The 106,577-nt window shown below is 36.4% G+C and overlaps 21 protein-coding genes and 2 pseudogenes across 26 annotated transcripts in view; 18 read left to right on the top strand and 5 right to left on the bottom strand.

Moving 5' to 3' along the window:
* The first annotated feature begins 870 nt into the window (after positions 1–870).
* Positions 871–7,240, top strand: LOC148923735 (bifunctional aspartokinase/homoserine dehydrogenase 1, chloroplastic-like). Its single transcript, XM_089061240.1, has 18 exons — positions 871–1,076; positions 1,637–1,710; positions 1,785–2,159; positions 2,469–2,557; positions 2,645–2,948; positions 3,040–3,092; positions 3,164–3,372; positions 3,481–3,568; positions 3,644–3,757; positions 4,403–4,501; positions 4,731–4,925; positions 5,128–5,210; positions 5,287–5,512; positions 5,660–5,805; positions 5,940–6,075; positions 6,249–6,332; positions 6,411–6,503; positions 6,706–7,240. Exons 1-18 carry the CDS (start codon positions 949–951, stop codon positions 6,949–6,951), a joined length of 2,742 nt encoding a protein of 913 aa, XP_088917366.1. The 5' UTR covers positions 871–948; the 3' UTR covers positions 6,952–7,240.
* On the bottom strand, positions 5,938–9,204 carry LOC125207167 (DNA ligase-like protein). Its single transcript, XM_089061241.1, has 8 exons — positions 8,991–9,204; positions 8,454–8,578; positions 8,291–8,379; positions 8,091–8,186; positions 7,911–8,005; positions 7,799–7,839; positions 7,621–7,704; positions 5,938–7,540 (listed from the first exon to the last, which is right to left on the bottom strand). Exons 1-8 carry the CDS (start codon positions 9,043–9,045, stop codon positions 7,391–7,393), a joined length of 735 nt encoding a protein of 244 aa, XP_088917367.1. The 5' UTR covers positions 9,046–9,204; the 3' UTR covers positions 5,938–7,390.
* Positions 9,205–12,473: 3,269 nt separating this feature from the next.
* LOC125206753 (uncharacterized) lies at positions 12,474–14,410 on the bottom strand. Its single transcript, XM_048105986.2, has 4 exons — positions 14,318–14,410; positions 14,139–14,190; positions 13,653–14,008; positions 12,474–13,298 (listed from the first exon to the last, which is right to left on the bottom strand). Exons 2-4 carry the CDS (start codon positions 14,188–14,190, stop codon positions 12,696–12,698), a joined length of 1,011 nt encoding a protein of 336 aa, XP_047961943.2. The 5' UTR covers positions 14,318–14,410; the 3' UTR covers positions 12,474–12,695.
* Positions 14,411–14,620: 210 nt separating this feature from the next.
* Positions 14,621–18,799, top strand: LOC125205545 (uncharacterized). 3 transcript variants are annotated; one of them, XR_007173773.2, is made up of 7 exons: positions 14,621–14,881; positions 14,951–15,004; positions 15,153–15,204; positions 15,369–15,385; positions 16,038–16,090; positions 16,170–16,242; positions 16,480–16,594. XR_007173773.2 is itself a non-coding variant. In XM_048104563.2 (6 exons), exons 1-5 carry the CDS (start codon positions 14,799–14,801, stop codon positions 16,081–16,083), a joined length of 252 nt encoding a protein of 83 aa, XP_047960520.1. In that variant the 5' UTR covers positions 14,621–14,798; the 3' UTR covers positions 16,084–16,090; positions 16,480–16,613. The 3 variants fall into 3 exon arrangements, 2 of the variants coding, with proteins under 2 accessions (XP_047960520.1, XP_047960519.1); XM_048104563.2 differs by lacking the exon at positions 16,170–16,242 and having other exon boundaries at positions 16,480–16,613; XM_048104562.2 differs by lacking the exons at positions 15,369–15,385; positions 16,038–16,090; positions 16,170–16,242 and adding an exon at positions 18,741–18,799 and having other exon boundaries at positions 14,625–14,881; positions 16,480–16,742.
* On the top strand, positions 17,118–20,649 carry LOC125205544 (uncharacterized). Its single transcript, XM_048104561.2, has 7 exons — positions 17,118–17,795; positions 18,741–18,793; positions 19,014–19,106; positions 19,185–19,408; positions 19,823–19,889; positions 20,122–20,235; positions 20,391–20,649. Exons 1-7 carry the CDS (start codon positions 17,330–17,332, stop codon positions 20,412–20,414), a joined length of 1,041 nt encoding a protein of 346 aa, XP_047960518.1. The 5' UTR covers positions 17,118–17,329; the 3' UTR covers positions 20,415–20,649.
* A 2,641-nt stretch (positions 20,650–23,290) lies between these two features.
* On the top strand, positions 23,291–23,914 carry LOC125205547 (flowering-promoting factor 1 pseudogene; annotated as a pseudogene).
* A 6,796-nt stretch (positions 23,915–30,710) lies between these two features.
* LOC125205546 (flowering-promoting factor 1 pseudogene) lies at positions 30,711–31,239 on the top strand (annotated as a pseudogene).
* A 1,621-nt stretch (positions 31,240–32,860) lies between these two features.
* LOC125205680 (uncharacterized) lies at positions 32,861–38,706 on the top strand. 2 transcript variants are annotated; one of them, XM_048104745.2, is made up of 8 exons: positions 32,861–33,205; positions 33,524–33,897; positions 34,318–34,503; positions 34,602–34,703; positions 34,832–34,903; positions 35,218–35,331; positions 37,239–37,502; positions 37,600–38,706. In XM_048104745.2, the coding sequence occupies exons 1-8, from the start codon at positions 32,968–32,970 to the stop codon at positions 38,437–38,439; spliced, it is 2,190 nt and encodes a 729-aa protein (XP_047960702.1). In that variant the 5' UTR covers positions 32,861–32,967; the 3' UTR covers positions 38,440–38,706. The 2 variants fall into 2 exon arrangements, with proteins under 2 accessions (XP_047960702.1, XP_088917370.1); XM_089061244.1 differs by having other exon boundaries at positions 32,862–33,205; positions 33,527–33,897.
* Positions 38,707–40,085: 1,379 nt separating this feature from the next.
* On the bottom strand, positions 40,086–44,543 carry PFI (tubulin folding cofactor E / Pfifferling (PFI)). Its single transcript, XM_048105145.2, has 15 exons — positions 44,146–44,543; positions 43,583–43,753; positions 43,339–43,385; positions 42,997–43,143; positions 42,840–42,914; positions 42,564–42,673; positions 42,311–42,459; positions 42,164–42,225; positions 41,763–41,870; positions 41,621–41,655; positions 41,368–41,433; positions 40,977–41,068; positions 40,829–40,905; positions 40,664–40,741; positions 40,086–40,415 (listed from the first exon to the last, which is right to left on the bottom strand). Exons 1-15 carry the CDS (start codon positions 44,465–44,467, stop codon positions 40,317–40,319), a joined length of 1,638 nt encoding a protein of 545 aa, XP_047961102.1. The 5' UTR covers positions 44,468–44,543; the 3' UTR covers positions 40,086–40,316.
* A 6-nt stretch (positions 44,544–44,549) lies between these two features.
* LOC125205931 (uncharacterized) lies at positions 44,550–45,725 on the top strand. Its single transcript, XM_048105146.2, has 4 exons — positions 44,550–44,700; positions 44,775–44,843; positions 44,982–45,088; positions 45,586–45,725. Exons 1-4 carry the CDS (start codon positions 44,664–44,666, stop codon positions 45,652–45,654), a joined length of 282 nt encoding a protein of 93 aa, XP_047961103.2. The 5' UTR covers positions 44,550–44,663; the 3' UTR covers positions 45,655–45,725.
* Positions 45,720–46,609, top strand: LOC148923734 (uncharacterized). Its single transcript, XM_089061355.1, has one exon. It carries the CDS (start codon positions 45,720–45,722, stop codon positions 46,425–46,427), a length of 708 nt encoding a protein of 235 aa, XP_088917481.1. The 3' UTR covers positions 46,428–46,609.
* Positions 46,610–46,772: 163 nt separating this feature from the next.
* Positions 46,773–48,316, bottom strand: LOC125205933 (cytochrome c). The gene is made up of 3 exons (XM_048105152.2): positions 48,135–48,316; positions 47,572–47,705; positions 46,773–47,150 (listed from the first exon to the last, which is right to left on the bottom strand). The coding sequence occupies exons 1-3, from the start codon at positions 48,244–48,246 to the stop codon at positions 47,058–47,060; spliced, it is 339 nt and encodes a 112-aa protein (XP_047961109.1). The 5' UTR covers positions 48,247–48,316; the 3' UTR covers positions 46,773–47,057.
* A 1,572-nt stretch (positions 48,317–49,888) lies between these two features.
* LOC125205932 (small ribosomal subunit protein uS7-like) lies at positions 49,889–52,187 on the top strand. The gene is made up of 4 exons (XM_048105151.2): positions 49,889–50,046; positions 51,240–51,511; positions 51,633–51,836; positions 51,930–52,187. The coding sequence occupies exons 1-4, from the start codon at positions 49,948–49,950 to the stop codon at positions 51,982–51,984; spliced, it is 630 nt and encodes a 209-aa protein (XP_047961108.1). The 5' UTR covers positions 49,889–49,947; the 3' UTR covers positions 51,985–52,187.
* Positions 52,188–53,464: 1,277 nt separating this feature from the next.
* Positions 53,465–55,265, top strand: LOC125204445 (Nuclear transport factor 2 (NTF2) family protein). Of its 2 annotated transcripts, none has more exons than XR_016132526.1 (5): positions 53,465–53,800; positions 54,201–54,315; positions 54,385–54,489; positions 54,846–54,897; positions 55,074–55,265. XR_016132526.1 is itself a non-coding variant. In XM_048103107.2 (5 exons), exons 1-5 carry the CDS (start codon positions 53,501–53,503, stop codon positions 55,134–55,136), a joined length of 612 nt encoding a protein of 203 aa, XP_047959064.1. In that variant the 5' UTR covers positions 53,466–53,500; the 3' UTR covers positions 55,137–55,265. The 2 variants fall into 2 exon arrangements, 1 of the variants encoding a protein (XP_047959064.1); XM_048103107.2 differs by having other exon boundaries at positions 53,466–53,800; positions 54,408–54,489.
* A 1,011-nt stretch (positions 55,266–56,276) lies between these two features.
* LOC125203352 (ethylene-responsive transcription factor ERF019-like) lies at positions 56,277–56,847 on the top strand. The gene has a single exon (XM_048101676.2). The coding sequence runs from the start codon at positions 56,296–56,298 to the stop codon at positions 56,629–56,631; it is 336 nt and encodes a 111-aa protein (XP_047957633.1). The 5' UTR covers positions 56,277–56,295; the 3' UTR covers positions 56,632–56,847.
* A 1,438-nt stretch (positions 56,848–58,285) lies between these two features.
* LOC125206752 (putative serine/threonine-protein kinase At1g54610) lies at positions 58,286–60,733 on the top strand. Its single transcript, XM_089061597.1, is given in 7 exon segments — positions 58,286–58,684; positions 58,761–59,441; positions 59,514–59,741; positions 59,829–59,929; positions 60,003–60,078; positions 60,162–60,458; positions 60,545–60,733. Coding segments are annotated over 7 exon segments (1,971 nt in total).
* A 305-nt stretch (positions 60,734–61,038) lies between these two features.
* Positions 61,039–64,112, bottom strand: LOC125207293 (uncharacterized). The gene is made up of 3 exons (XM_048106569.2): positions 63,772–64,112; positions 62,108–62,256; positions 61,039–61,910 (listed from the first exon to the last, which is right to left on the bottom strand). The coding sequence occupies exons 1-3, from the start codon at positions 64,007–64,009 to the stop codon at positions 61,257–61,259; spliced, it is 1,041 nt and encodes a 346-aa protein (XP_047962526.1). The 5' UTR covers positions 64,010–64,112; the 3' UTR covers positions 61,039–61,256.
* Positions 64,113–68,036: 3,924 nt separating this feature from the next.
* LOC125204918 (flavonoid 3'-monooxygenase-like) lies at positions 68,037–70,664 on the top strand. The gene is made up of 3 exons (XM_048103692.2): positions 68,037–68,304; positions 68,616–69,701; positions 69,889–70,664. Exons 2-3 carry the CDS (start codon positions 68,784–68,786, stop codon positions 70,510–70,512), a joined length of 1,542 nt encoding a protein of 513 aa, XP_047959649.1. The 5' UTR covers positions 68,037–68,304; positions 68,616–68,783; the 3' UTR covers positions 70,513–70,664.
* Positions 70,665–74,002: 3,338 nt separating this feature from the next.
* LOC125207993 (cytochrome P450 71AU50-like) lies at positions 74,003–77,034 on the top strand. The gene is made up of 3 exons (XM_048107521.2): positions 74,003–75,658; positions 76,171–76,426; positions 76,519–77,034. Exons 1-3 carry the CDS (start codon positions 74,765–74,767, stop codon positions 76,884–76,886), a joined length of 1,518 nt encoding a protein of 505 aa, XP_047963478.1. The 5' UTR covers positions 74,003–74,764; the 3' UTR covers positions 76,887–77,034.
* Positions 77,035–83,401: 6,367 nt separating this feature from the next.
* On the top strand, positions 83,402–85,484 carry LOC125204971 (cytochrome P450 71AU50-like). The gene is made up of 3 exons (XM_048103747.2): positions 83,402–84,357; positions 84,630–84,882; positions 84,960–85,484. The coding sequence occupies exons 1-3, from the start codon at positions 83,452–83,454 to the stop codon at positions 85,325–85,327; spliced, it is 1,527 nt and encodes a 508-aa protein (XP_047959704.1). The 5' UTR covers positions 83,402–83,451; the 3' UTR covers positions 85,328–85,484.
* A 7,975-nt stretch (positions 85,485–93,459) lies between these two features.
* On the top strand, positions 93,460–95,267 carry LOC125203226 (flavonoid 3'-monooxygenase-like). The gene is made up of 2 exons (XM_048101537.2): positions 93,460–94,416; positions 94,495–95,267. The coding sequence occupies exons 1-2, from the start codon at positions 93,505–93,507 to the stop codon at positions 95,116–95,118; spliced, it is 1,536 nt and encodes a 511-aa protein (XP_047957494.1). The 5' UTR covers positions 93,460–93,504; the 3' UTR covers positions 95,119–95,267.
* Positions 95,268–98,353: 3,086 nt separating this feature from the next.
* On the top strand, positions 98,354–100,155 carry LOC125204278 (cytochrome P450 71AU50-like). Its single transcript, XM_048102880.2, has 2 exons — positions 98,354–99,337; positions 99,411–100,155. The coding sequence occupies exons 1-2, from the start codon at positions 98,441–98,443 to the stop codon at positions 100,032–100,034; spliced, it is 1,521 nt and encodes a 506-aa protein (XP_047958837.1). The 5' UTR covers positions 98,354–98,440; the 3' UTR covers positions 100,035–100,155.
* Positions 100,156–105,146: 4,991 nt separating this feature from the next.
* The window catches only part of LOC125207158 (dynamin-2A-like), an 8,136-nt gene continuing 6,705 nt past the window's right edge, over positions 105,147–106,577 (top strand). For both annotated transcript variants that reach the window (XM_048106384.2, XM_048106383.2), the window contains exon 1: positions 105,147–105,559. In XM_048106384.2, coding sequence (XP_047962341.1) covers positions 105,407–105,559 — 153 coding nt within the window. In that variant the 5' untranslated portion in view covers positions 105,147–105,406. The remainder of the gene's footprint in view (positions 105,560–106,577) is intronic.

The following is a 106,577-nucleotide window of genomic DNA, read 5'->3' as shown; positions in this document are numbered from 1 at the left end:
TAGGAAAATGTAAAGAAAAGTTAGTTGAAAAAGTTAGTGGAATATATAACCCATTTTTATATATTGGTTTTATAATAAAATGTGAGTGAATTGAGTTAGTGAATTGTGAGACCTTCTTACTATTTATGATAAAAATAAAGTGTGATTCTTAATTGAGGAGGACCGAAATGGAAAAATGTGACTCTTAATCGGGGGTGGAGTATTCAATGAATGAAAACATATTTAATCACATGCCTATCTACGTGGTACTACTATTTGTGCTGTCGTTTTCTTATATTTTAATATGACATGTTTTTGCTAGCCGTAGGGGAATCCTACCGGCAACACTAAGTGGCCATTAGACACCACAGAGGGATGCTCAAGAAATAACGACATAATTTGAAAAGCAGAGTAAATTGAAATCATTATAAACATGAGACAGTTAGGAATGCAACTGCCTTCCTAAATATGCAGTAATTCACAGTACTCAAACTAACAATCTTCAACAATTTTAGTCCATTGAAAATATACACATCTTTTGGTAATAATTAGACCTCAATACTGTTTTGAGTGCTAACCTAATATCATTTTGGAATGTATAGTAGTATTAAATGTTTTTTTTATGATAAATGGACTTTCTATTTTATTAATTCATTTTACTCATATTATATTATGACATAGTTTTTTAATTTGATTTTTTCTATCGATATTCTTTTATAAATTAAAAATATATGCCAGATAAAACTTGACTGTAAATCATAACAAAGGAAGTATTAAATGAAAATTTTATTTTTATTAAGTAAAAAATGATTTTTTCTTCAAAATAAGGGGGAGGAGAGGAGAGAGAAACAATATTAGAATAAATTAAGGTGAGTTTCCTTTTTCACCTCATTACATTTATCAGTAACAATCAGCCGCCAGACACACACACACACACACTCAGTTAGCTCTGCAAATCAATCACCAACAATGGCGTTCGCATCTTCCCTCACTCCATCATATTCCTTACCAAATCTCTCTTCCTTGCCCAAGAATTCCATCACAACACTCAACAAGATCTACCCTTCCTCTCTCCTACATCGACCCCCCATTTTCAGGTATAAGATTCTCAACCAATGGGGCTCTTTCTTTTTGGATTTTAGCGTCTAAAGATTGAAGATTTTTTTTAGATAGTTGAGTACTAAAGATTCAGTTCTTGAGTTTCATCATATGTTGATTTTGCAGTGATATGTGTATGCCAATGCATGCAGCTATGTTTGGCTTTTTTTTTGAGAGCCCACAATTTAATTTTTAGCTTTAATAAATTCTTGATTCAATTCTATGTGGGCTTGCTGTAAATGGCGTCACATCTGCATTTTGGAGCTATAACCTTGACAGGGTGATGAATGTATGTATTGATAAATTTATGGTTTTCAGTTTTAGGTTCTGTATTTTTTCATCACACAAAATTGCAGTCACTTTTCTTACTTAAGCTAAGATTTCATACTTTGGCAATATTTTCAACTTCAAAGCTGGAAACTTGCATTCTTTATGATCTTGAAATTTATTTCTTGAGTTTCCAGGTTGGAGTTTTGTGGTGATTGATTTTCTGGATTTTGTTTAGTTTTAATATATCTAAACTAACTTCTGAAGACTGATTTGGGTCTCTTCGTCACAGAGTGTGCTGCAATTCTCAGTTGCAAGGAAGGGACTCGTCGAATTTTAACCTGTTTGCTTCAGTCACTAGTGCAGGTTCACCTAGAATTTTTCGTGTACTAGAACTCATGAGCATGTATCTTGTACTAATAAGGTGTCTAAATCCCTAGATGTTCTACTGGACGAAGCTGTCGAGCAAGTTAAACTTCCAAAAGGTGACACTTGGTCCATTCATAAATTTGGTGGCACCTGTGTTGGAACTTCTGAAAGAATACAAAATGTTGCTAACATTGTTGTTAAGGATGAGTCGGAGAGAAAATTGGTTGTCGTGTCTGCAATGTCAAAGGTGACGGATATGATGTATGATCTTATACACAAGGCGCAGGCTCGGGATGATTCCTATGTAACTGCACTGGATGCTGTTCTGGAGAAGCACAAGTCGACAGCAATTGATCTACTCAAGGGAGATGATCTGAACAAATTCTTGGCACGGTTGCATAAGGACATAAACAACCTGAAGGCTATGCTGCGTGCAATATATATCGGTATGTGTGTTTGTAGATAACGGCCAACACTTAGATATATGAGGTTTGATAAGAAATTACTCTGTCCTACCTATGCAAAAAATGCACTACTCAACAGTTTTAGTTATTCAACGTTACTGAATTATTCTCTTGCCTATAGAAAAAGGAATTAAATAGCGATTTGATTTTGTGGCAGTGTCGATCTATGCGTGGTACAAATTTAAAGTTCAATCATACATACTTATTTATTTGCTTTCACTTACTGACATGACCCTTCCTTGATGTTTGAGTTGCATTTGAGTATTGACAAGAATTCTTGATGTACTGCAGCTGGTCACGCAACTGAATCCTTTTCCGACTTTGTGGCTGGACATGGCGAGTTATGGTCAGCAGAATTACTGTCTTCCGTTATCAGAAAGGTGATTCATATATTCTAGGCATTTAATTATGAGTTTTCTGTACTTACCGATATAATTTTCTTTAAAATATTTGCTTGGTTTTTGTAGAGTGGGTTAAAATGTGCTTGCATGGACACTAGAGATGTCCTCGTAGTAAATCCTACAAGTTCTGATCAAGTTGACCCAGATTACGTGGAGTCAGGCCGAAGACTTGAGAAGTGGTACTCCCAAAATTCATCTGACATAATTGTTGCGACTGGGTTTATTGCCAGTACACCTGAGAATATTCCCACAACTTTGAAGCGAGACGGAAGTGACTTTTCTGCTGCTATCATGGGTGCCCTGTTCCATGCACGTCAAGTCACGATTTGGACTGACGTGGATGGTGTGTACAGTGCAGATCCCAGAAAAGGTTTGTTCCAGTTGTCTGCATACTTAATTTGTTAAAAGTCTAGCCTTTGAAGTCATTTCAGTAATATCCTCTTTCTCTTTGTTTGGGGCAGTTAGTGAGGCTGTGGTTTTGAACAAATTGTCTTATCAGGAGGCATGGGAAATGGTAAGACTTTTCTAGTAATGAGTCCTAGGTTTAGGCAATGTATCAGCCATTAATCAGTTTTATCTATGCAGTCATACTTTGGGGCAAATGTCTTACATCCTCGAACAATTATTCCTGTCATGAAATATGACATTCCAATTGTAATAAGAAATATTTTCAACCTCTCTGCACCCGGTACAACAATCTGTCGACCTGCTGATTTTGAAAATGAAGATGGATTGGAGTTTGCAGTTAAAGGGTTTGCAACAATAGACAATTTGGCCCTTGTAAATGTTGAAGGGTGAGCTTTCAATTCATAGAATTGTGATAGTTGTGGACTATTAAGTCAATGCTCGGCTCGTTCTTCCATCTCTGTTACATAGCTCTTAGTCACAAATATATTCTGCAGAACTGGAATGGCTGGGGTTCCAGGTACTTCTAGTGCTATTTTTGGTGCTGTGAAAGATGTAGGAGCAAATGTGATTATGATATCCCAGGTAGTTTTACTCACGTGTTTCCTCCATGCATAATGTTAACCTTTCATTGAGGATCTGATGAATCCTTCGACACAGGCCAGTAGTGAGCATTCCGTGTGTTTTGCTGTGCCTGAAAAAGAAGTCAAGGCTGTAGCTGCAGCATTAGAGTCTAGATTTCGCCAGGCCTTGAGTGCTGGTCGTCTTTCTCAGGTACTTATATGAAAAGTTTCACCACCTGAATAGTCTACCATGTTATGTCTGCTTTAAGAAAAATATAAGTATTTTACAGCGTGATTACATAATCGTTTCAGATAATCTCGTGGTCATCGAGTTCATTCATTGATGTTGTTCGATGGAGGGAGATTTTCCTCATTAATTGAAATACTAGTTAGTATGTTTGATGTAAGCACATCACTGATCCCCTCATCTGAAAAATGATACTCCTATTAAACTACATCTGACAGAATCTACTTCAACATATAAGCATATAAATTGGTACAGTTCATTCTTTATTTTATGCTCTTTAATAAAAGAATTACACTGGATGTGGGTAGAAGAAGTTCACATTTAATATCATAAGTGCTACTTCATTCTGCCTTGCTTCTATGTTTCATGTTACAAACAACTACTTGTTGTGATGCGAATACACGTGTAATCAGTAATACATTTGGGTTTTTTTAGAGAATCGTCAATATTATTTTACCTTTAAGCAAGCATTTTACTATTATTGTGTAGTTAATAATTGCTGCATATATGAAATGAATGCATTATATATCTTCTACAATAACTATCTATAATACTTATTCTCAAAATATTTGTAAGTTTAATTTCTTGATTATGTTGGACATCTTACAGATTGCGGTAATTCCCAATTGTAGCATTTTGGCTGCAGTCGGCCAGAAAATGGCAAGTACCCCAGGAGTTAGTGCCACACTTTTCAGTGCACTTGCTAAGGTATGAAAACTATCATATTTTATGGAGTGGTACTTAAGTTTTATGATACCTTCCTTGTACACATTTAATAGACCTACCACTCTATGGATTATCTATAAATACTATTTCAGTAGAGTAACACAGTAACTTATCACTAGAAAAGAATTATAAAGATAAATGCAAAATCATCTTTTTTTAAGGGGGGGGGGGGATCAGATGTAAAATCTTAATCATGTCCTTCCTTTTACAGGCTAATATCAATATACGTGCTATAGCCCAAGGCTGCTCGGAGTATAATGTCACCGTAGTTGTGAAACGGGAAGATTGTGTTAAGGCATTACGAGCTGTGCACTCCAGATTTTATCTATCCAGAACTACAATAGCAATGGGTATCATTGGACCAGGATTAATTGGAGGCACATTGCTCGATCAGCTAAAGGAACAGGTACACTTGGCAAACGATCACCCTTTAATCATTTGGCAATCAATATCCGTAACAATAGTCTTTTCTTTACTGATTCATTTCTTTTACCATCTACGTTTTGTCATCTGCATGACTTATTGGCTTATTTCTGATCTCTGTGCTTTTCAAATCGATGAAGATTATGCCTCCTTCATACACTTATGTATTTCATCTAACCATGTAGGCAGCAGTCCTCAAGGAAAATTCTAACATTGATCTTCGTGTGTTGGGTTTAACCGGATCAAAGACTATGCTCTTGAGTGATATGTAAGTTTTTGAATTTAACTACGATAACCAGTACACATGCCTTTGGTTTTGACAACCTTGCACTTGATTATTGCAGGGGAGTTGACTTGTCGACATGGAGAGATCAACTGGAGGAGAATGGGGAAAAGGCAGACATGGAGAAGTTTGTTCGGCATGTACACAGCAATCATTTTATCCCAAATACTGTCATAGTAGATTGCACTGCAGACTCATCTATTGCAAGCCATTACCATGATTGGTTGCGTCGAGGGATCCATGTCGTCACCCCAAATAAGAAAGCCAATTCCGGACCACTTGAGCAGGTACGGAGTAATGATCAATACTGAATCTGTGGTAGCTGAAGTTGTTCTGAACATCTTTCTAATCTATGTATGCATATGATCTTTTTCATACACAATTGATAATTCTAATGACAACTTTTGTCTTTTCTTTTTGAATTCCTCTTGTAGTATTTGAAACTGAGAACTCTTCAGCGACAGTCCTACACGCATTACTTTTATGAAGGAACTGTTGGAGCTGGTTTACCAATCATTAGCACTTTGCAAGGACTCCTTGAAACTGGGGATAAAATATTACGAATTGAAGGCATTTTTAGGTTAGTGTTCGACTCATTCCTTCTGTAGCTGCTTTATTTTGAGGCGGTTTAGCATCATTCATTTCTCAGTTTTTTAGTAAGAGAAGCTTCTGCTTATCATAAAGACTTATTTTACTTCATATGTGACCATGCAGTGGGACTTTAAGTTACATATTTAACAACTTCAAGGGTGCAAGGGCATTTAGTGAGGTGGTGAAGGAGGCAAAAGAGGCAGGTTATACCGAACCTGATCCAAGAGACGATTTATCTGGGACAGATGTTGCTAGAAAGGTATATCTGCTACATCATAACGCATATTGAATTTTGCCTAGCTTCTGGAAACTAATACCTCAGACAACAAATTCTCCTCATAGGGCTACCTTCTTTACCTCTACTAGTTTCATTTTCCTATGAGCAACTCCAGTGAGATAATTTTGTACTTGTCAAATGTTTGAATGGCACAGGTGATAATCCTTGCCCGAGAATCTGGGTTGAAGCTGGAATTATCAGACATTCCCATTCAGAGTCTAGTACCGGACCCACTAAAGGCATGAACAAACTCAATTAATGAGGCTCCTCAATCACTAGTACATATCTCTGATTCGATTTCTTATGGCTTGTGCCAGGATATAGCTTCAGCTGAGGAGTTTATGGAGCAGCTCCATAAGTATGATCAAGACTTGGCAAAGCAAAGGCAGGAGGCTGAAGCTACTGGAGAAGTAAGAACTTTTAAGCTTTATTTCCAGAAAGCATGCAAAACTTTGAATCATAAAATAACACCTAGTTAGGGGTACCAATGTTTCTGGGTGATGAGTGACCCTGCAGCGATTTGGTGGATATAAGAAAGAAATAAGAAACTATATATCTCCTTCTGCTGCCACACCTCCCGGTTGATGCACTCATGATTTGAAATATTTGAAGGTCTTGAGATACGTTGGAGTAGTAGATGTTGTCAACCAGAAAGGAACAGTGGAGCTACGCAGATATAAGAAGGAGCATCCGTTTGCCCAACTTTCTGGATCTGATAACATAATAGCATTCTCAACTCAGAGGTACGAGAAGCAGCCGCTGATTGTCCGTGGCCCTGGTGCTGGGGCTGAGGTGACAGCTGGTGGAGTATTCAGCGACATATTGCGCCTTGCATCATATCTTGGTGCACCATCGTAAGTTCAATGACAGCTGATCTTGAACTGGATGAAGGGTTATAATTAAACCAGTTTATGCCTGCCTTTTTGTATCTCTTCCCTGTCCAAGCCCGAGCCCTAAACCCTATTCCCATGAGTTTTCGTGGCCTCAATGAGTGGCATAACTACTGTAACTTCATAAGCAGATCATGTTGAGTAAGTCTTCATAGTGATGTTTGATGCTTTTAAGAGCAAGTACTAAGTAACTTGTATTCAACGATGACTAAGATAGTTGAGGTATCCTAGAGGAATGGGGTTGTATGTCTGGCTAATTCTCTCTTTGCAAAAGTTGATTATTTTCTTGACAGCAATATGAATTCTCATGTACACCATGATATTATGCGAAATGAAAACGGTATTGCTGCAGAAATTGCAGTCATGAAACCTCAATTCAGCTGGTAGATATACAAACTACAGCATGATCACTTCATTTTGATACCAAGGTAATATTTCGGGTCTCTGAAAAACCTGGTAATAGTTTCAGCCTTTTCAGTTGAAAGATCGGTGTTCTCCACAATGTGCTCCTTTGATGCCTTTGCTATTGCTTCAATGGAACCAATGGCTTGATTCAGCTGCAGATCGGAACTCATTTTTATACCACAACAAACAAAGGATGGAAAAGGGGAAAATCATCAGCAAATTGTATTATTACCGCAATGGCATCATGGCTATCAATCCCAGGGATAGATGTAACCACTTTGATGTAGACATCCATGGATTGAACTGACTTCTCCCTCTAAATTCACATGAACAATTTTTTAAGCATGCAATGCAGATGACATGACTTCTTAACGATTAACAGTAACAAGAAAAAGGATTGATCAACGAACCTCAGTTTTCAGTTTTGCTATAGCATCATGTTTCTTACAAACTGCAAGAACATGCCTTAGATAAATGTACAATTCAAGATCCTGAATAACGATGCTTAATTAACGATCTCACCTCCACGAGCATGTGCTATCTTTACGATCTTCTCGAATCCCATCTCCAAATCCTGCACGGGGATGAAAGTCGGCCTACCAAACTCCATGCCATGTCTGAAAAACAAAATGCAGATTTCTCAGCCAAGAACGTACTTAACAAAGCTTGAAATAGTTTGGAATGAGCCGAGAATTAACTAACTTGAAATATGAGCGTATGAAATAGTCATTCTGGTCCTTGGTTGGGAGGGTAACAACCACATAGAAATGGGCAAACTGTTCCTTTAACTTCTGAATTCTGCATCAAGCAGCAGACGAAACCTCATAAGAATCAATTTTATAACAAAATTTAGAAGATTGCATCTTCTTTTCTTGATTATTTGGAAGGTGAACATTATTCACTTGCTGAAGATGGATTCAGTGCAGCCAGAATCCCAGCTGGCCACGAATATAAAGGCAACGGACACGCCTCCACAGTTGAAGATGAAATCCTGAAAATGAAGCAACATTAAACCTAAGCATGGTGCATACGGAGGTATCCATGAGCTAGAGAAAAAGAGAGTACTGGAGCAATCGACACAAAATTCAGTCTAAAAGAATTCTCAGTGAGGAACGAAGAGATGAAGCTGATAAAGGATGGATGCTGCTCATCTTTCCATGTTGTGTTCATGATACAAACGCCATTGCAACCTTCACCACATTGAAATCCAATCACCGACAATCAGAAGACGAACTCAAAAAGCTGGATTCATAATAATAAGATCTATGTACTCATATATTTTTTGTTAAAAATGTGTGATTTTACATCCAGTTATATTTGGAAGGAGCAGGAAATAGGCATAACCTAACCATTTCCTCACAATCGCTGATAATAAATTCTACTGCATTTTCGAAAATTGAGCTGACAGCAGCAACATTTCGAAATCCAAGCTGATTTAGTGTATAAGCGTCAGATCCAAAGACAAAACCAGAATTTCTAACACTGGAAGAATATCTATGCGAGAATTAAAAAAAAATCCAAAACGGAACAAAATCAAATAAAACATAAATTATGCAGGAATCAGATTATCAAACGCGATACGGTAAATAGAAAGCAAATCACCGTTATTTGATAGTTGCGAAGGTGTTGATTCTCTGTAATCTGTCTCAGGATTCATGATTGCGGCAGATTGGCATTCGACGAAGCAGAGAAGATGCAATCCGCGACCAAAATGAAACTATATATACGCACTTTGGCGGGAAGAAGGATTTGGGACTAAAATTTAATTATTTCAAAATTTGTATCGGGTTGTTTTGCAATACATTAAGGAGATGTTTGGTTTGGCAAATAGGAGTATTAAATGCCCAAAAACAAACCTTTTCTCATGTTTGGTTTGTCAAATACCTTTTCAAGAGGGCCTGCAAAAATGCTGAAGGCCCGCCTCGTTTGTGCCCATTTCATTAGTTAAGGTATTTCCCCAATTTTGAAAGATACATTTTCTGGGCAAGTGTTCACTTTATTGAAAATCTGAAATAACCAAAATGTCCCCATCTTCTTCATTCACTTAAATTTGACGCCCAATTTTTCTAGCAAATTCACGCTGCTGTGTGCTCTCGTTTTCTCTCCAAATATTCATCAATTGGCATCGGATTCTCTCGGGACTTCGAATTAAATACCCACGACGACCAAGGTAAGCTTCCACCTGCGAATTTGAATCCTAATTTCGTGCGTGAAGCCCACAAATTTTTCTTGCGATTTTCGATTCAACACTTTCATATTTGTAACGATAATATGTGTTTCGTCCATTCTGCTCTCATAATTGACTATTTCTAGCATTGTGCTGCATATTCCAACTGAAAATTGTGGTTAAAACTATTCCAGATTCATATTTAGGGTGACAAATTAATTAAGGAATAATCGACGTTGAGTGCAACAAACTACAGTTATGGATGGATGAACACAATAATTGCAAATCAAATTTTTGAAAAATGATGATTCATAGTAGCGTGGGAGTTGAGTGGGTTTGGGGGTTAGAAATTTTAACCCAATGTATTCTCCTGTAAACAAGTTATCATATATGCATGCACCTAGCAATTACTGCAATTCAATAGCTCTTTTCCTCAATTTCGAAATCATATTTGTGAACTATACCTAATTGAAGTTGTGCTTCTGTGCAAAAACTGATATTGTTCCAGATTTGAATTGTTCAAGTGAGAAGCTCGGATCAGCAGATTTTAATTATGATGTCTTTGTGCATAATCTGTATTTGTTCCAGTTTTCTTAAGCTATGATGCTTGTGTGCTTAATCTGTTTTAAAAGCTTGTTCCAGATAACTCATTTGTTCTATTTGCATTCTATTCCTAGTTATTCATTTTTGTGATGTGTGTCATATTTGGAGTTTTAATTATCTACAAATCAAGAAACAAAACATTGGATTATCAAAGAATTAAAATTGGATAACTGGTTGATATCCTGTTCTTGTGTGTCAATTTTTTGAAGTGGTGGTTCTAACTGTCTACTCATATATGTTCTTCGTAGATGGATCGGCCTGCAAAATCGGACAAGACCATTGTGCAGATGTTAGAAGAGATAATGAGAAATTATTATATCGCCCGTCTTTGTATCATTTTTCTGATCTACACTAAGCTGTCTCAGAATAAGAAAAGGAAGCGTACTCAATTAGTTCTTCCTTATAGCCAGATGGACAGGGTAGACTTACAAGTCAGTCATCTGAATAGGTTAGTCGGTGTTACCGACACTGATTGCATAGTCAACCTTAGAATGGACAGGAATGCGTTTGGTAGATTATGCTCTCTATGCCGATAGCTTGGAACTCTTCGTGACAGAAGGTCTGTTTATATTGAAGAACAATTGGCCATATTCCTAAGCATACTAGCACACCATAAAAAAAATCGTATCACTAGATTTGACTTTTTGCGGTCGGGCCAAACTATTTCCTACTATGTAAACGAAGTTCTCCAGGCTATCATAAAAATGCACACGTTATTCATTGTGAATCCTGAGCCAGTTCGCGACGACTGTGTCGATTGGAGATGGAAACACTTCAAGGTATTGTTTCATCAATTGACATTAGTTAATATACATTCATCGCAATCGACTGATCATTTGCTATGTGTGTTATATACATTAATTTTCTTGTAGGGATGTCTTGGCGCTCTAGACGGTACGCATATTAGCATTTTGGTTCCTAATGCCCTCAAACCTCGATTTAGGAACAGAAAAGGACAGATAACAACGAATACATTGGCAGCTTGTGATCGAGATATGCGATTTACATACGTTCAACCGGGGTGGGAGGGATCTGCCGGAGACGCTCGTGTTTTGAGGGATGCGGTAAACCGACCTCATGGTCTGAGAGTCCCAATAGGTATTGTCTCCAATCTTTCTGTGTAAATATTTACTTGATATTGTGAATTTCTTTTCTAAACAAATTCCATTCCTCATACCTAGGGAATTATTACCTCTGTGACAATGGTTATGCCAATAGTAATGGATTTTTGACACCTTACCGAGGCGTTAGATACCACCTCAAAGAATGGGGCCCGAACGCTGATGTGCCTCAGAACCCTGTTGAGCTGTACAATATGCGACATACTAAAGCGCGAAATATTATTGAACGAGCATTCGCCGTGCTGAAGATGCGATGGGGCATACTCCGAAGTCCATCATTCTACCCCATCAAGGTGCAAATTCGTATAATTAGTGCATGTTTCTTGTTACACAACTATGTCCGGGGCGAGATGTCTGTTGATCCTCTAGAAACTCTTATCGAGGGTTGGACCGATGGACATGGAGTTGATGAAGACTCCAATGATGTTCCATACGTTGATTTCGTCGAAGCAACAAATGATTGGAGCAACTTCCGGGATCAATTAGCAACCACATTGTGGAATCAGGTCTAAGTTTGAATCTTCTATACTTGCATTGCTGATAAAAAAAAAATTGCATAATAAGAGTCTGATAATTTTATTTTATTCTTACGTAATTTCTTTTTGCAGCATATTAGGGGTGACTGATGATTTTCTCTCAGAGGATTAAAGTTGCAAATGAGATGCTTAGTTGGATTTGAGTTTTAGTATTCATGTGTTTAATAGGAAGACTGTTGTGATCTTTACTCTTGAACATTTCTCTATTTCCACTATGCATTCTTCAATAACTATATCTTGATCTTCATTTTAATCTCGCGTCCAGATTTCAAACACAATAGAGAAGGCTTGATTTAAATACATAACGAGGTTCGGTACAAATATTAAAAACAAAATAAATTCGTAATGCATTAGAAGGAAGATTGATGTAAATCCATATGCTTTTTTTAAGATGGTTGCCGCATTATAAGATGAAGATCTTTTTATATTAAAAATCACATTAAGTTGCAACTCGTTCATGCTCGAAAATACAATTTATATCTCTAACATTTGATATCAGATACTCTGATATCAAATGGTGGTCACTAAGTTATCAGACATTTGCAATCATAAATTAATGACAATTGAAATTCACCAAATGATGGTCACTGAGTTATCAGACATTTGAAATCAGGAATTAATGACAATTGAAATACACCGCATAATTCGAACTACACCATTATCGTAGAAACATAGTATATTACAAGTTAAAGTCAGACAAAATACTTTAGAAGTTCTACAGATCACAAATGTCATTACACACAACTACTCCTAAGGTCGACACTGGCACATTGTCCATGAAATCCAAATACGTCAATTGTTTTGGCATTGCAAGCCAACAAAAAACGGCGACAAATGCAGATAGGGTTCGACCACAAAAACAATAGACAGACTACACAACCTAGAAATATTTTTCGAGAGCTCGGATGACATAAGCAAGGCGATCCTCATCTGGCATACCAAGGAAAAAGTCCAAGCGCTCAACCTTCTCAAGTATCCACCCGCCTACATCAAACTTCTGCTCACGACTGAGATCGGGCAGCTTTCCCAGTTGCTCGTACACATGTTTCCTTGATTGACTGAGATCAAACTCATATCCAATGCGTTGTGCCAGAGTGTCAAGCCTCTTGTTTGTGTCGTCATGCACTTTCTCCAGCATGTGGACCAGGCCTTCAATGCCCATCTCAATCTTCCTTTTTTTCCCTCCACTGGTAGATGTGGCCTTGGTGGGATTGTTGTGCCCAGTACTATCAGCTGCCGAAGGTGGAGTTTGAGTTCCATCTACCGGTGCCGGAGTTGGTTGGTCGCCCAAGTTGAAGTCAGCACCTCCTGTGCCAATTGATTCTTGGATATTCTCCAGAGAGTGTTGAGAGTGCAGCTCGTTGACAGAGTCCATGAGATTCTCAGTGAAGGTACCCGAAGCACGATCTTTACCAAATATGATTTGCCAATACGGCCATAACGGCCAGCCTTTCTCCCTCATGAAACGAGCTTCAGGCTCAGCCTGCATATATCAACCTACCCATCAGCAAATCATGGTTCTTCATATGTAATCCCACAGTGACACCCATCACCAATGCATGAAACATTAAATATAAATTATTCAACAAACATCTCATTGGAGAAGTAATAATTTCGTGTAACTTCACCTAGCATGCATATCAAATTTAATCACTACACAATTCCTTATGCAATCATTAATATATAGTCGGCAATCTAAAAATAATATTAACATATCCAAAAAACAACAAGTAGCAAGTGCAATCCAGTTGCCACATTTCATAAACACTCTATCTACTGCCTAAAGTCATAATTCACATTGCAACACAACAATTATATATTCAATAAGAGAACTAACCTTCACAATTTGGTCCCATTGATCGTCATCGCACTCAAATTTGTAGTCCCCCTTCGAATTAAACCCTACGCCGCTCCTGTTTAGAATTTTCTCCAACAACCCGGAGCTTTTTTTCCACGCTGAAAGTCTGGACATGATGTGCGGCGTTCCTTTGATATTAGCTGTGGGAAATTGAATGCGCATGGCATCTTCGAGCTTTGTAAGGAAGCCAGTTCGAAACCCATTGTCCGACTTCCAGCCAGTAGCAACAAGCTCGTTCAGATGTACGACGAGGGCCTCCTCCTCTCGTTCAGTCCAGCTTCGCCTAGTGCGATCTCCTTTCGGCTTCCTCACACGTCCCAAATGAGCATTGATCTCTTTAAAGCCGAACAAGACAGCAACAAGCAAAGTTTGTAGAAATTAAAATGAAGAGAGTAAAACCAATATAGGTAGGGCAAAGCTCAAATTAACACAAGAGAATAAAGAGATATGAAGTAGGCTACATACGTTGAGTGCTTTGGGAATTCTCCAAGCTCAGTTGGGATCTCTTTGATGTCATCTACAGAAATAATGTCATACAAGGAGAAATCAGTGCGTCGTCATTCAAGGTAACAATATTATTATTGTGTATACCTCTTCACAAAATGGGAAAATCAGAGTTAAAAATTGGCCAAGAACAGAATTACCGCGAAGAGAGAACCAACAAATGTGATTTCTCGGGTTCTCCAGCAAATTGAAGTGAAATCGATACTCAAGCCTGCGAAGAGGCGAAATCTTGATGAAGAGATGGCGAGGAGGCTGTGAAATTTGGCGGGGCATCACTAAATTTATTTCTAGGGTTAGATGAGGATAATATTGGAAATAAGAAAAATATATGAGGACATTTATGGTATTACATGCTATTCTTAATTGCCTAAAATCCAAACCAAACATCCGATTATAAACTATAGAAACCATAAAAGTCAAACCAAACAATAGAAATATTTCTCTCTTGCCATGAAAAGGTAATCACTAACAAGAGCCATCCCTTTTCTTGAGAAACCATATTTGTCAAACCAAACAAATCCTAAAACTTTAGATAGCTGAGTGTAATTTCTAATTAAAGGGTTTGTAAAAAATAAAAATAAATAAAAATTATAGTAGTCCTAGTTTTCAGCTGGAAGAAAAATGCCGACGGCCGCCGTGAATGTCGCTGCCGCTTCCTTACCGCCTCCCAAACGCCTCTTGTTCGACCGTCGCTACGGTTGGATGTAAGTCGTAATAAATTACTTACGGTTTTTGTTACAGTCGAAGTATACTCACTATTAATTGAATTACAGATTGGATGAGTGGAAAGAGCCATCTGTGGAAGCCTTATCTGGTGGCCGCGGAATGTATGAATTTTCATATTTCTTGTTGAAAATCATCTAAATGTTATTTGGTTACGAGACAAATTAATCTGTAATTTCATGAGTAATTTATTTCGAGCTCACTTCTGATAGAGAATACTTAAATTTGGGTGTTTTTTATTTGCGTTTGAAGGTTCTGCGTCATTCCTCTAGCAAAAACATTGATTCAGAAGGCATCTGAAACGGTAAGAACCCAAATCTCCATATTTGCTTCCTTTGTTTGGTTGATTGCTTGCTGAAGTAAATATAATTTGGAGTTTTATTTGGTAGAAGTTTGGGGTGTTATTATAGCTATTTCCCATTTTAGATTTGGCTGATTACTTGCTGAAGTAAACGGCTTTCATTGCAGTTGGGGTGTTATTATGGGTATTCCTCATTCTTCCATATTTAAATGGTAGGCTTTTCCAATAATAAAGGTTTTATTATGATATATTTAAGAGGTAATTGGGAAATTTGAGAATTACTGATAAGTGTTATGATGTCCAAATCATAGGTCATCTGTGCAGTCAAGGTGGTAGTGTATTCTTTTGTCAAGATAACTCTGAGAATTTAGAGCTTGATTTAGTGTCGTTTACTTCGGGTGGTGAGGAAACGAAGGCCAATAATGTGGAGGAACCAAGTCTAGTTCGCTCTGAAATCAGAGTTGATTATTGAAAGAGTATGCTGATCAATCCCCTTAGACTAAGAAGCTGCAAGCATTGGATTATGCTTTATCATTTGTATCGGCATGAAGAGACCATTCTTCTATGCTAAATCAGAGGTGTGATTAATGTAGAATGGAGAAAAGCAGCCTTGTTCAATAAAATAATAACGGTTAATTGCCAAGAAAAAGAAATTGGCACATGAAAACAAGTTTGTATTTTTTGCAAATAAAAAGAGCTCTAGTCCATGCATCCTATTCTTCCTGAAGTATCTTCTTGCTGTGTCATGATAATGCAAAGCACCCTCTCTTCTCTTGGCTTCGTTTCACTTTCAAGTTTCGTCATGTCTCGGCTAAGGCTACTGCTCTGTGTCTCAGGCAAAACAGTGAAATTGTTTATCCAGCTGGTTCTTCTTGGCCTTGATGATGGGGTACTGAATTCCTATATATGTAGTTGAATACTCTCTCATCCATTGGTCTCTGTAATTCCAGCATCAATTTTATTATTAGGATCAACTCCTCTCCGTCCACTCTGTGTGGCATGGCTTGGAATTTGGATGCGATTGTTGCTTAGTTGGTCCTGGTAAAAGAGTTCTCACATCACACACTAGCATTCCTGTTTCGTATCTCACGCTGCAGAACTTTCTCTAATCCGCTTCATAATCAGCTTCACTTTGTTGATAGACTTCTGACCCCCCTCGATATAACGTTACTACATTCCTTTTTTGAACTGCATATATACAATGTCATTTTTGTTGCAAAATCTTGCTTTTCTTTTAAAAAATCGATAACTGATAAATTCATATATGCTCTTCAACAGGTAAACTTTGTTGGGAGTTCGACACTGGAAGTCCTCGAAAGACCAGAATTGCTCTCACCCAAATCTCTTCAAGCCACACTCACTCATCAAATGCAAAAATTCAAGTCTTCTGTAAATAATGCAAAACTAGTTACTATGGCGCCGGCAAGAAGTAGCAAGATGGAATCGACTCCCATCCCGACTGATCGGCCTAAAGGAAACACTGGATCACATACTGATGGGAATGTAGGCTAAATTAGTACCTGGCCTGGATATTTTTCACAGTATTGATCTCTCTTTCTTATGATATGATTCTCTCACAGAGTTCTTGAATTTTTTTGTACCTGCAGTATATTTCATTGCTTGTTAGTTGTCTCTCCTTGATTTCTATTAGTAGTAGATACCGGAAACGGCACAGGCAAGTTTGACATATCTCGTTTTTTCTTCAATTAGTATTATTACTGCGAAGGGGAAGAAAATTTAACAAAGCTGCCTGTACCTATTACTAATTCATGTCAAATTTATGGTTGAACATTTACAAAAATGTCAAAATCCCAAATCTAGATTGAAAAATGTGTACTAGACTACACGTGCGTCAATACTGATCACAATCTCTTGTATCCACTCAATTTGCAGATCACTCGATTTTCCCTCAAAATCTATAAACCAATGCGTAAGAGAATCAGAAGAGATACCACTGGTAGATTCTGTAACGAACAATCTTACAAAGCTCAAACTCTCAAAAACTGCAACAAAGATCATTAATCCAACTCCCACAAACATAAAGAAAATAAAAAATCTACATCCCAATTTTGTGTTATCCTTAATCTTCATCACCACTCATTCCCATTTCCCACCTCCTTCCCATAAAATGCCCTCCATTGCTTTAACTAGAACAGCGCCGCCAAGACCGCCGTGCGTCAGCCTCTCCTCTTCCACCTCTCCATCCGCCTCCGCCGCAGCTCCTAGAAAAAGACCCAATTTTTGCTTCTCTCTATTGGGTTTCAAGCCGAAACGCTTCCATTTTCTGAAGCCATGTTCTTCACTAAGAGAAACCAAGAAATCACAGCAGCAAACACTCCCCAAGACTCCCAACACAGCTCCACAGAGCCTTAGGAGATTCTTGAATTTCAACCCCAGGAGCGAGAATGATGAGAATAGGGACGGCGATGCGGCGGAGGAGGATGGCGGAAGCGGAGACGACGCTGGCGCGATTAAAGGCACAATCTTGGCTGGGCTTCTGCTTGTGGGCGTCGTTGGTGGATTTGGGGTTGTTGGGTATGTGTACAGAGAGCAGATCAATGCTTTCTTGACCCAGTTTTCTGGCTTCATTGAAGGTGGGATTGTCGAGCCTTGTTTGTTGTTTTTTCATAATTAGTAGTAGTAATTGGGTTGTAGGCTCAAGATTGGATCTTTTGCTTGATATCTGTGGTTGGCAGAGAAATCTCAGCTCGAAGGGCTGCTGTAGAAATAAATCGTGAACAAATTTGGGGAAAATGATGCTTATGAAAAATGGGATTTGTCTGAAGATGGCAATGATGCATGCTAACTGGTTACGTGTGTTGGAGGTTTGATAGATCATTGTGAACATTAGTTTGAGATGAGCATTGTGATTTAGAATTGGAATTTTTTGCTTTATGGGAGAGCAATCTCAGCCCTAATGGCTGTTGTAGGAAGTAACCGTTAACGAGTTTGGGGAAATTGAGGCTTTCTTGATTTGACATATGCTTGTGAATAGTGAGATGTGTTTGATCTGGCAATGATGCATGTGATTGGAAGTTTGATCATTGTTATGATTAGTTTGAGATGAGCATTGTGATTCAGTATTGGAATGAGGATTACTTCAGATGGCCCTAAGTTAGATTCTTCACATTTAAATATACGAGGTTCAGAAATCAGAATACAAGAATTTGAATTTCGGATTGCAATTTTCATGTTGTGCTCATTATTTACCAAATCAATATATTTCAATTACTTCTTGTAGTTGTTAAATTTATGTGGCCTACTGTATTTGAATTATGACTAAGGAGTATTATTCCAATCCCATTAGTTTCATCTAGTTTTGTAGAAAATTGTGTTTATCAATTGTAAGGCACTTGTATAGAATTAGCTATTGCTTGCTATAACTGACACTCTTCCATTCGAACTCTAGTTTCTTATACGGGCTATATAATCAGTTTCGTCTTTGTAAATCTTGAATAAATCCACTCTATTGTTACCCTCATCTGTTTGTTTAAAAAACAATGTATTTGATTCTAATGTGTTGTTGTTTACTATTACAGGTTACGGTGCAGCTGGATATGCCCTTTTCGTTGCAGTTTATGCCGGGTTAGAAGTAAGAAACCAGATATCATGTTGAGCATTTGTTGCTTCTAACTACTTCAATGTTCGTTTCTTATGTTATCTTGATCTGCAAATACTGGCGTCAAATCTTGATATATGTTATGGATGACCTTTATTGTTTGTTCGACTCTTGGAACCATCAGTTCCTGCACATGAGTCAGAGTCTGAAATTCACAATGAATTTATGCGAGTTATTATTTTCTGTGGTGTAGATACTTGCAATACCAGCCATTCCATTGACTATGTCCGCCGGTCTTCTTTTCGGCACGTTTACTGGGACCATTATCGTCTCTATTAGTGGCACAGTGAGTTTCAAATAGCTTGGATAGATAGAAAGGGTAATGCTGCAAACTGAGTATTAAGCCGTCTTACTTCCATTTCAGGTGGCAGCCAGCGTTGCATTCCTAATTGCCAGATATTTTGCTCGTGAACGAATTCTAAAGCTAGTCAAAGGAAACAAGAAATTTCTTGCAATAGACAAAGCTATTGGGGAAAACGGTTTTAAGGTTGTTACTCTTCTCCGTTTGAGTCCGCTGCTTCCATTCTCTCTTGGAAATTACCTCTATGGACTTACATCAGTCAAGTTCGTTCCATATGTCTTAGCAAGGTCAGCTCCTTTTTCTTTTTCAGTTTTCACGTACTTCTTTATGCTGTTGAAACTAATGCATTTTCTTGGAAGTGAATGTGAAATGGCTCATAATACTGCGTACAATGAGTGTGATAAGTGATAACGGATATTGTCTGTTCGACACATTATACATATTCTTGTCCTATTAGACATTAAGTGAGAACGTCCATTAGACCGAAACTTACATTAGCTAAGCTGCAATAATCTTCTAGTTATTTAGTGATGTGAATATTGCTGATTAACTGAGAAATTATTGTAGATGAAATCAAACCTTAGCATGTTTGGGTCTATTATGAAGAATATAGCTTCTTCGATTTTTTCTTGAGCAGACGGCATGTGATTTTAGTACAGTAACCATTAAATATGTCTTGACGTGAAGTCCTGTTCTTGCAGTTGGTTAGGTATGCTCCCTGGAACATGGGCGTACGTGAGTGCTGGCGCGTTTGGTCGAGCAATACTTGTGAGTCTCTAACCTTAAGGGCGTTTATCTCTTTAATTTTTGTATCACATGTGAAGTTTGCTCGTGTTTTCTCAATCCAAGATTTTGGGATTATGCTTCTATTTTTACTGACAAGGATAGAATCATACTGCAACTATTTATCAATTATCTCCTAAAAAATGTTGGAGTTCAAGATTGATTAATTTCTTCGTGCTTGTTCACGAGCTAACGACCCGACTTTTTGCTTGTCCAGCAAGAGGAGTCTGGGGTAGGAGGGTTAAGTGGAGGGAACGGTCAGCTGTGGACACTCGGGATTGGGCTATTAGTGACAGCGTTCGCAGCAACGTATGTAACACGACTGGCCAAGGTAACCCTACTAAATTGTGGTCTATGGCTCAAGATCCGGATCCAAACACTACCAAAATTACAAATACGCCATTATACGAGCATGATTGACTCGGATAAGAGTGCTCTCTGATGGATCCCGACACGTCTGATACATGTGTTTGTGTTGTCATGCAGGATGCCGTGAAAGATATCGAGTAAAGAAGCATCAAAATATTGATAGATGAACTGTAAATTGGGTACTAATTCATAAAAAAAAAAAATTATGTACCGCTCTCTCTATATATCTTCTCTTAAATAAGGGAGATAGATAAATTGTTGTGCCCTATGACGGTGTATCATCATTTTTCCACATTACCTTTTTATTAGCATGAGGAGTCTTGGATGAGATTCATCTCAAGATTCGAAAATCAAATTCAATCATTTATTTAGTGCATATTTGGTAGCAATTATATGATAACTCTATGCACCATAAGTTAGCATGGTTGATCCTAGACAGTGTAACAAGCAACGGTGCTTGGTGGAGTAAGATAGCATTCAAGATAATGGGTCAAAAAAACCTTTTATATCCTTGTGAATTTTTTTTTTGGTGCTAAAGAGGGCCGTAACCCTTTAAATTAAATTACGAATGTCTAACAAATCTTGAAAAAGAAACACCAATAACATCTGCAAAAAGCAATTTAACTACCTCTCTAGGTGGAATTAAAATAAAAGAAAATCTACATGTAAAATAAGACTATCTTTAGTGAACCAGTCAGCTACTTGATATCATCCGACGTATTTGATGTTCCACTCTCAGTCTAATAGTATTATCCGATGTATCACATGGATTAAGTCTCTTGTGAATTGTGGTTAATGAGTTAGCTCCTAAACACTTACTAATTAAGTAAGCATAGATATAAATTAAGTTGTAATACAAATTTTTTTTGGCATATGTAATACTATAATTTAAATTGTGATTTTATTAGCATCTTTAATGCTTATTTATTGAAAAAGTAGTAATTGTTACTTCGTTGGTTCGGATGTGATTTTTTAAAGATTTTTTAACCAATTTAGCTAAGTAGTAATGAATAATAAAGTACTTAAATAATGGAGTAATTATTAATTGAAAATCTACACAAATATAAAACCTTTACTTTTACACCAACTTCGTATTTTTTTGGGCTTCAAATACCTCTTGGCCTTAAATGCCTTAATGGAGTATGTTTTTCTAGGTCCTCAAGTTTTCATAAATCGTCTCCATTTAGCTTTGATGATAGGTACTCTCTCCCTCCCGATCCGGACTGTTTTTTTTTTTCTTTTCTATGAACCATTTTGTCAAAAATTGTAAATATGACACATGATAAAATATAATGTACCATGGAAGATTTATAGGTTGGCAGTTGGCACCAAACCGAAATTATTTGAATGGATGGCTTCATAATCTATAGTAATATCTGCCACTCAAGCATCTCCTTTGTGGATGCATTTGATTCTTTCTTTATAATTTGTTCATGATTATACCTAAAAATGTATAAAAAGGGATCATCCTATTGGCACGGAGTTGAGAATACATACATGGCATTTTTTTGCCCAACCCAAACCTGACAGCAACATAATTATAAATTTATATTGAAAGTAATATTAAGTGGAAGAAGACGGACAAACTAGTTGATTTATGCGTTAAAAGAATCATGAAATACCATGAATGTAAGTCAATATTGCAAGATAATCATAGTAGTTTGCAACAAACACATCACTCATTTTACAAACATCTGTACGATCTCACTTTACAGCACAACTATAATATGACTCATTCTCTATATGAGAGTATGAGAATTGGATTGTAACAGAAGATCTCGAACGTGCAATGTAGTCCTCGCTATCAAATTGAAGTATATACCATGATTGATGGGAATAAAAGAGACATGAGGGAAGGACCATTAAAACCACACATATCCATGTGATAACATGTGAGCCCATAGCCCAATATTTAATTTTCTCACAGCATGTATATATATAACTTCAACACCAATGTGCTAGATTTGAAAGCTGGTTTGTGGTCCTCTCCTCTCTACCTGATTCATATTGGATGAACTTTCTTTATATATAGACATTACATCAATTTTAGGATCTTTTTGTGATCACATCCTCTGTGTCCATGTCATGTGCTAGTAGGATAGATTTTGATCTTGTTATTATTCCATGCTGATAAGTTTTCGACAATCCTGATAAACTCAACAGGTTTTATTACGGGACAACTCATGATATATGTTCATATCGATCTATTATGGAAGGCACACAATTCATAATGAATTTTTGGGATAAACATATCGCATATGTGTGTGTTGTTATCTACATATGAGGAAGTGTAGATTAATCATAGCTAGTGTAACCAATACATTTTTGTTGCTCGCCAAGTTATTAATATCATAAAATATAAAATCGCCCCTGTATTGAAGCTTATGGTATTAATATGAAAAGTAAAATAAAATACATATAATCTATTGAGGTGATGCATGTCAACATGAAAAAAAAAAAGAGTTCTTGAAACTTGAGGTATAAAAATCAATGCACAAATAATCACCACCAATATATATCCACATAGAAAAGTTCACAATGACAAGCCTTATTCACTTTGATCAAAGAGTAACAATCACAAAATTCCTCTCCTAACCCCCCTTCACGTGTGGGGCATGTGATGTAAGTGGTCACAACAATCTACACACATATATTTTCCAAACATTTATTGCATTTGGTCTAGCTATAATAATAATAGTGCATGAGAATATTGTTCTCCCACTCCCTAGATTCTCCAATATATACAGATTCTCCAATATATACGAACTTTTGAAGAGAAAGAAATTGAAAAAGCCCACAATCAAGCAATAGATTCTCCTATAAAAAAGAATGTAAGAAACATCCATATTGTTCGTGTACCAAACATAAAAATGTAATGGGTCCCACGATATCTATCTAGGTTTTATTACACAAAACCCTATCAACATTACACATCCTTTTCATTCCAATATCCAAATTATCTCTCTTTCGATCCCTCTCCCTCATCACACATATAAATACTCTTCCAACCCTCCACTTCAAAACATCACAATTTACTTCAACTTCTCCAAACACCATAATTTTTATTTCCAACCATATAAGTTGAGACATGGCTGGCGTCTGGGTTTTCAAGAACAACGGGGTTATGCAGCTCGTAGAGAACCCTGGGGCCGACTGTGCTGAGAGTAAGTGTGGCTCCAAGCGGAAGGTTCTGGTGCACCTTCCAACTGGGCAGGTGGTGTCCTCGTACAAATCCCTCGACCAAATTCTTCGAAATTTGGGGTGGGAGAGGTACTACGGTGGTGACCCCGACCTCTATCAGTTCCACAAACACTCCTCCATCGACCTCATCTCTCTCCCCAAAGATTTCAACAAGTTCAGCTCTGTTTACATGTACGACATCGTTGTCAAGAACCCTAATCTCTTTCATGTCAAGGACATGTAGCTTCCATTCTTCCTAGGCTTTCAGATTCTCTCAGAAAAATGTGTATTTTTTCTTTTTTTTTTGTGGGTTTCGTGGTTTGGTGTGATGGGTAGAATTATGTATCTTTGTAAAGAACAATTATTTGATCTTGAAGTGTGATTTCTAGGATAGATAGAAGTTTGTAATGATCATAATTTGTAATTGTTTCATCAAATCGACACCACTTGTTGGATTTCGACTTCCGGTTAGTTTAGTTAGATGGAATCGTATTATGTTTCTTATGCGTTATGAATTTGAAAATCATATACTACTATTAAAATAACATTATTTAAAAAAAAACACAATACTATTAATTTATTATTTAATTTTATTTCGACTTCCGGTTAGTTTAGTTAGATGGAATCGTATTATGTTTCTGATGTGTTATGAATTTGAAAATCATATACTACTATTAAAATAACATTATTAAAAAAAACACACACAATATTAATTTATTATTTAATTTTATATTTTATTGATAGACAAAGTGTCATAAATATTGACCCCCACATTTTACTCTATAATTAATGTTTCCACGTACAATAATTGTTATATATTTAAGCATGCTCCATGCAAAAACAAAAAAAAATCCCATATACGATATTACAAGGAGACTAAGCATACCAAAATAATATGTGCAAGCCCATGGAAGATACATAAGAACAACAAAATCGATGCATTTAAGAGAGCACCGTCCTCAGACACCCACCGTAACCTAGTGTGGGCAGGCCTCGTTAAAACCTCTTGTAAAAAATTGAAGAAAACCCCATGAAAAAGAAATTCCAATAGGAAAAAGAGTACCCTAATGAGTGACTCAAGATGTGTTAAAATTTCACTACCACCAGAAAAAAATCACCATTATCATACACCGGCGGAGCTACGGTGCCCCCCTTTCCCTATATATAATACATATATGCAACAGTTGGTTTGGATTTCGTACTTGGAACCTATAGATCCAAGGTTCAAGTACTCCTGATTTTTAATTGGATTGTTTTCTATGTGTGCTTGTATCCTCTCTTGGCTTCATTAATGATTAATTCGATTTAAACATTGGGTAATTTTGTTTATTTTATATAATCATAATTATGTAAAATAGAGTACGGCATATAATATTATTAACAATATGCTCTTTATTATTAACAAACTAAAATAAAAAATAGTTCTTTAATCACATAAATAAATACTACTCCAGTATATAATATTAGCAAAATCAATTTATATACTATGCTCTTTATTATATAAAAAAAAACTATTTTATACTCCCTCCATCCCACTTTAAGTGGAACATTTCTAATTCAGCGTGAGATTCTATGTAGTGTTGTTTTTTTTTGAGTAAAGTAGAGAGAATAAAAGTAAGAGAGAGTAAGAAGTAGAGAGTTCTATATTTAGAAATGTGTCACTTAAAGTGGGGCATCTCAAAAAGAAAAAATGTGTCACTTAGTGTAGGACGGAGGGAGTGATTATTTTGATGTCGACATTGTCTCTGTATCTCTAATTTCTATTACTCATTCTTTAATTTCTATATCATTATCTATCTCCTGCGCACAACTCTTTATTACTCATGTTCGAGTTGTTTCTATGTCGTTGACACTGAAATAATTCAATAAATTTTCACAATAATTTGGGCCCCAAGATTAAAATCCTGGCTTCGCCGCTGATCATCTATGTGAGAGGTGGAAAACAACCTGCTTGTCCGAGAAACGTGAGTTCGAGAAACGTGAGTTCTAAGTATATATTGACATTTTGTACCCTAAAATATGCAAAAATACCATAATGTAATGCTTCGGTAAATTTATTTCGATCGCTGAAAGAAGAACTATTTTGTAAACAACTACATTTTTTAAAAAATTTAAAAATATGAAACGTGTTAGAATTCTAACGTTCCAACTCATCATTTCGAGTGCCATAAACTTGAACACATGTCATATTTTAATTATTTTTTGAAACATTGGGCTTTTTTTGCATCTTGCGATTTCAAAAGTCAAACATTTTTACAAATCACTCCAACATTCGCACAGTAAAAAGAAGACCTAGATATATATTGATTGGATTGCAAACTATTGCTAAAGAATAGAGTTTATTTATCTGAATTATTTTATAGCAATCTCATTTTATTTCATCCCTATCTCTATATCTATCTCTAAGTAGGAGGGAAGTTTCCATTTGAATGCCTACGAAAAAAAATGCTTCTTTAGGCTAAAGCTAATGAGAAATTAAAGGGAATTGATCACAATTTTGGCGGTACTATTTTATTACCAATAACTTCATGCATATTGCATAATCTTATGATTTATTTCATTAATATCTCTAAGTAGTGGAAGTTTTCCTCTGAATCCCCTACCAAAAAAGAATGCCTCTTTCGTCTTTAGCTATAATTTTTTAGTACTACAATATATACTTGATGCCTATTACATAAAATACTGGCAAGCTTTAACAGCATCAGATTCCTATACAAAAAGCAATTGAAGTTTACCAAGAAAGATTTATAGGTTGGCTTCATCACTTTTACCAATCCAACGACCAATAGCCAAGATCCAAGCTCTAGGCACACGACGCACGTGACACACTGCACACGGCCACGTGGCTTGCGTCCGCGGCCCCGGTTGGGCGGGCGGCGGCGCACGTTTGGTTTCTACCATCCATCTTACTCCACTATAATTATTACATATACTTAATAATTTAGCGTATTGAATACTCCCTCCATCCCAGAAAATTTGTCACTTATTTCCATTTTTGTTTGGCCCTAAAAATTTGTCACATTTCACTTTTACCATTTTTGGTAGTTGTCCTCAAACTCCACTAACTCATTCACACTCACATTGTATTATAAAATTAATATATAAAAATAGCACTCACGTGTCACTAATTTTTTCAACCACTTTCTATTATATTTTATAAAACTCGTGCTAGATCAAATAGTGACAAATTGTTAGGAACTGAGAGAGAGAGAGTACATGTTTCATGAGGCTCTCACCACCAATGTGATATAATTAAGAGTAAATGTCAAAATTGGTCCTGAATATGGTCATTTTACGTTTTTTGTCCTAAACATTATCTTTTGGATTTTGTGGTCCTGAACATATGGAAATTTGATCATTTTGGTCCTCCGTCAACATTTCCGTTAAAAACTAACGGTCAACAGGTTTAATATCGATTTTGACCAAATTAAACTTTTAATTCTAATTTTTTAATCCCTAATTAATTTTCTAATTATTTTTACACTTCAATTTCATCTTCTTCCTTCCTCTCATCTTTCTGCAATCGGATGATGGAGCGTTGTTGCACCGAGATTGTTTGAAACCGAAGATGAATTCATCAAATTTGGGGGAAATTTAAAATTAGGGTTCGAAGAAATGGGATTGGAATCAAACCATTCTTCTCAACGCTGGATCTGTTGGTATTTGGGAAAATTGGGAGCGAGGGCGTGAAGCTGCTTCCCCCAAATTGCTCCCCGCCGAACCCTTGATCCACCACACCAAAGCCGCCGCCGCCGCCGCTAAAATCGAAATCCGCGGCGGCGCCTCCGCCAAATTGGACTAACTTAGTCAGATTCCCCATTGCAGGATCGTCCACATCAGCCGTGACATAGCGGAGGAATGCATGTTCCTGGCTGGGAGACTCCGACAGCACGCCCTCCCAGTCCTCCATGGCGAATTTCTCCGGGTTGCCTCGGATCTCTAGAGACGGCGGAACGGGGAGGAGGTCGGAGTCAGTTGCATTGGAGCTGGTGGTAGTGGTGGAGTCTTGCTGCCATTTAGTGTCCGAAACAGCCGCCACGCCGACCGTGTCGGTAGAAGAAGCTCCACCACCTCCGCTGAGAGATGAAGACAGAGTTGAAGAGGAAGTAGGCGAGCTCCGAATTCTCGCAGAATCCAGCACAGATGTAGGCTCCATGAGGAAGCTACCTTTTTTGACGAAATCAGTGATGAAATCTTTGTTCTTTACCACAAAATCCAAGTCGAAGACTCCCTTCCCCTCAAAATCTTTGTTCTTTACCACACCATTAATTGCTTTTAATATTAGTATTTAATTTTGATCACTTTTATCGGCCATGTTATTATCTTCTCTCCTTTAGAGTTTGAGAGGAAGAAGATGAAAAATGAGAGAAAGGAAGAAGATGAGATTGAAGTGTAAAAATAATTAGAGAATTAATTAAGGATTAAAAAATCAGAATTAAAAGTTTAATTTGGTCAAAATCGATATTAAATCTGTTGACCGTTAGTTTTTAATGGAAATGTTGACGGAGGACCAAAATGATCAAATTTCCATATGTTCAGGACCACAAAATCCAAAAGATAATGTTTAGGACCAAAAACGTAAAATGGTCATATGTTCAGAACCAATTTTGGCCTTTATTCTATAATTAATCCATTGATTTTTCTTATAGCTCTATTTTTATGATTAACTTTAATCCATTATTTTTTACTCACCGGGAATCAGTTTAGAGAAAATGAATGTACCACAATCATGTTCTCCGAATGTAGATCGGTCTTATATCATTTAATTTCACAAATTAAATGTTCCTTCACATGTACGACCCGGTCAAAACCCTTTGACTGGTCACGATTCCAACATGAGCACATACCTACTAATTTACTTAAATGTCTCTTATTTCTTTATTTTCCGTTAATTTGAAGTTGATATTATTTTAGTTGAAGGGGGTGACTATGATTTATTATTATACGATTATGATTATCTAAAAATAATGTATATTCCATCATTAAATATAATCTTTCGAACGAAATGCCCTTAATTGACTTATTCTATGATTGATTGATGGGAATTAAAGAGACATTGTTAGTAATAAAAGTTGGTTGTTGTTCAAACAATGCATATATATGGATGAGGGAAGGACCATTAAAACCACACATCTCCATGTGATGACATGTGAGCCATAGGCCTGTATTTAATTTTCCCACAACATAGATAACTTAAGCACCAACGTGATAGATTTGAAAGCTGGTTTGTGGTCCTCTTGTAAAACATATCGGATGAACATTAATTCTTTTATATTGATGGCATCAATTTAATTTTAAGATCTTTTTTGTGTTCACATCTTGTATATCCATGTCATATGCTAGCTAGTAGGCCAAATTTGTCTTTATTCTATGACTGGTAAGTTATCGACACTTCTAATAAACTCGACTGATTTTTACTATGGGACAACGCATGATGTTCATATCTATTTATTATGAAAGGTATAGATCAAGTTAGGATGAAGAACTCTCTAACGAGTACAAGTGTGGGAGGCACACGATTTGTAATGTATTTGGGATAAACATATCACACATGTTTGTGTGTTGCTAACTACTCCCTTCGTTCCGTCTTAATAGATGTTTTTCATTTTCTGCACTCGTTTTGGAAAATTAATAGTAGTAATAAATAGTTTAAATGCAAAAATAGTAAAGTAAAAGAGAGAGTAATGTACAGAAGATTAACATGGAACATAGGGAGTATATATGATCAGAAAGTATAGATTATACGTTGGTAGTAGGGGTGTCGAAACGGGTACCCGCGGGTACCCGCACCCGACGAGTCGGGTACCCGCACCCGACTTTGGCCGAAAACTTTGTCCCGATACCCGTCCCGCAGTGAGTCGGGTATTACCCGATACCCGAGTCGGGTATCCCGCACCCGACACCGCGGGTACCCGACCCGAAGCCAATTTTTTTTTTCTTCCAAATCTTCTTTTTTTTTTTAATTTATTTGTATAGTTTATAATATTTTACAAAATACTACTTGTTGAATGTAGTAGATTCTCACTTTAACCCTTTAACTTTATTAATTAATTTTGCTGAGAATTGAGATGAAGCATGCAATGTAATTGTAATATTTGCCTTCGTGTGTTTCCAAAATTTTAAGTTAAAATGCTTAATTTCCCCTTCTATATTGTTTACATACTGTAAATAAGGAATTAAAAACTTATATTTTTTTTAAAGAAATTGAAATATCTGCTTCAAATTTTCATGTTACAAATTACCACCTGTAAATATGTAAATTCAAATTCAATTAGAATGCCAAAAAATCCAAACTCCTAAATTCAAATCACCATTCAAACAACTAAATATGAAAAATTAACAAAGTAACCAACAATGTCTCACTTTCATCAAAAGTAGTAAATAATTATAACCAAAAGTCACCAAATATTAAAATTAAAAATAAAAATTATAAAATATTAATATACATATCGGGTATGTCGGGACTAACGGGTTACCCGAGCGGGTATCAAAATCCAAAATAGTCATACCCGATCCCGCCCCGTTACCCGACTCCATCGGGTATCGGGTACCCGTTACCCGACGGGTATCGGGTCGGGTTCGGGAATACCCGTTACCCGCTACCCGTTTCGACACCCCTAGTTGGTAGTGTCTTCAAACACGTTTTAGTGGATCAGTACATTCGTTGTTACTCGCCAAGTATGTTGAATATCAAAAAATCAAAAATAATAACATCCTAAAGTGCCGAAGCTCATGAGATTAATGTAAAAAGTAAATTTTTTAATATACATTATCTATGGTAGTGATGTATGTCCACAACAAAAATTGAGTTCACACATGACTTGTCTTATTTCACTTTGATCAAAAAGTAACAATCACAAAAATTCCTCTCTTAACCCCCCTTCACGTGTGGGACATGTGATGTAAGTGGTCACCCCAATAGATATATATATGTATAATAATTAATACACATATTTTCCAAACATAATGCGTGCGAATATTGTACCCCCACTCCTTAGATTCTCCAATATGAACTTATAAAGAGAAAGTAAAATGAAAAAGCCTACAATCGAACCATAGATTCTCCTAAAAAATAAGAATAGAAGAAACATCTATACATAAAAATGTAATGGATCCCACAATATCTATATTACCCAAAACCTATCAACATTACACATCTTTTTCATTCCACCATCAAAATTAACCCACCCCCTCTTCTTCATCGCATATATAAATACCCTTCCAACCCTTCACTTCAAAACATCACAATTTACTTCAACTTCTCCAAACACCATAATTTTTATTTCCAACCATCTAAGTTGAGACATGGCTGGCGTCTGGGTTTTCAAGAACAACGGGGTGATGCAGCTCGTGGAGAATCCCGGGTCCGACTATGTTGAGGGTAAGCGCGGTGCCTCCAAGCAGAAGGTGTTGGTGCACCTACCGTCTGGGCAAGTGGTGTCCTCGTACAAATCTCTTGACCAAATTCTTCGGAATTTGGGGTGGGAGAGGTACTACGGTGGCGACCCCGACCTCTACCAGTTCCACAAACACTCCTCCATTGACCTCATTTCTCTCCCCAAAGACTTCAACAAGTTCAGCACCGTTTATATGTACGACATCGTTGTCAAGAACCCTAATCTCTTTCATGTCAAAGACATGTAGTAAGTTTGCTGTGATGGCTTGATTTATACAGCTTTGTAAAGTGATTTCGAAATTTCGTTTTTTTTCCCCTTAATTTCTACTATGGAGTTTGTAATGTTCATAATTTTTTCTTTGTTTTATCAAATCGACAGTTCTTGTTGGACTTTGGCTTCACATTAGTTAGATGAAATCGTGTAATTTTTCTTTTTGTGATGTATGTATAAATTGTGAATTTTGGAAAATATGTTAATATAAATCAATATCATTATTGTTTTAAAAAATTAATATTCCATACGTTTATTTTACTGTATAGTATGAAATTTATATATAAAAAATTACATTTGCTCACTTGCTAAATTATTAAAATAAAATAAGTAAAGTTGTAATACGTGACTTTTTTAATTAATATAATTAATTTTGTTTATTCTTACCAAAACAATTTCATGATATCACAAATCTATTCTTCATGTTAATTACTCTTTTTGTCCCACTTTAAGTGGAGCATTTCTATTTCGGCACGGAATTTTATGGAGTGTTGTTTTGTGAGTTAAATGAAGAGAACACAGTAAGAGAGAGGAAAAAGTAGATAGAGTGATGTTTCTATTTACAAAAATGTGTCATTTAGAGTGAGACATCCATAAAAGAAAAATAGTTCACTTAGAGTGGGACGGAGAGTGAGTATATTTTAGACTTGTATTGAAAATAAAAAGTGGCATAGATTTATAATTTATTGACCCCCGCATTTTACTCCATCATTAATGTTTTCACATACAATAATTGATAGGTCATATTTTGATTTTACATGTTCCATGCAGCAACAAAAATGGGGTGATATATTATTACAACGTACAAACCTATGACAAATTAGGGTACGAGAATCGTAATCTTTTTCACATGCAATACTTTCTATTGTAGAATAGACATGTCTCTTACAATCACATAATATCGTGATTGATTGACGTTACGTGACATGAACATATTTTATAACTTGACCATAAATATGTGACTGAGAAATCGTATGACGTGTATAGAGTGAGAGACGCATAATGCCATAAACCAAGGTTCCAAACTAGCTAGTAATGAGATTATTATATGAACTATGTAAAAACGTAATAGTTTTTTAATTGTTCTTATTTTCTCTAACAATGTAATAAACGTACTATATATATCAAACCACACTTAAAGAATGGAATTATTTGTTCCAGGATTCAACATAGGTGTTGCATACATTCACAATATATCTTCGTGATTGAATGACTGAAAATAATTCTTCATTTAGTTAACCTTATAGTATACATATACATTTATTACTAACACAGGGAAGATTCATTCGAAGATATGGGAATTTGAAATAGAGATAAGTAACATAGGTGATGGATGACAATTTTGGAGGCTGAATCTCGTGATATAAACACTAGGAAAAAGAAAGGTCCCCCAATCCAAAAAAAAATTAAAGTAGTAGTATTCCATAGTTCTTCACGTGATGTGGGGTAGTATTTACTGTATTTTTTTATTCGACTTATGAATGATCAACGACCTATCAAATTTCATTTCATAAATATTGTTGATCAATTGAAATTTCACATTTTGAATCAGTTTGGATTTATATTATCTAAAAAAATTGAATATTTGTCCGAAATTTGAATTGGAAAGCTTTCAAACTCGACTATTGATTATATGTATGCATAAAAATCCGGCCCATGTGAATCAAGTGATGGCCTAAGCCCAAATACCCGTATCAAGAAAATATAAAAGTGAAATGCGTGGAGATAATAAAAATTAAAAAAAATTATTAATCCCCGATTCACCCGCGTAGCAATTTGGCAGCGAACAAGTGGAAACCCTAATCGGAACTGGTTATCTGATCTGTGGAGAGAAGCAAAATCCATCTATGGCGGATGAGAGTGTGATCACGCCGTCAGAAGCTAGCCCCGTAGCATCCGCCGGAGATGGCCACAAGAGGAAGCTCGAAGATTTTGACGCTCCTGAGGTTGTTACGGAGTCTGAGAACAGCGACGCGGTGAAGAACGGGTCGCAGGAGGAGGGGAATGGCGGTGTGGATGAATCTGAGACTAAACGGCCCCGTTTGGAGAGCAATGGGGATAATGTTGCCGAAGCTGATGAATCAGGTGGTGGTTTTTGCTGATTGGTTTCTCTGTTGTGAGATTCTGCTGTTTTCTTCATTTTTCAGCTATGTAGGCTTGCGAGGTGTTAGTATGTGTGTGTGCGCGCGTATGCTTTTGATACACAGTCTAATGTTACATTTCCTAATTCATTTATATTTTTTTTCTAAAAATATTACAGTGAAGTTTTTACTTTTGAAACTATATGACTACAATCTGTTTACAATAGGTGCTACTATGTTTGATATAGGGGATGCTGAGCTTCTATCTTTCAAAAAAAGTTGAAATGGAGACTTTTCTGACTGTATTCGTATAACTTCTTAGCAGTTCCACAAAATGGACACATGGAAGATGAACCTGAAGAGGAAGAGGATCCTGAGGAGGAACCTAAAGAGGAGAAAGAAGACGAACCTAAAGAAGAGTCTGAGCTGCCTGAAATTGAGGATATTAACGTCCAGTCTATTGAGGCCCAAGAACTTGTTGAAGAGCCAATTGAGACAGCCACTGAAGAAACAGCTCCTAATGACAATGAGAAAACTGATGTTGGAAGTGTTGGAGAAGCTGAACAACCAAATGCAGAATCTGAAGAAGAGCCATCCAGTCTTCCGAGAGAAGGGGATGTTCCAGTTGAGTCTGCTGACAGGCAGCCAGGTTCAGATACAATACTGTCGCGCAAAATGGAGGTTCCTAATGACAAGGTAAATAAACGGTGCAGTTTACTATTTATACTCTGTGTCTTGCATTGTCCCATCAGTTTCTAAGCCATAGCCTGCTCTCTGTGTTTTTACATTGTCGTGGATACTTGTTCAGGGTGTTGATGAGTGTTTCTGTTTTACGGTTTGAGTGTTTGACCTTCTTTGATAAAAGAAATCTATCTCAATAAGTATTTAAACCATGAGAGCTAATTTGAACGTCTTGCACAGTTGCACCTCTATCTGATTTACTAGCGCATTCTGTCTATCTCCCAGTGTGTATCAAATGTTTTTTTTACCCCGGTATGTCTGCAAAATGTTGAAGACGATTCTGAAATTTGTCAAAAAAATAGTTGAGTTCTGTATAGCTGCAATTAATATATTTTAGAGGCCTCTAAAACGTGCTTGCTTATCTTTGTTTTTCAGGTTGGAGTTCTTATAGGTAAGGCAGGAGATACAATCCGTTCCCTGCAGGATAATTCTGGTGCGAAAATTCAGATTGTGAGGGATGCTGATGCCGATCCACGAGCTGTATCTAGGCCTTTGGAACTAGTTGGAACCTTGGAAAGTATAAACCGGGCAGAAAGGTTGATAAAGGACGTGATTGCAGAGGTTGGGTTTTGTTGTATTTACTGTTTGATTTTCTTGAAATTATTTCTTGTATTCCTGGGCTCTAAGACATGAATTTGGAACTGATTCTGTGCTGTTAGGCTGATGCTGGAGGGTCTCCCTCACTTGTTGCTCGAGGATTCAGCACAGTTCAGGCTGCCAGTGGTGGCGAGCAACTTGAAATTCAAGTCCCAATTGAAAAGGTTTGTTCTTGATCTCTTATCTGCTATCTCTTTTTCTACATGCACACTACTTATGTGTGTGCATATGTTTTATATCTATGTACTATACTTGTGGAAATGAGTTACTAATCTATGTACTGCTACTTTAGGTCGGTTTAATCATTGGGAAGGGTGGAGAAACAATCAGAAACTTGCAAACAAGATCTGGAGCTCGCATTCAGGTAATAGTTACTCCCTTTGTCCCACTCTAAGTGAATCATTTTCCTTTTTGGGATGTCCCACTCTAAGTGAATCATTTTCCTTTTTGGGATGTCTCACTCTAAATGACACATTTCTAAAATTAGAAACATCACTCTCTCTACTTTTTCCCTCTCTCTTACTTTATTCTCTCCACTTAACTCACAAAACAACACTAAAATCCCGTGCCGGAACAGAAATGCTCCACTTAGAGTGGGACGGAGGGAGTATTGTATAACTTTCGATAGTTTTGGTTCACTTGTTGTAGCCAAAAGTTTAAGTCTATTTTTGTCTGCAGCTAATTCAACCAAATGGTGCTGAAGACCAATCTAGTGAGAAGATGGTCCGTGTGACTGGTAACAAGAAGCAGATTGAGACTGCAAGAGAAATGATTAAAGAAGTTATGAATCAGGTTTGTGTAGATGTTTCTTCTTCTTTTATGAGCTTTCATTTAGACTGGTGCATGTTGATTTCTCTCCACTTAATGCCCGGCAGGAACTGTTATCCCTGAATAAGCATGTGGAATTACTAAGTGCCATTTTTGCATGTTGTGCTTGTTCTGAACTGGGTGGCATAATGACCTATTTTATGTATATTTCTTTCACATATTTATGTAACTTTCTATGCAACTATGTTGTCTTGGTACAATATCGAACATTAGTATGTCTGCATAGTAAATCTCTTCGGCATGGATTATCTTTATTTTATTGTTGAATCTTTCATCAATAATACTTTTGGCTGTGTGTACTACCTAGTGTTTTTATAATCCAATGTTAAGGCCTTCGTAGTAGAATGTAGTGTGATAGATAACTGGACATTCCTGGCTGCTTCCTATTTCCTTTAATATAGTTCTTCAGAGAATATTATAGTATTTGCTTTCTATTACAGATTGACTTACTTTATGGGTGATAATTTAGTAAAACTATAATTGGTTGTGGGTTATACATGATGCCCACATGTTTCAGTCTTAACATATGCTTTGTAGAATTTGCTATGTTTGTTTGATCTAAATAAACTTTGATGTCATGCCATTGATAAATAAATTGGGCATCAAAGCAACCTGTAGATGGTTTCATTGGACCCACTTAGAGTGTAATTGAGAGGGTTTTGCATCTTAAACTGATGCAATTCAGAATAAGATTTCCGTTGCCATGATTTATCTGTCTTGAAGGTGCCAATTTTTCGAATTGGATGACTTAAAAAATGCAGATTTGGCTTTTCTTTTCACTTCCAGTTCGCATTGCCTTCTTGGTGTACCAATAACAACCACTATTCTCTTGCGTCACCAGAAGAGAGGTACCAAGCATTAAACCTCGACATTGCAGGATGTTTATAGTTGGTAAGATTGCTTTGAGACTTAAGAGGCTGATAATAATACTACTAGTGAGGCTATATGGCATGCCTTATATCATATTTTTTGGACTTATTGGAAAACAATGCCTCACTCACATAGTGAAATTGTCTTTGTGAAGTAGTTTGGATCTATACAATGAAATCAATTCCACTTGGTGTATTAGAGAACATGAAATCTGTCATTTTTATATGTGCTTAATGGGTTATTGGTAACTAGGCTAAATGTTTAGACTTATCATTCTGCTTTGTGTTCATCTGTCAGTTTTTTTAAGCTCAAGATGAAATCTCTTTTGATATTGTCCTTTAAATTGTTTGAGAATTCCTGTGAGTCTGTGACATGATTATAAATGAGTTCCCCAGCTAGAGTTATTTACTTCTTTTTTACTTTTTTTAAAGCTGACCTGTTTCTGAATTCTAAGTGAAGACTGGTTTGCTCCTACACAAGTTTTTAGTGATTACTGAATAGTGTGCCTGTCTACACATTTTAACCATTGTCAGAATTAGTTCTCTTGAAGGAAAAGCTTTCTTCTTCTTGTTAATTGTGAATCACATGGTTGGCTTCTTCAAGGCTCAGCAATTTCTGTAGTGAACTTAGAAATAAGGTTATAAGATATTTGGGGACTTTGTACACCATAAACACCGATGGAAGATAAATGATTCCCAAGTTACAAACTGCTGAAAAGGTTTAGATTGGATTTTTGTATATGACCACATATGTAATTGTTGCATCTTTGCTATTTTCTGTTTTGTTATTATGATTGAGCTCTTGTGAATCCAGAGCACTTTACGTTCATTGATTAATTATGTCACTTGTTTTTGTTACTGTTTAAGCCTCTGACGCTGTTTAGCTTAAACATGTATTATGAGCTATTGCAGCTTGCAATTACGTTTTTCTGGGGTGATCTTCTGGGTTATTCTATCATTTTTTATGCTACTTATTTATTCTTACTCAATTTCTATGCTTAGACTGTAAGACCATCACCTCTCTCCGGAGGATACAACCAGCAGGGATATCGTCCACGTGGGCCTATTGCTCAACAATGGGGACCAAGGGGCTCTCATCATGCCCATTTCTCTGGTTACGACTACCCACAAAGAGGACAATATCCTTCTCAGAGTTCACAATATCCTCCATCATATGGTAACTACGCTCCCCCACAGGCTCCAAGAGGCAACTTCGGTCCAAGCTGGGAGCAAAGACCTCCAGCATCTATGCATGGACCTCCTCAGGTTGGTGCTATTTATATATTTTTGGCTGATGTCTTATATCTATTTGGTATCAGTACCTCCTGGACTGTGACCTATTTGGTGACCCTTCATTTATCAGGGCAATTACAATTACGGGCAGCAGCATGGCCCAGATTACACTCATTCAGCCCCTTACCCTCAAGCTCCTTCACAGCACTATGGACATGGGTATAATGAGGCTAAATATGATCATCCTGCTTCAGCACAACATTATGGCCACATGAACTCTCAGCCAACACCGTATGCTCCAGGTGGTGCACACTCAGGTTATGGTAATCAGGACCAGTACGGTAAGCCACCCATGTACGGACAAGCACCTCATTCTCAGCCCTATACTCAACCTAGGCCTAATCAACCTGGAGAAGTGCCTTACCAAGGTCCTGGTTCAGCCACTCAACCATACGGTCAGAACATGCCATCTCAGCAGTCTTACCACTATGGGTCAAATGCACCTATGCAACAAAGCTATCCTCCATACGGGGGTACCACTGATGGGTATGGCCATCCACCTGCCACAGCATCTGCTTCTGCATATCCTCCTCAAGGTGGTCAGCCTGGGTATGGTCAGCCAGGAGCTCAACAGCCACCTGCATATTCTCAATCAGCACCTGCAGCAACAGGTTACGGTTCGTACCCCACAGCTCAACCTGGTTATACCGAGCAACCAGCTGCCAATAATACAACCTACGGGTACCAAGGCCCGACAGATCAGGCCTATGGTGCTGCTGCCCCAGCCACAGCAGCTTATCCCGCAACTGCTACTGGACAGTCTGGTTATGCTCAAACTCAGCCTACGTACGATCAGTCTGGTGGCTATGGAAATGTGCCTCCAGCAGCAGCTGCTTATGGAAAGAGTGCGTCACCCCAGGCTGCATATCAACAATATGATTCTAGTCAGATGTACGGTGCACATCGCTGAATTTTGGTTAGTGAAATCAGGAAGAGAGTGAGGGAGGTATTTTAGAGTGGACTCGATAGCTGTAGTAACTTGCTGACTTCCAAACAGTGCAATCCAGTACCAGTAATGCTCATATATTTGATCTTATGATTAGTTAAAACATGTAATCAATTGTCGTTCTGATTACTTTCGTCTTGCTACTGGAAGTCCCTTCTCTGGTAGGCTCCATGTTATAGAGATTCTGCAAAATTTGACATTAAAGCAAATGGCCGTTGAGTCTATTTCCTATTTCGATTCATAATTTATTGATTTTTATTGTGGCAATATATTTTAAGCATTTGTGTAACTCAGCCTTTCCACCTGTAGAGTTTCATTCTGTTTCAAGTCCATGCTCTCTTGTGTTGTTCTATTTGGGGCTTCCGAGATGAGGCATTTTTTCCATTTTTTGAATTCTCTGAAAATTAGGGTTGCAAAAAAAGAAAGGACTTTGATTCAACCAAGGTTCAATTTTGTTAAATCATTTCACTTCACTCAATATAGCATCAGATTTACTTGCATACCTCAATCGTTTGAATTCTTATGATAAACCAAACAATAATGTTGATTGAAAGTATATAGAGTAAAGGTCAAAACTCGTCCTGAACATATGTTCATTTTACGATTTTAGTCCTAAACTTTATCTTTTGAATTTTTTGGTTCTGTACATTTCAAATCGGATCACAATTGGTCATCCATTAATAACTCAACAGTCAACCATTTTAATCCCTATTTTGACCTAACTTTAGCATGTTAATTGTGATTCACCATCGCGAAATCTCACAGTGGCACCGACGTCCTTGTGGTCAGTTCAGCACCCTTTAGTAGCCCGTCCACCACCATCCCTGCCTTCTTCGACTCTGCCGCCGGGAAGAATCCGTTCCCGTTAAAATAGTTGCTATCCACGAAATCCTCGCGGCCGGCGTTCAATTTCTCGCCCAGATTCTTCACAGAGGCCGACGAGTGTGATTTCTTCAGCGAGAAATCACCCAACTCGGGCTTGAAGTGGATGAAGAATCTAGGGTTTTGATTCCCGACTAAATTGAACTCGACGCTCATCACCAGAGGGCTTTTACTGGGCGAGCCTTCCTCAATAATCCTAACCCCAAATCGATGAGAGAGAAGCTCCTCATGCTCACTACCTGCTGCTGCCGTCGCCCTCCAGCGCTGCCGTCCGCCATCGCCTCCGGCGGCGGTCCTCTTCTCTCCTCCGTCTTCCCCTCTTCTCTTCTCCGTCTCCCCTTCCTTTCTCCCTCTTTCTCCCGCTCCCCCTAATCTCTCCCTCTCTCGGACCTGTCCACGCCGCCGTCGCTGCTACTGTGCGCGCAGCGTCGCATCCCTCCGTCTCTCTCTCGCCCTGATTCCGCCGCCATCACCTCTATGCACCGCCTCAATTGTCGCCGCCCTCTCTCATCAATTTGGGGTTAGGATTATTGAGGAAGATGAATTAGGGGATGGTAATCATAATTAACATGCTTAAGTTGGTCAAAATAGGGATTAAAATGGTTGACTGTTAAAAATTGACGGAATTGTTAACGGAGGACCAATTGTGATCCGATTTGAAATGTACATGACCAAAAAATTCAAAAGATAAAGTCTAAGACCAAAATCATAAAATGGACATATGTTCAGGACCAATTTTAACCTTTACTCAAGTATATTATTGATAATGGAAACGAATAGTATCATACTATATGTTGGTAGGATGAGCAAAGAACTTCGAACAATAAATTTCACTCGTGGGGTTGCAGCAAAAAAGAACCATTGCTTCCCAAACAAAGAGCGGACCCTCGACCTATTTGAGGAAGACACTGCTTTCTCGATTTTGAGAATGGGTTGTTGATCATTTGCACAAATGAACATTAGGACAGCTCGTCTACAAGAATGGTGGAATCATTGCCAACCCCAAGCTCAACAAGGGTTGCCATATCATCTTCAAGCAATATAGGTAAGGGTGAACCCTGCAAAACCACAAATATATATTGCTAAGAAACTGGTTCTATAAGATCAGTAGACCACACATGATCCACGCAAAGGAGGTTGCATTGAATCAGACGTTCCTGTGGTGAACAATTCGCTATGAATAGTTGAAAATTGTCAAATGACATGCTCTTGCAAATACTTGAACAGAGAGAACAGTAACAGTGAATGGAATATTGAATTTGAAGGAAGAAAAAGGGAACTAAGGCAATTGTTCAATTTCACGAACCTCTTCTTTAAGAAAAAGTATAGGTTTGACGGATTTCAACTTGAAGAAACTCAAGCATAAGTTCTTCAGCTTTCCAACCTGTTCAAAAGTGTGCATGCATTTTTAACTTAAGAAATCTCATTAAAGGGGAAGAAGTCTGTGAGAAACTGGTAGTAGAGCTATCACCGTGGCAGTAGAAGGCAGCTTTTTAACAAGAGGGGTCTTCTCGCCCATCGATGCTCCAACACATTTCAACGTAATAGCTGCATTGGCACATTTAAACTTCAGAATAGAATTCATATCATAAAGATTATTCATAATAAAAGGGTCATACAAATCAATCCAGAAGCCATCTTTTGAGGGCCCGATGCCTCTGTTGTTGGTCTTTCATCATCAAGTCCATGGATCTTTTTAAGCTCATAAAACCTGCTTATCAGGTTCATAAAATTGGATTCACCAGACAACTAATTTAAGATGAAATGCCACTGATAAATTGCAAGTTCAGCTCTGTAGCCATTGTTCAACTTTCTTCCATTATTCCATTACGATTGATTGTCAAGCATTATGTATGGAAAAAATAAGTGTAGATAACAGGTGCCTCGGATAACGAAACAAATTGTTTCAGGATATCTGAAATGTGATAAAGAGCACAAACCAAAAAAACTGTATAACCGATTTTCCTTAAACTAGCAGGATTTGTAAGAGCTTGCTAAACTGATGTTTACCTGGGATGGAGTCTCCTAATTTCTTCCAGGTCACCATTACATTTTGACATGACCAAACGAACGTACCTGCACGTAAAACAATACCGAATAGTATAATGCAAGCCAAAAGGGGATGCTTTCTCAGTGTTCAAGCTCTTAATTGTACTCCTTACACAAAGCACCTTTTGTGTAACTTATAATAAAATGCTCTCCAACATTTTAAACCACTAGCAATTATGTGACGCATGACAAGAACTTTGGGGGAAAATGATACCTAATTTCAGAGTCCTTTCGTTCTCGAGGACCAACCTGGAACAAAGAGATGTACAGACATGACCATTAATTACAAGAGATCCCCACCCTTCTGTCACCCAAGAAACAAAATAAAAGCGAAGAACTAAGTATCTGGAGCTAACCTCACTTCCATTAAGCATTTTCATTTTTGCTATACGAGCAACAATGACAAATATAGCAACTCCACCTTTCCCTACATCTGCAACTGGATTCCCAGAAAGTCTAATATCCTATACAGAATATATAGCAATTACCATCAAGGACGTGTATTTCACAACGAATGAACAAATATTATCTTGGCAGAAGATTAAACGGACTAAAATCCTGCGCAGAAAACATCAATAACTGTGAAGCGAATGAGCTGCACTGATATGAACATTCAAGAGTAGATTGCTCATGAGCAAAACCAAACGATTATTCACAAGCTCCTAGAAGTTTTCCGATCATTTTTCACTAGATCCTACAAGTTTTCCGACCATTTCACAATCTTTAAGGATATATTGTCCAGAAAAGTAATGCTCACCATCAAGTTAGGGAATGAGTTGAGTGAATCAACAGATGCCAGGTCTTCAATGTTGTTGCCCCCTGAAAACAGTGAGGAATAAGACCCTTCTGAATGAAAAAGGTACTAATGAAAGAGAGTATGCATTATAGAATTTAATGATTGTACCAAGATAAAGGCTACACAAACTCTTGAAAGGTATACTACTCCTTTCTTCAGACCCATTGCCACATTCATTGGATGGTTTATCCAATTTACCACAATCAGGGTATGAGATATGATTCAAATTATTGTTGTTCAAAAAGAGCTGCTCCAGTCTAAACATAGAAACCTCAGGTAATCTTAGTAACAAAGCAGACTTTGCAATTTCTATTAAAATTAAAAAAAATAAAAAATCTGAGCACTCCTTCATCCTCACTACCTGTGTAACTGGGAGAATTTTACGATTTCATCCCAAGTTGATATGCAGTTGTTATCAAGGTTAAGCAGTCGTAGGGTATCAAAACCTTGGACAAAATCTGAAGACATTGGCTGGACAATGGACAGTAAACAAAATATATTATTGGAAATAAGGGAAGAAACAAAGAAATAAAACAAACCAATGTATATTGGTAATCCTGAATAATAATGACAGACATATGGCATACTTGAAAGATAAAACTTTCTTGCAGCGCAATGTAGTGTAATAACTGCTTACCGTTATTTTTCTTAAATGATTTCCCATGAGATGTAGCTCTTCCACTTGCGGGAGTGCATCCTTTAGAGCTTCCATCTGGAATTTTACACGAATCATGCTTATAAATGATTCAATTGAGTTAGAATTTTTTTGAAAACACCAAACTTCAAAGCATTACCTGATCCCAAAGGACTCCAGTTCGGTTCAAGACTAAAATGCGAATGTTGCTTAGTTGGGGCATGCAATGTATAACAGGTGACATGGAATCATTGGATAGATTAAGTGCGGTTAGAGTAGGCAATCCTTCACAGATGATGCTGATATCCTGCGATGACAGCCAATAAATGACTTTTATCCAACAATGCGAATTTAAAAAAGCAGGAGTATCATCGATTGTGTACCGCATAAGACCATGTAAGAAAAAGTCTCAAAAATATTGACAATACAAGGAATCCCCTAACTTATTAACCACATCTGACTAATTGATAGGTGCATAGTGTAACGGGAAAGGAGCACATACATTCCAATCAGAAAGTAGATTTCCAGTCAAGTCCAGCTCTTTAAGATCTGCCGAGGAAATATACAAACCCAACAAATATAGTATTACAAAGACGCAGACATATCGAGATATATAGGATAATCTATACACAGCCATAAAAATATAGGAGTCTCTGAGTGAATAAAAGATGACTTCAGGCAGTGTCAGATTAATAGGAATCACAACATAGGCCAAAAGGGGCCATATTCAAGAAATAACAACTTACTAGGTAATGTCGAACTGATCTTGTCCCTGGGTCCAGGAAAACTGACCCCCAAATAAGCCAAGGATGCAGTAGTCAACTCCTCAAACCGACTAAATTTGTCTTCGATTTGGTGTTTCCCAAGAAGCTCAATGGTCACCTTTTTGTTTCTTGCAGAAAGGACATACATCTCATCTAACAGCAACAGTTTCAGAAGATATTTCACAAGAATATTAAAGTTAAAAATCAAACGACAAAGTTGATAAAATTGAAGTGGATTAAATATCAAAAGACCTTCAAACATAACACAGTAGTGACAAGACAATAAGTAAACCACATTAACTTGTTCGATTACAGAAATATTGCTCAATTCATGCTGCAATTACCAAATAAAAATTCAAACCACATTTCCAGGTATGAGCAAAGTTTTGAACTTGGATCTTATTTTTCATTCAAGTCATCATCCTATAGATAAAATAAAGGCTTCACCTCTGGAAATACTAAGTCTACTTTAATTTATGCACAAAACAAGTTAGCATTTTGATTAGCAAATGCACTTGGAACTTCCTTTCAGTTGAGCGACATACCTTCTTCCTCTTTAGTCGATTGAGCTCGATAGCGAGTTTCCAGTGCTTCCAAGAGCGAGACGCCGGAGCTGAGATTGTGAGATCGCACGAACGACGCCGTATGGAGGCCCCTCGCCGTGAAGTATCTGACTCCATTGTGCGATCCGTCGTGCTTGCCTTGGCCGTCTTCGTCCCAATCGACTCCCACCCAATCACCGCCGTAACCCTCCACGGGGCCCACGTACCTCACCGTTCCGACTCTTCTAGGCTGCCCAGCGAAGTGCACCCGCTGCCCCACCCGGAACGAATCCGGTTTCCGGGTCGGATCGCTTGAGGTCTGCATCTTTAATCTTAAATCTTAAATAAATGGACTGATGCGTACTTCTTTATTTGTTTCACTCTCTCAACTCTATATATTTATGTTCCAACCCCCATTGTTTACACATATGTCAAATACATCATAGTAGAATATAATTATAAATTGACAAACCCTAACCTCAAATTGACTTTGCACAAAATTATGGCAGTACCGAAATCGGATGGCTAGAAGAGTTTCTTCAGAGCTGTTTGTAAGCAGTATGTCTTATTCATTGCTTTTTCGATTTTGATTTATTCTGCGTTGATCATCTCCATCTTAATTTGGTCACTAGGGTTGTCGTTTTACATTACAACTGGAGAATTGGAGAAGCTATTCTCGCCCTTTGGCTTAATTGAACAAGGTACAAATTTGTTATATTTATGTCTCACTTCATAACAACCGTGTCTTTGATATGTGTAGGTTATTGATAAACCTATTTTTGAAGAATTGGTTGTTTTTCTGAAGATATTTCTTAGGATTATGTATGTTAATGTTGCAGTAAGGCTTGTCAAAGATCCTAGGACCCAAAGGCCTAAAGGTTTCGGTTTTATCAAATATGCACGTGAGATAGATGCTAAAAATGCACTCAAGGCTATGAATGGCAGGGTAATTGCCCTTTTGCTAAGTGTTGTTATGCTTCATTTGATTTTTGTCTCATCTTTTGAATTGCATTCTTACTTTTTGAGTTACTTTTGTTCTTGTACATGATGATCTATTATAGATTGTAGTCTTGTTCTTCATTGGTTCAACCAAAGTTTCATCAATGTTATTTTAGATTATTCTCCTTTATATGGTGTCGTAGACCATGAACTGGTTCTTAAAAATGACGTGGTTTTAGGAACAAAATGAAGTATGTCCTTTGCGTTCTTGATCTCTGCTTTCAGTTTTCTTGTCTTTCGTAGTTTTGGTGTTTCATGATCTTTGGCAACTGCCAAGTATTGAAGTTGTTAAAGTATATTCTTAGTGTTCATGTAGACGACGGTGATTAAATCTAAGACTTGCAAATGTGCTCCTCTCCATTTCTCCTATCTTCATGAAAACTGCATCAATAATATCTGTGTGGAATTACCTTATCTGATTCGTCCAGTTGTGTGGAACTGCAGGTAGTGAATAGCAGGTTGATTTTTGTAGAATTAGCAAAAACCACAAATCCCGCGGAAACATCTTCCTGATTGCACGATAATTTCTTCGACACAGTTTTGGAGACAAGTATACTGACATAGATACCTTAATCAACATGGGAGAACTCTTGGCATTTTCTCAGTCGACTCTGCTGTTACTACCCCGGTCACCACTCTGCTCTTCAAGGAATCATCATCTTTTCACCTGTTTCAGCCGGTCATCGCTATCAGTAACTACACCCATCACTCACCTGTCTAACGGTGGGCGGAACCAGTGTTCTTGGAGGACTGTGGCTGGAGTCGTCTCTGACTCCAAGGTGCCTACCACCTTTACAGTTGATTCAGCTGGGGAAGGCGTTGATATTCTACCTGACTCTGGTGGATCTGATGACAGCATTGGTGGAGGTGGTGACAACGGTGGTGGTGGTGGAGGTGGTGACAATAATGGTGATAATGGAGATGGGCAAAATGAAGATCAAAGCCATGAGAAAAAGGGAGGCATGTCGATGTCCCAGAAACTGACACTAGGCTACGCTGCCTTAGTTGGATTCGGTGGAGCAATGGGATATCTCAAGGGTGGAAGCCAGAAGTCACTAATTGCGGGTGGAGTGTCAGCATCAGTGCTGCTTTTTGTGTACGCCATGCTTCCATCAAACCCTTTTCTCGCGTCTTCAGTTGGTCTTCTTCTCTCCGCTTCTCTTCTTGGAGTGATGGGACTGCGTTTCAAGAAGTCAGGGAAGATCTTTCCAACTGGCGTGGTCTCTTTTGTTTCGCTAGTCATGACTGGGGGCTATTTCCATGGAATTCTTCGTGGTCTACACTGATCAACAAGGCCGTTGGCTTTTCGCCTCAACAAGCAGCAGTGAGAATCATGTGTTGTTGGATGAAACTCTGCCTTTTTGTTATGTAAAACTCAATGTTGCTGCATTATGCCCAACTGAATCATATCTCCCTTGCAATTTATCTTGAACTAAAAGACTATTTATATAGCCTATTCAATTTTTAATCTGGAATTGATTTCTCCGAATCAATTTCATAGTATTTCCTTTCTCAACAAATTCTACTCCTAAATATATATATATACAAAAATTAAAGTAAGAATTAATTTAAGATCAACTCGTTGAATTAATTTGCATTTAATCACGAAAGTAACAAGTGATAATGAAATATTTACAGAGCAAAGTAAATGCTGCTATTGAAAAGAATGTTCTAACAAACATTGTTTTGAACCTTTAATAACGCTAGATGGGCATAAAACATAATCTACTCAGATTTATTTCCATCTGACAAACTATTACCTCTTACAGGAGGGTCTTCAAACTAGGGCCTTAGGGATAACAAAAAGTAGTCCAAAGAATTATTTATTTGAGAGTATTGTGTTTTTACGCAACTCAATAGAGGTAAATTGTGGCTCTCAACTGCAAAATGACAAAAGTGTGGAAAGTGCTGGGCGCTTAAGCTGTGGACTCCTTGAGGTACGCAATGAGATCTGCACGGTCCTGAGGCTTCTTCAATCCTGGGAAAACCATCTTAGTGCCGGGGATATACTGCAGGGACAAGATGAAAGAGATATCAGATGAAAAAAGATGACTCAAGTTGAGTATGAGAAGGGCAATGCTAGGTTAGTCAAAAGGAAAGATGGAGAAGTCAACCCCTAAGGTTTCGAATGCGAATTCTCATTCTGTTTAGGCCTTAGTTTGCATTTGCTTAGCTGAATTCATGAAGGAACACTTGACTAACTAACAACAGGTATCATAAAACAGAAAACACCAAGTGACCATATGGATAGCAAGATGCATTAGTGAAAAGAAGCCAGAAACAAAACAAGAAAAAAGTTTGTCCCAAGTGATCTAATTAGTAACACAATCCCATTAACAATGAAGGAAACCAATGAAAAGATATGGTTTTGGCATGGATATTAACAAACAACATCATAGAATAATATGTCGATTTTCCAAACAAAGTCACCTTTTTGGGATTCAACAAGTAATCATAGAGAGTCTTGTCTTCCCAAATGACAGCCATGTTCTTGTTAGCAGCAGAGTAGGAGTAACCAGCTGTAGTTCCAGACTGCCTTCCGAAGAGACCATTCAGATTAGGCCCTGCAAATTGAAGCCTTTTAATCCAGTATCATTCGTTTATCAATCTTTGAACTAAAACCTTTTAAAGAAGACAGCCTACAGGTCTTAGAAATGCCACATTTAGTGAGCATAATGTAGCAATAACAGCATATAAACCCAAACCACCAAAAAACAATAGATTTTCAGTGTACAATCATCCTAAAATATGTATCTGCGAAGTTGCAGCTAATTCATTGATGTTTTCTAGATTCCAACTAACTTGACATAGTAGGAGTAATTAACAATCCCAATAGGCAATAGCTAGCTCAAAATAGGAATACAACACAAGATCTCTCCAAACCCAACCAAAGAAACGGTAATTTATATATACAATAAACAACATCCATTAAGAAAAATGTGATGAGATGTAGAATCGGAAGCAAAGAAGCTGAGAAAGAGAGTGTGTAGTACCTTGTTTGTGGCCAGCTCCTTTATCGACGGTGTGGCACTGAGCGCACTTGGTCTTGAAAATCTTCTCTCCGACGGCCTTGTTTCCAGGCGGCGCTTCCTCAAACGACGCCATAGAGACAAATTTGTAGGGTTTGTTTGTGAAGACCGACAATGACTATATGCTGTTGAATTGTTTCCTTTTCTCACATTTTTCTGTTTTTCTTCTTTTCTCCAATTTTCTTTTTTTGGTCTTTTGTTCATTTTCTTTTGTTAACTTATATATTTCTCATATTTTATAATCCATTTTGATTGCTTTAGTTGACTAAACATTTAAATAAACAAATCATTTATCATATCTACTAGTAGTAGTAGTATAAATCATTAGAAAGATTTGAGCTTGAGTTTCTATTATTATTGCTCTTACTATATGCTTAAAAAAGGTCAATTTGCTTGTAGCAGTAAGTTTTTTGGGCTTTTGAAAGAACCTATTTAAAAAATTGCCCCTTTTCTTGGGAAGAAAGGGTGCAGCTACGAAGATGACAAGTGAGTTAGTTAGAATGTGATTTGTATCAAATTCTAGCCCGATCAGAATTTGTTCCATCTTCATATTAAGGGAGTAATTAGAAAATATTATGGGGGCAAGCCAAGGAGTCATGCTGAGATGAGGAGGCCTCATACCAGTACCACCAATTCTTGATCGAATGGTGGCAGCCAAGACGATAATAGCAGCATTGATAAGACCTCTACCAATACGATATAAAGCTTGGAAAAAGGTCGTATCATGAGTGCTCTTGTAGACATGGTGGAGATGCGAAAATTGTGAAACAAATATAGCTTGAGACTTGGAAAGCAGACACTCCAAGTTTGTATTCAATCCTCACTTTGTGAGTTTTGGTAGAGCTGTGTGTAGATGAGCGGAGCCTCAAGCTTTATATGTTCGAATATTCAAGCTTGATCTCTCTGTTTATGTGAATATAAAGAATGTTTGATTAGTCTTGCCGCAAATACGAATATTATTTGATTTCTTAAGAATTGAACCTGGAGAAAGCATAGAATTTTGTTGTGCAGATTTGTTCAACAATTTTCACCATTGCTCTGTTAGCAACACAAATTAATGAGAAAGCTAGAGTCGTAGCGAGCTGGCTTGCCATCATCCATCTGCTCAAGGCTCTCAGGTAGACATCATAGGCCGTGGCCGCCAACTCCCCAACCTACAAGTCTTATTTCCTTCTCCTCATACCAATGTACCTCTCCCTCATTCTTGTCCCGTTTGATCATGTCGTATGAGTCCTTAAAAATCACGCCTTCTCGTAGACTGAGAGGTGGGCACTGGGAGGAGGGAGAAATGAAGGTGAATGCTTGTAAATCATGTATGAGGGACAGAGAATATGAGCTCAAAAATATTGTTTGGTGAAGAGAGTTTGTGTTCAGAGATTTTGCTTAAGTTGTTTTGATCTTTTGTATTAAATATTTGTTGGTGAAGTGAGATTTCAATATAAATTTGTACTACTATATATTATTCAACTTATTAATCTATCCAACAAGTTCATTCTAATCCATCAATCCAAGAAAACCCAATAAACATCAAAAACGAAAGTGACCTAACTATATCAGTACTATCACCGGCACAGTGTAATGAAGGTAAATTATTCAGTTTTAATTTATATGTCCTATAAACTATTTACTATCCCAAATCTAGTGTAAGCCCAAACCACGTCATCACAAATTGAAGAGAAGCCCATAGAAGAATAGCTATAAATCCAAAATAAGCCCAAAGCTAGGTTTTACGTTCTCATACGCTCCCTCCCCCGCCGCCGCACAGAGATCCAACGCCATGGAGGTCGCCGCCGTCCCCGCCGTAGTGGATGAAGGTCAGGAAAAAAGCGGCAGCGAGATCATGCTCTTCAACCGCTGGTCTTACGACGGTGTTGAGGTAACCTTTTCTCCTTTGTTTTCATATTTTATTCCATTCGATTCGATCTTTTCATGTTCATTAACTTACAGTGCGTTGAATTATTGGTATTTCCTTGCTTGCGATTTTCATCAGAATGGTTGGTATGATAGTACTCCGTCTGTATTCCCCTTTAGTAGGTTATGCCGGATCGTTGCTTTGATATAATTTTTTATTGCGTAATTGATTTTTGATTTACGATGTTGATTCCTGTAGCTTTTCTCCACGTTTCTTTTGCTATTGATTAGAATTTAGGCAGAATGGTTAGTAGCAGTGGCGTAGCCAGAAATTTTCGAATGGGGGGCCCGAATTTCTTATAGATAATTACTTAATTTTTTTGGTGTAATATAGTCCAAAGCCGATGAGGCATAGCCACATAAACAATAGGAGGAATCGATAAGAGAACATATAGTAAAAATAATTAAAATATGAACAATAGAAACTATAAAAAGAGAAAATCATCAAAACCTATCAATAAAATTAACGATGCTATATATGTTATTTTTCACATATTTATGAGGTTAAAGGATAATTTTATTCTTAGATATATGTATGTTTTTAAATTTTAAATGAAAGAGAATAGATATAAATATACTCCCTTCATCTCCGATTAAGAATCACACTTTTTCATTTCGGTCCGTCCCCAATTAAGAGTCACACCTCATTTTTAACCACTAACTCACTTCACTCACATTTTATTATAAAACTTAATAGAGAATTAAACATAAAAGAGAAATACATATAAAAAATGCAAGACAATCCGACCTTAACTGGTTTCGATCTCTGGACTCGCAGATGGTAGGCGAACAAAGGATCCAGCTGAGCTAGAAGCATATTTGAACATAGCTTTATGCATATATAATATATAGGTAATTGTATAATGGCTGAGGGGCCCAAGGGCCCCCCAGGCCCCAGCGTGGCTCCGCCACTGGTTAGTAGTAGTACTACTATTATTTGGCTGAAGAAGTAATTCGATTGTTGCTGTTTGTGCTAAATCTGCGTAGCTGGCCTGTCCATGTGATTAATTTTGCAGTGAATCTCAGAATTTGTATGATTATGTAATATAACAAGATGTTTGGTGGAGATAAACAAGTTCAATATCGAGATGCCTAGTTGCAAGATAGTTATAGCTCAAATGCAATTATGAAATTTAGCCTTTTAAATGTGATATATAGGTTAGTGACATTTCTGTGGAGGATTACATTACTGCAACTGCTTCAAAGCGCCCTATTTACATGCCCCACACTGCTGGGAGGTACCAAGCTCGGCGGTTCAGAAAGGCTCAGTGCCCCATTGTTGAAAGGCTGACCAACTCCCTCATGATGCACGGAAGAAACAATGGCAAGAAGCTCATGGCCGTCCGCATTATCAAGCATGCAATGGAGATCATCCACTTGCTAACTGACCAGAACCCAATTCAAATCATTGTTGATGCTGTCATCAACAGGTATAAAAACAGTCAGATTGCTCATTGCTCCTATCATTCATAAAGATATGTCCTTCATTCCACAGATTATAGTCTTTTGTTTTGGCTAAACGTGGGTGTTCACTTCTATTTTCCTTCGTAGTGGGCCAAGAGAAGATGCGACCAGGATTGGTTCTGCTGGTGTTGTAAGACGCCAAGCAGTTGATATTTCACCTCTTCGTCGTGTTAATCAGGCTATATACCTCCTGACAACTGGTGCCAGAGAGAGTTCCTTCAGGAACGTCAAAACCATCGCTGAATGTCTTGCTGATGAACTCATCAATGCCGCTAAAGGATCATCTAACAGGTTAGAATGGATAGTCACAGACTCACAGTTATCCTATGTTTGTCTATACATGTGTTGTCATCAGCTGACCACCATTTTTCTGTTTACCTGCAGCTATGCCATCAAGAAGAAGGATGAAATTGAGAGGGTGGCCAAGGCCAATCGTTAAGAACATTGAGCAGCAGTTTTGGTTTGGATTTGTATTTTTTTTAGGAGGTTTGAACATGATGGGATTTTGTGCTGTGTCTTCCCTATGATATCTACTGAGTACTCTCTTCTTTTCTTTTCTTTTTTTAATTTTAAGACCACCGAAAGTTGTTAAAAACCATTGAACTAGTTTGGTTTGTTATAAATTATCCCAGTTTAATTTAATTACTCATATTAATCCTTGAAATCTAAGGCAATATTTATTGGTAGTATGCATAATATAATGTGCTAGTGGAATGATCATTGAATCTATTGATCAATTTGGTATTATAGTGCAATCTTGGTTTTATATCTTGTTTGGTGTTTGCAATTGAAATATTTCTCCGCTCGTAGTAATCAGTCATATTTCAATGGTGATTTAGAAAAGAATTTAATGTAACTTCTGGTGAAGAAATGGATAAGAAAATTTTAAATAAAAAATTGTTTACTCCATATATATGAAATGGCAAAGTGCCAAAAAATAATGAAGAATAGTGAAATTCTCATTATCCTATATTTTTCAAAACTGGAATATAAATCAAAGTTTTTGAAATTCAGAACCAAATTTATAACTGTGGACAAAACGGTGGTGCCATGTGTTGATGTCGTTTGGTTTACTTAGCAACAGTGGCACATCATCACGTGTACTATCGGAAAAATGACGATCGGAAAAATGACGATGAGATAATTGTGAAATTCTTTGTTGTTTCAATTTTAAAAAGTATGGGACAAAGCATCACTTACTATCTTTGTGATTTATTTGGCAAAGCAGGTTAAGTATAGTAGTAGGAGTTAAGTATCTAGATTACATAATTTGTGTCGGGCCATATGCCAAGGAGTGTGCTGAGACCGCTCCATGCTCGCGCGACATTTTTTCTTTAACTTACTACCTATATGCACATTAAAATCCGCTGACAAAGGAGGGTGTTGCAGTGAGTGAGGTTGGACGATCAACTTTACGAATAAATATATACTAATACTCCTTTCTTTCGCTATTAGAAGTCACAATTTAGTTCAATCTTAGTTTTAAGAAATAGGGTTTAGGGAAAATACTCCTTTCATCCATAAAAAAATAATCTCATTTGTGATGTGGATGATACATGTTTTAATGAAAAATTAGTAAAATTAGAAAAAAAGAAAAAAAAAATCAAGTAAAGTAAGAGAGAGATGAAGAAAAAGTGAGTATAGTATGAAAAAGAAGAAAAAGTGAATAAAATATAAAACAGAAATTTCCATTTGTAGAAATGAAACTATTTTTGTCCATATTCCAAAATACTTATCAAAATAAGATTATTTAAAAAAAAAATATGTGAGTCTCATCTATAAATATTAATTTTATAATAAAAGGTGAATTATATGATTGCATATGCGCTAAAGTGGAAATCAGAGTGCTTAATTCCAAATGGATAGTGTGATAATTATGGACCAATTATTAATATTCTTATTAAAAATAGGTCAATCTCAAGACTCAAAACAGTTGAGCTTTGAAGTCGGAAGCTATGATTCGCTCAATACCAACCGTCGCTTCTTATCTCCCTCACCACCAAACACAAACTTCCGCCACGATTTCACACGCTTATGGAAGCTCTGCTCTTTCTTCCGGCAGTCGACCTACCAGGCGACCAGTGCTCCGCTGGAGTACCCCGACCATCACCGTTGAGCTAGATTCCGCGGCCACCACCGTCAGGAAGTTCTACGACGGCATTAACCGCCGCGATTTATCGTCGGTGGAGGATCTCATCGCTCTCAATTGCGTCTACGAAGATCTCATCTTCTCTCACCCTTTTTCCGGCCGTAAGGTTACCAAAATTTCACTTTTCAATCAAATGATATGATAATGAAATTGGAGATTGACGCCTCTTTGTTATAGTGGAATTCTTAATTAGGTTTAGTCTGATTAGAAGCTTTTTTTTTTTTAATTTCTGTAACAATTATCTGTGAAATGGCCTAATTTTAGCTTAAATCCGATTATAATTTATTCAATTTTTGACAGATAAAAATACAAGGATTTCATTTCAGCATTAAATTTACAGCATAATAGAAAGTAGGACATATGCTTTTTTTGGTGGTAGTAGATTCATACGATGTTATACTATTAATCACTGTACTAACTAGCTACAAAAAAAAGTCATCTTCACTTTTAGTTTTAACATTTTCCATGCTTGGTCTTAAAATATAAAGCATCAATAATCTCCGCAGGCAATCCTTGATTTCTTCAAACAGTTTAGTGATTCCATCAGTGGGGATTTACAGTTTGCAATTGACGATATATCTGAGGAAGACACCTCTGCTGTAGGAGTAACTTGGCATCTTGGTAACTTGCAATATAATATTACTAGTACTATTTTTTTCATTTTGCTCATATGCTTTTGATATTTCGGAGTTCCTGAGGTTAAATTGCAACAGAATGGAAGGGAAAACCTTTTCCCTTTAGCAGAGGATGCAGCTTCTATCGATTGGATGTGATTAATGGGCAGAGACAAATAGTGTGAGTGAATTTGGTTGTTTTGATTTTTGTGATGGCTTATTAGAAATGATGTTAATAGGCTTTGCTAAAGATGCTCAAGCCTAGAAGTTGTTTATGACATATTAGGCCACATTTTTCCTCGAGTGAATGATCGTACATTAGGAGATTCGTTTATCCATTTTACCTTTTCAAATGCATTAGCTACACTATTCTAGTATGTGTGGAAGCGGAAGACTATATATATAAGCTTTGGATGGCTATCATTCATATACATATGCAAGTGAAGAACATGAATATTTCTGGCTAATTTTCAGAAGAAAATATAGAATCTGTTTGTTGTTTTATTCGACCAAGATTTGAATATGGTGTGGACACAGATTCGGAAGGGATGCTGTGGAACCTGCCATCAAGCCTGGAGAGACGGCCTTGGTACGCCTTTTCTAACTCAATCAACAGCCATTATAAAATACTATTAGGCACCGGTTAATTATAGAGAGGTTTTGGGAATGTCAAATATACTTGCCATTACTAATGAACCATAAAGCAGTTCAGCTAAACACCCAAATTCTAATCTATTTTCACTTAAAATGTCTGAATATTTGCAGGTTGTGATCAGAGGAGTTACTTGGCTGCTGCAGAGCTTCCCTTTCTTGGCTGACCGTTTATAGTTACAAAACTGATGTCATATCTAATTTTTCTTGTAGTGCGAGGACTTTTGGCTGTGTATGATATTGAATTTTATGGATGAAAAGTGTTTATAGGTTTGGGATGGAATACAAGGTTCATATTATATAGTATATCGATGATCGAGAATATTTGTTGTTGAAGAGTTGAAGCTAAACAAACAATTTTGGTGGGTCGTTTTTTAATAAACCTTAAGGTCACTTCATCTTATAATTACTAAGCGATTATAATGGTATCTGTTCAAGACAAGGTGCATGCAACCCATATGGGCTCTTGAGAATTAATGACATTGACACCACAGTTAAGAAGCTGAGTTATTACTTATTATTGCAATCATTCACAATGTTTCCTTTGATCTAGCTAGTTAGTTATTCGTTGTACCCCGTCAAAAGTCAAAACTGATGAAAACCACATTTACATCAACATAATGAAATGATGTCACGCATGACGGAAACGAAATGATGCTTCTACGGCCGACCAAATGAAATGATGTCACGCATGACGGAAATTACCACATACTCCGTAGTATATGGGCAAGTCTACATTTTGACCCAGGACGTCACTATTGTTTTATATTGCCAAATTGCAGCACGTGACTCCATTTCAAATTAAACCATAATACGACTATATCACTATTTTGGGTTACATTTGGTATCTTCCTTAACCAATAAACAATAACTTCATTAAACGTAAATTAAATAAGATTATTTTCAGAAACAGTCTAATTTTAGCACTGCTAAGAAGACGGGGCAAGAATTATTAAATATTTGAGAAAAAAGTGACAACTAAATATGAAATACTACAAATAAACACGATATGTAATCATGAGCAATAGTAGGAACCTTCGATTAATAATTGATGGATTGGATGAAGTAATGAATTAATATTTCTTCAAGTTGATACATAGCAGTGCATAAATTTTGGTCACAAGTGGGCTCAAGATATTAATTTAAAAAAGATTTACTTTGACCGTTGAAAATCTTGACTTGTTACTACACCTCAAAATAAATTTAACTATACTATGAAAATCGTTGACTTTCAATATTTCAACCTAATATAAAAGTCCCAACATTCAAGTCAGAATGCAACCAAATCTTTTATTTTCTTTTTTTGTTATACTCCATAAAGGAAAAGAAAAAGAAAATGAGCAGTTCATCATCAGAGGAGTGTGAGAGGAAGTACAAGGGCGTGCGGCGGCGCAAGTGGGGGAAATGGGTGTCGGAGATAAGGGTCCCCGGCACCCAAGAGCGACTGTGGCTGGGCTCCTATGCCACCGCGGAGGCGGCCGCGGTGGCACACGACGTGGCATTCTACTGCCTGCGAGGGAACTCGTCGCTGCAGAATCTCAATTTCCAGACGCTGCAGTTGCCCCCAGGTGTCGGTATCGGGTTGTCGCCCCGCTCCGTGCAGAGAGCGGCCTCGGACGCTGGATTAGCCACCGACGCCCGCTTGGTCTTACACAGGAGTTCATGCTCATGAATCATCGGAGACATATATTTCAATATTTCTGTTGAAGATTATCTCTAGTTATATGGTGGATTCTGCTTAATTAAGAATTTTGTTTTAATGAAACCAGAAATTCATACTCCACATAACTTGAAATTCAAACTTTCATAGTATATTTCTTTTCTTTTGGTCTCAGCTAATTTCATGGAGTACTAGTTTTATGTATATATGTTGGAGTTGGTTTGAGTTTCAGTAATACTACTAGCTAGTGAATATAACAAATTATCTTCACAATAAAAATATATATGGTCTTCTTAATTTAAGTATCCACTAATGAGTTATATATGTGCTTCACTAATTCTTCCACTGCTTTTGAAAACATTGGAATTTGGAACTAATCAAACATAAATTCAACATTATAATCATCATTATTATTTTCTAATAGCCCACCTCAAACATAGTGAATAGACCAGACCCTAAATGTTAGTAATACTACTAGGATTTATGCATGTAAAAAGTCGATTACAGGATTTTCTAAAAATTTATGGACCCCTGGCCGGGATAAATATTAAGTGTTTCATCTTTATTTATTTATAATGGATATAGAGTTAATTTTTGTATCAACTAATTAAAATTGCTGTTTTAAAGTTGAGGATTATGTTTTTTGGGAATGTAATTCTATGAAATGTGATTCATGGGATGTGATTTTAAGGAATACGACTTAGGAATGTGATTTCAAGGTATATGATTTTTAATAGATTACTTATTATGTGCTTGAAAATATTTAGAAAAATTACTAAAATCTTGAATTCATATGAATCAATTAAATTCAATTAACTGATTGACGTAATAAGTGAATGAACTAATTGACTTAATAAAGTTCAATAAGATTTTTAGTTAACAGTAATAATAGGACGATCCATAATTTTAATTTACATTAAGATTTACTTAATAAGTTAGTAATTGAAAACGTAAATATAATAATTCTAGATATTATTAATATTTCTAAATTTAATAATTACGTTTACATAATATGTATTACTAGTTGATAAAATCATAATATAATAATATTTTACTATTATAATAATAGCTAGTTATTATTCTAATTAAATATGACTCATATTAAATTTTTTCTTAATTAATTATTAATTTATAATAATATAATAACAATAATTATTTTTTTTTTAAATCAAATAAACACAAACTACAGCTTAAGTTTGAACTTTACTCTTCGAAATAAATGAGCACACGCAATTTTTAAATGCTCCAATTCTTGAGTAATCATATGTTATCACTCCAATTTCTTTTTTGTTTTGTTTTTTATTTTTAAAAATATTAATAGGAAAAAAAAATAATTATTGATGTTATTTAAAAATATTATTGATTGTTTTCTGGAACCCAAAATCTCCCATTAGGCACCTCCAAACCTTGACCAGGATTCTAGTAACAAATAATATTGTTTCAATATCTATATATAAATATTCATATGCATTTAGGCAAAAACATTTGTAAAACCTTACAATGATAAAATCTGGTGTAGGCTTTTGAAATTCAAACCCTTTTTTGGGATTCCTTAGAACAATTTTGAATTTTCAAGAGGCGAAAGAATTTCCACATATCATCAAGATCTTTCAGGGCATTATGTGTTATTTGAGAATTTTAGTCTTAATTAATTTATGAGACTATTATGGGGTGCATATGTTCAAAAGGAGCCAACGTTAACAAACATGATGCAGCAAAGAAAGAGTTGGACGGAAGCAAATCTCCAACTGAGCTATCTCTACCGGTACCGGTGGAGGTCATAGTGAAAGGCAACAACGGCTCCTCTGTGCACTCCCGATTGTCGGTAAAATTGAGCTTGCAATCGAGTTATGTTAAGGCTGAACACGTCGAACAAAACCCCAAGAACAAGATCATCGACCGGCCCGCTAGCGGAAGAGGGAAGCAAGCGCCAGTCCCAAGTATCACGAGACTTCCCCTCGGCACCAAAGGCGAGGGGTGGCCGCCCTGGCTCACTTCGGTTGCTGGGGAGGCAGTCGAAGGATGGATTCCCCGGAGTGCGGACTCATTCGAGAAGTTAAAGAAAGTAAGGTTTCTCTTAACTCTCGTCCGAGTTTGAACAAAGCATTGGTTTGCTAACGTGATTATACTGATATGTGCAGATCGGACAAGGGACGTATAGTAGCGTCTACAAGGCTCGCGATCTCAAGAGCGACAAGTTCGTAGCAATGAAGAAAGTGAAATTCGCTCAGATGGATCCAGAGAGTGTTCGTTTCATGGCGAGGGAGATTAGCATCCTTCGACGGCTAGACCACCCGAACGTGATGAGGCTTGAAGCCATCGTGATATCGAGCGTATCAGGGAGTTTGTACCTCGTGTTCGAGTACATGAAGCATGACCTAGCCACACTTTTAGAGTCTTCCAAGTTCAAATTCACCGAACCACAGGTTAGTTCAAATTAAACTTGCGAGTGAAATTCAAACTCAGTAACCTTTCACCCATCAACTAACTACTTCCATATGCAGATCAAATTCTATATGCAGCAAATTTTACTCGGGCTTGAGCATTGCCACAGCCAGGGAATTCTTCACCGTGATATTAAGGGTGCAAACATCCTCGTCGACAGCAACGGATCTCTCAAGATCGGGGACTTCGGCTTGGCCACAGTCCTCAACCCTCGCAAGAAGCGCCAGTTAACGAGCTGTGTTGTGACTCTGTGGTACCGAGCCCCAGAGCTTTTGCTCGGAGCAACGAATTACGGAGCAGAAGTTGATTTATGGAGTGTTGGTTGCATTCTTGCTGAGCTCTTCACAGGGAGGCCTATCATGCCTGGAAGAACAGAGGTATTTCAAATTTCAAACCAAAACATAATATTATAACAACAAAAATTGATCGAAACTCTATTATCTTTTCAGGTGGAACAAACACACAAGATATTTAAGCTCTGTGGCTCACCAACAGAAGCCTTCTGGAAAAAGACGAAGTTACCACTTGCGAGCAGCTTCAGATCGCAGCGTGTCTACAAACGTAATATATCACAGACGTTCAAGGACTTCCCCTCGTCTGCGCTGGATCTTCTCGAAGTCCTCCTCTCCATAGATCCACAGGAACGGGGCACTGCTTCTTCTGCGCTCAAGAGTGAGGTATATACATTACTCTCTCCTTGCCCTCTTTTTGAAAAAACACCATATTGAATCATCCGCTCACGCATGAGCCTCTCTTGGTTTCAGTTCTTCACTTCAATGCCTCTGCCCTGTGAGCCATCTAAAATGGCGAGGTACCCTTCAAGTAAGGAGCTCGGAGCCAGGGCTAGAGATGGGGAAGCAAAAAGGTAAGCCTGCTAACAAAAAACACATAAAACACACACTATTCTCTGAGAAAACTATGTTTTGGTCCTAATACAGCCGAAGAGGCAAGAGCGTTAAAGGAGGCCAAGGATATAAGATTTCAAACACACAGAAAGCTATTCCAGGGGGACAGGTTCTCTATTTATTTTTACATGCTTTTATTATCATGCAATTTCAAGAAAAATTCGAGATTATGAACAAAATTTCTTAAAACAGGGGAAACCTAACAAGAGCACAGGTTATCAGTATAATCTAGACAGTGCCTTCCCTATTGTGGCACCCAGAGTTAGCATTGGACGTGCTCACCAGTCGAAGTCTGTGATCCACCCAAACACAGCAGGATACTCTTGGAACAAGAAGATGAATGATAGTCCCAACCATTCAGTCCATGGCCTACGCCACCAGCAGCCTGCAGAGCTCATGAGACAGGGGACAGAACTATGTCAACCTATAGTAGGCTCCTTCGACTTCCATCCAAAGAATGGCAGAAGGAGATTTAATAACGACTCAACAGTATGTTACTTAAGAAACACAGCTAAGTAGCTATCTTCAGTGGTTTTAAACACGTGTCTGAAACTCAGCCCGTATGATTTTTTCAGGGATACATGCCAATAAGAAACAAAATAATTTACTCGGGGTCGTTTATGCCTCTGGGAGGGAACATGGGGGAAATAATTAAAGGGCACGGGAGGCAAATCCAAGTAGCCATGCACAAGGCACAGCTCAACAAAGTCAGGTCAGACCATGAAGATCGAGACACTCTGATGATAAACGAACAGCAACGATAAAAAATAGATCTACTATGGATGTAATTGCCTTAAAAGGATTAATGTAGAAGCATAATTTGTCGCGGGCAGAAGATGAGTCTCAAACAAGCTGAAGGAGGGAAAGCTCCACTAATGTTAGTTCAGTGTTAGTCGAGTAAATTTAAGTAAAACATACGACTCTATAAGGATATTTATATTTTTGGGCAGAAAATGTAGATTCGAAGCGTAGGATGACATATACAATTACAAAGCAGCATTTTGTCTGTGTAAACTATGCAAACAAAACACATAAATAGTGCCCATATTCTAGGTGTCTGAATAATCAATGCCAACAAAAGCCTCATCTTTTATTTCAAAAGTTTCCTAATAAAGATTATCATCACAATATTTAGTTGCAATCAAAAACTAAAATTTTATTCATAGAGTAAAAGGGGGATAAGAAAAAGAGTAAAATTACTCTTTCAAGAATCTTGAGCTAAATACTGTACATAGGACCAAGCTCCCTCCACGTTCTTGAATCTGAGTTGAAGTTGATCGGATAGCACTATATGTCCTGTTTTGGCTTGCGGCTCAACTCCGAGTAGGGACCCCCCATTAGTTGCAGAATTTTTTCCCACAAGTTGTCGGGAGGAGGCCTTTGCGACTCCAAAGATATCAAGTTGGAACTACATGCAGCAACGTGCCAGTAATCAGACTCGATTTCCTCTCTTAGCTGGTCCAGCTGCCATCCCGCGTATCCCATGAAGAATGTAAAATCTTGAGACAGAAGTTTCCCTTTTTTGATCATTGCCGATGCTTTACCCAAACTATTTCGGGAACCAAAATATACCCCTGGAATGACCTTTGCAAAATCAGCAAGTCCCGTAGTTTCCTCAGATCTTAGCAGAAACATACTGGCATGGAGGGGTCCTCCGAAATGCAAACTACAGTCGTCAAACGTGTTTCCCAATACAATACCACTGGGGTTCATATGTTTCATCTTTTCGTGAAGGGGTCTGTTTATGACTACCCCAAAAGGCCCCTCCTGTGGATTCCTGGTTCCAGATCTGAGAAGAAGCACTACCGTCCTCTCAAAGGAGCGGACACCATCAAGTTTTTCCGTAGCAATAAGGAGGCAGCCATTTTCGGGTGCTGAAATAGGGTGTGCCCACTTGGAGGGAAGAGGTTTTAGTCCGGGTGATGTTTCATCTTTTTCAGCCTGCAAGAATATTTCAGTAAACAGTCAACATGAAGGACAATATTTTATAGTACCTCAAATTCAAGTTTCTAAACCAAATTTAGCATTTATTTTAAGTATCGTGTTTCCAATTACACTAAACACCCACATAATCAAATGAAAGTCTTAAACATCTGAAAACCTCCACAATGAATGACATCAAGTGGAAAGATAAATACCTGTTCGAGAAAGTACCGCTGAGCCCTAAACTCTCTCCAATCCAAGGGTTTGCATTGGGGATTCTGCGAGTTTGTATTATCTGATTTCTTGATTCCGGGAGAAGGATTGTTTCCATCTCCTCCAGCTTTCAAATTATCATTGTTTCCTCCTGCAAAGACAAAACTAACTATATAAGTCCACTAGCGGTACAGAGGCCTTACTGAATGATACTTGTCATAAGACATCAGCCACAAAAAAAACATAAAATACACTCCTTGTTTCAGCATACAACTACAAGATGAAACAAATAATCCACTCTTTTTTAAGAACATTAAAGTACTGGAGGAAACAAGACTGCTATGAATTAAAGAATATACATGGCAGTGTAAAATGTTCTTCATATAGCAAGAACCATTAAAACACTTATGTTACAGAAAAATCTTTCTTAATGTTTGTTATAGTGTAGGACCTAATCTTGAAATATTAGGAACCGGAACAACCAAAGGCAGACTTCTGAGATTTTTTTATTTAGCAAAATGGTTAACAGCATTCTAAAATTTGGTAGGACATCAGAAACAAACTTATTGAATTACTAACTTATACGGCTACACCCTGGACCATAAAATGAGCATAAACCTTTTAAGAACAGAGCTTTACATGTAAAAGAGAGGTTTTGAGTACCGGGACCTTCACTGTTGGCTGATGCAGAAAAATGATCAAAACATACTTAATAGCTATGTTCATCTAGTCTGTTGTTGCAAAGCTGTAATTAAGTTTGACGATATACCCCCTCGACAAGACCTCTAAATCAATATAAGAATGAAGTCTAACTCCATTCTCTGAATCATGAACCATAAGGAGCATATTCTACTCTATATATACACATGTGTATATATATTTTTGGAGGAAACTCTAATCATTTGCAGTGTTCGGTTGCTCAAGCACCCCCAGTTATTTTTATTTTAATCTTCCAATTTATAATACTTCTGATAAGTTAAATTTTAGCAGTCTTGTAGTCCATTTTTTTTACTTTATCTCCCGGCATGCTATATTTCTGGCTCCGCCCCTGCTTCTACTCAATGGAGGATACCGGGGTGCTAAGAGAGCACAGCCCTAACCAGATTTCAACTTTATTTTTTACCTTATACTCCTTCCGTCCCAACTAAGTTGATTCATTTCCTTTTTCGATAAAAAAGTAAACATACAACCACTCTTACTTTATTCCATCACATACTTTACTATCTCTTTATCTTTCCTATTGTATTCATTTCTCTTACTTTTCAAGACAATTTCTTAATCTCTGTGCCCAAAAGTTTTGTCCCAATTTAGTTGGGATGGAGGGAGTACTAGTATTATGTATTTCATGTATTTATATTTAAGCATTCTACACAGAAATTTTTCGATTTTAGCATCCCAAAAATATGCTTATGCATCCGCCCCTGAATATCCTATCAACAAATTAAGAAGCCTGACTAAAATCCTGATTGCTTTTCACAATCCACAGCATCTCACACAAGAAGAAGGGAAAAAAATACAGCGATCACCGAATTTCTCTACTAAAAGAAGTTTATAGGAGCAACGGCTTATCTTCCACTTAGAATTCAGCTAGTCAATTGATCAAACACCTTCTAGCATCAGCATTATAAAATTTCTCTATAATCAATTAATTAGAAATAAAATTTACCAGAATCAGAAGAGGAGGAATTCGAATTAGAATTACTGGAATTTCCGGAGCTCATTTTCGCCATAGCTCTAGCTGAAACAGATCGAAGCCTACAATTAGTCGGCGCAAATTCTGGCTTGGACAATCGGAGGTCCGAATTCATCGAATAATTATTTGAACTCCAGCAAAACGGTTTCTCCGAGAAGGAATTCCTCGGCATAAAGCCACTGCTTTTCACATGCACACACCACAGATCCATAGTTTTGTCCAGAATTCAAAGCAGAAATGAGAGAGGAGAGAGTATGGTGATCATGAGATGGAGTGATAAGGGAGAAATAACTGAATGGCGCAGTTTACTGGAGCTGATGGGAATAAGTTAGCGGATTTTAAGTCAGATATTTTATCTTGCGCCGTTTCGGCGGGCCCTACAAGCTTAATTTATATCGGAGTAGAATATTTAAATAGCCATAATAATTCCGTCACAAACTAAGCTCCTACGTTAGAATTTATTTTATTATTCAAAGTTAAAATTTACTACTCCCTAAACACTAAAAATTCGAGCAATGACCTTGTTCATGTGATTTTCAGCACTACCATATACATAGTCCTCGAGTATTAAGAAGTTGAGCACACTGTACACCTATACTATTCACCAATATTTAGAATACTAATTTTGAGAGACGCCTATAATGATAAACTGATCTATTTGCAATTTTTCATTATTACGACCCAAAATCATCTCAGAACTTGTTGGGCTTGGATCACCTTAGTATTTAGAAGTTGATCCGACTTACACAATAGCATACTATTTAGATTTAGACTAATAATAGCAATTAGGTCTGTCAAAATGGATATCGGGTATTGGATACCCAGTATCCAAATCCGAAAAAGTCGGGTAATTGGATATCCGAAACCCGATTTTTCGGGTATCGGATCGGGATCGGGTAGTGGGAATTTTGGATGAACCCGATCGGATATACCCGAATTATCCGATTTATTTTTAAAATTAATAAATTATATATTTTTTTATTATAATTACATGTAATTTAATTTCTTAATTATAAGTGGATGGATGAAAGATGTTAATATGTAATTTAATTTCTTATTATGGATGAATGAAAGATGTAATTTAATTTAATTTTTTTAATTTAATTTTTATTTTGGAGGGATGAAAGATGAAAAATGTAATATAATTTTTTAATTAAATGTGGATGGGTAAAAGATGTTAATATGTAATTTAATTTCTTATTGTGGATGGATGGAAAATGTTAATATGTTAATGTTATAACTTATGAATTTTGTATTTTTAAAGTTTAGAGTTATTTTTTCTAAAATTCGATCTATTACAAGAATTTGTATTTCCAATAATTTTTAGTTATTCTCTTAAATTCAAACTACTACAAAAATTTTGTATTTCTAAAAGTTTGTAGTTATTTTCCCTTGAACACTACTTCAACTTTGTATTAAATTCGAACTAAATAGTATATTAAATAAACCTTTAAAATTGTAGTTAATTTTCTAAAAAGATTAAAAAAATCAAAAATCAAAATCACAATCGGGACTGGATACCCGATATTTCGGGACTGGATACCCGAGTCGGGTATCCGGGTACCCGAAATCAAATTCGGGTCGGGAATTGGGTATTGAATTTTGGGTATTTCAGGACCGGGTACCCGAAAATTTCGGATCGGGTATCCGCGGGTACCCGATTTGACAGGCCTAATAGCAATATCAAAATTATAGCAATATCAAAATTATACAATGCATACCATGCATTATATCTGTTATAGTTAAAACTAACTTTTTCGAAATAATAGCAATATAAAAATTATACCATGCATATATTTCTCAAACTTTGAATTTTCAAATTTTCATTACTACGACCCAATCAAATATAAGAGTTTCACTAAATCCGGATCTCAGACACGACCACAAATAAATCTCCACATATAAATATAAGTAAGCTTCACTATACTAATTCTTCATTTCATTCGTTTCCACACCACTCTAATATTTCCCCCTTTTTGTAACCAAGAATTGGAGACACATCATGGTGTGTATGTTCTTATTTGTACGTATATATATACACTTGACATGTGTATATATATTTATCAATTTTTGCAAATACTCTGTTATTGAAATGTGTTAGAAAGACTTATTATATCATGATGTTTGGTGCCATTCACTTGGTACTCTCTCAATCTCCCAACTTCAATTCCTTGCAGCCATCTAGTCCATCAGGTCATTATATTTCTAAATTTTTTGAATATTAATTTCTGCAGTTACTCCTTGATAGCCACCGGTGCATCTCTATGAAAAGGCTCTGCCGAGCACCAAGTGGTTAGCTACGGTTTCCAATCAACCACGACGGCCAATATCCTTTTCGACATCTTCAGCGGCTTAGGAATGCTTGCCTTTGCCTTCGCCTTCGCTGGCCACAGTGTGGCTTTGGGATTATCCATTCAACGGTTGTAAGCCATATCTCAATACTTTAATGATTTCGATAATGAAATCTAATTCTAGATTTGAATTAATTCAATCATAACAATAATACTACAAGAGAAGATAGAATCACCAACCTCCATCCATACTTTCTTCTTTTGATGTAGAGGTTGGATCCACCAATTGATGTTTGTCCTCTCTTTGACCTCTTGATTTTAATGATTCTTTTGACGAATATAGAATCAAGAACCAGTGGTGACATCTAAATTTTATGTCAAAGTATATTTTTAGGTTTTTTAGATGATTTGTATGGACTTTTACATAATAATTTATATTAAACATAAACTAATTTAAAAAATTTACAAAAGAAAAAAAAAGTTAAGAACCGTATTCACTCCGTCCCATCAACATGGCTCCTCCCATGTTCAGAATTGTACTCTCTCTGTCCCACAAAAATATGAACATTTGCGACATCACGAGAATTAATGTACAATTGGTAAAGTAAGAGATAGAAAAAATAATTACAGTATTGTTAGAGGAGAATGAGGCTCACCTTATTAGATAGAAAGAAATTACCTAAAATAGAAGGAGATATTTTTATGAGATATCCCAAAATGAAAAATGTCCTTATTTTATAAGAAGAAGGGAGTATATGTATATAAGTGTTGAATATATACGTTATCTGTGTCTATCTTATCTTTTTATGTGAGTGTATCTCTTTCATTTTTGTGTGTTTCTGTTGTGTATAAATAGAAACACACAAAAATTAAAGAGATACACTCACATAAAAAGATAGTCACGGGTATCATATGTGTTCAGAATTTATATATACATATATACAGTTTTTTATTCTATATTCGTCAAAAGAATCATTAAAGTCATGAGGTTAAAGAGGGGACAAACATCAATTAGTGGATTCAACCTCTACATCAAAAGAAGAAAGCATGGATGAAGGTTGGTGATTCTATTTGCTCTTGTACTATTATTGTTATGGTTGAATTAATTCAAATTCATAATTAGAATTCATTATCGAAATCATTAAAGCATTAAGATATGGCTTACAAGGGTGTCACCGTGGCTTATCTTATCGTCGTGCTATGCTATTTCCTCATTGCCATATCCCTGGTATTGGGCATTCGGAAACCAAGCTGTGGATGATGTCCTTCTCTCTTTGGAGCACCCGAATTGACTCATTATAGTGCATCTAATTTCTTTGTGTTTATTCATGTTATTGGAAGCTAACAGGTAATGTTACGTTGCATATATCATACAACTTACTTTTAACCCATCTATCATTAAAAATAAAAATATTAAAATTGCATATATTTTATTTATTTTAAGCTACATTAGTCCAATAATGCGGGTCCATCTACAAAATAGTTTAAGAATGAGGTAATTGGTGTGTTTCGCTACCAACAATCTATGATATACTGCTCACTTTGGATAGATGTCTCACACTCTGATTTGGTACGAGTTTTAAAAATATACGAAAAATGGGATGAAAAAAAGTTAACAGACACCTAGGTTAATAATAATTTGTGTCACGAACATTCAACATTTCCAAGTATATATCTCAAGAAAAAAAGTTAACAGACACCTAGGTTAATAATAATTTGTGTCACGAACATTCAACATTTCCAAGTATATATCTCAAAAAAAAGTCTAGATTAATGGGATAATTGGTCTTCGTATGGGTAGTAAGGCGCCTAAATATGTTATGTGACTTATGTCATAATAACTGTAGGACATTGATATGATTTTCTATTCCACCTCATTTAACTTTAAGAATGATTCTAAAATATGGAGTATGCTATAATCTTATTTTATTGTTTATTTCAGTTGATTATAATACTCCCGTAAATTTATACAATTTGATTACAATAATAAGCCCCCTAACCCCATGTGACCCATTATCTAAAATTGTATTTAACAATTAAATCAGCCCCTAGCTCTCCATGTGGTTGTGATCCAACATCGAAAATTGTGTATGATTAAGTAGGCGATCTAAATCTTGTTTACTTTGGTTGGCTTAAGCTCATATTAGACTCATAGTTTCTCTAGAATGAGAACTAAGTTTGATGCATCAAGAATTCAAGTTTCTTTGTCAAAAAGGTAAGTTTCTTGATTTCCACTTGTACCATAATTTATTTATCAACGTTGTATATACAACATCACCACTTTATTCTTTAGCGCAAAACTATGTAGTGCTTTCCGACAAACTTTGCCAATACAAATTGATATATGAGAGTTTTGTGTTGTTTTATTAGTCTTGTTGCATTATGTAACTTCCTCTATTACAGATTATTTTTACTTTATTTGTTTTGCAAGACTATGTTGGATAAAAACAATCAGAATGTTTGCCACTTCCCGGTGTATATATATTAGAATGAATATTTGAAATTGTCATATAATGTTGATTGCAGATGTACTAATGTGTGATGAGTAAAGGGTAAACCAATCAAACAATGTGAGATTTTCGTTAAACCGATTGGTGATAGAAGCAGTGAGTAGTTATTTAAATTGATTTTATTACTTCACATTTTCGATATAAGTGGATATCTCAACATACTTATAGCTGCAAACCCTCAAAAATGCCAAACTACCTTGAATCTCTATTAGCCCTAATACTTATAGCCGCATTAGCAATGCTCTCAAGGAGGCTTCCCAAACGTCCCTCGCAACGAAAGCTTCCACCGGGGCCGAAGCCATGGCCGATAATAGGTAACATGAACCTCCTAGGTTCTTCCCCACACAGATCCCTTCACTCTCTCTCCCAAAAATATGGTGATTTAATGCTCATAAAGCTAGGAACATCTATAGTTTTAGTAGCATCCTCACCTGAGATGGCCGAGCAGTTTTTGAAGGTGCATGATGCAAACTTCGCCACAAGGCCTGCGCTTGCTGCAGGCAAATACACGGCCTACAATTACTCGGACATGACATGGGCACCCTACGGCCCATACTGGAGACAAGCACGTAAAATCTTCTCGGAGGTGTTGAATACAAAGAGCCTTGAATTCTTTAAGCCAATTCGAGTTGAGGAAGGGCGTAGCTTCCTCTCCCGTCTGCATGCCCTCTCAGGCAAGCCAGTTGTACTGAGAGAGCATTTGTCACACTATACATTGTCCAACATTAGTAGAATGGTGTTGAGAAACAAGTGTTTTAGTGAAGACAAAGAAGAAGATGGCCGTCATAACTCCATATTCAAGCTCGATGAATTGCAAGCTATGTTGGATGAGGGGTTTTTGCTCAATGGAGTGATCAATATTGGAGATTGGATACCTTGGCTTAGTTTCCTCGATTTGCAAGGATATGTTAAGAGGATGAAGGAATTGTACAAGAAACTTGATATATTTAATGAGTTTGTGATTAAAGATCATGAAGCCAGAAGAGCAGCAGAAAAGGACTTCTTCACCTTCAAAGATGTGTTAGATATGTTGTTGGAGATGGCCGAGAACCCTAATCTTGAGGTTAAAATGACAAGAGATTGTATCAAAGGATTATTACAGGTATCTAATTTCATGCTTTATGTTAAATTGTGATCTTTGTACCCTCGATAAGGTGTTGTTTTATTGTTTTCTTTTAATCCCTAGTCTTTTTATTGTTACCCTAATTTATTTTGGAATCTCTCTACCAGCAATTTTCTAGTGCATAATTTGGTTGCTTTTGTTTTGCGATTCTTTACTTGACGTAAAGGACTTGCTATCCGGTGGTACGGACACGTCTGCTGCATCAATCGAATGGGCTATACACGAAGTACTTAGGCACCCTCGAGTAGCTGAAAAGGCAAAAAAAGAGCTGGACATGGTAATAGGAATGAACAGATGGGTAGAAGAGAGTGACTACTTGCAATTGCCATACATAAATGCCATAATCATGGAGACATGGAGATTGCACCCGCTATCTCCGTTGCTACCACCCCATTGTGCGATTGAGGACTGCAAAGTTGCAGGATACGACGTACCAAAGGGGACACCTGTGATCATCAACACATGGAGCATTGGGCGGGATCCCAACTTATGGGATAATCCCGAAGAATTCTTGCCAGAGAGGTTTCTCGGGAAAGATATTGATATGACAGGTAGTGATTTCTCCCTCTTGCCATTCAGCTCCGGGAGAAGAAGGTGTCCGGGATACAAGCTTGGCCTTAAACTTGTTCGAACAACACTGGCTAATTTGTTGCATGGTTTCGATATGAGGTTGGTTGAGGGTATGAGGCCTCAAGATATATGTGTGGAGGAACTATATGGGCTCACCGTACATCCTAAAGAGTCTCTTGAGATCATCATGGAACCTAAACTCGCACCCCACCTTTATTAAGTTCTTATGGTTGATGAATGAATGTACAACGTTGGGTACTAGCTATATTGGCTAATGTTTATTCTCATTACACATTTTCTTTGAACAATGTATTTGGAGAGTTGAAAAATGTACTAATATAGCGTTAGAAATATATATTTAAAATTATATAAGTAATAAAAGTATCTTAAAAACCAAATAGTTTATACCATATAAAGATGACTTTAAAAAAAATGAATGAGTGCCGGGAGTAGTAAGAATAAAGTGCATATAAATATAAAGTACTCCCTCTGTTTCACTATAGTTGAGTCATTTTACCATTTCGGGAAGTTTCTTTATAGTTGAGTCATTTCCTTATATGGTAACTTTTTTCTCTTTGTTACTTCACTCTTTCTTACTTTATTCTCTCTACTTTATTCACTTTATACTTTATTCTCTCTACTTTTACCTCTCTCTTACTTTTTTATCTATTTATTTAACAAACTCAATATTCATTTCTAAAACTCCGTGCCGAAAAGTTTCGCCTCAACTATGGCGAAACGGGGGAGTACATATTATACTATTCATTTTTCAGAAGCCCAATTTCAAGAAAATTATGGGCCCCCTTGAGCCAATATCTTTGGGCTTAAGTTACAGAAATGGTTGCCCAAAAACGGCCCAACATACATAGGAACCTATTTGAATATATACTCCCTCGTCTCCATTAAGTCCATTTCTCCATTTTAGTTAGTCGTCGGCTCATTCATTTTTATTAATAAAAAAAGAATAAATCTCACATTTCACTAATCTTATCCGCTCATAATAGGAACTGGTATTCGTTATTTTAGGATCCGTCCATTTATAATCAAACTTTAAATAATCTATTGTGCTAAATCTCTATCTTATTATATTTGTTTATGCCCCAGCGTATTAATTTCCACGCAATAATAGTCAAAGAAAATTCACAAATGATGTACTGAAGCAAAATTAATTTATTCTCAATTAAATGTAAAATAAAAATAAAACAAATTAAAAATAAATATTGCTCCGTACTCTCTCCATCACGCATTTTTAATCTTTTTTGTCATTTTTGTCCGTCCCTCATTTATTGTCCACTCACACTTTTTACATGACTTAAGGCTATATATTTGGAGATGACATGCTTAATCCAATCAAAAAACGAAATCTTACAACAAAAAATTATCCATCGAAATTTCACTTAATTTCACGGAATTTATTGCAAATTTTTAGAACAGGACTGTTAGGCTTGTTGTGAGGCAACTCTACCTAGGATAGTGTGTTAGTATAAACTCCCTCTATCCCATTAGAAAAGAAACGTTTTCCTTTTTGGTCTGCCCATTAAAAATGAAACGTTTCTAAAAATGAAAACAATAATCTCTCTACTTTTTCTTCTCTCTTACTTTACTCTCTCTTCATTAACTCACAAAATAACACTATATAAAATCTTGTGCCAAAAAACAAATGTTGCATATTTAATGGGGAGGAGGGAGTATATAGTTTGTATGACCACGCTGCAAGTTAGGTTGTAGATCCATAAAGGATCTATAGAGTTTAATTAGAGTTTAGAGTTTAGGTACTACAACACAAACTAGTTAGTGTTTTAAAAACTGGACCGGACCGGCCGGTTCGACCGCGAACCGGTGGGCTGTCCGGTCCGGTTTACCTATTTAAACTAAGACTGACAATTTTTGATCCGACATGATAATCCGACACGAAGTTAACCCGACATGAACACACACGTTTAGGATTTGGGTCCTTATAAGGTCGACCCAATAAGAACCCGAAAATTTTGGGTTGGGTTGGGTTGGGTCGGATCGGATTGAGGTCGGGTTGGGTTATCCGTTAAGAAAAAAAATAATTATTTTGATTATTTCTATTAATTAAAATAATATATTAAATTTTAATTTTAATTATTTCTATTAATTAAAAAAATATTATAATTTTAATTATTTTTATTAATTAAAAAAATATTATAATTTTAATTTTATTAGTAAAAATATGATTAATACTTTTATTAATTATTTTTTATGATAAAAATATATTACCTCATACTTAAATTTAATTAAAAAATAATAATTTTAATTATTTTAACTTTATTAGTTAGATTTAATTTTAATATACTTTAGTTTTATTATTTGGATTTAAAAATTATTTAAATTAATTATTTTAATTTTGTAATATCTTATTTATCGTGTAATACCAGGTTTTAATTATATAATATCATATGTCGGTCGTTATCGTATAGCGCTTATATTGTGTAGTAACTTACTATCATTAAACGATGACCGATATTTTTTTGGATAACACGAAATCCGCACGAATCCGACACGAATCTGTTTGGGTTGAACCCGATAAAAACACGATGATTTGCGTTGGGTTGGGACCCGATAAGATTGGGTCGATATTGGGTTGACCCGATAGCGACCCAATCCGCACGATTTGCCAGCCCTAATTTAAACCAGTGTAAGGTTGAGCGCTTGATTTCACGGTTTTCCGGCGGTTTTTCGCGGTTCCGGCATAGTATCGGTTCGAATTTTTTTGAACCTAAACCGAACTACGGTTCAAAAAATCGACGGTTTTGGTTCGGGTAAATTCTCACGGTTTCGGTTCGAAACCGTAACCGTCGATTACAGTTTCGATTTTAACCGCCGGTTCGGTAAACCTTGGGCAGGTCTAATTATTACTAACGTTATATTATAGTTTATTATTTATTAAATATATATTTTTATAATATGTATTTAATTAATGTAGCCTAACTATTGATATTAAATTAAAAAATTTTAAACTAATTAATAATCTGTATTCATTATAATATTATTCCACCACATACATTTTTTTGAATTAATATTAACTTTATTTATTTTTATATGTGAAATATAAAATTTTATCCACACTAACTAACAATTTATATATTTTATTATAATCACTAAATTTTAATGTTTTATATTTGTATATATACTACTACTTATTTGTAAGATTGAATGTTTTTGTGATACATTATTGATCATATTTTATCATTTTGTACTAAATTGGACACTATATTTTGCATTATATATTGAATTATATATAATTGTAATAGTAAAGCGTTCGACCAAATCTTTCATTTTTCATATTTTTATAAGACTACAGATTTCATTTACTAAATTTGTAATATATATTTATTTTTGTGGTCCAAATCTTTCATTTTTGATATTTTTATAAGGCTATTTTTTATTTTTTATTCACATATTTTATTATATGTATTTAATAATAAATAATATATATGTTTATTATATATTCCGGTTCAACTAGTGGTTCGACCAATGAACCGGTTGAACCAGTGAAACAGTAACAGTGCCGGTTCGCTTGCCGGTCCGGTTTTTAAAATATTGCGTGTATTTGTCATATTTTTCACATGCTCACATTCAACAACGTACAAAATACGTTTAACAAAGAAGTTTCTCTTCACATCCTTAATAGAGTAGCACTTTAACAATGTATATATACAAAATACAGTTAACTAGCAAGTTCCCCTTCAACAAATATGGAGAGTAGTTCATGGCTACTTTCAATAGCATTCATCTCAAAAATCATCAAAATTAAATCAAAACTCCCACGTATATGTTAAGAAGATCAAGGCTTTGTGCAAGAAACAAGACATGTTTTTTGGCTATGTGATTGATGATCACTTTGCTAAGAAGGCTGGTGGAAAAGATGATGCAAATAAAGACTTTGTTGATGCTTTGCTGCAGATAGCAGATGATCCTAATACTGAAGTTGATATCACAAGGACACCATCAAGGCATTGTTAATGGTACTAATTTATCACCAGTTTTTGACTGATTTAAAGTTGATATGCAAGATGTAAGATTTAAAAATACATCAGTCTAAATATTCTTAAAATTTATGATAAGAAGTCTCAACTAACTAAAAACTTTACATTATACCCTCCAAATAGCTGGTAATTACTAATTTTTATAAACTTAAATTATTTCCCTATATTTACATTTTGTGTGGTGTGGATGAGCACAGCAATAGGAGGAATAAGTACAACACATTTCAGGTGGTATGATGGACTTTTCATTCAACTATTGCAATAGAAAATCTATTGTCTCATCCCATAGATATCAAGTTTCATTATTCAAAATTAAGTTTCACTTTCACATCCCAAATACCAACAAAATATGCACTACTATATAACATAAAACAAACACACAAACATATAACTGAAAGATATACAAGGTATCCAATATTTCTTACAATAGTGAAGCTAGCAAGTTCTCACCCCAAAAGAATGGAAAATTCTTGGTTACTATTAGCCCTAATTTCTGTACTCACAGTAGCCTTCATCTTAACACTATTCAAACCTCACCGGCAGCAAAAACTCCAGCCACCCGGTCCAAAACCATGGCCTATAATAGGCAATTTAAACCTTGTTGGCTCAATCCCACATCAATCCCTCCACCACTTATCAAAAAAATACGGCGAAATCATGCTACTAAAATTCGGAAAATTCCCAGTTGTGGTAGCATCATCGCCCAAGATGGCCGAGCAGTTCCTCAAGGTGCACGACGCTGCCTTCGCCTCAAGGCCTCCTTCAATGGCCGCCGGAAAACACATCAGCTACAACAACTCCGACGTATCCTTCTCCCCCTCCGGTCCATATTGGCGAGAAACGCGTAAAATACTCATGTCCGAGCTCCTGAGCAGCAAAAAACTCGACCAACACGAGGAAATTCGCATTGAGGAGAGACGTACCTTCTTCGCGCGCCTCAGAGCCCTCTCGGGGAAGCCAGTTGTGCTGAGAGAGCATCTATCACGTTACACACTCTCAACCATTTGCAGAATGGTCGTGACCAACAAGTACGTTGGCGAATCAGACGAAGAGGGGGCGATCATCGATGAGCATGGCATGGCGGAGATGATGCGTGAGTGGTTTACACTCAATGGAGTGTTCAATATCGGTGACTGGATACCGTGGCTTGGCCCGCTTGATCTGCAGGGGTATGTGAAGAGGATGAAGGCTTTTCGCAAGAAATCGGATTGGTTTTTCGGGTTTGTGATTGATGATCACGTGGCTAGAAGAGGCGGCGGTGATAGGGATTTCGTTGATGCATTATTGGAGATAGCTGAGGATCCAAATGCTCAAGTTGAGCTCACAAGGGATTGTCTCAAGTCATTGATCATGGTACTAATTTCTCATCAATTTAATACAGAGTTAATTAATGATAGAATTTATCCTAACTTTTTATTGATTTTATTAATTACTACCTCCGTCCCTCATTAAGTGTCACATTTAGTGTGAGCACGAGTTATAAAAAATATAAAGAAAAGTAGATTGAATAAGTTAGAGAATTATGAGTCTCACTTATATATAGTATTAGTTTTATAATAAAATGTGAGTAGAATTGGTTGGTGGAATGTGGGGTCTAGTTACCATTTATGGTAAAAGTGAAATGTGACTTTTATTATGGGACACACCGAAATGGCAAAATGTGAATCTTTGAAATTCATCAACTTTATTACTCCCCCATCTTGCAATTCAAAATTCCACTTTGACTAAGCGCATGTCTTAAGAAATAAGATAAACTAAAAAGGAAATATGAACATCTGAATTTGACACAATAAGCATATATCAATCATATTTCGAAAAATATGGCCAAGTTTTGAATTCTCAAATTAAAGTGATTATGAGTGCAGAATGTGGTGCTTGGTGGCCCGGATACCTCAATCACAGCGGTCGAATGGGCTATACACGAAATGCTCAGACAACCGCGCATAATTAAGAAAGCGAGAGAAGAACTGCACACGGTGATCGGTAGAGACAGATGGGTGGAAGAGAATGACTTCACTCAATTGCCCTACATTGATGCCATCATCATGGAAACATTCAGATTGCATCCAATTGCTACGTTTTTAGGTCCCCATTACGCTATTCAAGATTGCAACGTTGCAGGTGTGTCTGAGGTCTCTTTTCACATTTTTGTAAGGACTAGCCAGATATGAAATATTAGATACTAACATAAACATAATATTACATGCATGTAGGATACCACATATCAAAAGGGACTACCGTGCTCGTGAATACATGGAGCACGGGCAGGGACCCGAGTACATGGGATGAAGCTGGAGAGTTCATGCCTGAGAGGTTTGTGGGGAAACATACTGATATGACCGGAACTAACTTTTCCCTACTGCCGTTTGGCTCAGGTAGGAGGATGTGTCCTGGATACAACCTTGGACTTAAGATCGTTCGAACAACGCTGGCTAATTTGTTGCATGGATTTGAGCTTAAATTGGATGAAGGCATGAGGAATGAAGATGTGAGCATGGAGGAACAATATGGACTTGCCACAAACCCTAAACACCCTGTTTCTATCGTTATGAAACCTACACTTCCAACCCACCTTTACTAAATTATTTATTGATTGTTAAATATTTTCAACAAGAACTCTAGAGATAATATGGATTCTTTGTAATGTGTGTGCATATATGTGTGAATTATAGTGATTCTACCCGAATGGACAACACCTGTTTATCAAATTATATCCAGCTTCTCCTGCATTGACTAGTGGAGTACTTTTATGTTTCAATTTTTGATAGAAATCTACGGATTCCATCCTAAAACCAATTTATGAAACCTACACTTCCAAATCACCTTAACTAAATTATGTATGGAAATTTACATTACTCGTACAATCCAACTAGTATTATAAATAGTAATCACAATATTCGTACATATCCTTAGACATAATCAACATTGGATCACACAGAAAGAGTAGTTAGAAACACATTTCACGCGGTACATACATTTTCATACAAACATGGCAATAGAAAGTCAATACAAGATATATATAGTTGCAAATGTCACATCCCCAAGATATCAAATTTCATTATTCAAATTATATTTCATTTTCACATACCAAAACAAACAACATGCGTACCATAAAAAATAAAGGAACCAAATAGTTAAAAGATAAGGTATGCAATTATTTTCTCAATAGTTAATCTAGCAAAGTCTCACCCAAAAATGGAAAATTTTTGGTTACTATTAGCCCTAATTTCTGCACTTGCATTAGTCTTAATCAGAAAGATATATTCAAACCTCATCGGGCGGCAGAGCAAAAACTCTGCCCTCCCGGTCCAAAATTATGGCCTATAAATTTATGAACATTCTCTAAGGTTGGCAATTTTTGATCCGATGCGATAATTCGACATGAATCCGCACGAAGTTAACCCGACACGAACACGCACGTTTAGGATTTGGGACCTTATATGGTCGACCCCATAAGAACCCGGAAATTTTGGGTTGGGTTGGGTCGGATATGGGTCGGGTTGGGTTATCCGTTAAGAAAAGAAATAATTGTTTTGATTATTTCTATTAATTAAAATAATATATTAAATTTTAATTTTAATAATTTTTATTAATTAAAAAATATTATAATTTTAATTTTATTAGTAAAAATATGATTAATACTATTATTAATTATTTTTTATGATAAAAAAATATTACTGCATACTTACATTTTATTAAAAAATAATTATTTTAACTTTATTAGTTAGATTTAGTTTTAATATACTTTAATTTTATTATTTGGATTTAAAAATTATTTAAATTAATTATTTTAATTTTGTAATATCTTATTTTATCGTGTAATGTCAAATTTTAATTATATAATATCATATGTCGGTCGTTATCGTATAGCGTTTATATTGTGTAGTAACTTACTATCATTAAAAGATGACTGATATTTTTTTGAATGACACGAAATCCGTACGAATCAGACACGACTTATATTTTTTTAGATGACACGAAATCTGCACGAATCCGACACGAATCTGTTTGGGTTGAACCCGATAAGAATACGATGATTTGGGTTGGGTTGGGTTGGGACCCGATAAGATTGGGTTGACCTGATAGCGACCCAATCCGCACGATTTGCCAGCCCTAACATTCTCTCCGTAGTTGAGTCATATTCTTTTTTGTTTGTCTCTAGGTAGTTCTGTCATTTCTTTTTTTTTCAAAAACTCTATCATCTATCATACATTATTTTTTCTTCCTCTCGTTTACAATATTCCTACTCTTACTTTACTCACTCCACTTTAACCTTTAACACAGTAATTTTCTAATCTTATGCCAAAATAAATGTCTCAACTACATTAAAACAGAGGGAATAAAAACTATTTTCATATTTATATTTGGAAAAAATCGAGGTTACAAGTTGTAGGTCATATAGAAAAAAAGAAAGAAAGTTGCAAACATTTCACGTGGTGGTACGGTATATATAGCCGCAAATGTCACATCCCACAGATAGAGTATCTTAGAGCACTCCCAATGGTGCCGGCTAAAAGTCGGTGTTTTTTCGCCGTCTATCGCCGAGTTATCGCCGACCAATGGGAGAGGTCGGCGATAATTCGGCGATTTTTCCTCCCGTTTTATCGCCAACCGGCGAAAAATCGTCGGATTATCGCCGAATTATCGCCGACCACTGTGGGCGATAATTCGGCGATAAATACATTTTTTGTTTTTTTTTTTTAATTTCCCCCCTATAAATACACACCTTCTCTTCATTCTCTCCCCATCCTCATCTGCGCCCACCGCCCTTGAATTTTTTTACTTTCAATTTTTTTTTCCATTCCTGTACTATTTTTTTAATTAATTTTCGTCGTTGTAATGTTTACCCGTGTTTAATACAACGAACTTTATTACTATTATTTGTTTTGTCTTATAAATTAAATTAGCTAGCTTTATTATATACAAAAGTAAAACAATTAAATTAGTGATGATGTAAAAATGAAATGTTGAGTTAGGGAGAAATAAGGGAGAAACCATTGGAGCAGTTGACTAAAAGTTGGCTAAAAACTGGGGATAAATTATGGTGCTGATGTGGCGCTGATGTGGCAGGAGTTAGGGAGAAATAAGGGAGGTTTTAGGAAAACTGTTGGGAATGCTCTTATCTATCCTGATCAATAGCGAAATTTGCAATTTCTCACTCAAAAATGGAGTATTATTGGTCACTATTAGCCCTAATGGAGTATCCCAGGATGGCCGAGCAGGTCCTTAAGGTGCACGATGCAGCCTTTGTTGTGTATATAGTATATTTAAAAACACAAATTAACATTTTTAATTGCATGAAAAAAATCCTTAGCCATTTCTTTTAAGTGTATCCTAAATACTAATAAAAAAATTTATGAATAGTACTCCCTCCGTACCAAGGTAGTTCCTAAGTAGTTGGGTCATTTCTTTTTTAAAAAAAAACTCTATCATATCTCATACTCCTACTTAATTTATTCTTTGTTCCTCTTATTTACTTTATTTCCACTTTTATTTTACTCACTCTACTTTAATTATTAACAAAATAATTTCTTATTTTTCGTGTCCAAAAGAAATGCATTAACAACAAAGTTAGAACAAAGGGAGAACAAAGGGAGTAAAAATAATTTTTATACTTATCTTTGGACAAAATCGAAGCTGGAAAAATAATTTTTATACTTATCTTTGGACAAAATCGAAGCTGGAAGTTGTAGAACATACAGAAATAGAAAGAAATTCAAGACATGTCACCTGGTGGTCCACAAATAGTCAAATGTCACATCCCATAGATAACGTATCTTATCTATCCTGATGAATAGAGAAATTGGTAATTCACACAAAATATTGAGTATTATTGGTTACTATTAGCCCTATTTTCTACACTCGCAACAGCTTTCATCTCAAAGCTATTCAAACCTTATCGACAGCCGGAGCAAAAACTCCGTCCGCCCGGCCCAAAACCATGGCCTATAATAGGCAATTTGCAACTTCTTGGCTCACTCCCACACCAATCCCTTCACCATTTATCCCAAAAACACGGTGAAATCATGCTACTGAAATTCGGAAAATTCTCAGTTGTGGTTGCATCATCGCCCAGGACTCGTCACAAACCCTAACCCTGTTTCCATCGTCATGAAACCTACACTTCCAACCCACCTTTATTGATTGTTAAATATTGTCAACAAGAATTCTATACATAATATGGATTATTTGTGTGAATTATAGTGATTCTGCCTGAATGGACAGAATTCGTTTATCAAATTAGTATATTATAAATATCGCACCCTCAAATTAAAAATGATAGATACGCCACTGTCCATCGACCCCCTTCCATAGGTGCTCTTCTCATAGTTATAGCCAACCAACGGGCAACGGTGTATCATCATCCTTGCAAGTTGCAACTAATTTAACTCTGGATAGAGCTCATATATCTTAGCTTATTTCATATTTTATCTCAATATTATCTTACTGAACAATTTAATTTACAAATCCCATCTTCTACGCCCAAATATAATTGAGATAGGCATCTCAGCAAAGTATAGTGCAGTTCTAGCACAAAATATGGGATGGATTAATTAATGCGATAGAATCCCGGTTGAAAAAATATCTCTTAAGCCAAACAAAGGACCACCACACTAACTAAATGTTACTCTTATTGCATGTGACCTTGTCTCTGCTCGTGACAAACTAATTTGTCTCTTTATCATAAAAGTACAAACATATATCACTACAAAAAAGAGTCCATTATTGAGCAGCCTTGTGCTCGCAAATGACAATAAAAAGTTAACAAGATAAATTTATTGATTGTTAAATATTTTCAACAAGTATTCTAGATATAATTTGGATTATTTGTCATGTGTGTACATATATGTGCATATAGTTACATCATACATGGAGGTGCTGTTTATTTCTACTTGTAACTAGGAGGGCTAGGGCGGACATAGAAAAGTAAGTATAATGTTGATAGAGACTTGACTAAACCTGATTTCTTATAGTCGAATAGTTATTGGCATATTAAAAATAATATTTTATTATTCGAAAAACCCTACCAATGATATATATACTCCCTCCGTCCCATAAAAGTATTGCATTTTTAGTTGAGCACAAATTTTAAAGTGGAGCTCCGTCACGTGCACATGGAAGGAAATTTCGCTGCTGACTTTCTGTCACATTGCGCATATAACTTTCAAAAAAGTGCCCATGTTTTAGAGTCCCCTCCCTTGGGTCTTAGTATTTGGTTGATGCATGATAGATTAGGTGTTTCTTATGTTCGTTAGTGTGTAATCGGGCTCTGCCCGATTTTCTTACCAAAAAAAAAGAAAATTAGAGTACAGTTAGTGGAGAATTAGTTCCATCTCATTAAAGAGAACAAAGTTTCCAAAATTAGAAAGTGTATACTTTGTGGAACGGATTAAAAAGGAAAGAGTGCATACTATAATCTTATAGGTCGGAAGGAGTACTATATATTAATCTAACTTAAAACCATGTATATGTAATGACTTTTCTTTATTATTTTTATTTTTTTACCTTTTTTTCTTCTTTTGACATTTTATTCTTCTTTTCTCATACTAATCTTTTGAAGCAATTTTTCTTCGTTTATCACTCTAGTTTCAGCCCCTAGTAGTCCATATTTTTGACGATAGGTCTTCATCTACATTTATTTTGTAAGAACTAAAATAATTTCAGAATTCATCTTACCTTGTTTCATATTTTATCCGAATATTATACTCTCTCCGTCTAAAAAAAATTAGGACATTTGGAACGGCACGGGAGTTAATGCATAATTGATATAGTAAGAGAGATGATGAGAAAGATAGTTAAATTAGTGTTAGTGGATGGTTAAAATCCACATTATTATTAGATTTTAATGGTGAACTCTAGTGATATAAGTTGTAAATAAATTGACGTATATGAGTAATGTGTTTGGGAAAATTTTCCATAAATGAAAATGAAAATTTTTTATGCGACAGATGAAAAAGGAAAATATCCTTAAATTTTTATAGGACGGGGGAGTATTACTTAACAATTTAATTTAGAGGTCCCCATTTTCTAGGCCCAAATACAAGTGAAATAGGCCTTCAACGTCCAAGTATAGTACTGCAGTCCAATCACAAAATATGGGATGGGTTATCCCGACATAATATATGCGAAAGAATTTCTGTTGAAAATATGTCTTGAGCTTAATAAAGGACCACCACAAACTGAAGGATAGTACACAAAATAGAAAGAAGATCGAAATTGAATTCTAACATGTTTCACACTTTCTCTCGTCAATTGGAACAGTGGCTTGGCCTATGCTGTATCCATCACTATAGTGTCAACCCCCTTCCATCGGTGGTCTTCTAAATAATTTTAGTTGGGGCACTTATTTTTTTCAAGTGCTGGTAGTATATTATAAATATTTTATGAACATTCTCTTCGTATTCTCTCCGTGTATTCTCTCCGTAACAAGATAGCTGAGTCATTATTTTTTTTGTTTAGTCCTAGGTAGTTGTGTCGTTTCTTTTTTTTCAAAAATTCTACTCCCTAACCCTACTCCCTCCGTCCCTCTATAGTTAAGTCGTATTCTACTCCCTAACCCTACTCCCTCCGTCCCTCTATAGCTGAGTCGTATTACTTTTTTGGTTGTCCTATTGTAGCTGAGTCATTTCCTATTTTGGTAAAAAACACAAAATTTTCTTCTCTCTTACTTTACTCTCTCCTACTTTATTCTCTTTTTATCTCTTCACTTTTGTCTTTCCTACTTTATTCTTATTCACTTAACTCACTTTTAACACAATTTCTTAAATCTTGTGCTGAAAAGAGATGTCTTTACTACAGAGGGACGAAGGGGGTATCATCTATCATACTTTATTTTTTCTTCCTCTCATTTACGATATTCCTATTTTTACTTTACCCACCCCACTTTACCTTTAACACAATAAATTTGTAATTCTTATGGCAAAAAAAATTGTCTCAAATACATTAGAATGGAGGGGAAAAAATCATTTTCATACTTATTTTTGGACAAAATCGAGGTTACAAAATTTAGATCATATAGAAAAAGAAAGAAAGTTCCGCACATTTCACGTGGTGGTATAGTATATATAGCCACAAATGTCATATCCCATAGATAAAGTATCTTATCTATCTTGAGCAATAGTGAAATTAGCAATTTCTCACTAAAAATGGAGTATTATTGGTTACTATTAGCCCTAATTTCTACACTCGCAACAGCCTTCATCTCAAAGCTATTCAAACCTTACCGGCAGCCGCAGCAAAAACTCCAGCTGCCCGGTCCGAAACCATGGCCTATAATAGGCAATTTGCACCTTCTTGGCTCAATCCCACATCAATCCCTCCACCATTTATCCCAAAAACACGGCGAAATCATGCTACTGAAATTCGGAAAATTCCCAGTTGTGGTCGCATCATCGCCCAAGATGGCCGAGCAGTTCCTCAAGGTGCACGATGCAGCCTTCGCCTCGAGGCCTCCTGCCCTGGCCGCCGGCAAACACATCAGCTACAACAACTCCGACATATCCTTTTCTCCCTATGGTCCATACTGGCGAGAAGCGCGTAAAATACTCATGTCTCAGCTTCTGAACACCAAAAAACTCGACCAACACGAGCGAATTCGCGTGGAGGAGAGACGTACCTTGTTCGCTCGCCTCAGAGCCCTCTCGGGGAAGCCAGTTGTGCTGAGAGAGCATCTATCACGCTACACGCTCTCTACCATTTGCAGAATGGTCTTGACCAACAAGTATGTTGGCGAATTAGACGAAGAGGGGACGATCATCGATGAGCATGGCATGGCGGAGATGATGCGCGAGTGGTTTGTGCTCAACGGAGTGTTCAATATTGGTGACTGGATTCCGTGGCTGGGCCCGCTTGATCTTCAAGGGTATGTGAAGAAGATGAAGGCTTTTCGCAAGAAATCGGATTGGTTTTTCGGGTTTGTGATCGATGATCACTTAGCTAAAAGGGCAAGAGGCGGCGGTGATGCAGATTTTGTTGATGCGTTGCTGGAGATAGCTGAGGATCCTAATGCTCAACTTGAGCTCACAAGGGATTGTCTCAAGTCATTGATCATGGTACTAATTTCTTCTTCATATTTATATTTATGTACGCCTAATTAATTATCATCCAAATTCCAATTTATGACAACCTTTCACTGATTTTTTTATCAATCTTTGATATTTATAAAATTTATTTCAACCTTTAGCAATTGTATAAATTCTATCCCAATAATTAGTAGAAGTGATCTATAGTACTAGTAAGAGTTAAATGAAACTTGTAATAGTTGACATCCAAAAAATGGCAATAGGGGTTTCAAATTCTAAAAGTAAATCTATTACAATTGCAGAATGTGGTGCTTGCTGGCCCGGACACCTCAATCACAGCGGTCGAATGGGCTATACACGAAATGCTCAGGCAGCCGCAAATAATTGAGAAAGCGAGAGAAGAACTGGAGAGGGTGATCGGAAGACACAAATGGGTGGAAGAGAATGAATTCACTAAGTTGCCCTACATTGATGCCATCATCATGGAAACATTCCGATTGCATCCGCTTGCCACGCTCTTACCCCATTACGCAATTAAGGATTGCAACGTTGCAGGTATCCAACATCTATTCTCACATTTTTGTAAGTATTGGATATGAAACACGAGATGTAAAAAAATAATGATACTGCAGGGTACCACATATCTAAAGGGACTACCGTGCTCGTGAATACATGGAGCACGGGTAGGGACCCGATTACATGGGATAGAGCTGAGGAGTTCGTGCCAGAGAGGTTTGTGGGGAAACAAACGGATATGACCGGAAGTAATTTTGCCCTACTGCCGTTTGGCTCAGGCAGGAGGATGTGCCCGGGATACAACCTCGGACTTAAGATTGTTCGAACAACGCTGGCTAATTTGTTGCATGGATTTGAGCTTAAACTGGATGAGGGCATGAGGAATGAAGATGTGAGCATGGAGGAACAATATGGACTTGCCACAAACCCTAAACACCCTGTTTCCATCGTTATGAAACCTACACTTCCAACCCACCTTTACTAAATTATTTATTGATTGTTATATATTTTCAACAAGAATTCTACATATATTAATATGGATTATTTCTGATGTGTGTGCGTATATATATATGTGTGTGAATTGTAGTGATTCCACCTGAATGGACAAGATCTGTTTATCAAATTATATCACTCTTAAATTATGTAGTTGAGTACTTTTGTGTTTAATTGCATGGAAGTGTAATGAATGATTTGTTTTTTTCTACTTGTAACTAGGTGCAGACATAGAAAAAAAATGTTGGTAGGGACTTTACTAATTAAACCTGATTTCTTTGTATGAATAATATATGATCAAAAGATTTTTATTTACTAAGATCAAATTTAAAAATATCATCAATTCCACTACCGGTAATATAAATATATATTACACCCCTAAATTAAAAATGATGGATATGCCACTGCCCATCGACCCCCTTCCATTTGAGCTCTTCTGATAGCCAACCAACGGGCAACGTCATCCTTGCAAGTTGTGACTAAACCCTAATTTAACTATGGATAGAGCTTCATATTTTATCTCAATATTATCTTATTGAACAATTTAATTTACAAATCTCATTTTCTAGGCCGAAATATAAGTGAAATAGGCCTATCAACCAAGTATAGTGCAGTTGAAGCACAAAATATGGGATGGGTTATCTCAACATAATGCAATAGAATCTCGGTTGAAAATATCTCTTAAGCCAAACAAAAAAGGACCACCACTATCTAAATGTTACTACTACTTATCTTATTGCATGTGTCCTATCTCTGCTCGTGACAAACTAATTTGTCTCTTTATCATAAAAGTAGAAACATTATATGCTAAATATAAAGAAGATCGAACTTGAATCCTAACATGTTTCAAACATTCACCCCTCAAAAAACAAATTTCACATTCTTGGATTATTTTTACTCACCACACGGTTGCATCAATATCCTCCGAAATGGCCAGACAGTTCCTAAGGGTGCATGATGCGAGTTTCGCCTATAGGCCCTCACTTGCAGCTGCCAAATCTACCAGCTACAAATATACTTCTTCGAGCTCGATCTCTACAAGCAAGTAGTACGTGCCAACGAGAGGCAAAATTTCCTGTCTCGCTCAAAGACCATTTGTCGATGGTGTGGAACATATATATCTAAAGGAGGTAACTCTGTTTTAAACATGGATGAATTGCATTACATGAGATGGTTTCTTAATTGAGGAGGAGGTCAAAGTGATCGTAAGAGAGATGGGTGATATTATGCATAACATTGGACCAATCTCGCCGTATTTCAGAAGCCCCATTTTGAACATGTGGGCCTAGCTTTTGAAGGAACTGGTCGCGGAAGCGTGCGATAATTGAAACAAATAAATCCCATCATAATCAAATCTATTTAGCAGATTATTTAGACAAATTCCATTCGCGTAAATTTCACATGTATCATGCTCATAACTTGAAATAATCATGCTTTAAGTATAATTGAAACCTAAAACATGTTTTTCTACGAAGCAGAAATAATACCTTGTTGATTCTCCAAAGAATAGATGATTGTTAGCGACTTATCCACGTGATGGTTTGAATACTAGACCACAGATCTTCTCTCTAGTTCCCGAACTGTACTCCAATATCAGTCAGTGTAGGCTGATCTCACCGGAATACTGGGACATAAATAAAGAAGACAATAAGAAATTCTTCTCCAAGTAGGAGAAAATTTCGAACTCCTCAAGGCAGAGCGGGACGAAAATTTGTGCAATAATAATTATTATTTTTGTCTCATTTATTCTCCTATTTATACTAAGTTCCTTTTAGGCCCAGGCATGGATCTATGAAAGGTTTTGGATATGGGCTCATCCAATTCACTTTTTACTAATTAAATTGAACCCACAATTTAATACAAGCTTTAATTGGAATATTACGAGTAGCCACTACAGAAGTAATATTGAATTCTCCCCATCCAAATCCGAAATTATAAGTAATTTGGGTTTCCGTATTAACTTTCATTTTCCGCGCTTAAGATAAAAATCTCCATTAATTAATTAATGCATGCTATGCGCTTAATCAATTAACTTCTTATTAATTCCAAGAGTGGACTTAGTATGAAACGCTTATTTATTATTCTTTGAGTAATCAAACTCCAACTAGCTAGGCTCTGAATAATAAAACTTTGTTTCGCGCTCCTCTTGAGGACATTATCAAACGAGACTCACCTCGCGCATGATTCAACATAATAGCAATCTTAGCACCGCTAGATATTAATCACCACTACCCAATATATCAGGATTATTGGGTTGCGAAAAACCCGCACCATTTGATAAGTCAAAGTAATGCATAATCAATACCGTATGCTCAATGCTAACCTACATTGATTAAGAAATAAATATTTATCAAGACCTCGCCTTTCAGTAGATAGCATAAAAATTTGTCTTGCTGTTAGATCCATTCAGTGCTTTACCACACCAATGTCATCTTATTTCAGTAAGGCTTAGAAACATGCGGACTGACATTGCTACCTTTCACGATGGATAGTCTAATTCCATCTAGGTCGTGAAATTCTTCTTTTTCTTTGTTTAGGACTGACCGTGTTATCTTAAAGTGGACGACGCCCACAACCAGTCTACTAAAACAAAGACTTAGACTTTGTTAAGTTTACTTATACATTTAAACATGCAATAGACATCCATTAAACGTAAAACATAACAACATTATGACAAAAATAATCTCTTTTATTCCTTAAAAAATAAAATAAGAATTTTACAGTATTCAATCACTCGAAACATGATTTCTAGTATACAAACTCTAACAACTTCTGCGCTTACATTGAAGCTTTCAAGCTCAAAAAAATTGACCCAACGTGCAAAAATGAACCTTAGTAACATGGGTGCTGAATTGAGTGTGTAAGGTATGTTCTATTTTATAGTAGTATTTAATTTCAGAACTCATCTTAGCATTTTTCATATTTTATCTGAATGTTAGTATTACTCAACAATTTAATTTAGAAAACCCCATTTTCTAGGCCTAAATATAAGTGAAATAGGCCTTCAACCAGTGGCGGATCCGGGGGCAGGAGGGGGTGACTGTCCCTCCCCGGCGATCAGCTACAAAGGACCCGGACATAAGTTTTCTGAGGTCACCCCTTCTGATAGCTTCTGACGCCGCCCCTTCCTATAGCTTCCGAGTCTCCTATGCCGCCCCAAGAAGAAGGATTTCACCCCCGACAATTGCTGGACCTGGACGCCGCCCCGAGAAGAGAAGTTCACGCCCCGGCAGATGCAGACGTCTCACAGCGAGAAGAAGGTTGAAGAAGCTCACTAGTGTTGGGTTAATTTGTTGAAAGCCTATACTATTTAATATTAATTTTAAGCCCTAGTAATAATAAATCAAAACTAGGGGTGGGAAAATATACCGATATACCGAAATACCGGACTTACCATACCGAAAAAATATCGAAAATACCGATTTTTCGGTATACCGTAGTTCTCGGTAGTACGGTAACGGTATCAAATATCCCATACCGCGGTATACCGTGGTATACCGAATCTTCGGTATATACAATACATGCGGTATACCGCGGTATACCGAATCTTCGGTATATACGCTATATATATAAACTTAAAATATTTAATATACATAATCTAATTAAATACTATATAAAAGACCTCAAACCCTACTTTCAGATTTAATCCCTCCGCCCCACATCTCAAGCAGATTCATTTGGCCCATATTGCGATTGTTTTACTTTAGTTTCATTTGGTACATATTTGAACAGTAACCTAAATCGTGTCTCATTTTATATTTAATATTAATATCAGTAGTTAGGTTATGATGGTTTCATCAAGTTTAAGTTTAAATGTTATTTTAAATATTTTGGGTATAGGTTTGGTTGTTTTGGATTTGGATTTAAATTGTTAAGTTTTATTGTTTTGGACTTTTTTCAAATAGTGGAACACTTGAAAATGTTATTTTAAATATTTTGGATATAATAGATTTTTTTATAACATGTATACCGTAAAAGTACGGTATACCGTAATACGGTACGGTATACCGCATTAATGGTATGATAATGGTATTGAAAATTATCATACCGAATTTTCGGTATACCGGAGTCCGGTATACCGAAAATTCGGTAAGGTATCGGTATGGAATTTTATCATACCGCTACTTTCGATACGGTATGCGGTATGACATTCTAAGTACGGTATACCGTACTGATCCACCTCTAATCAAAACAAGCCTCAACTGCCCCAATATATAATGTATTTAATTAAATAGTGCTAATTAAATTCTCACCTCTAAACCTCACGCTGCGGCTTCTTTGATCCCAAATTCCCAATTCCCAAACACTATATCTGCTGCCAACCGAAATCTGCAAATCGGAGAGTTGAATCTAACAAGTAACTTCCCAAGCTTAGTTCTTGTTTTTCCTTTTGCTTAATTTGTTAATAAAATAATTTTAATGGAATTGGGAATTTTGATTTTTGTTGAATATAGTAATTTTGGTGGAAATGGGAGTTTGGATTTGGGAATTCTCGAACTGAATTTTTAGTCCTGTAGTAGCAATTGTTTTGGTAATTGTAATGCCTGCTGTATCCAAGTCCCAAGATTTGTCATTTTATAGCATGAAGCATCGATAATTTGAGGATTAAATTAAACTAGCTTAATTATTCCTTTTCAATATTGGCAATTGATTCGCACTATACATGATCCCTGATTTGGGGAATTAAAATAATGCAGCTAGTTTAATTTAATCATTGTTATTTGTTTAGTTATTAATTTTGTGTGGTACATTTTGTTTGATTAGGAAAATCAGCAAATGGAAAAATATTTTGCAAAAAGGCCTAAAGTTTTAGTTGGTGCATTTAGTACTGGGCAAGGGTCAGAAGATTCAGATCAATACCAAATATTTGATGAAGCTGAAATTGAAGCTGATCTTGGTAAACGAAATTCAATTGCAAGTTATAATGTGAATATTCGTGATCGAATTCGTAGGAATATGTAGCTAAAGACCCTTGTCAACCAAAAGGTCTCAATTTTCAAAAAACATAAAAAATTTTCATTAGTTTATCGCTTGATTGAATTGGTTTTACTTTTACCCGTGGCAACTACATCTGTTGAAAGAGTATTTTCTGCCATGAAACTTGTCAAGATTGATCTACGGAATAGGATGGAAGATGACTGGTTGAACGACAGTTTGGTGGTATATAACGAAACATCGGCGGATCCAGGTGGGGTCGGATGGGGTCGGCTGACCCCACCACCAGCCCCGGAGTGCCGCCGGGGAGTTCCTTTCATCGGTCTCCGACCCTATCGCATTCACGTCTCCGACCCCACCTCACGCGTGAGATGATGAGACTGAGCATAGAGAAAGGCTGGGAGTGATGGAGGGCGAAGTCTATGGCAGCAGCGTCGGGTCAGGGAAGGCGGAGTCGAGAATGAAGAGATTGAGTAAATTCAGAAGCGGCCTTTTCATTTTTTTCACAGAAGAGAGAGAAATAGAAATCTTACTAATCTAAAGTGACAATTTGATGAAAAGACAATTTTATCCTTTTTGGAGGGAAAATGTGAAGCTATTTTGTTTACCCTTTTGGTCATTTTGAAAAATGACAACTATTGGATAGAAAATTGGTTCAATCAAATGATAGCTTCCCAATCAAGATTTGAAACAATTATAAACTAACATTGAATCTGCAAAATGAAACATGGAGAGATAAGGGGGGGAAGAAGAAAGAGGAAGGAGAAAGTGTGCATCGAGGAAGACCCCGAATCATCGCCGAAGCGGCGGCGAACGGCAGCAGCGGCTGTGGTGTGATAATGAGAGAGAAAGGTGAGAAGGAGAAAGAGAGAGAGATGCCGGAGATGAGGAGTAGGAGGCGGCGATGCAGCTTTGCAGGAGGGTGACGACGGGTGTGAAGAGAGAAGAGCGATGGAGGTGGACGTGAGAGAGGACATTGCTGGGGATAGAAAAGAAGATAGGAGAGAGGGAGGCAGACGAGCAGTGCAGCCTCGCAGCTATCCCACATGGCAGCGGTGAGGTGGTGTAGGCCGGGCAGGGATGGCGGCGGCGGCGGCAGCGTGAAGGAGAAGACGGGAGGAGAGGGAGGCGGATCTTGCATTTGTACTTTTTAAAGAATTGGGTCAAGCCCATTTTGCAAAACCTAATTCAGGCCCTGGGATGTAATATTAATTTTATTTAGTAACTAATTATTGAAAAAATTAGTATAAATTTTTCTTTTGTAAGAAATTTTATAAAATTCTGAATTCATTAGCTTCATGATAAAAAAATTTCTTTTTTAAAAATAAAAGATAATAATAGATTAGAGTTTAGAGTTTTCTTTTATCATGACAAAATTGTTTTGTTTTATCATTTTATTCCCGTATAAATATTTTTCTTTTGGTTTGAATATTTTCTATAAGAAAACATGATAACTGTTTATATTTTCTGAATAAAAATTAATAATTATTTAGTTACGTATTATTAATATATGTTTTGAAAAAGGAAAAATCAGTGAATAATATTCATATCAGTTTTTCTAAACTTTTAGACGTTAGGATTGAGAATATTAAGAAAATAGTAGTAAATGAAAAGTCAACTTTGACATATCAATAATAGTAATAGTAATACTGTTATATAGGAATAATATTTGTATATCTTATTCTAATTAAGTCATACTTTTTTAATATAGTTACACTGTTACATTTTTTTTTTTTTTGTTATTAATTTTTATTATTTTTATTTCACTTAGATTATAAATTAAAATTATATTGGTATTTCATTCATTAGGAAGTAGTAAATTCTTCGTTTAGAGTTAGACAAGATAAATACATTTCTGTTTTTTTAAATCTTCATATTGATTTGAATTTATATTTTCTATAAATTTATTATATATATTATATTCATTATTTGAAATTATTATGTCCTGTGCATAGCATAGATGTTAATACTAGTGGGCTAAAGGGCACAATTAATAAGGAGAGATAACTTAGTCAATACGATTCTATCATTTATTAATTTCATTTTCCTATATTTATATGTGAACTAGAATTAAATAAATAATTGCATCAAGAAAGAAAACATGGCCGCATTATTTATCTAAGATTAAAAGATTAAATATGTTGATTTATCCAATTGAATGGGCTTTGCTCTTCTCGGAAGTCTACTAAAATATATTCAATTCTAAAATTTCAATTAATGTTAAGTACTAATAGTGTACTATTTTTTTTATATATCTAAAATTAGTATTTCTTAATTTCTTTAAATTTTCAACTTTATTATTCTTATTCAAATTATTTTAAAATTTTCAAAATTGGGGATGTTGCGGAAAAAGTATACACTCTGAGTTCATTACTAACATATTTTGGGATAACACGAGTTTTTTAATACACTAGTAAAATAGAAGAAAGATAGAAATAAAAAGTTATTGAAATATTGTTACTTAAAAATGATATACGCCTCAAAAAAGAGTAATAGTTTTTTAAAAAAAAATAGTGTATTTTTATAGGACGGACTTGCAAAATAGTCTATTTTTATGCGATAGAGTAAATATTTTTTTTATTAAAGTATTGATATTCGTAGGAATTATTGAAATTAAAATATATTAATATAAATAATTATATTAGTAATTATTTTAAATATTTTTAATCTGGTTCGACCCCACGATATTTAGTTTCTGGATCCGCCATTGTAACGAAAGGTCCATCTTTGCCACTCTTTCTAATGAAAGAATCTTGAAGCGTTTTCAAGATATGGATATCCGGAGAAGTCAGTTGTCGCAATTAACGGATGCAAGTGCTACTTGAATTGTAATATGTTATTTTTATTATTATAAATATATATATTGAATTTAATGATATTTAAAATTTAATATTTTATTATTTTATTCTCGCCATTCGGTTTTCAGATCCTGGCTCCGCCACTGCCTTCAACCAAGTATAGTACTGCAGTCCAATCACAAAATATGGGATGGGTTATCCCAACATAATATATGCAATAGAATTTCTGTTGAAAATATGTCTTAAGAAGGACCACCACAAACTGAATGATAGTACTATCTTGCTGCATGTGTCCCTGTCTCTGCTCGTCATTTTTATCACAAAAGTACAAAAAATAGAAAGAGTATCGAAATTGAATTCTAACATGTTTCACACTTTCACTTATCAAAAACATAATATTTCACAGCCAAAATCTTCACACCTTTCATTTTTCCAAATGGAGAGTTCTTGGATTCTTTTTGCCTTGCTATACGGAGCTGCGGTAGCCTTCGTCGCAAAACTCATCATACACAGAACCAAACCAAATCGAAAATTCCCACCAGGTCCGAAACCATGGCCCATAATAGGCAACTTGAACCTTATTGGCCCAATCCCACATCAATCCTTTCACCACTTATCCCAAAAATACGGCGAAATTATGCAGCTCAAGTTCGGAAAATATCCTGTCCTGGTTGCATCATCCCCTGAGATGGCCAGACAGTTTCTGAGGGTGCATGATGCGAGCTTCGCGTCCAGGCCCTCTCTTGCAGCTGGCAAATATACCAGCTACAACTACAGGGACCTAGTATGGGCCCCACATGGCCCATACTGGCGCCAGACTCGGAGAATATACTTCTTCGAGGTCTTAAGCCCTAAGAAACTCGATCTCTACAAGCAAGTACGTGCCAACGAGAGGCAGAATTTCCTGTCAAACTTACGTGCCCTGGCAGGTAAGCCTGTCGTGCTTAAAGACCACTTGTCGCGCTATAGTTTGTCCACGGTGTGGAAGATAATATCAAAAGATGAGTATTTTAGTGACTCTAATGGAGGACACTCTGTTTTAAATATGGATGAATTGCATGAGATGGTTGATGAGTGGTTTTTGCTTTCTGGAGTTTTTAACATTGGAGATTGGATTCCATGGCTGAGTCCATTTGATTTGCAAGGATATGTCAAGAAAATGAAGGCCTTGAACAAGAAAATGGATAAGTTTTACAACTATGTGATAGATGATCATTTAGCTAGAAGAGTTGAGGAGAAAGACGAAATTGCCCCTATGGATTTTGTTGATACTCTGTTGCAAATAGCAAAGGATGGCAATAAGGTTGAAGTTGAGCTCACTAGGGATTGTGTCAAGGCATTGATACAGGTACAATAATTTTGAGTTTATTAACTTTGCCCTATTTTTAATTAGGTGAAATTTTGATTAGTTTTGTTATAATTGTAGAACTTGATAGTGGGATCCATGGATACGTCTGCCACGACAATCGAATGGGCTATACACGAAATTATCAGACATCCGCGCATAATTGAGAAGGCAAAAGCAGAGCTGGACAAAGTGATCGGAAGAGAGAGATGGGTGGGAGAGGATGACTTCTCTCAATTGCCTTACTTGGATGCCATTTTGACCGAGACGTTCCGGCTCCACCCGCTGGCCACGTTGTTAGTCCCCCATTATGCGATTCAAGATTGTAACGTTGTAGGCTACAACGTATCAAAGGGGACGACGGTTTTTGTCAATGTGTGGAGCATAGGCAGGGATCCCGGGGCGTGGGATTCCCCAGATGAGTTTTTGCCAGAGAGGTTTCTAGGGAAGGAAACTGATTTGTCGGGGAGCAACTTCGCATTGCTCCCCTTTGGCTCGGGCAGGCGGATTTGCCCTGGATATAACCTCGGACTAAAGGTTGTTCGAACAATGTTGGCTAATTTGTTGCATGGATTCGACCTCAAATTGGTCGATGGCATGAAGCCTGAAGACGTGTCTCTCGAAGAGGAGTATGGACTCACCACACATCCTAAGCATCGACTTTCCCTGCTCATGGAACCTACTTTGCCAGTGCATCTTTATTAGATTATTTTATACTATTTCTCAATAATTACATAAGAAATTGATGAGTTCATGAGCTCGTGGTTAATTTTCTAGCTTTTAGTATGTCTATCTTTGTATATGTGATGACTGAAATTGCTTGAAAAATAGTAGTGTATTATCTATATTTGTTATGTCGTGCGTTTTCAATTGAAACTGAGCTTATTGGGTTACCAAAAATGTTCTTGTTTGGTTGGAAAATTAATAAATATTTCGTTCTATTTCTGGCAGACGGGCAAGGGGGATAGAGATGGATTCAGGCGGCGTTGGATGAGTTGGGGGTAGAGATGACAATCGAGTCCGTTTACTCAAATCGGCTCAGGTTGCTGATTAATCGAATGCGAGCTAATTGGATTGGAAGATTGCGTTAGAATTTACAATGCTAATCCTAAACAATCGGCTTTCAGATTAGTCCAACAGACTAAGTAATAAGAATGTAATCAAATGCAAACTCTAAATATTGGACAAACTCTAAACTATGATATGGACCGTTAGAAAATGTCAACACAGTGTCAACGGTTGATGCGGTGTTGATATTGTCTTGACATTTTCTGTTGCTACTATTTTATCATCTGTTGATATTTTTTAACGGTCCAGTTCATAGTTTGCATTTTATTCCTAAACATTACTCCATCCGTCCCCGATTAAGAGTCACACTTGCGTTTCTACACTCGTTTTGTAAAAATAATAATAAATAGTTAAAGTCGATAAATAGTAAAATGAGATAGAGAATAAGGGAGAGAAGAGTCTTCTTTACATTATTCTCTCTTACTTTACCATTTTCCCACTTTAACTATTTATTATCATTTTTACAAAACGAGTGCATAAATACAAGTGTGACTCTTAATCGGGGACGGGTGGAGTATATATTTATAGTATATAAATAAAGGGGAGCATTAGGGTGGCACCATAGTTAGAGTGACAACGTACCACCAACCTCGTGCTTCCATGTGACACGCTATCCAGCATTATTAGGGGCTTATCCAGCAATATCATAGTAAGCGTTTTAGATGGATTTCTACAGATTGTATGATAGTACTATGTGGATTGCAGTGTAGAGTGTTGAGTATTGTTGTATAGGCTATAATTCAAAATGCGGTATAAAAAAACAATATGTCTATATATATAAACAGCAACTGAAACATTCTATACCTACACATCAATACTCAACAATCTACACAGCAATCCACCTATTACTATCATGCAATCTATAAACACATACTAAATGAATATTGCTGGATAAGCCTCTAATATTGTTGGATAACGTGTCATGTGGCAGCACGAGATTGGTGGTACGTTGTCAATTTAAGAAGGATTGTCATCTTAACATAATCCATTAGGGTTTATGGTTTAGGGTTTAGAGCATTAGGGTGACACCATGTTTAGAGTGACTTCATAACTATAATCCTAGCCCTTAGATAAGTAAGATGAACGCCTAAGATTGAATTTATGAAATAGAATTCAGATTGCAGTCTTTTATGTTGGAATTGCAGACGTGGGTATTTTAGTCAATTACAAAAAATTAAATTTGAAACGGATTTGGCAGATCCCACATTTTAGTCGCATTCGTGAAATTGAAGGAAGACTGCAGACCACAAAGCTATAATCAACAATACTGCGAGAACAAATGTTGCAATTGTTTGAATAAACTATATCAGGACCAAGTACAATAAAGTAATATGTAAACTACAAAAATACTATTTGGTAACACTGTAATATTCATAGAGTAACACTGTAATCTGGTAAGATAAAAAAAACTATTACGAATGATGCAAGCGCATAACACTGCAATATTCATAGAGTAACACTGCAATATTTATAGAATAAAACTACAATCTGGTGACAGACTAAAAATAGAGAATGTCAATTTTGCCCTTCAGCGTTTTTTATGTTCCAATTTTATTAAAATGGGCTGCCACATAGTGTTATTTCAGTTGTTCACATTGTCAATCTATCATTAGCTATTGTTTGATTGTTATAGCTCATTATCATACGATCATCTTATGATTAAATTGTGAAATTATTTTAATTAGAAAAAGAATTATGACTAATTATCATAAGACTATTCATCTGGTGAAATTCAATTTTATATATTAAGTGGTGAAATTCAATTATAAAAAGTAATCTTCCAAACCAAAAACTCATTAAATGACATCTTTTGATCGATCAATACATGTTTTCTATATACTAGTATATAATTGCTGGTAACATTCTTTTTTTTTTTTCCTTCTAAAAATGATTGCATATTTGATGATTTAACATTCTATGCAATAAGAAATGAAGGTGGGGTTGGCAAGAGTTTTGCCTTTCTGAGCCCACCAATCAATTGAAAATGCAAAACACTTCAACTTCTAAAAACTTTTTAACTGATAGTAATAATCTTTAATTAAAACTCTAGCTAGTTAGTCCCAAAAGTAAATTAAAATTTACTCTTCTGTTATATAAAATCGTATGACTGGATGGAAATTATTTAAAGTTTTGCCATTAACTAGTATACAGGCAACATAGATAGATACTACTACTAAAATACTTAAATTGAAACAAGCCAAAAGTTGTATATATTTAACATGAGATTTAATTAAGCACGTCTTTTACCAAATAAAGAGTTAAGAACTTTATGGAAGACTAATATTTAATGTGTTTGTTGAAAATTCTACTACTACTAAAAGCCAAACATACTTTTTCCACAATCCTACCATGTTAGAGCACAAAAAGTTGTAGCAAAACATTTACGACTCTTTGCAATATGTTGACAAAAATTATGTACTTAATCAAGATTTAGTGGGATAAATCTTTAGCGATGAGGTTAGAAGTCCAATTTCTGCCACCACCATATTTGTGTTGGGAAAATAGTGATAATTATCAAATTGTATACAGCACCACCATAACAATTCTTTTTTCTTATTTACGTTATTTTGCATTAATACAAACACAGAAATTGAGCTGATTTTTTTTTTCTACAAATTCGAGTACAACCATTTAAAACTCACCAAACATTTTTTGCAATTATTATCACCACAAAACAACTAGCTTGATAACGAAAACATGGGATATATATATGATGCATTGCCTCAAAATAGTACAGCTAGCGACAAATTAAATGTTCTAGTGCATCAGTCCACGTCTATTCACGTGACAAATTTTTATCGCATTGTGTATAAACAAATTAATTAAATCATGAATAGTATAAAAGATAGAAAGAAGGTCGAAGTTGAAACCTACCTAACATGTTAGTACTTATAAAGAAGCTTTCACCTATATATACAGGTACAATTTTCACCTTCAAAACAACAAATTCCCCAGCCAAATGGATAGTTCTTGGATTCTTTTTGCCTTACTATATGCAGTTGTAATAGCCTTTGCCTCAAAACTATTCCGAACCAAACCAAACCGGAAAATCCCACCAGGTCCAAAACCATGGCCTATAATAGGAAACTTGAACCTTATTGGTCCGATCCCACATCAATCCTTTCACCACTTATCCCGAAAATATGGCGACATTATGCAGCTCAAGTTCGGAAAATATCCAGTCGTGGTTGCATCATCACCCGAGATGGCCAAACAGTTCCTGAGGGTGCATGATGCGAGCTTCGCCTCCAGACCCCCACTTGCAGCTGGCAAATATACCAGCTACAACTACAGGGACCTAGTATGGGCCCCACATGGCCCATACTGGCGCCAGACTCGGAGGATTTACTCGTATGAGGTCTTCAAGAATAAGAAGCTCGAGCTCTATGAGCAAGTACGTGTTGCTGAGAGGCAATATTTCTATTCAAGCATACGGGCCCTGGCTGGTAAGCCTGTCGTGCTGAAAGACCACCTGTCGCGCTATAGTTTGACAACTACATGGAAGATGCTATCAAGAGATGAGTATTTTAGTGAGGGAAATTCTGTCTTAAATATAGATGAATTGCACAAGATGGTTGATGAGTGGTTTTTGCTTTCTGGAGTTTTTAACATTGGAGATTGGATTCCATGGCTGAGTCCATTTGATTTGCAAGGATATGTCAAGAAAATGAAGGCCTTGAACAAGAAAATGGATAAGTTTTACAACTATGTGATTGATGATCATTTAGCTAGAAGAGTTGAGGAGAAAGACGAAATTGCCCCTATGGATTTTGTTGATACTCTGTTGCAAATAACAAAGGATGGCAATAAGGTTGAAGTTGAGCTCACAAGGGATTGTGTCAAGGCATTGATACAGGTACAATAATTTTGAGTTTATTAACTTTGCTTTTATTTATTTATTTATTTACAAAAGTTTTGTATAATTGTAGAATTTGATAGTGGGATCCATGGATACATCTGCCACAACGATCGAATGGGCTATACATGAAATTCTTAGACAACCACGTATAATTGAGAAGGCGAAAGCAGAGTTGGACAAAGTGATTGGAAGAGAGAGATGGGTGGAAGAAGATGACATCTCTCAATTACCCTATTTGGATGCCATTGTGACGGAGACATTCCGGCTTCACGCAGTGGGCACAATGTTAGCCCCCCATTACGCGATGCAAGACTGTAACGTTGCAGGCTACGACATATTAAAGGGGACTACTGTTTTTGTCAACGTGTGGAGCATAGGTAGGGACCCCAAGGCGTGGGACTCCCCAGATGAGTTCCTTCCCGAGAGATTTATAGGGAAGGAAACTGATGCGTTTGGGAGCAACTTCGCATTGCTCCCCTTTGGCTCGGGTAGGCGGGTATGCCCTGGAATTAACCTCGGACTTAAGGTCGTTCGAACAATGCTGGCTAATTTGTTGCACGGATTTGACCTAAAATTGGTCAATGGCATGAGGCCTGAAGATGTGTCTCTCGAAGAGGAGTACGGACTCAGCACACATCCTAAACATCGACTTTCCCTACTCATGGAACCTACTTTGCCATTGCGTCTTTATTGAATTATATGTTATTTCTCAATGAGTGTACTAAATGGTATAGTTGGTAGAATGAATGAGTTTGTAATTAATTTATAAAATTTAATATGTGCTAGCAAATCTTTATATATTTCATGAGTTAAAATGCGTGATTTACATCTTATTTAATACTCCCCCGTCCCACAAAAGATGTCACGCTTGTGGGACAGCACGAGATTTTAGGAGGTTTTGTTTTGTGTATTAAATGGAGAGAGAAAATATAATTTTTATATTCATGTAAGAGAGAACTTTTTCTAGAAAGAGAAATGTGACATCTTTTGTGAGACAAACTAAAAAGGAAAGTGTGAACATCTTTTGTGGGACGGAGAGAGTACTATTATTTTTTAGTGGGTATGCCACATTTCTTTCAAGTACATATATTTTGAATGGTTGAAAACAAGTACTCCATAATATATTAATATGTTACGAGAAATGTATATTATTTAAAATTATGTGATTAATAAATATATATTTAAACATATTAAATTTTATTTTCCAAAAGCCCAATTTTGATGGTCAATAAAATTATGGGCCATATTTTCAGCCCATAGTTTTGGGCATAAAATGCAGCTTTAATGGCCTAAAATACACAATGAACCTTTTAAAGCAAAATATTTATCTAATAACAGTATTTTTCTTTGTTTATATAGAAACTTATATACATTATTTAAGGATGCACCTATTTATAATCAAAACTTTAAATAATCTAATATGCTAAATCTCTATCTATATTTCTTTCTTCCCCCATATATATAATAATTCGGGCATGCTTATTAAGTAGTGTAACCCATGCTTGAACTTTTTGACTCGATCAATCCATTATTAAAGCTCATGCAATAATAGTCAAAAACGAAATTCTCAAATGGGAGCGAAGCAAAATTAATTTATTCTCACCTTCAATTAGAAAAGTAAAATAACTAAAAAATTATTTTCAGTTATTACATTTTACACTAGGTCGAATTTTATTGCCTTTTTGTTAGTGTAAATTATTGGAAAATCATGAATTTTGGCCACTATATTCAAATTTATTTTGTTAGAGATAGAATTTTAGTCAAATTTTGGTCTATCCAACAACTTTAAAAATCAATCATAAAAATAATGAGTTTTAACCTTTTTCTTAAGAGTGAACTTCAAAAATGGTCTCTGACCTATGGGTTTATCTCGTCCATAGTCCCTGGACTTTAAAAATATCGACAGTAGTCCCTGGACTAAGGGTTTATCTCAAAATTGGTCCTTTTGGCTTTTTTTTGTACGAAAATGCCCTTTTGGGGGGTTTTGACGGTTTTGGGCAATTTGGTCTTTTTACACTTTTAACATTTTAAATCCGATATTATTTCAGTTATGTACTAAATTTGATATTATTTCAAAATTATCATTCTTCTTCCATTTTATCATCCTTCACTTTGTTTTTTTATTTCAATATTATATTTAATTTTATAAAATTAAAATTAAAATTTTGATTTTTAAATATCAATAAAAATTTTAATTAAACTATTAATTCATGGACACTATAAATATTGATTAAAACTATTAATTTTTGTTATTTAATACAATATTCAGCTGAATTGAAGAAGTACACACAAATAATATTAATCATGATGGAAAAATAAGAGCTATTCTATTTAGCCTTCGTTCGGTTGTTATAATTGTTTGTGATTAAATATTATGAAGTTGACTAAAAATTTGATCCTACTAAAAATTTTCTATAGGAGTATTTTTGTTGAAAATTACTAGTAAATTTTGATTGTTTTCAAATTAATAAACAAAAATTATATTAGTCTTACATTAGATGCATATTTATTTCAGAATAAATCGTGTTATATGATATATTTATGATTAAAGCTATTAAATATTGATTAAAACTAAGTCGTTGCCATATTGATTAAATATTATACACTTTCAAATATTGATTATGACTATTAATTTTTTTTATTTAATAATTTTTGTAATTAAAAAAAATTATTGATATTTAAAAATTAAAATTTAAAATTTTGTAAAATTAAATCTAATATTGAAATAAAGAAACAAAGTGAAGGATGACAAAAGGGAAGAAGAATGATAATTTTGAAATATATCAGATTTAGTACATAACTGAAATAATATCATATTTAAAATGTTAAAAGTGTAAAAAGACCAAATTGTCCAAACCCCCCAAAACCCCTCAAAAGGGCATTTTCGTACCAAAAAAAGCCAAAAGGACCAATTCGAGATAAACCCTTAGTCCAGGGACTACTGGCGATATTTTTAAAGTCCAGGGACTATGGGCGAGATAAACCCATAGTCTAGGGACCATTTTTGTAGTTCACTCTTTGCTTAATTTCCCCCGCATGGTCTAAATTATATCAGTATGACATCCAAAAATATTAAATGAGATCAATACGATCCGTAAATTTTAGCATTTTTCTCAATATATTCAGCAAATAACATAATTACGTCATCAATTTGAAACATGTGTGTGTCAAATTAATAAAATATTACAAATATGACATTTGTTTTTTGATTTTTTTTTTTTTTTTTTTTGTCATGAGACAAATGTTAAAAGTATGTCTTTTTATGACTTTCAAAGTTACGAGAGTGACAAGAATTTGAGCAAAATTCATGATTTTTTAGTAATATAACTTTTTCGTTTTTAAGCGAATCTTGACGAGTTTATGGGTTAGTTAAATTCAACTAAGATGATTTCCAATTCGTTAGTTAAGATAATAGAGAGGTAAATATGAGATAAGTCGAACTGAAGTTTGTCTAAAATTAAATTAGTTATGTACTACTCCCTCTGTCCCACAAAGATAGTCCCACTTTGACCCGACACGGATTTTAAGAAATGTAAAAAAAAATTAAGTTAAAAAAATTGGTGGGATGTGGATCCTACTTTTAAAGTATTAGTTTTATAATAAAATGTGAGTAGGAATGAGTTAGTGGAATATGAGGTCCACTACCAAAAGTGGTAAAAGTGATGGACAAACTTTGTGGGGCGGACGGAAATGAAAAAATGGGACAATCTTTATGGGACGGAGGGAATATAAAAGTGAGATAAATAATAACGAAATAAATTATAATTTTGGTATATGTTGGCAAAGCAAAAGTAAACTATTAATAAAAAAAGATAACTTAATAAAATAAAATTAAAATATTAGCTTTAATTATAAATAAACATGATAATTGTACCGCCATGAACTAACAAATTTCATTACTATTGAGCCTCGGAGCATTTACAATAGGCGATCATCCGGCCGCCGTGCGGGACGGCGGTCAGGACGACACCTATTGCAAGCGCCGAGCCGTCGGACGGCTGTCTCGGATACCGAGGGGACGACGTTGGGCGTCGGGCGCTTAGCGGTCGGACGGCACTGGGATGACACCTATTGCAAGTCGTCCGAACGTCGAGCGGGTGTCGTCCGACATTTTTTATTTATTTGTTATTTTTCATGTTTCACCTATAAGGTTACCCTACTCTCTTTTTATTTTTTAAATCCATTTTTCTCACTTCACTCTTCCGCACCTAACTTTCACACTTTTTTCGCAAAAAATGGCTTTAGGTGGTGATGAGGATTCAATTGACAAGCTCATCACGGACGCCTTGTGGGAGAAGACGTCTACGAAGTTAGACCGCGAATTGCAATGACGCAATCAGGCGGAGCTGGAGCCGGTGGTCCCTCGACCGATCCAGCATCGATGTATAATCATCTGCGACCATGTTGGTGCCCATGGTCGGTTGTTTGCTAATTACTTTGCCGAGGAGCCGTGATGGGGCTGTCGATTTTCCGTCGGCGTTTTAGAACGCAACGAGATCTTTTCCTGCACATTGTGTCGGCATTGGAGCGGTGTTACAAATACTTCCGAATGCGATGAGAAGCCAGCAGCAGGCCCGGACTATCACTGCTAGAGAAGTGCACCACTGCAATTAGGTAGATGGTTTATGGAGGATCGACCGACATGTTGGACGAGTACCTTCATATCGGCAAAGTTGGCTGCGAGTGTCTGAAGAATTTTTGTCGGGGCGTCATCGAAGTATTCGGGCTTACATATCTTCGAAAGCCAAAGTCTGATGAATTTGCACATGAGGGTGCACGACTTTTATGGAATGTTGGGCAGCATAGATTGTATGCATTGGAAATGGAAGAACTGTCCGATCGCTTGGAAAGGCCAGTTCACGACCGGGTTCAAAGGTATGAATCCCATGTTGATCCTCAAAGCCGTTAATGACTACCAGTTGTGGATTTGACATGCGTACTTCGGTCGAACAACGACTTTAACGTCCTATAGTCGTCGCTCCTATTCAATGACCAGTGCCTTGGCGTGGGTCCGACCACCACTTTCGTAGCCAATGACAACCAACAGAATAAGGGCTACTATTTGACTGATGAGATATACCCCATATGGCCCATATTTGTGAAGACGATTAGATGACCAACAAATTCAATGAAAGTTTACTTTGCGCAACGGCAAGAGGGTGAGCAGAAGGATGTTGAGTGTGCTCCAAGCGCAATGTGACGTGGTGAAGGGCCCGACACGAATGTTCTACGACGACTGCATCGCTGATATCATGTATGTATGTATCATCATGCATAACATGATAGTCGATAATGAAGGTCCAGAAGTCATCAATTGGGCCAATGAAGATGCTCTGCTAGATCAAGCCATGGTGTGGCCACCACCCTCGTACAGATGGGTGTACCGCATGGCGACGTTGAGAGGCTCCAAACATTTATTTGTATGCGTCAACAAGAAGCCCATATTCAACTCCGGCATGATATAATTAAAGAGATATGGGCACGTAGGGTTACACATAACCGTTGATACCATTTGGATTTTATTTGAAAGTTTGTTTTCGTTTTATTATTTTTCAAAATTCTAATACAACAAAGATTTTCTATGTTTTCTTTTCTCCAATTGATTTCATTTTTGTTTTCCAATAATATTTGATAAAATACCAACCATTTAAATGAATTAAATGAGATGGTCGAGGGCTATTCGAGGTTTGTGGAAGGGCTGAGGTATTTTTGGGAGAGCTATTATAAAACAAAATGAACAAAATAAAATAAAATAAATACGATTTCCAATTATAAAAACTTTGAAATCTGCCTTTCAAAATTTGAATGTAATCGGCTCACCGTATTCATCACTTTCTTCAATAAATTTTCATTTCTTTCCCCATTTTCTGAAAACTTCAGACTCCCAAACCCTAAATCTCCACAATTCACACATGAACATATAGATATAATACATACACGCTAGTTTTCTCGCTCGATCTCCTCCCATTCTATTGGATCTGTGGTTCTCGGCACTTCGATCCAGTGGTTTGGTGAAAATTCATCGTTTAATTGCACTTCAGAAAGTTTATAGATTGATTTGAATCCATGGAGGCTATCGAGGAACTAGCGCAGCTCTCGGAATCGATGCGGCAGGCGTCGGCGATGCTCGCCGATGAAGATGTGGACGAGACGGCGTCTTCATCTTCTTCATCCAAGCGCTCGTCCACCTTCCTCAATGTCGTTGCTCTTGGAAACACTGTGAGTTAGCTCAATCTGAGGATTGTTTTGAAGTTGGCAGTTGAATTGGTTTGTGGTTGTTGTACGGTCTAGATCTCAGGGGTTGGCCATTTCGGGCTCTGATTTTGATTTAATGAATGGAAATTGCGGTTCATCTGATCTCAAGATGAATCTTTGTCCGATCAATTTAGCTGGCTGATGCGAAATTCAGTTTGCAATGACTGGGTTGGGCAATTGATGCAGATCATGTGATTATGTTAATCAATTGGTGGTGGAATTTACTTCTGTAGGATGATTAAAAGCAAAATTAAATTAGTATTTCGCTGGAATCAAATTGCCAAATCACAGCAAACTTAAAAACAATACTACATTCTGATCTCTTGATTCATTTATTTGTTTCATTTTCTCTATTTCCCCCACTAGCTTGTAACTCAAATATTGCAATGAGACATTTTTGGCAAGCTGACATATGCTGTTTCTGTGATGAGTGATGGATGCATTTATTTAAATGTGTCATCATGCCATGTCTTGTTTTCACTTAGTAGGCTGCTGTTTTGGATGTTTGAGTGCAAAGATGTGAAATTATAATTTATTTATAGTATTTATATGATTTATATCTGAATATCAGTAAAGAAAGAAAGAAAGTAGTAGAGTATTGCACAATCAGTACTCTTGTCTTATCTGAGTGAGTTAGAGGCTTGAAACTATGTAAACCTGTACTATAAATCATTTGTTTCCTTTCAGTGCAAATATTTACGAGAACTGTTTCAATCTATTTGTAAATTTGTAATACTAGCTATGTGATTGTATGTAACATCTCATACCTAGTGGACACTATTCTGCTTACTTGCTTAGCTTGTTAAATGTGTGGTATAATGGCAAGTCTGTAGAGCTTTAAATAGAAGCCATCATGTTGATCATAGATTAGTTCCTATTGAGGCCAGGTAAAAATCGTTTGTTGTATCTCTATTAGGCTTGTTCATGTTTGAAGGACCACTACTCCTTGCAGTGGAAACTGGTAGAAAAAAACTGCTGCAAT

Source organism: Salvia hispanica, chromosome 6 (genome assembly GCF_029641045.1).
Source record: "Salvia hispanica isolate PSC_SH4W2 chromosome 6, Shi_PSC_v1, whole genome shotgun sequence".
Lineage (NCBI taxonomy): Eukaryota > Viridiplantae > Streptophyta > Magnoliopsida > Lamiales > Lamiaceae > Salvia > Salvia hispanica.
Note: the sequence above shows the minus strand (reverse complement) of the source record. Positions and strands in the feature narration are given on the sequence as shown.

Coding starts and splice junctions, on each gene's coding strand:
- LOC125205545 (XM_048104562.2), top strand. CDS start 14,799: ATGCCGACGGCCGCCGTGAATGTCGCTGCCGCTTCCTTACCGCCTCCC. Junction 14,882..14,950: donor GACCGTCGCTACGGTTGGAT/GTAAGTCGTAAT, acceptor ATTGAATTACAG/ATTGGATGAGTGGAAAGAGC. Junction 15,205..16,479: donor TTCAGAAGGCATCTGAAACG/GTAAGAACCCAA, acceptor GCTCTTCAACAG/GTAAACTTTGTTGGGAGTTC.
- LOC125207167 (XM_089061241.1), bottom strand. CDS start 9,045: ATGAATCCTGAGACAGATTACAGAGAATCAACACCTTCGCAACTATCA. Junction 7,840..7,910: donor GATAGCACATGCTCGTGGAG/GTGAGATCGTTA, acceptor ATGTTCTTGCAG/TTTGTAAGAAACATGATGCT. Junction 7,705..7,798: donor TAGCAAAACTGAAAACTGAG/GTTCGTTGATCA, acceptor ATGTGAATTTAG/AGGGAGAAGTCAGTTCAATC.
- LOC148923735 (XM_089061240.1), top strand. CDS start 949: ATGGCGTTCGCATCTTCCCTCACTCCATCATATTCCTTACCAAATCTC. Junction 2,160..2,468: donor GCTGCGTGCAATATATATCG/GTATGTGTGTTT, acceptor GATGTACTGCAG/CTGGTCACGCAACTGAATCC. Junction 5,513..5,659: donor ATTCCGGACCACTTGAGCAG/GTACGGAGTAAT, acceptor TTCCTCTTGTAG/TATTTGAAACTGAGAACTCT.
- LOC125205544 (XM_048104561.2), top strand. CDS start 17,330: ATGCCCTCCATTGCTTTAACTAGAACAGCGCCGCCAAGACCGCCGTGC. Junction 17,796..18,740: donor GTTTTCTGGCTTCATTGAAG/GTGGGATTGTCG, acceptor TTACTATTACAG/GTTACGGTGCAGCTGGATAT. Junction 19,409..19,822: donor GTTCCATATGTCTTAGCAAG/GTCAGCTCCTTT, acceptor CTGTTCTTGCAG/TTGGTTAGGTATGCTCCCTG.
- LOC125203226 (XM_048101537.2), top strand. CDS start 93,505: ATGGAGAGTTCTTGGATTCTTTTTGCCTTGCTATACGGAGCTGCGGTA. Junction 94,417..94,494: donor GTGTCAAGGCATTGATACAG/GTACAATAATTT, acceptor TTATAATTGTAG/AACTTGATAGTGGGATCCAT.
- LOC125205933 (XM_048105152.2), bottom strand. CDS start 48,246: ATGGCGTCGTTTGAGGAAGCGCCGCCTGGAAACAAGGCCGTCGGAGAG. Junction 47,706..48,134: donor AGGAGCTGGCCACAAACAAG/GTACTACACACT, acceptor TTCAATTTGCAG/GGCCTAATCTGAATGGTCTC. Junction 47,151..47,571: donor ACTTGTTGAATCCCAAAAAG/GTGACTTTGTTT, acceptor TTGTCCCTGCAG/TATATCCCCGGCACTAAGAT.
- LOC125203352 (XM_048101676.2), top strand. CDS start 56,296: ATGAGCAGTTCATCATCAGAGGAGTGTGAGAGGAAGTACAAGGGCGTG.
- LOC125205932 (XM_048105151.2), top strand. CDS start 49,948: ATGGAGGTCGCCGCCGTCCCCGCCGTAGTGGATGAAGGTCAGGAAAAA. Junction 51,512..51,632: donor GTTGATGCTGTCATCAACAG/GTATAAAAACAG, acceptor TTTCCTTCGTAG/TGGGCCAAGAGAAGATGCGA. Junction 51,837..51,929: donor GCTAAAGGATCATCTAACAG/GTTAGAATGGAT, acceptor GTTTACCTGCAG/CTATGCCATCAAGAAGAAGG.
- LOC125207293 (XM_048106569.2), bottom strand. CDS start 64,009: ATGGATCTGTGGTGTGTGCATGTGAAAAGCAGTGGCTTTATGCCGAGG. Junction 62,257..63,771: donor TTCCTCCTCTTCTGATTCTG/GTAAATTTTATT, acceptor TTGTCTTTGCAG/GAGGAAACAATGATAATTTG. Junction 61,911..62,107: donor AGCGGTACTTTCTCGAACAG/GTATTTATCTTT, acceptor ATATTCTTGCAG/GCTGAAAAAGATGAAACATC.
- LOC125207993 (XM_048107521.2), top strand. CDS start 74,765: ATGGAAAATTCTTGGTTACTATTAGCCCTAATTTCTGTACTCACAGTA. Junction 75,659..76,170: donor GTCTCAAGTCATTGATCATG/GTACTAATTTCT, acceptor TTATGAGTGCAG/AATGTGGTGCTTGGTGGCCC. Junction 76,427..76,518: donor TCAAGATTGCAACGTTGCAG/GTGTGTCTGAGG, acceptor ACATGCATGTAG/GATACCACATATCAAAAGGG.
- LOC125204445 (XM_048103107.2), top strand. CDS start 53,501: ATGATTCGCTCAATACCAACCGTCGCTTCTTATCTCCCTCACCACCAA. Junction 53,801..54,200: donor ACCCTTTTTCCGGCCGTAAG/GTTACCAAAATT, acceptor TAATCTCCGCAG/GCAATCCTTGATTTCTTCAA. Junction 54,316..54,407: donor AGGAGTAACTTGGCATCTTG/GTAACTTGCAAT, acceptor AAATTGCAACAG/AATGGAAGGGAAAACCTTTT.
- LOC148923734 (XM_089061355.1), top strand. CDS start 45,720: ATGGGAGAACTCTTGGCATTTTCTCAGTCGACTCTGCTGTTACTACCC.
- PFI (XM_048105145.2), bottom strand. CDS start 44,467: ATGCAGACCTCAAGCGATCCGACCCGGAAACCGGATTCGTTCCGGGTG. Junction 43,144..43,338: donor ATCTACTTTCTGATTGGAAT/GTATGTGCTCCT, acceptor CTGTCATCGCAG/GATATCAGCATCATCTGTGA. Junction 41,069..41,367: donor ATTAGGAGACTCCATCCCAG/GTAAACATCAGT, acceptor CCTGATAAGCAG/GTTTTATGAGCTTAAAAAGA.
- LOC125205680 (XM_048104745.2), top strand. CDS start 32,968: ATGGCGGATGAGAGTGTGATCACGCCGTCAGAAGCTAGCCCCGTAGCA. Junction 33,206..33,523: donor TGCCGAAGCTGATGAATCAG/GTGGTGGTTTTT, acceptor ATAACTTCTTAG/CAGTTCCACAAAATGGACAC. Junction 34,704..34,831: donor TTCAAGTCCCAATTGAAAAG/GTTTGTTCTTGA, acceptor CTGCTACTTTAG/GTCGGTTTAATCATTGGGAA.
- LOC125206753 (XM_048105986.2), bottom strand. CDS start 14,190: ATGACATCAAAGAGATCCCAACTGAGCTTGGAGAATTCCCAAAGCACT. Junction 14,009..14,138: donor GAATTCCCAAAGCACTCAAC/GTATGTAGCCTA, acceptor TCGGCTTTAAAG/AGATCAATGCTCATTTGGGA. Junction 13,299..13,652: donor AATGGGACCAAATTGTGAAG/GTTAGTTCTCTT, acceptor TGATATATGCAG/GCTGAGCCTGAAGCTCGTTT.
- LOC125204918 (XM_048103692.2), top strand. CDS start 68,784: ATGCCAAACTACCTTGAATCTCTATTAGCCCTAATACTTATAGCCGCA. Junction 69,702..69,888: donor GTATCAAAGGATTATTACAG/GTATCTAATTTC, acceptor CTTGACGTAAAG/GACTTGCTATCCGGTGGTAC.
- LOC125205931 (XM_048105146.2), top strand. CDS start 44,664: ATGGCTAGAAGAGTTTCTTCAGAGCTGTTTGTAAGCA. Junction 44,844..44,981: donor CTTTGGCTTAATTGAACAAG/GTACAAATTTGT, acceptor TTAATGTTGCAG/TAAGGCTTGTCAAAGATCCT. Junction 45,089..45,585: donor TCAAGGCTATGAATGGCAGG/GTAATTGCCCTT, acceptor GTGGAACTGCAG/GTAGTGAATAGCAGGTTGAT.
- LOC125204971 (XM_048103747.2), top strand. CDS start 83,452: ATGGAGTATTATTGGTTACTATTAGCCCTAATTTCTACACTCGCAACA. Junction 84,358..84,629: donor GTCTCAAGTCATTGATCATG/GTACTAATTTCT, acceptor TTACAATTGCAG/AATGTGGTGCTTGCTGGCCC. Junction 84,883..84,959: donor TAAGGATTGCAACGTTGCAG/GTATCCAACATC, acceptor ATGATACTGCAG/GGTACCACATATCTAAAGGG.
- LOC125204278 (XM_048102880.2), top strand. CDS start 98,441: ATGGATAGTTCTTGGATTCTTTTTGCCTTACTATATGCAGTTGTAATA. Junction 99,338..99,410: donor GTGTCAAGGCATTGATACAG/GTACAATAATTT, acceptor GTATAATTGTAG/AATTTGATAGTGGGATCCAT.